This window comes from Marmota flaviventris, chromosome 15 (assembly GCF_047511675.1).
Source record: "Marmota flaviventris isolate mMarFla1 chromosome 15, mMarFla1.hap1, whole genome shotgun sequence".
NCBI classification, from domain to species: Eukaryota; Metazoa; Chordata; class Mammalia; order Rodentia; family Sciuridae; genus Marmota; species Marmota flaviventris.
Window position 1 is genome coordinate 39907018 of NC_092512.1, and position 144179 is coordinate 40051196.

General features: G+C 40.9%; 3 protein-coding genes and 1 long non-coding RNA gene across 9 annotated transcripts; 2 read left to right on the top strand and 2 right to left on the bottom strand.

The window, feature by feature from the left end:
- Positions 1 to 21934: 21934 nt before the first annotated feature.
- On the bottom strand, positions 21935 to 81541 carry Ptdss1 (phosphatidylserine synthase 1). 2 transcript variants are annotated; one of them, XM_071602226.1, is made up of 13 exons: positions 81237 to 81541; positions 69030 to 69121; positions 58795 to 58839; positions 55586 to 55710; positions 48625 to 48783; positions 45135 to 45286; positions 41995 to 42136; positions 39758 to 39870; positions 36846 to 36911; positions 32545 to 32644; positions 25685 to 25753; positions 24872 to 24932; positions 21935 to 23017 (listed from the first exon to the last, which is right to left on the bottom strand). In XM_071602226.1, exons 1-13 carry the CDS (start codon positions 81413 to 81415, stop codon positions 22908 to 22910), a joined length of 1413 nt encoding a protein of 470 aa, XP_071458327.1. In that variant the 5' UTR covers positions 81416 to 81541; the 3' UTR covers positions 21935 to 22907. The 2 variants fall into 2 exon arrangements, with proteins under 2 accessions (XP_071458327.1, XP_027804318.1); XM_027948517.2 differs by having other exon boundaries at positions 24863 to 24932.
- A 295-nt stretch (positions 81542 to 81836) lies between these two features.
- On the top strand, positions 81837 to 103242 carry Mterf3 (mitochondrial transcription termination factor 3). Of its 3 annotated transcripts, XM_027950561.3 has the most exons (8): positions 81837 to 82084; positions 84603 to 84951; positions 86401 to 86553; positions 91741 to 91930; positions 96481 to 96628; positions 97000 to 97071; positions 98712 to 98873; positions 102977 to 103242. In XM_027950561.3, the coding sequence occupies exons 2-8, from the start codon at positions 84618 to 84620 to the stop codon at positions 103169 to 103171; spliced, it is 1254 nt and encodes a 417-aa protein (XP_027806362.2). In that variant the 5' UTR covers positions 81837 to 82084; positions 84603 to 84617; the 3' UTR covers positions 103172 to 103242. The 3 variants fall into 3 exon arrangements, with proteins under 3 accessions (XP_027806362.2, XP_027806367.2, XP_071458328.1); XM_027950566.3 differs by lacking the exon at positions 98712 to 98873; XM_071602227.1 differs by lacking the exons at positions 98712 to 98873; positions 102977 to 103242 and adding an exon at positions 98439 to 98654.
- LOC139702085 (uncharacterized) lies at positions 83148 to 106548 on the bottom strand. 2 transcript variants are annotated; one of them, XR_011704678.1, is made up of 4 exons: positions 106446 to 106548; positions 105687 to 105810; positions 86017 to 86134; positions 83148 to 83269 (listed from the first exon to the last, which is right to left on the bottom strand). It is a non-coding gene; the product is annotated as an uncharacterized lncRNA (long non-coding RNA). The 2 variants fall into 2 exon arrangements; XR_011704679.1 differs by lacking the exon at positions 83148 to 83269 and adding an exon at positions 83635 to 83812.
- An 831-nt stretch (positions 106549 to 107379) lies between these two features.
- On the top strand, positions 107380 to 111870 carry Uqcrb (ubiquinol-cytochrome c reductase binding protein). Of its 2 annotated transcripts, none has more exons than XM_027953068.2 (4): positions 107380 to 107475; positions 109608 to 109679; positions 110802 to 110968; positions 111666 to 111870. In XM_027953068.2, the coding sequence occupies exons 1-4, from the start codon at positions 107457 to 107459 to the stop codon at positions 111741 to 111743; spliced, it is 336 nt and encodes a 111-aa protein (XP_027808869.1). In that variant the 5' UTR covers positions 107380 to 107456; the 3' UTR covers positions 111744 to 111870. The 2 variants fall into 2 exon arrangements, with proteins under 2 accessions (XP_027808869.1, XP_027808878.1); XM_027953077.2 differs by having other exon boundaries at positions 107385 to 107475; positions 109567 to 109679.
- The last annotated feature ends 32309 nt before the right edge of the window (positions 111871 to 144179 follow it).

Genomic DNA, 144179 nt, shown 5'->3' on the forward strand with positions numbered 1-144179 from the left:
GTAACTGAGGATTGAACCCAGGAGTGCTTTACCACTGAACTACAATCCCAGCCTTTTATTTTTTTATTTTGAGACAGTGTCTTCATAAATTGCTGAGGCTGAGCTCAAACTTGTGATCCTCCTGCCTCAGCCTCCCAAGTCACTGGGATCACAGGCGTAAGTCACTGTGTCCAGTTCCTCACCCCAATTTTAATTAATTCTAAGCCTAAAAACTTTTCCAGTGAAATGTCTCTTGATTGCTTCTATCCCCACTGACCCAAACCATCTGCCTTGGTTATGGCCCCCATCTTCTCTCCTTTGGACCAATGCCACAGCCCATACTGCAGGAGGCTCCTTGTAGGTCTCCCAATTCCAAGATCATCCCTCCATTTCTGCTTCAAGCCCACACCACACCTGCCTTTCTAAAGCACAGATTAGAGCCCTACAGAGACTCCCCATTGTCCCCAGTAAACTAAATTCCAGATCATGGTGTATTAGGAACTATTTTGATCATAAGTAACAGAACTAGAACCAGCTTGGGTAAAAGTGGAAAAATGGTTGGTTTGTGTGATTGAATTAGAAGAAATACAAGGGTTATACCTTAGGGACTTGAATTTGGGACTCAAATGCTGAGTTAGTGTTTGGATGCTATGAAAAAATCACCTGAAAAAACCAACTTACAGGATGAAAGACCTATTTTGGATCATAGTTTCAGAGGTGGCATGGCCCATTACTTTCTGCCTTTGGTGAGGCAGGACATCATGGCTGGAAGCACCAACCCACGATGGAACAGAGTTGTTCCAAGAGACTGAGGAAGGGGCTGTGGACAAGATGCACTCTTCCAGGGCATTCCCCCAGTGGCATACTTCCTCCAACTGGGCCCCGTGTCCTGTAGTTTCCACCACCTCCCAACAGTCCATTCAATTATGAACCTATCAATTGATTAACCCATTGATGAGATCACAACTTTCATCATCTACTCACTTCCCCAAAGCCCCACCTCTGAATAATTCTTGCATTGGAGACCAAGGCCTTGAGCACATGAGCTTAGAGGGACATTGCAGATCCAAATAATAACAAATGCCATTGGACTTTTTCTGTATGTTGTCAATATTATCTTCTCGATTAACCTGCATCATTCCCTGTTGCATTCCGGGGCTCACATCTATTCAACTGCACCCATTTTTTTTTAGGTCCAAGTTTAAAACTTCCTGTTGGTCCAACTAGGATAATGAGTCCATCCCTAGTCTACGGGACATGGCTTGGATGGTGTCACCTTGGTTGACAGTATGTGCTCCTGGACAACGGCCAGAGTATGATGCACCATCAATACTGATGACAATGGATGTCCTTATATAACGTACCAAAGTCTTGGCCATGGAAACATAGTCCAGTAATTTCCTCCCTGCCAGATGAGCCTTGGCCATATGGTACAGGAGTCAAGCCCTTAGGCTCTGAAGTTAAAGATAGATGGGGTCAAATGCCAGCTCTCCCAATCATCAATTGTGTGAGCCTCGGTTTCTTGATCTGTAGAATGGAAGGAAGGCATAGCAATCCCTACATGAAAACGGAAGGCGACAGCCACTGAGAGCACTTGGTACACAGCCTCGCTCGCTCACGGTGTGCACCCGCCAGCTCTTCCTGCTCTCAGCAGCCCTGGCAGGAGTGGACTGCCTTCGGTAGGTAGCCGGCTCCAGGGTGCTGCCTGCTGCCAACAGAATGAGATCAGAGTCAATCGGAGGAACAGACTGACCTGATTCCCAGCACCCCAGTGAAGTGACCCATCTGACACCTCAGAGGAGGCAGTGCCAGGAAGAGCAGCTCTTGGCACATGCTCTCCTCCATACGGCCGGGTGGAGGTCCCTTCAAAGCACCTTTGTCTCCCTGCCAGAGGAGGACAACATCTGGGAGGCAGCTCTTCAGCTCTGTGGTTGAAATGCCTCCAGCCTTGCGGGTCACAGCCTGGAATCATCTCTTTATTAAATAATAATTAAGAGGTCCCTGAAAAGGGAATCTGGGTATAATTATCTGACTCATTAAGCTGCCCAGTCGAAACTGGGAGGCTGTTGTATTCTCTATGGTTCCACTCTTAGGCAATTTTCATATTTCTAGAAGCAGCAAGTGGAGTCTCACTTTTTGTTGGGGGCTCAGACTCAAGGTCACCTGTTTAAGTTTACCCATCACTCAAGAAAGTCTCCCACCGAGCATTCAGCCAAAAGGGCGAGTCCTCCCCTTTCCTGTGCTGCTAGATCAAAATTGGTCTTGGAACAGAGAACACAAGGAAAGGCCGAGGGACCAGCCGGGCAAGGAATCAGCTCATTAGTAGTCTCTGTGGAGGTGTTGGAATTAAGCAAGTTAAAAGCATATTAGTTTAAATGAGACTTTTCATAAATGAGGGGAGGTGTTTAGGTAGGAAGCAAATGTAATCATTTTGTGATGGGGCATAATTTGATAATTAATGGGGAAGTTGTCAGTATAATCTTGAGGGAGCCCCAGGAAATGAAGAAATCTGTCTTTATTAAGGAAAACTCAGGAGAAAAAGCTATTGGAATGCAGGCAATTCAGCAGCAAGGTCCTGGTAGCAAGTCTTTATTAGATGTGTGTGTTGGGACACAGTCTTTCCACCACATCTGTGTTTTGTCCTGATTCTCCAGGCCCACTTCCTCCCCTAATGGAAATAGGGGGACAAAGAGTGTCACAGAGGATGTGAAGCAAACACAGGTTTCTTTCTGCTACTGAGAAGACGGGGCCAGCATCTCTACCTTGCTCCCCAAGAAAGCAGGGAAAGACTAAAGTTAACTGGGCTCCCGAGAGGATCAGCCGGATTCTCAATGCCCTAAAGCCTGCCCAGCTGGTGCCCTGCTATACCAGGGCCCTGGAAACAAGCTCCTAGTATCGCCAAGAAGGACTATGCAGACTCCCAGCTGGCCAGAAAAGGAGTCCTGGGGAAAATTCCTACCAAGGCACCCATCACACTGTGGCCAAGACACCCTGGAGCCAGAATGCCAGGGCTCGGCTCTCCATGTGGCCATGTAGGGTTGCTTGACCTCACGTGCTATCAAGGTCTGTGAGCTTCAGTTTCCTGGTGCCTCACAGGGCCCTTTGAGGATTAAAAGAGTCATCCTAGGTAAAGGACTCACAGCACTGCTGCATCTTAAAAGTCTGCTTCACAAGCGCCAGCTGTTACTAGAGCTTTGCTGTCCAGTACTGCAGTTACCAGCCACATGTGGCTACTGAACGCTAGAAATGTGGCCATTCCCGGTTGATATGTGCTATAAGTGTAAAATGCACATAGGCTTCAGATTTTGTACAAGAGAGAAAGGATCAACTGTCTCATTGATCATTTTGATATTGATTGAGTACACACTGAAATGATAGCATTTTGAATATATCGAGTTAAAGAAATATATTATCAAAATGAATTTCACATTGAAATGATAGCATTTTGAATATGTTGAGTTAAACAACTATACTCTCAAAATGAATGTCACCTGTTGCTTTTACTGTGGCAAAAAACACAAACATAAAATTTACCATCCTGTTTTTAAGTGTCCGGTTTAGTCTTGTTAAAAGTATATTCACATTGTTGTGAAAAAGATCTCCAGAACTCTTCATCTTGCACATCGGAAACTCTACCCCCATTAAACAATTCCCATCTGCCTCCACCCCAGTCCTAGCAACCACCATCCCACATTCTGTTTCTATGAATTTGACAACTTCAAATGCTTAATGTAAGTGGAATCCCAATTGTCCTTTTGCAACTGGCTTTTATTCAGCATGATGTCCTCAAGCATCAACTACGTTGTAACAAGTGACAGAACTTACGTCCATTTTAAGGTTCAATAATATTCCATTCTTTTTTTTAAGGTGGCTACTAGAAAACTCAAGGTTTTATTTGCATTTCATATTATATTCCTATTGGATGTCGATAGCCAAGAACCAAGGACTCTCAGTCCTGTCTGCCCAGACCTCACCTGTAGTAGTACCCCCACTCTCCTGAAATGAATTCCATAGATAGTAAAACTCATCTATACATATAACTTTAGAAAGAGTTTAATGACCTAACAGTAATATAAAGGATAAAGGAAAGAAATCAATAGAAGGAAAATACATATTTCAAGTCAGGGTTAAATGTGAGCACTTGAAGACAGTAACCAGTTGCTTAAATGTATATGTAAAAATCACCATTAATGGAATATCTACCAGTGCAGGAGAATAGCACAAATGGTATTCCCATCAGATATGTGACTTTCTAAAATGGAACAGCTCATTCGAGTTCCAACAAAACAAAGTGCAATTTTCTATTCATATGGTTACACTCCTGTGAAAAATGAGTATAGATTTAAATGGAGCAAAATATATAGGTACATACAGAAACTATAATTAGGTTCTAGGCTCTTACTTCCAAATAGTTTTTTTTTCTACCTAAATGAATGCCCAATCCTATATTTATAAATAAGAGGACCCCAGAGTAACTTTTCATTGTGCAGAACTTCCCAGTACACCACAGAGCATCCTGTATCCCTGGGTACCCTGAATACCTATTGAGGGCTGCAACATCCCCCATCCCTGGACAATCCAAAGTAGCCCTCTGTTTCCCAGCACTTCCCCTTGGAAGCAGCAGAGCCTTCCTGCGAAGCAGCGATGCTGTATTGTGAGAAACACCGCCTGGTGGTATCAAAAGTCCAGTGTTCAGTGGGCTGCTCTGCTTTCTTTCTGGTGGTCCCACTCATTCACAGCTCCCTGCTTGGCCTTCAGAAACTCTACATGAGGTTAGTCCTCTGCCCAGTGTGAATCCCACTCCTAGACTTGGAAGTTCCTCAGAACCTCAAACACCACAGACAGCATCTTTCCCTTCAAATCTCTACCCTTCTTTGAGTTCCAGATTTCAGTGTCACCCATGTTTCTTCAGGACCAGAAACTTCTTTCCCTCTCCCTCCACCCTCAGTCCTGATCCTGCTACATGGCAGTCACCAGAGCCAGTTCCTCTCTCATTCCAGGTTCATGCCTTGCCTTTCGATCCTCAGGCTTCTCCCTGGTTCCTCCTGGCTCTGCTGGCTGTCTTCCTCAGCACCTCCAGTCCATCCTGGTCATCACAGCCCTGACTCAGCACCCAGCTCACCACTGGAGGCCCAGGCTTCCTTTCCAGTCCTCCAGAAGTCCCCCCCCCCCAGACCCATGCTAGATTTCTATTTCTATTTGCCACTCCTTCTCTGCTGCCTTTGGAGCAAGGGAGACTTTGGAGCAAGGGAGACTTGCTTCTCTCCATCTCTTTCCTCATTTATAAAGTGGGCACCACAGCATCTGCTTTGTAGCACTGTTTTGGAGAATAAATAAAAATGTGTTTGGAAGGCCCAATGGCTAGCCTGACACATAGGAGAAATGAGGCAAATTCTGGTCTTGGGACCATATTTTCTCTCTTTAGGCTTGCTTCTTCTATGTACCAAACCAAATATGTGCATGTGTCTCACATCATCTCAGTCAGGCAGATGTCCCCAAACAGACCACAAAGGGAACTAAAACATCACTATAAATGCATTGAGATGCAGAAATGCATATGTCCTAGAGTACAAGGACAGTGCCTTCAGTGGGCTTCCAAGGAGCACGAGAAGCAGCAATGGATGGCCACTGCGCAGACCAGGTAACTGGATGTGCAGCTTTCTGGTTTTGCAGGGTGTGAAGATGTTTGGGCAGAGCACAAACAGGAAGGCCAGTAGGGACTGTGATCCCTGTCCCTTGGTCCTGCATGCCCTTCACACTCATCATGTCAGATCCCTAGCAGGTAAACATCAAGCAAAGATTTCTAGCACATCTATTTGAAGGAGTATCCAATTGATGTCAGTTGAAGGTGTGTCTTGTGTCTTCATTTGAATGTGGCCATATTCTCAGGCTATTATTCACATATCCCGTGGCCCACCTACTCTGGGGAGCTTTTATATCCACATGGGTCTTGACCATCTCTCCCCACCTGGAAGTCCTAAATACCTACCAAGGACACACCTGGTGAGCTTCTCTCTTGGGTTGCTTTTTCTCTCCATGAAAGTCTGAATCTCTCAGGAACAAGAACAGCATCTTCTACTTCTTCCTATTCTTTAGCCCCTGGACACAGCTCTGCTAGGAGACACCCAGTAAAATGGAACAAAAATGAAAGATAAAGGAAAAGGCAAATGAAGGTACGAAAGTTGCAAAGTGCGTGGGGGGTGGGGGGATGGGAGAGGCTATGAGCTTACTTTTTCAGATGGCGTGAGCAAGGTCCTGCTTGGAGGGACAGGTGTGGTGGCCCAACCTTATGGATCCATGGTGTTTCCGTCCTTGAGGAACTTTGTTCTTCCCAAAATACACAGGCTGAGACTCTTAAAAGGATTTATCTTCCTCTGGGCAGATTTTGCCACAAGTCATCAGATAGAGATCAAAATTAGGTGTGGTCTCTCCTAACTAAAAGTTGAAGACCACCTCAGATTGCCCTAAGGAGCTGGACTTGATCCACCTAATGGTGCCTACCATCAGCTGGAGAGGAAATTGTTTTGGCATGAAAATCTAAGCATCCATTAGGAGGCCCCGCCTTAAAAAAAGAAAAAAAAAACTTAAAAAAAAAAAGCTGTTCCCCAAATTGTTTCTACCGAATATAGAACCTACTTGAAACAAAGTTTAACCTTTCTGGGGTTCAAGTTCAGTTATTCTTTGCCTATACAACTTCAGCAGCTTCTTTATTTCTAAGAACAAAGGCTCATTAAAAGAAAAAAGTCTTTAAAGTCTCCTTGGACTTCAAATAGTTCTTTAGAGGAAACGCTTTGATGAGTTAAGTGTAATGAGTACGAAACATACGGATTAGATTTCTCATATTATACACATGGACTTGAGAATTGAGAGGGAAAATCTTTTTGGAAAATGTGGTTTGGATTTGGATTCTGCCTACTCGACAAACAGTGATTAAGTTAAAGAAAATGGATTTTCCTTGTGTCTCCTTCCCCACCTTCAACCTCAGGAACTAGCAATCATTCTCTCTAAAGAGTAATGTCAGACAATCAAAGACCACGAGGATTTTTAAATAGGAAACACACAGATTAGTGATGTTTATGAACCAAAAAGGTTTTTGTAACTGACTCTCTTCCCAGCAGAGTGGTTTTAAAGCATTGCTTACAAACACCTCTCTATTGGCTCATTGCGGCTCACTAAGCACGAGGAACCCTGAGCCCTGTGTGTTGGTGAGCTAAACTCTTCGCCTCTGGTAACCAAATTCTGTGGCTGGTAATCCCATTTCAGGAGGCCTCTTCCTACCTTCGGGTAGATGATTTTACCAGTTGTGGCCTTGATGTGACATTATGCATACACCACAAGTTGAACCCAATTGAGAGTGTTTTCTTTGAGTCAGCAGGAGCTTTCATACAGTGGAGATAAGAGATTAAATGAGATTAGGCTTGTGAAAGCAGTTGACACAGAACGTGGCACATGGAAAGTGCTCATTAAACGTCAGTTCTGTCTAAAAATCTGAAAACAGACTCTTGTTGCCTCTGAGGATCAGAAAAGCTCATCCTGCTCAGCCCTGCTAAGTGGAGGTCTGGCTGTAAAATCCGGGCAGCCCTGCTTCCTGGCACTGACTACGCTGGGCAAACATGTCTCTGTCCAGGGATTATGGAGATTCTTATTGTACAGGCACTGGAGCTGGACAGAATGCAGAGTAAGCCACAGGGCAGCCACGTTTCTCCTTGGGCACAGAGAAAGGCATAGGAAATCCCAACTCAGAAGGAGGGGGAGTAAGGCAGAAGCACAGAGAGGAGTGGATTCTGTCAATTCTGCCTCCCAAGTATGGATATTTTTCTTTTAAAACAGATTTGTTGAAATATAATGATTCATATACTATACCATTCACCCATTTAAAGTGCACAATAAGGAGGGAGGGAGGAAGGGACAGAAAATCATTAGATTGGACAAAGAGGAATGAAGGGAAGGGAGGGAGCACAGGAATAGGAAAGACGGTAGAACGAATCAGACATTGCTTTCCTATGTTCATATGTGCATACACCACCAGTGAAACTCCACATCATGTACAGCCGCAAGAATGGGAAGTTATAATCCGTGTATGTATAATATTTCAAAACACTCTATGTTAAATTATTAAATATTAAATATATATAATATTTCAAAACACTTGTATGACTAAAAAGAACAACTAAAAAATAAAGTGCACAATTGTATACCATACACAAAGGTCAACACAAAATGGATTAAAATCTTAAGTGTAAAACCTGAAATAATAAAAAAAAAAACTTAGAAGGCCAGGCACAGTGGCACATGCCTATGATTCCAACAGCTCAGAAGGCTGAGGCAGCAGGATCATGAGTTCAAAGCCAGCCTCAGCAAAAGTGAAGTGTTAAGTAACTGAATGAGACGCTGTCTCTAAATTAAAAAAAATACAAAATAGGACCGGCAATGTGGTTCAGGGGATGAGTATCCCTGAGTTCAATCCTCAGAATACTAAAAAAAAAAAAAAAAATCTTAGAAGAAAACAGGGGAAAAGTTTCTAACCATTGAAATTTGCAATGACTTCTTGGATATGACACCACAAACACAGGTAACCACAGCAAAACTGGACAAGAGGGATGCTATCAAACAAAAAGCTTCCACGCAGCAAGGAAAAAGCAGAGTGAAAAAGGCAACCTGAGGAATGAGAGATGACATTTTCAAAGCATATTTCCAATAGGGGGTTACCCTCCAAAATACATAAGGAAGATGACTCAACAGCAAAAAATCCAAATAACGTGATTTAAAAACTGTGTAAAAGCTCTGAATATACATTTCACCAAAGAAGACATACAAATGGCCAATAGGTATATGTTGATATGCTCAGAATCACTAATCATCAGGAAAGCAAAAGTCAAAACTACAATGAGGGGGCTATGTAGCTCAGCGGTGAAGCGCATGCGTCTCATGTGTGAGACACTGGTTCCATAAAGGAAGGAAGAAAGGCAGGAAGGCAGGAAGGCAGGAAGGAAGGAAGGAAGGAAGGAAGGAAAGAAAATGTGTCCATCTTCATTAAAAAATGCATTAAAAATTTAATATTTTTAATAAAAAATATTTAAAAATCTTCAAAATTAAAAAAAATGAGGTATTACCTCCACCTGTTAGAATTGTTGCTATTTAAAAAAAAAAAAAACAAAAGCAAAAGATAAGAAGTGTTGGAGAGGCTGTGGAGAAAGGGAACCCCTGTACACTCAATAGGAGTGCAAATTGGTATAGCCACTATGGCAAAGAGCATGGAGTTTCCTCCAAAGTATTAAAAATAGATTTACCCTATGATCCATCAACCTTGTTATGGTTTGGATCTGGAATGCCTACCGAAGTATCATGTGTTCAGAGGTGGAGTTCTTAGGAAGGAATTGGATCATGAGGTTTCTGACCTCATCAGTGGATTACTTCATTGACGGCTGAATGGACCACCGGGAAGGAGGACCTAGTTTGAGGAGGTAGGTCTCTGAGGACCGTGCTGGAAAGGTTTGTCTTCTCTCTTTCTCTCTTTTCTCTTTCTTCTTTCTCTTCTCTCTTTCTTTCTCTACCTCTCTCCCTGCTCTGTCCCTTTCCCAGCCACCATGAGCCTGTTAACTTTCCTCTACCATGCCCTTCTACCTAATGCATTATTCATAGCAGCCAAAAGGTGAAAAGCATCTCAGCTTCCCGCTCTTTTCCTTTCCGAGTCAAGTTTCTCTAAGGTCAGGCCAAGCCCATGCAAGGGTGGACACTAAACAAGCTGGACGGCTTGTCCACAGGCTCGCATAGGTACCCCCAGCGCATGCCCAGTGGACGCCTGTACTGCAGAGCATGGGAAGGGACGAGGGCGGGGCTAGCTTCTCAGTCCACAGGAAGGCTCACTTGTTGGCCAGCACCAGCAGATGCACCACGGGTGTTCCCCATATGAACGTTTCGCAGGAGCTCTGGCCTTGTCATCAATTTTCTGGCTAGGCTGAGTCACCCCCACTTCAGTCTCTCCATTTTAACTCATTGCCAGTTGGGTCCTCTTTGCCCCAATCACAAATGCTGCTAGAACTTGGGGAATAGATTTAAACTTTGAGGTATGATAACTAAGAACTCTGTTCAGGAGAAAATATTTTGAAATAAGGAAGTATGGGAAAAACCACTCAGTTCCTAAGCTTTGAGATATTTTTTTACAGACATTCCGCAGGGTGATCGTTAATCAATTCATTTGTACCCTTTAGGTACAGTTATCAACCCAGCTGTGATTCTAATGAACTATATTTACCTCTTGTGTTTCTCTATCTCCTTCACAGTCTATATGATAAAATATTTTGTAAAATTTTACCTTGCTGAAAATTATCCAAAACATCCTTTCTCTACGTGTGTTTTGTGAAACAGTTTTTTTAGTGTGATAAAGTTTCTTGGGTGCAGAGCCTTAATGTTCTCATGTGCCCTGTGACTCTCTGAGAGGAACTATAAAACTGGGCTTCTCAAACTTGAGCTATACTGGACTACTTGAACTATATATTTTACTTTCAATGTTATTTTTTTTTTTTTTAGTTTAAGTAGGATTTCTGCTCTGAGATTTACTTATTTGTTATATTCCCTTGAACTCCCAGTCTAATAACCCTGTGGAAAAAAATGATATAATTAGCCTTGTGTGGCATGTTCTAGTGACCTTCTGCTAATGCCCAGGGATCGATGGTTTTTTCTGTAAGGATGGCCCCAGAATACCCTTTAATAATCTGCTCTAGAATTTACTGCGGTTAAGACCAAGCTCATCGATCTGCACCTTTCAAAATCTACCCTTTCCTTCCTTTCCCCTGATGTGACCCTCTCTCATTTCTCAGGACTTGACCCACACCCACCTCTGAAGTTCAGCACCATGATAGTTATAGCACAAACAGCCCCAAAGACCTGGTGTTTTAAACACAGTTAAAATGCTGTCTTTGCCCTTAAGTTCTCTCCTAGCCATGTGTGCTCTGCCCTTTCCAGAGAACATACAAACTAAATCTGAGTAACTCAGGTTCATGGTCAAGGTGGATTCCTACTAATACTCCCTGAGACTTTCATGCTGCTCACAGGAGAAAGATGCTCCGGGGTGATAACAGGTCTAGGTATTGGTGAAGCCTTTCCTCCCAAAGTGCTGTTCACCTTGAGAATTAAAGGAAGAGGATGCACTTACCAGGGACATGTCTGGTGGGGGTGGGGTGGGGGGTGGGGATGCAGGATGGAGAAGACTTTGGTGAATATTCAAGGAATGAAAACATGGCTAGGGGATAGAGATAAGGAGGAAAAGTTCTTGGAGGGTACAGAGGCCACAGCTTGACTTATGAGACATGGTAAAGAGCACAGAGCCATTGTGGGAGGGTCTGAGCAGGAAAACATCATCACCTTGAACTCTTTCCCCAAACAGTGGACACCCATTCTTTTGTCTTCTCTTGTCCTGTATGTGGTTTTTGGAAGTTCTGCCCGCTTGTTTTTAAAAATTGGTCCTTAGGGGGCTGGGGTTGTGGCTCAGTGGTTGAGCGCTTGCCTTGCATGAGTGAGGCACTGAGTTTGATCCTCAGCACCACATAAAAAAATAAAATAAAGATATTGTGTTCATCTACAACTAAAAAAAATAAAAATAAAAAAAAAGGAAGAAAAAAAGCTGGTCCTTTGCATTTTCTCTAAACACCTCAGATGGCCCCATGTATGACTCCACTTTGAAGGGACTTCTGCCGCTCTTCAGTATCTTTAACTCTGTGAATTCATTTTTGTATATGCCCTTTAACATTCTCAGTTGTTAGTGTATGGTAAACGCTTCAGAGGGTGGATCTGGGTTCTGAAGGTGAGTAAGATGCAGGTGGAGGAAGAGAAAAATATTGGTAGAAAAGACAAATTCTCCAAACACCCAAAGCTTTGGAGGCTGTACAAGAGACACCAGGGTCCCCTTCTTCAGCAGCTTATGAGCAAACATGGTGAATGAGAGCAGGAATCTGCAGGTAGCCTGCGCCCTGGCTCTCATACAGCTGGCTGTGAGATCCTGGCCAAGTTAATGTACTACTTGTATCATGGCCTATGAAATGTAGAGGTTCAGCCACTGATCTCTACCCTGGAAACTACTCCATCGCCCCTCTTCTGCTCTATTGCTATTGCATGTAACAGCTTTGTCTCCTAGGGCTTTTTTCCATCCAAGCCACCACCTCCTGCCTTAAACCATTTGCAATTCAGAAGCTGGACGGCAGACACAGCATCTGGGAGCAACTTTCTTTGGGTGGGAAAGGGGGTGAAAATGTGCGATTCTGTTTCATTTCCTCAACCATCTTTTAATACAGCTCCGTCTTCTGGCATCCATCAGCAGAAGGAACTGGTAGGTGATTATAGGACTGTAATCTTGCAGAACCAAGGGTCGGCCTTTCCCTGCAGCCAAATGAGTGATTTGTATTTGGTTCAGTTAAACCCAGAGAGAAGTTAGATTAGCATAGACATTTGCTTGGAAAAGGAGGATATTGCACACGGGAGTGACTTTCTTGAGGAAATACATTTCCAGAAAGACACGTAAGTGCTTTTATTCATAGGCAAACGTTTTACTCAATGGTCCGTCATCGCCTATTTGGAAAGCTTGTGGTGAGCGATGCAAGAGGGAATAACATATGTGGATGAAAGCAAAAATAGTTCCCCAAACTAGTCACAGCAGGAGAGAGTTAGCAGGATGCAAGATAATTAGTTCAGTTTGGGGACAATCATCAATGGAAGTGCCTTTTCTTTGGGGGCTCTTTTCTTGTTAAAGAACAGGACTCGCAAGATACAGAACATCTTCCTTAGAAATAGAACAGATGCAAGCTCTGGCAGCCCAGACCCTGGAGTTAACCAAGATCCAGAAAACCCCCTCCTCCCCGACACTGTCCCCATCTGAAAACCAGAAGCACCAGGTCCCATCCATCAGGAAGGAAGAAGCATATATGGGAGTAGGCACTCCTCTGCTTACTGTCAGATCCCATGAAGCAGATCCTGCAGCCTCCTTAGGAGGAAAAAATCATGTAACTGGGGACCGAGCAGTCTTCAGTAGGACAGCACTTCAGTTCTGCTCCTGTGGCCCACTAAAGTACTTGCTTGCAATGCCCGGTATCTGCGAGGGAGTCCAGGGGAATCATGGTGAAGTCTGCAGAAAGGTCAAAGAGGAGGAAAGGGACTGAAGGCTTCACCTCTTTCCTTTTGAGGCAGCCCTTTATGGAAATCTCTTGGGTGGATTAGTTTGTCCAGCAGGGATGTGTATCAAGACCCCAAAGGACAGCTTTTTGTGGGAAAGAGGATGCCTGGCTGGTGAACTGGTCACCACAGAGGGAAAGGACTGGGTCTGGAGTAGAGTGTTTCAGGTTTGGACCTCCAATCTCCCTGGCATAGCCTTTGGGAACGACTTCTGGGCCACCTAGCTATCCAAGTCGGGATGCTACCATGGTAGGGAAAAGATTTGGAGTGTCATGGTAGAGGAGGTCATTGTTCACTGCCCTATGCCACACCAATGGAGAGGGACCCCAGGATCATAGTGCTCCCAGATTTGTGGAATTGCCTGGTTCATTGACCCCAGTAGACTAATTAATTAATTAATTATTTTTAAAAATTCCTGATGTTCTTCAGAGAATTGGGGTGGGTTGGAAGGCCCTGGGGGTGAGGGTAATGTTATATTTCCTGCTGATAATGGCATCTGGGGATTTGAGCAATGAACTGGAAAAATATAAAATGTGGCTCACTTGAACTCCATGCAGGTGAAGCAAATTATACTGGTCCTATTTGAGGGGGTTCCTGGGAGGTTAAGAAAGCTAATATTTTTCAGTCCCTTTCTTTTGCATGGGGCTCTCAGACTCCAGACATTGCCTAGCAATGGGGCCACATGGCATTTTCCATGTGAAATTTTGAGGGTAAGAGATTTTTATACTATCTTTCTTAGAAACAACCTCTAGGATTGTGAATCCCAAATAGAGGGCCCCACCAAACCTGAAGTTTGGTACTATTCCCATGAACTGGCAGACAAGGGAGAAAATCAGGACCATTTTGGGGATCTGGTAATATCACAACAGGGACTGGAGGAGGAAGGGCTGCCTTTGGCACCTGCCTCAGCCCAAGTGCTGAGGATCCAAAAGTCATCCTCAGTTAATGCATTTAAAGGATGGATGTTTTAGGAAATTTGTAAATATGCTATTTTCTGGTTAACACTCCAAAGGAAGGTCTATCAGTTTCCAAGGCTGGTGAGAGACTAAGACAAAAAAAGTGAGCAGAGTGGCCACTGGAAACACAGGATGGCCCCATGGACGTGGTTCCGTGAGCCCACTGAGGAAGCAGGGGCTGTGGGATTCAACTGCAGATGCATCCTTGGTGCCGCTGGCCAGAGGACCCCATGTAGGACTTCTGTAGAATCTGAGAGAGCCAGAACTACATGCTGGTTACAGGGAGCGTCATCTCCAGGCAGAATGAGTCCATGGCCTCTGTCCTACCACTTCACTCAAAGAGCATGTCCTGAACTGCTGATGTGGGTCAGGAGTTGGGCACAGGCCCCTTAAAGAGGCTGCAGTCTAGCTGAGAAGAGGGAGGCGAGCAACAGAACGTGGAAGGAGCAGGTCCCTGTGCCTCAGGGGTGAGGGGAGAATCACAGAGTGTGTCTGAGCTGACACTGGGTGAGTGGAGTGTGCCAGGCAGGATGGCAGGCGTGGCGAATGTGCTGAGAGCCTGAGGTGTGGTGTGCTAGGTGGGTCGTGGGGCAGGTCTTAGAGTACTAAGTGTAAGAGTAGTGAGGAGTACAGGGGTCAGAGGAGGCGATACTGGAACATGTCTGAGTCCCACCATGGTGATCCTGGATATGCCAGGGTGTGGGCTTTATCCTGGATTCCTCTCCCATTGAGTTATCAAATTTCCCTGATTTTCTGTAAAATCTTGTCTGTCCCCTGCTCTCCATCCTGAGGCTGCCCTCTTTAAGTCCTCACCAGCTCCCACCCAGCTTACCATGATCACCTCCACTGTGGTTCTCTGCTTCAAAAGAGGAGTTTCTGTGCCAGCCATGATAACTGTGCGTGTTTATTGAGCACTTACAACAGGCTGGACACGGTTCTGTATGTTCTTAAAAGAATGCATTCAGGGCTGGGGTTGTGGTACAGCACTTGCCTGGGCCCTGGGTTGGATCCTCAGCACCAACAAACAAAAACCAATGCATTTATTTTCTCTTTTTAACAACCCCATGGGGTAGGCGTTATTACTTCCATATTATGGAGGAGGAAACTGAAGCACAGAGATGAAATAACTTGCCCAAAGTCAAGTTATTGTTAGGGGTGGAGGCAGGATCTGAATCTGGAAGGTCTGGTGCTTGAGCCAGAATTCTTTCACTGTTGCCTCTCAGGTAGAGGGATCGAGACTTGCATTCTGGCATTAGAGTTCTCAAGTCTCTTTTTTTCTCCATCTGTAAATGGGGGCAACACTAGCAGCGCACAGTGGCACACCTCTGAAATCCTAATAACTCAGGAGGCTGAGGAAGGAGGATCACAAGTTTGAGGCCAGCTTCAGTAACTAAGTGAGGCCCTAAACAACTTAGAGAGATCCTAGGAGGTGGGCCACATCAATGAGGAGAAATAAATCAGATGATCCAGGGAATTGCCAGGCACTTGTCTAGCCCATAGTTCACCTAAGTGTTCACTTTTAATATTAAGTATTTTGCCAAAAAGGGCAAAAGCATCACTTGCCAGTCATACAAAAAAGGGCTGAGATGTGGGTCAGTGGTTGAGCCCCTGAGTTGAATCTCCAGTAGGCACCCCCCAAAAAAACATCAAGGGCTAGAATAGGACAAATGGGAAAAGCCACGGCAGTGATATAGCCATGATATGCATTCTTGTCCTTGGGCCAACTCTATGATACCCATTTGGGGTGAGATTTCATGAAGCTGGCCAGCTGTGAAGCAGAGTACGAGAAGTTGTGTTTGCATCACTGTCATAAACTTAAAAGGCAATTCTGCCATTCACAGCAATGTTGTCTGAAAAAAAGTGACGAGTTCATTTACACACTAACACATTTTGAAGCAGCCATTGCTCCAGAACTCTGACTCTTGCCATTTCTTTTTATTACTTTAACTTACAAACCAAATATGAGGCTGACCTATCCATTTTCTGTTGAACTTATCTCTTCTTTCTGCTGAAATTTGTCAGACTTAACAAAAACAGAAATTTCTGGCAGGGACACAGTACTGAGGAAGGGACCTGTGGCTGAGATGATCTGGGTGGTCAAAACATGCCCATCCATCCTGACACCTTTGAGAACCAGAGGGGTTGTTCCTCCCTTTCCTGCCCTGTGTGGGTCTGGCTGTCCCCACGCTCAAGCTGAGGCTGGCATTTTAGGAATCAAATATGATCCAAAGAAAATGACAGGAAGACACAAAGGGTGAGTGTGTGAGTGAATAGGTGTCTGTGAGATTATATATTGCTGTGGTGAATGTGTGTGTGATTTTAAGCATCGTGTTCCCATGCCCATTCTGCACCCTGCTCTACCATCAGCCTACCCCCTGACCACACCAAGGAAAACCCAAGCCTAGTGACTTGGATAGGGGCCCTGGTAGAGTCAGGCTGTTGTAACAACAGCTTGGGAACTCTGAGCCCTGCATGTTTTTTCAGCTTTCACCCATCATTTTGAGCAGGGACCCAGCAGGATTCAAGGGGGAAAGTGCTGAACACCAGCACAGAAAACCCAGGCATCGGCCCCTGTGGTCTGAGGATTCCGGCAGCAGGAATTCACGTGGCCACCAGTGGCTCCCCACCCCTCAGTGTGGCCAAGGGCTGCTGCCGCCACCTAAGCCAGAAGCTGACCCACGGCTGGAATGAAAACTTTAGAACAACTCTGTGGCTTCTCTTTACTGCTTGGGCAGCAGTAAAACTGTTTCCAGTCAGCAAGCAGAATCCTGCCTGATAAGGGAGACAGGAAGACAATTTCAAAAAAAGTTTTACAGAAAATTCTCCTCCTAGGAAGTTCAAATTGCAGGTAGGGGTAGCTAGCTACGCAAGAGCATTGGGGGTGGGTTGGGGGTGGTAAGACAGCAGATCACCAGGCTGATGAGTATGGGAACGTCACTGTCACCTACAGTCCCATCCCCCTTCGTAGAGTGGCATTTCAAAGTATTTGGCCAGTGAGTCATCAGAGAAATGCTATTTTTCATTTTAGAAAAACACTGTATCTCAGCAGGACATTTTGCTGTTATCTGTTCTCCCTAGAAATATGGTAGTTGGGGGGAAGGGCATTAGAAATTAAAGCCATATGCATCCCATATTAAAAAAAAAATAACCCACCCAGGCCATTACATTATTGCTGACCATAGGAATTCAGTATTTATAATTTACATTCTTTCCCATACTTGCTGTTTTTCAGAAGTGAAGAGCAGAGCTTTATGGCCTCTCCAGATTGTAAATCACATTCCTGAGGGCAGAGGGAGCTGCTACAGGGGAGAGGAATTACCTTCCGACAGTTTGCAGAACACATCAAAACCCTAGGAAAAGAACCCACACAGAGAGGGCAGGACCCCACTTCCAGGGCAGGCACCTTGGCTCATTTTAGGCCAAAGACACAAAGGGACGTCAAGGCCTGAGCTTATCCCCTCATGAAACTTGAGAGACACTGAAGGCTGACACGGGTCATTTCTTCCACTGAGTGTACAACCAGTCAATCACATCTGGAGCCAACATCTGAGAGTGGCTTGGCAGGGTGGCCACCTCTAATGAAGTGAGCCCCTGAGATCTGAGTCTCTTTGAAAGTAGGAGACAAAGGTATATGATGATGCCCACAAGGATCCAACTGTTCACCATCCATTTGCCAGCTGCTGAGGCTGGCCAGGAGCAGGTTGGTGGGGCTGTGTTCTGGTAATGGGGAATAGGACATGTGCCTGAGTGGAAGTCAAGAATCCTGGGAGAAAGAGTCTCAAGCCCTGGGTTGATCTGATGCCTCCCTCCTGGGTCAGTGCTCTGGAGGCAGGTACTCAACCTAAGCTTCAAGTCCCAAGGGTAAGAACACCATCAAATTCACAGGATTCAAAAAGAATATACACATCTAGGACAACCTTCCTGTGGAAGGAGATGGCACTTGAGCACCTGGCTTACTAGTGAAGCAAGCTTTGGGTTATGGTGGCTGATAGGAAGATTGGGGGCAAGAAGAGGGTTCTGAGAGCCCCCACCAGCAGGAGGGGGTTTGAGGACTCTAGTCCTCTGAATATCTTCAACTAGCAAATTCATCCCTCGCTCCTGGCCTGGGCGTCATCCCCTCGAAGGGAAGATGGGGGATCCAGAACATTGTGAGAGCTGGAGATCTTTCATAAGCCCTTCCCAGGTTGAACCCATGAAATACCTCATCAGCCCAGGAGTATGCACCTTGGTCAGAGGAGGAAGAGCCCAAACAGCCCTGGGTTAAGGCAGAGGGACTAGTTAGGTTTTTCATGCAGATTTCCCAGTATGGGGCATTCTGTAACCCTACCTGCAACTGGACCCTACAATTAAGGCTATTGTGTGGACATTCCAGACACAAAAATGCAGTGTTTTGATTCTTTGGTCTCAATTATTTTGATTCTTTTAAAGCTAGACAAACCTCATTTCCCGTGGTTTGTAAGGCCACAAGAGTCACCTTTACTCAGCATCCAGAAAGGGGAACACACCCTGCGCTGGAATACTGGTGTCTGACTGCTGGGAATGAAGGTCAGGCGGCTGAGTGGGCCTTCCTGCTATTGCAAGATACCACTGATGGACAGCATGCTAGCCCCTGCAGCTCGATGTCTTCAGAACCTTCCAGCACCAAAGAAACAACAGTAATTAACATCAGGGCACAAGAAGTACAAGCATGAGCTCAGAGCAATCAGAGGCTGGGTGGCTGGTTCACTCTGCTGTGAAAGCCAAGCTCCTGGGGAAATGCTATCTTCTGAATGATGTTATTGTCCTGAGCTTTGTGAGAGAGAAATGGATTCACCCACATCCTTTTCTTTACTCTAAGAGGACAAATAATACTGGGGGCTTAAGAGTTCCTTTCACCAGGACTGTGACAGAAGCTTGCCTGTCTTTGGCCAGCCAGGTGTGCTGAAAATAGAAACTGGTTTTTAGCCAGAGTACTAGAGTACCACAGCATCACCAGGTGAAGATCAAGTTTAGCCACGGGAGGCCTCAAAAGAGGGACCTCGACCTGTTGAAAACTTTCGAACAGTGTTAGATGATGGCAACAAATATCATCTCAGAGGATGGGGACAGCTTCAAAATTCCACCCAAGTTGCAAGAAAGGGTATATCAGGGTAAACAAAGTCATCAATGAAATTTCTGAAGTGGATTAAGGGTATTTTTAGTGAATATCAGAGACAGATTTTTATGATTCAGCATACCCATACCCAAAATAAATCAAATTCAACTACTTCTCCTCCTTTTGTAGGCAATATTCCTTTAAACTCAAAGAAGATAGCAAAATGCATCAAATTCCCATATTGCATACTTTGCCTGCGTTCATCCTATCATAGATTTAGAATAAAATATGGGGGTAAATGTTTCAAAGTCTAAGAATTATGCTTAGCAATAAGACTGTAGCCCACTGGTCTGAGCCCTTTCAATACTGACCCTTGCAGAGAACCAGATCTCAAATAAAGCCCTGCAAATGTGCATGACATACAGATAGAGGTGTTCCCTTAAGTAATGGAATGTGGATAAACAGGGTTCTGGCCCACCATCCATCTTGAGGCCCATCATACAAATGGGAAATATATTGAACACTGCAAGTCACCCTGGGAGATTGCTAGTTATCATAACAATAAAAATGATATAAACAACATCCACCTGGTAAATACCATGGTAGGTCCAGAATTTCCTAGCAGCCATTGAGCATGATCCAAAGAGCATGGAAGTTGTCCCCCCAACATATACACTCCATGTTTAAAGGGCTCACTTGTGTCTGGCTTCTAATGGTTACATTTTTGTCTTTTCCATCTTGTTAAGCCTTCCCTTTTGTGTCCAACATATCTCCTTTCTGGTGACTTTGTGAGGGCCAAAACACTCCAGGAGTCCAATTCTAAAAGGCGAGTCTTGACAAAAACAGTTATCACTCTAGGATGCTACAAAGAGAGTGGCTTCTGCAGGAAGATCAGTAGGGCTGAATCTGATGTATCTGGTCACAGGTTTTCTTTCCCCTGGGTGAGATTGGGCTCATGAGCTTACTCTAGAAGCAGTCCTGGGAAATCAGCCTGGCATTTACAGGAGGCCTCGTATCGTGAGTGCTTAATGGGGCAATGGAACATCCTAGTGTGGCCATGAGAGCAGTTCAGGCAAGTCTTCGACAAATGGTGCAGAGAGACAGAAGGAAAGCAGGGAGAGGCCCTGGAAAGACCAAGAATGACAAAGGGGGAATGCATCTAACACTCAATATAATGTGACTTACCAAGAAAAGTACATAAAACATTCTTCGTGCTTTCTGCCCTAAACAAAGGTGTCTTTAAAGACAGCAATTTGCACATAGGGAACATGAGGTAATTTACAATCAATCGTTTCTGGCAATGAAGTTAAGGCTTTGAGACATGGTACATGGTTCTCTTTCCATCAATGTGAGATCCATTTCCATAGAGCTGGGTGGAAAAGTAGGCCAAGCCCAGCAGTATGATTTGGAGGATGAATGGCAGCCACAGTAGCCACAGCAAGTACTGGATTTGCAACCACTATGGTCAAGAGCTTTTACTTAAAGGTAAAAAAGAAAGTTTGAACTGAGAGAGAGAGAGAGAGAGAGAGAGAGAGAGAGAAAACACACATGGAGAGTATCTGAGGCTTTCCCCTGCAGAAGATCCAGACTTCTCTCCTTGCAAATACCAAGTCACATTCACCTCATGCTCCACAGGTTCCTCCTCCATGCCAGCTCTGGAGAGGGACACATGCCTCTCAGTGGAACTGGACTATCCATCAGAGGAGTGCTACAGGCCAGGCCCAGATCTCCTGGAAAATTGAACCTAAAAATCCTTGGTGATGAGCCACAGGCACAAGGAAGGAGGGAGAAACACACTAGGTGCACAAGCCTTCTGGGCTCTGAAAAGCAAAATGTAGACAGTGAAATAAAACAAGCTCTCCTATTTGCAAAGCAATGTTTACAAAATTGTGCCTATGTTAAAAAAAAAAAAAAGACCTTTTGATGGGTTACAAGAGTGCAGGCAGGCTGCGGATGTGGCTCAGTGACAGAGCGCTTGCCTAGCATGTGCAAAGCCCTGGGTTCCATCTCTACAACTAAAAAAGAAAAATTCAGGCAGGTTATGTATCTCTTCCCCTCTCTTCATTGCTTCTATGGGCAGGCTGCGGATGCTGCTCAGACAGCATGGGAAAGCTCAGAGCTGTGGCCACTCCAGCAGGTTCCCTTACTCATCACGTGGGCCAGAGGCTGCTGATGTTCCTCTCCATGTCACATGTGGCTGTGGGAGCAAGTCTGTGGGTGGCTCTGAACCAAGTAGTCGCCCAGAGCATAGGATGTGACCCTGGCTTTGCATGATTCATTTAACCCCTTCACCTTGGAATTCTTTTGCAGACAAAGAAAAACACAACACTCTAGTGGTTGAAAGATTTCCTTAAAGGGAGAAAAGATATTGAAACCCTTGTGCTCTGTGAAATGAGGAAAAGATTGCTTTCAGCAAGTTTATATCTGTAAGCTAATCAACTGGGTACAGGCCACTTATTAGAGGGGAAAAAAAATCCAACTCAGTAACCATGACCATAGTGAAAAACAATGACTGTGCTGTTCATTCCCTAAGGATCACTTGGGAAGGGTAAGAAATAGGACACGTTTATCTATAAGCCCTTTAAAGTACACACTTTTTGTCCTTTCTTCTCACCATATAAAACACACACACACACACACACAACACACATACACACACACACACACACACGATCCTAAAGTCAGCTGAAAAATACAGAGATTGCTTACAAATGATGAAAATACTAATAAGATGCAAAGAAATGAGCATTCTGCAGAGACAGACCTTTGAGGGGCTTTTAATGTGAACTGTTTTATTTCAAACAGGGAACCATCAGAGGTGGTGAACTATGAGGAGAATGTTCTAGAGCATGGCACAGATGAAAGGTAATACTCACCAGCACCTCACTTGGGACTAAAAGACAATGTGGGCAACACACGGTGGAAGGAAACCAAGCACATGTAAAAGGCACCTGGGGGTTGGAGCCGCGGCGTTCACTGCCCCTCTAGCAGGGTCGCTGTTGTGTGCTGTGGATAAGTCTGGACAAAGGACATTTGGAATGGAACAAAAAAGGTTCTGATCTTTACCCAGGTTCCCACTCAGGCAGCTGACCCCTCCTTAGCCTGTAGCTCACCCACCATGTGGCTGATGGTCTTATAGAGGGGGCTGAGGTTGCTAAACAGGAACACAAAACCCTCCCCCAATTTCAATTTCAGCAGTGGATTCTGAAGGCTTTTAAGCATCCTAACTTGAAAACAACAACAACAAAATAAAAGATGGAGAAGTGACTGAACTTAAACAAATCAATCAAATGGAAAGGCAAATTCATGAAAATAAAAATTGGTGACCAGTCCATTAACAGTTCAGTTAAAACCATGTCTGAACGAAGATGTTCATGCTGCATCCATAAAACACACCAGCACAGAGCTGCTCTGGACTGTGGCAAATAGCTACTTTTTCCTTCCAACACACTGTACTGCTACTGGTGACCGCATGCCAAGTGATGAAGTTAGGAGAGACCCCAAGTTGGCAAAGGATCCAGGCAATGATCTGCCTGGTGTGGCAAGGTCTATGGGAAACAAGACTTACACTCTCAAATGATGACCCCCCACCCCAAGTTCCCTCTCCTCTTCCTGTTTGCTCTGTACATTTTGATCTCCTAACGGGGAGGTCCAAATGAGGGAGGTCCAAAGGAGTTCCGTTTCCCTCTCAGTTCTAGGCACTCTCTGAAGCATCTTTGATAAAACAGGGTCTTTCATTTCTTCCCAACTCCGTTGGTGACTTTTGACTTGGAATGCCGGTTCCTTCTCCTGGAAGAATGGCTTTCGCTGTTGCCTGAATGCTTGGGTGGGCTGTCTTCAGAACCTGGCCAAAGGAATCGGAATACACTGTCACCTTGGGCTGGGGAGCTGCCAGGGCTTTACTCCTGTGATTTATAGCTCCGCCTTTCAAGTCCGCCCTGGACCACCAGCTAAGAACAGGCTCTTTCCTGATACTCGCTCTCCCTCTAGTGGCCTCAATTTATAAACTAAAGCCAGGCACTGAGACTGAGCACTGAATGAGTTCAGCTGGTGCTTCAGGTATGTAAGGAAACAGCCCCACAAAATCAGGATGGTTCCTGAGGAATTTTACACCTGTAAGGTAGATTGTGTGATGGGGACCATAAGGGAGACTACAAATGAAATCAAAGCACAAATGAGGGACAATTAAAACTTAAACCACATGGGTATCTGTTAAAATGGCTAAAGGCTAAAGACTTGCAAAAGGACAGATTTACCTGAGTTTCTATATCCTGAGGGGCTACATTCCAAGGTCTCCAAATGCTAAATTGCAAGGATTTGTGATAATATAAAATGAAAGGTTTTTTTTTTTTTTTTTGACACAGGATCTTATTACATTGGCAACAAGCTGGCCTTGAACTTGTGATCCTCCTGCCTCAGCCTCCCCAGTAGCTGGGATTACAGGTGTGCACCATCACACCTGGCTAAATTAAAGCTGATATTGACACTGACACCTTTATGAGCCAGGTCCCTGCTGCCCATGATGTACAGCCCTGGAATCACAATCATATTGGCTGGTTCTGTCTTCTGATGGCATCTGCAGCAAACCCCTGACCTAGAAGTCAAGCCAAAGGGTTCTCTGTCCCTGGGTTCCTGGGTTTGGATCCAACCTTGTGGGAAATCTCTAAGATAGTCATTTAAAAAAGAAAAATGTTCTGAGTTCTGTCTTCAAAGTATTATTGGTCTTAGTCTAAATGATTATTTTACCATTCTGAAGACCTTGACTGTTTCATTTTTCACTATTCCATGTAATAAATATATTTATCACTGATCAGTTCTTCCAATGAAGACCAGAAGTTCCCAGGATTATCTGTAGGGGGATGGCTCTTGAGAAGGCAGGTCGGGGAACCCTCTGCCCGTTGATCAGCATTCCAAGGGGCTACTGAATGACTCCTTGATCTGGGAGAAATTGTCCTTACGAGGGTGGCCACCAACTCAGGATGCACACTAGTGTCTGCCCAGGGTGATCTCTAATGAGCATGATGGCCCTGGAAGGACTTGGGAGGGCAATTGCTCAGGAGAATTTCCTTATTCTCAGGCCCCAAATTCTTTGGGCAATTCTGGGAGCTGTTTCTAGCATTCATAACTCTCTCCCCTTAGCCCCCCCTCCCCATCAGCTCATAAGAATGGAACAATGGGGCCTCTTTAGGGTCACTATTCCATAAATCTAATTCTTTCACATATCAAGTGGCCCCATTCTTTCCAAAATGTGCTCTTGAAAGAGGCGAATGGAGATCCCTAACTACACTACTGAAATCCCTCTTGCTCTACTTGGCTCCTGGAAAAATGTGATTAAACTGATCCACCTCTTCCGAAAGTCCTTTCCTCCCAGCACACAATTCTTCCTAACTCCACTCTTGAGGAAAGCCAAAAGGGAGAACATTCCCATTGGGATGCTTGAGATGGTGTGGGCCTTGTTCCATCTCTTGCCTCAGGAAAGGCTGAGCCACACAAGCCTCTTAAAAGCAAGCATCTCCGCAGATTCTGTGAACGCTTAACAAGCGACAAATGGTACTCAATGAGCAGGTCTGAGAACCTTTGAGGCCTATGCCACCAACACTCAGGGGATGCCTATTGATCCCAAATCTACTGGGCCTTGCAGGGGCAGAGGACCCAGTAAAGTTTTAAACAATGAACGAAGCAACAATACCTTTTGTACCTTTCCTGTGATGCCAGGAGATGTCTGGACTGTAGGTGCCATCTTCACACTCTGAATAGGTCTAGAGAGAGACACAGCTTAGTGAGGGGGTTCAGCTATGTCTGGGAGGAGCTCAGGGATCCTAGGCTGAGATCACCAGGGAGTAACAAAAACCTCAGGACTGTTTCTGGGCTGGAATATCAAGGCTTTTCTGCTAGGTCATACAGAATCATCTTCTAGAATGTGCCTTTAGCTCCTGAGACTAAAGATATGAGTAAAGGGTGAAAGCATGATTTTTTACTTTACAAAAACATTATTAAACCCATTCATACCTGTTCCCTACTTTAACCTTCCTATCTACTAAGAGGAGGACAGGGCAGATGTTTTGCAGATGGGAAGCCTGGGCTGGGACACAGGAAGGTCTGCTCAAAGTAGAAGATTCAGGAATAAACCCAGCCTTCCCAGATTGGTCCAGGCCTCTCCCACTTTTTCCTTTTTTTTTAAACACATAGTTAAAGGTGGGGGGGATAGCTCAGTTGGTAGAGTGTTTGCCTCGCAGGCACAAGGCCCTGGGTTCAAGCCTCGGCACTACAAAAACAAAAAACAAAAAAGCATGTAGTTAAGATTTAAATTCTTTACAAAAGGAAGATTAAAAAAATATTGACCTACTAACGAGGCATATGAACTCTGACCTAGTCAGGTCCCTACAGGGGTGAGATGGGGAGAGCTCCCCGGGGGCCACCTAGCCACCTTCTTCCATCAATAGCTGGGAGGCAACCCTCCAAGAACAGGCAGCTATTTCAAACCAAGGTCATCTCTGCTCTCCTTCTGTACCTTTTCTCGGTGACCGTAGTGCTCCGCGTACCAAACCATGCCGTACAGGCAGAGGAATGTAGTGAAGGCCTGGAAGACAAAACAGCAGGCACGAAGCTGCTCATAAATAATGATGCACAGAAGTTCCCCATTTTCTAGAACTTCAGGGTTTCGGTGCAAATTCACAGACATTGGCTCAGTGCATTTCTGCCACCCGTCTACGGATGCTGCTTACAAAATTGCTGGATATGGCAGAGATGGGATCCCAGGGGATGAGCAGGGCTTGGGAGAGTGGTGAACACCCATAGCTTTTGATAGGAAAGATGATGATGAGGAGGCCGCAGTCACCCCATGTGAGGCTGCTCTCAGAACAAGAGGCCACTTCAGACGTGGAAGAGGGTAGGATGCGTTTCCTAGCAGCTTTGCAAGTTCCATAGAGAGGACATGTGGGCTCTGAGCTTCTGATTTTCATGGCCCATCCTCTTCACCCTTCCCTAGCACTGGGGAGAGTGAGAGGGGCTCAGCGTGGGGAAGAGGATTTCTGAATGAATCACAATGGTGCTTGAGGACATGGAGGACAAACACTCTTGTGTCCTGGCAGAGCTCAGCAGGACAAGGCTGCCCTGGCTTTTTATGGCTTTTCTGTGTCAGAGGCCTCACCTTGACCCTGGTTCTTTTGTTTTCTTTTTTTTAAGTAGATAAGAAACATAAAGAGGAAACAAATGCTCTGTAAGGCCCTGAGCGTAATGAAAAAGGCTGGTCAGTGGGCACTCAGAGGCAGGGCCAGCCTCCAGCCCTGTTTTGCATGGCCATCCAACTGGCACCACACCCAAGATGGCGTGGGCCTCGTTCCACCTCCTGCCTCAGGAAAGGCTGAGCCACATAAGCCTCTTAAAAGCAAGCATCTCCGCAGATTCTATGCAAAAGGACACTCCGAGTTAAGCAAAAAAAAAAAAAAGAGTACATACTCTTAGCCCTTCGCATCCATAGGTTCTGCATCTTGGATTCTACCAACCATGCATCAAAAATATTTTTTAAAAAAATTGTGTTTGTATTGAAAACATGCAGATTTATTTTTCTCATCATCATTCCCTAAATAACTATTTGCATAGCCTTTACGTTGTGTTAGGTATTGTATGTCATCTAGAGATGATTTAAAGAACACAGAAGGAGGAGCCATTAGTTAGGTGTGAATATTACTCCATTTTATATGAGGGACCCAAGCACCAGTAGATTTTGGTTTCTATGGGGTCTCCTGGAACCAATTTCCCATGGACACTGAGGGATGACTGTACAAGAATCCAAAATTTCAAAATATGTCAAGAAACTGAAAGGAAAGTCTCTGGCTCCCTAGAGCCAGAGGAGGGAAGAAGGGCAGAGAGAGGACCGGCCTTACCTTCCAGGCTGCAAGTGAGGCAACCAAAACAAAGTGACAGCCTGCCCTTCAGAACCCAAGCTTCGGGAGCCACTTACCATCCCATTAATCAGCCTCATCTCTCCTGCTGGGTTCCCTGCAGATGCCTGTATACCTGTCATTACTGTCAACTCACCCCAACTATGGGAACAACTGTGAAATCATGGTGGGACCCTCTCTTCTTAGGAGAATACTTTAAGTTATTTCCAAGAATCACAGGTTCAGATCTAGAAGGTCACCTCAGAGACCATTAGTTATTCCCCTACATTTTACAGAAGAGGAATTAAGCCTTCAAGAGGTGAACGGGCTCCTAAGAATGCACACGTAGTGCATGGGAAAACATGATCTCTTAACTCCTGGGTCCAAGTTTTAGAGATGGCTATTGATATAAACAAATATTGATTTTATGTCTACATATCTTTATATCTCTATCCATTCACCTAACTTATCCATTACCCAAGAAATAAAAGCATCATGAGAAAATTCAATGCCAACCATATCTGCTCTGCAATCTATGGTCTGGTGGGTGGAGCCAAGACAGGTAGGGGAGGCATGGGCTGTAATCTCTTGACCCTGCAGCTTGGAATCTGGTTCAGCCCAGTTCCTTTAAATGTCAGCAACAATTGCTGAGTGTTTGCTGAGTGCACAGTGTCCTCTTAAGTTCCAAAACAGAAAGGAGGCCCAGTGCTTCAGCTGGTGTGCCCCTCCACATCAATGAAGTGGGAATAGTGATGGTGGCAAGAGAACATAAAACACAAGGGACACTAATTCATTTTATATCAAACCCACTGAGTCTTAAGTTTTCAATTCTGTAAATATTTCAATGAAATTGATGAAGGTGCACTAAAGTGGGTTGGAAATCATAATAAAGAGCTTATATGTCCTTTTTATATATTTTAATGCTTTCTTATATATTCATATATACATATCTTATGTTTTCTTATATATACATATAAATACACACACACAAACACTAGTCATTTACCTACTGCTTTTCAAAAGAAGAGACCTCTACAAATGTAACAATTCTTTCAAAGTTACCACAAGTGGTATATTTGTTGCTCAACTTAAGTTTTTCTAGGTATTTCACATCTAGGACAAAATGGGTTAAATCCATATGCAAGCTGGCACACATCTATAGATTAAAATAAGATCATATTCTCCCGTCAGAGAGTTAGGCAGTGAGTAACTATATTAAAATTATAAAATGAAAATGACTTCTAACTTCTGGCACATTCTAATACTTGCCCAGATTTCTTACACATGCCAACTTTAAATGTACTGTTTTCATGGCATGGGATGAATGGCAAAGAATAGACTACGTGTGTGATGGGTCCTTTACAAAGAGCAAACAGGTCATCCTGGGCTTCATACAGGGGAGAGAGATTATGTTCCCCATCTAGGCCTAGCTGTGGGGTGGGGCTGGGAGTGGGGTGGCATTCACACCACTAGACTGTCACTGCAAGTTCTGACCACCAGAGGGCAGTAGCGCAGGGCTCATCCCTTCCTCGGTGCCAGACTTGGGAGGGCAGGTGGCAGCAGCAGGAGCTCCCTCCAGCAGCAAGCAGCAGACAGAGCTGGATTTACAGAGGAGCCAGGCAAACACCGGCAGGTGGCAGTGGCAGGTGCTTATCATCATGATGGCCACTCAAAGGGCAAGCCATGGCTGCCAGATCTACAACATCACCTGAGTACAAGAAGCCCATTTTATACTTATCACAGGAGACAAAAGCTTATAATTTATAGGTCTGCAGTCACCCCTCTGGAAATCTAGGCATGCACCCACTTAAAATGTCAAGTCCCAGGTTTAAAATAGCAACTGTACAGATTTTGTTTAAAGAGGGGTGAAAAGGGGAGGGAGAAAAGAAAACTTTGCAGGGTGAGAGCTGGGCGTTTGACCATGGGTGTTGGAGGCCATGACAAAACTCAGCTTGGCTTCCATGGTGTGGGAATGAGCATGACAATTTATGATGACTGATTGGACAACCGTATCAACCAGCATACGAGATCTTTGCTTCCTCGTTCATCTCAGGCTCTGTGTAGGTTCTTTTGCCAAGCAAGGGGAATGATTGGGGGCTTTTGTTTCTCTGAGTAGTGGGGGAGGGCAGGATGTAACTTAATGTTCTCTTGTTGAATTATGATCCCCTCACTCCTATGGTAGACATCAATCTTGCTCTTTAACAAAGGCTGTGGATATGAAAAAAAGCCAGGACCTTGTTTCCATGCTTCTTCAATCAGTAAATGTGCAAGGCAGTGGGGACCTGCTATAGTCTGGACCTTGAATCTCACCTAAAGGCTCATGTGTTAAAGGCTTGATCCCCAGCTTGGCTACTGGGAGCTGGTGGAAACCTTCAAGTGGTGGAACCTAGTGGGAAGTCTTATGTCACTGCAGGGCTGTCCTTGGGAGGGACCCTAGGCCCTCCCTCTTTCCTTTCTTTCATTTCTTGGCCATGAAGTTGCTCCACACGTGCTTCCACCGTGATGTGCTGCCTCTCCACAGGCCTCAAAGCAATGGAGCCAGATGATCATGGATCGAAACCTCCAAAACTGTGAGCCAAATAAACCTTTTCCTTCTTTAAGCTTATTATCTATTTGTTATAATAGTAGAAATAATAAAGGACCCCTGGTCATCTCATCTAGAAGCCTCTTTTTGAGCCACATCCTTCTCCATGTCTCTCATCAAAGATCATGCCAATCTGTTTGTCTTCAAAGGATTCTGCTTGTCTCCAAAGTCCTGCTGTCCTATGGTTACTCCTTATGTGCCTTCTCACTTCTTAAATGTGTCTGCTCCCTGGAATCTCGTGCTCAGTCAGTTTCTCCTTTTGAGATATGTCTTGTACTTCTTCACCTAATCCCACCCCACAGCCAGTGCCTAGATGGGGAACCTAATCTCTGTAACCCTACACATGGACATGGCTCCTGAGCCTTCCCAGTGTTACTGGACAGACAGAATTGCCAAAGAAACAATGCCTTTACCTGTAAATGTGAAAGGTCTCTCCAACCCCAACTCAAACCAAGTGTGCTCCCCCTTTCATGGCTTCTCCCACATCCCCCAGTCTGTTATTAGCACAAACTGGAAACCCTGGAGCTGCCCTCAAGTCCCTTCCCAGCTATCACAAGAAAAGCATCCTGTTGACCTTTGACCAACTCTTAAGCCAGACCTTTCTCTGCACTTCAACATCTCTGCCTCTCTACTTCCCCGTAACACTCTCTGACTGCACCCCCAGGCCCCACCCATCTTCCCTCTAGACCCCCAAACCTGAAAGGTGTTCCTCTGGGACACAAATCAGACCACACTGTTTTCTCAAAAATTTCTGGGGTTCCACCTATAGCCAGCAAAGCCCTTCCTTAGCAGGGGGTCCTCTCCATCTCCTCCTCCAACTCACCCCCTTCACTCTTGCTCCTCCACAGACCACCATCCTCCTAAGCCACTGGCTGCTCTCACTGCCTCCGTCTGAATTTTTCTCAGTCCACCTGTATGACTCTGTGTGTTTGTCTTTCCACTCATTCTTCCTTCTCCACCCATTTGCAAAGCGTTACCTACACATCAGCCCCTGTGCTCAAGACAGTGGGGGCACTGGGATTCAAGCGATCAAAACTTATTCTTTGTAATCAAGAAGTGCAAGGTTGAGGAGACAGGTATGAATAAAATAAACTCCATCACACTGGGTATTTAAGGGGTTAGGACTTAAGGGTTATGTATGACATGCACCTGGGAGGCCCAGGAGGCACTGTGGTGAGAATGACCCTCTACCACTTCCCAGGGACCCTGCAGGCATCACCCTTTCTGTGGATCTTGTGGCTCTCTGGTTCCAGGCAAGGGTAGCAGCCACCTCTGTCCAGGCAGCCAGACCACATTCCAATCCAAACCTGAGGAGCCTGTGCTGGAGAGAAATCTAAGAACAGCAGAAAATCTCCACGTACATCTGACACACACCCTGATTCCCTACTCTGGTCTCACTAGACAGAAAAATACTTTTGAGCATTAATTCTTTTAAGTAGAAAAGAGATATTGTTTTGTTCCCTGATATTGTTCAAGATGAAACAGGATGCAACAGGTTCAAGTTTCCCAGGCACTGTTAGGACTCATAACAAGTAACTCTAAAAATAGACTCCACAAAAAAAGGCCTGAATCATGATTAAGTCTCTAGATCCAACTGCTGAATAATAGAAAATACAGAGGACAAAAAATTATGTCAAATTACAGGACAAGATGAAATCAGTAAAATTCAGACTGTGGGAAAATCTAAAGGACAAAAGAGCTGGTTTCTTCAACAAGTATGCTGCGAGGAAGAGAGAGACCAAAGGGAAACTTCCTGAATGAGACTCGAGAGGCATGACAACTACTTGTGAAGGGTGGATAGTGGTTCACAGAAATTGTAAAAAACATGAAATTTAAGTCGAAATTAGTAACTTGAACATGGATCAGATATTTGATAATATTCAAGAAATACTGTTAGTTCTTTTTCAGATGTGACAATACAATGGTGGGTATAAAAAGTGAAAACAAAAAAGGCATTTTTCATTAGGATATATCCTTAAATGTTAAAGTTGGATCTGCTTCAAAAATACTTTGGGCTGGGGAGAGTGGAAAGGGCACAAACAGATAAAGACTGGCCGTGAGTTCGTTACTGCTGACACCCGAAGGGACATCTGATCTCTCTACTTTCAAGTATCTCTAAAATATTCTAAAAAAAAAAAACCAAAAAACATTTTTTTAAAGCTCAAATGAATTTTATAGACCAAGTAAAAACTCTTAAGCTCAAATGTAAAATGAGAACTCCTCTCTAAAATAATAACTTCAAGCAAACGAAGAAGTGCAGTGATAGAATGTGCAAGCTAGGAAGAACTTATTTCAAGTTTAGAGGAAAGCATGGGGACAATGGAGCTGGAGCCCTGGGCCAAGGTGACGGGCCCTCTGGCCAACTCCCTTTTGGGCAGAGGTTCCTCTCACACAGACTGGTGTCCTCAAGTTGGTCCACAGGGCAGAAATCCCATGATCTGATCACCTTCAAAAGCTCTTATACTGTCTACCAACCATGTCACTTTTATATCTGCACATGTATAAAGTGACATACAGTGACATGCATGTTAAAATGTATAAGCCATGATGATGAGATGAAGGAAGAGGCAGTCATTGTCCTTGTCCCTTCATGGCAGTACTTAAATGCTTAGCATGTGCGGGTAAAGTCCTGTCCATAAAATAAGTGCATGGGTGCTGCCCCAGCTGAGGGCACTTATCTGGAACCTGCCAAGGAAAGGTGTCCCAATTCAGATGCTGGGTGTTCATCTGTGTTTTATTCTTGAACTTCAGATTGATGGTCAATCTGGGGTTATTATAAGAATATCCTCCTCTGAATTTCTAAGGAAACCTGATGCACAAGAGAACTTTATTCCTCTTGCTAACTTCCAAGACACCAGGGAGCTCAGCTAATACACCACCTCAGGTAAAAACGCAGTGACTTACCACACAGAGAAGCCAAAGCACAACATAAAGTATCTGGGTCTTAGAGAAGAGATCTTGTCCAAATTTTATGCAAACAATAGCTTCCAGGAAACCAATGACCCTAATTAGATAGAAAACAAGAGGTTAAATATTAATTTAATTCAACTTTTCTTTCTTATTTACTTACTTTCGTGGTACTGGGAATTGAACCCAGGAGTGCTCTACCACTGAGCTACATCCCCAGCCCTTTATATTTTGGGATAGGGTGACACTAAGTTGCCTAGGTGGGCCTTGAACTTGTGATCCTCCTGCCTCAGCCTGAGTTGCTGGGATTATAGACGTGACTTAATCATCTTAACTAGCCACATACATTACCAGAAATGTGTACAATTGAATCAAAATGTTAAGTGTTCACAAGTTTTCTGCCCCAGATGAAGGTGGCAGGTACCCTACCAAATGACACTGTTTTAGCCCACTGTACTTTCTTTAGAATAATATTTTTCATCTTTTTCTTCCTCCTAAACCAAAATCTTGACCCACAGATTTGAACAGCTACAGGCACCCAGGATCATTTAATTCAGAGCCTCTCTTACCATCTAAGGTGGCCTCCTGTCTCGATGCCCCTGGGTGCCTTCTCAGGCACAGAGTATCTCGCACCTCTGTAAGGCAGCTCACTATGTAGGGTGAGAGTCTTCTAGCAGAGTCTCTCAGTAACTTGAAAGCATTCATCACCTTCACTCCCAGCCTTCTAAGGATTTCCAGATCAAAATCCTCTGTGTTTACTGGTGATACAAACCCTTTAGTCTCTCAATTTGGAAATGTTTCTAAATACAAAATTGGTAAAATACACCCCCACCCCCACCCCTCCGGCAACTAAACACTCACACCTCTCTTTATGTTTTCCCTTACTTAAAACACTGAACAACAACAGTAGACCTTTATAAAGACTCAAGAGGTAGAAGGCAGGAACAGAGAAGGTGAGGATATAGGAATGGCCAGAAGGACATGATTTTCAGAGGACTCCATTTTTTTTCTTTTCTTTTTTAAAAAAATTTTGTGTTCCTTGCTTAAGCCAGAATCTGGACATGCAGGAATTGACACACTCAAATGGGTATTCCCTAAAAAGGCAAGAGGGAACCAGATGGCCTTGGTCCCTGTCTACTGGCAGACACAAAGGTCACATGTGGCATGCTCTAAACAATGGAATGCCTGGAATCAGAACCACTTCGGTAAAGCACAGAGATTGACATTATCTTTAGAGAGCTGGGGACTGTCTTTTCCCCTAACCCCAAACAGACAAGGTTTAAGGAGAGCTGCTTTGGATCTATAAAGACCACTTGACCACTGCCCCCTCTCCCCAATAAAGCAGCCTATGTGTGAGAAAGCCTAATTTTGGTTGAGGAATACACACAGAAGGCTTTTTTGCTGTCATCCTGAAGTCTAGTCAGTGATCATTTTAATGCCAGATGGAAGTTAAGACTCCTGTTGCTTCAGCCTGCACAGTGGTAGGAAGTCCATCTTTGACTGAGACTTCCTGAAGGACTCCTACAATGGGGACTGGGTCTAGGATACGGTGTGACTGTCTACCCTTAAGACAGACAGAATGTTTATTATGTTTATTATGCAAGGTATCTGGATATTCAACCAGACTTTTCTAAAACATGGTGACAGATGACTAGAAAGGGCAGGAAACACATCTTCCACTGTGACCCCTCCGCTCTCGACCCAGGTCACACCACTAAAACATAAGTTTCTCAAAGTTTTTTGCTTCCTTTGTCAAACAGAAATTTTAGGAAGCCATTGTTTTCAACTAAGCTCCTGCTGAAGGTCCCAACAGGCCAGGCTAAAAATCAAAATGGAGTCACTCATGCTCAAGTCCCAGGAGAGAGAAAAACCAACCTTCCCAAACAGTCCAGTTTTAACTGGCATGATAATGAAGCTCCTTCTGCCTTAATCCTTACACACACAAAAAGAGGTAAATGCAAGTAATCTGATGTTAACTAATCAGTTCTTTTCCTATTGCTGTCTTCTTGTCCCCCATTATGAGGAGAGGAACTTTGAAATGACCAATCCACTTTTTCCTCTGTTTCTGCTTTCTTCAGCCCTTTTCTGTCTGTAAAATCAACCTCTGCTTTGCTCTTTGAAACACCTGCTCTATTTTATAGAACAAAGTATTACCTGACTCTAAAATAGAAAATAAAGTCAATTAAGAGCTTTAACTGAATTGTTGTTCTTTCCTTTGGCATCTTACTCTGGCATTTTTCTATTCCATTTCTTTTTCTTTCTTTCTTTTTTGGTACTGGGGATTGAACTCAGGGGCACTCCACCACTGAGCCACATCCCAGCTCTATTTTGTATTTTATTTAGAGACAAGGTCTCACTGAGCTATTTAGCGCCTCACTTTTGTTGAGGTTGGCTTTGAACTCGTGATCCTCCTGTCTCAGCCTTCCAAGCTGCTGGGATTCCAGGTGTGCACCACTGCACCAGGCTCTATTATTTCATTTTAAAATGCTGGTCAGGACCCACTCAACTGACTTCATAGCCAACTCAAGTGTTTTGAAAGCCCAGTGCTTCCAAGTCAGCCACTGCAGGTCTGATCTGCTCCTGGGTGTAGAGGAGTCTTAGCTAAACAGTTCTGTGCTTGTGGACACATCTCTGTGAGGAGGTGACAGCTGAGCCAAAACTAGAAGGAAATGAGAGGCCAGCTATGGGATTATCTATAGCTGAGGCCCGGGTTATAGGCATAGGCAGGGCTAAGAGGCAGGGGAAGGGGGTCAAAATAGGCTCAGGTAATGTGGGTTTTGAGGGCCACCCTCATGTTTGGCTTTTAGTCTGGGGGGCCCTAAAGGGTTTGGGGCACAGGGTGTAACCCAATAAGATTTACATTTGAATATGACCTTCTGGTGGCAGTTAGGAAAAGGCAAGAGCGGACAGGGAGGCTCTAGCACTAGCCCAAATGAGAGGCCAGGGCAGGATCTGCACAGTGGTAAGAAGTGATAGGAACAAAGATGCACTAAACCCAACAGCACAGGGACTCCCTTAACCACTAGCCACTGCCCCCCATCCACTAGGGGGAGTCCTGATCAACACAATCTTCTGGAAGGTTAACATTTGTTTCATACCAAGACTCAAATGGCAGTTAGTCAGGGCTGAGGCCAGAGGTCCAGGCACAGGGAGCCTGTGTTTAGCCTGCCAGCTGGGATACCACCTACCTCCACCTCCTCCTGCCCTAGGGTGGAGCCTCCCTCTGCACAGCTCTGCCACGTGCCCCTTTACTCAGTTGAAATGTAAATATCTGATTTTTCCTGGACTGAGCAAGGGGGCCAAGTTGTAGGTCCTTGGAATTCAGAGCCCTCCCCTCGTCTGGTGCCTGCTGCAATCCTTATCTTGGTTTTGCAAGGTTAAAAGGCAAATAAACATGTGGGCTTCCTGAGGAGCAGGCACTAGGGATCCCAACTCGGTACTGGTCTGCTGACCCTCAGCTCAGCCTGTCTTTGGTGCCAGCAACACTGAGTGGGGGCAGGGGAAAGTGGCTGTAACTGGCAAGCCAAGGGTCAGGAGATCCCCAGTGAACAGAGCATTCCTGGAAGCAGGGTTACCACCAACAATTGGGACACAAAAGCTTCAGGCATGTGAAGTCTGGATCTTGGGAACTCTGGTTGCTAAATGAGATGGTAAATGATTAATGTTTAAGTAGAGAATGACTTTCCCGAAACACTAAAAAGGGGCTCAGTTTAATGGGGGGGCTCAAAATAGATAAGCCACAGTCTCCTTCATACTAAATAATAGCAAATTAAGATAAAGCATTTGTGTATGCAATAAAACAATAAATTATAACCATGTGGCTGTGTGAATTCTTTGACTAATACAATTATAGTTTGGCATATAGCACACAGCTGTCTCCAGGGGTCCTCTGCTGTCAAGATAACATGAAGTGTAGGTAGGCCCACATGAGGATGAGACCCCAAACTCAAGAGGAAATTCTCCGAGGAAATTCTACTGGTCCATTCTTTTTGTAGTGTATTTCATAAGACAAGGTCTGAGTTCTATGTGGCAAATATTCTCTGACTTCCTAATATTTTTTTTTTCTAAAAGAGAGCAATTTCTACACCATCTTTTCGATAATTTGCCAAGTAAATCAGGGAAGGAATTGTCAAAAATGAAAGATACATAAGAAACAAAACAAAAAAGAAAATAGCAAACCTTGTTCACCTGGCTTCATAGAGAAATGCACTGAGAGGCACTGAACACAGGCCAAGAAATACCACCTGAAATTTAGGGGCTGACATGGTTTTGACAATTCCACAATGACAGATACTCACCCAAACACCCAGCACTGCGTTCCTACGCGCTTGCACTGTGTGTCGGTGAGGTAAGCATAGTACTGTCTGAAAGAACAAAGTTGGAATTCATTGAGAGCTTCTGGAAATTTCTAATTAAAATTATTTTGACAGTGAATGTAAAGAAGGTCCCACCTTGCCCCCTGTGCTCCACCTGCTTGGTCTAGTTCTATTTGCCTGGCTAGAAAGCCAGAGCCTACTCACACATTCCTACAGGAGACTGAGAATTCAGAGGAGGGGAGCAGAGTTTAAGAACCATCCTGCTGGCCAGGGTGGTCTTGACTCAGCAAGATTTCCTTGGCCCTGAGCCAGAGCAGCCCAGGCAGCCACTTCAGCCTCCCTCTGTGGAGGTGATTCCAGAGGGTCAGCTCCATGGTTCATCTGTCACCTCCTCTGGCACTCCTAGGACAAAGGTTGCTTTGATAACCTTTTGATATTTTGATGATAATCGAGCAAGAAACATTCACATTTTTGGCTCTCAGAAACTTATGGGACCCCAGCTGCATCTGTCACTGAATGCCAGTGACTTTGAATACTGCTGACGAGATCAGAAAAAGGAATTGAAATACTCAGAGCAGCATGGTAACACAACTAGAATATGAGCCACTGATGCCACTTTAAATTTGCCAGTTGCCATATTAAAAAGATTAAAGAGGACAGATAAAATTCATTTAAATTATGTCACTGAAACCAATATTTAAACTGATATTAAATATTATAATGAAGTGTTTTGTATTGCTTTTGTATTAACTCTGAAATCTGGTGTGTAATTTATGTACGTGGCACATTTCACTGGGGACTGGCCACATTTCTAGTGCTCAACAGGCACATGTGTTGAGTGGCTGTCAAATAGCACAGTGCGGCTTGGATTCTTCTAAGTATCCCCAAATCATCCACCCCTTCAGAGGTAGCATCTGAACCACGAGCTCATCATCTTTTTTTGGGTAACACGCTTTTGAAGATTTGATGAAAGCTTCATAATAAGTGCACATAAACATGCACATAACCTTCTGCATTACATTGTGGGCTAATACCTCTTTACCCCAAAGACCCAAGGGAAGGATCCTTGTCATGAAGAATGCAGATTATCTTCTTACTTGACACGTTTTCATTACCTAATTTCCATTTGGGGGTTCAGCTGATTGTACCCATCCCCTTATATTGCACTTTATGTTATCAAATAAAATAATGTTCTCTCAGTATCTTCTCAGAGCACATTTGTGTGACAGTTTAATCAAAAAGGAAGAAAATGGTGTATATGATTTATCCTGAATCTGTAAGCTCTCTTTCCTGTGAGGGTCTGGCATTTGCTAAATAGGATCTGGGTTAAAATTCATTAGACACTGTTCAAGGAACTCATCAAAGCATTTACTTCCATGAGAACTACCTTAAGCAGTATAAAAGCACAGAAAGTGGCTCATTTTTAGGCAAAAAAAGAACTATATAGAAATTCATAGGATTTGGCAAAAAATTAGAGGGAACTCTTAACAAGTTCAAAGCATTGAAATTTTAGATTCTAGGTTTTCTTATAGAATATTTAACAATACTAAGATTTCACAATAACACAGTTGCAACTTGCTATTTTGTTTTGTAAAGAGATTTCCGTCCCCTCTTATTGATTTTGCTGATTGTTCCAAATTTTATATAATAATTGCTCTAAATATTTCCTGAAAAGAATTGAGAAGCCTCAAATTAAATTACATTTAAAAGAGGAAGGAAGACTCCAAACTATCCAGGGAAAACAGCATCTATGAGATAAGGGCTTCAATAGCCACTGGCCTATAAGGTTTCCAAGGGCTGCTGGCTTACCAACTGTCACTTTGCTATCTGTTTCATTAACAAAAGAGAGAGATGGAATTTTTGGTTTTAATTATACAAGACTCAGAAGTGTCTTATTTGGTTTGTTCGGTCCAGGATTTTTTTTTTTTTTTTTAAGATAATGAAGAGGTACTGGCTGGGGGTCTCTTTGACCAAAGTGAAAATCTATTCTTCTTGGCAAGTAAACCCCTCTACTTATGTGGTTTACCCACACACAAAAACGATAAACTAAGCAATTCTACACTTTCTGCTATGCTGGTTTTTTTTTTTTTTTTTTTTTTTTTTTTGGTGCTGGGGATTGAATCCAGGGCCTTCTGCATGCTAGGCAAGCACTCTACCAACTGAGCTATATCTTAGCCCTCTGAACTCTTTTAACTGCTTAATTTACAGCTGTATCTCTGGAAGATCTTTGATGCTGCTACTGATCAAGGCCTATACTCCATATTGGTTATAAAACCCAAATGCCATTTCTATGTAGGAAAAATAAAACAAAAATGAAAATGTTTTGCTTTGAGCTTTGCTGAGTCAGCATCAGGAAAGAACAGTCTCTGAATAATACCTCTCTTTCCAGGCCCTACATGAAGGCAGGAGAATAACAGCATCCCCACAGCTGTCCTGGATGACGATAAGAAGCCATTTTCCAAAAGGAATTTAGTTTAACAGAGTCTAAAAAAGCTAATAAAGTCTCATTATAAAAATAATGTCATTTCTGACTTCTATCATAAAAACTTTTATACTTTCCATTAATTTCATTTTAAGAAACCTGTCACTACTAACAATTTTTTAAAAATAGGTCATGAAAGGATAAAAGAAGACTATCAGTGAAAGATGGTAAAGGGATTTGAAAATAATGAATAGAACTACTAGTGTGGCATGGATTATTCACTATTTTTTTTAAATCCCCAATAACATGCTGAGATTTGAGAACAAACATTTTCTTCATATTCTGGATGTGTAAGTCATCAGAATAGTATTTTCATGGGAAATCTGCTAGTTGGTGTGACTTCCCTGATGCCAGACAGGAGAACTTAAAGCGGTTAATGTCCTCAAATGACAGTCGGGCTAAACACAATTACCTCACTGTGGGAGCCGTGATGCAGCCGATGAAGAGAATTCTACACCAACTTAATGGATGGCTGGCTTGGAACACAAAGATGTGCTTCAAGAAAAAGGTATTCAACTCAGTCAGCTGAAAAAAAGGAGGCGAGATTTGTCACCCTGGTATGTCATGCTAAATTATAAGCATATATTCCTTAAACAGACATTCTACAGATAAAAATAAGTGATATGTTCAAAGCATTTTCAGAAAATGTGTGGGGTCTTCCTGGGGTTGCTGTTCAAACCAGAAACCACCAGGACAACATGACCACTGACCAACTGGGGGCCTGAGGGTGGGGGTGGGGCACACAAGGGCTCAAGGCAATAGCTCTTTGCATGGTTGTCACTTGGTTCATGTGTGTGATCTATTGGAACAGTAGGAGAAAAATGCTTTAAACACAGCAGAAAACATGATACAGGTGTGTGGAATACTTGCATGGCCTTACAGAAACCAGGCCAAGTCTAAAGGAAGTCCAGCTATAGATAAGAAAACTTGTACAGAGAGATGACTGTGTGCTCAGGGAGCACATGCCTGGGATGGGGTAAATCCTTGACCACAGGATGTGGCAGGTCGTCCAAGTTTCACCCAGGGCAGGGGTACTTTTCCTGGGGTCAGCATCTTAGTGCAGTGCACCATGATGAGCCCTTGGCAGCAGCTCAGAAGATTGTGGCTGAAATGTGGTTATTCTCCTTCCAGAGCTGGGTTCCAGATCTCAAACAAAGGGCAGAGACCACAGAAAGGTCACTGTGCTTTGCGGTCACATCATATGGACTGGCAATTACATAAAACACATGCTGTTTTCCCATAGCACTGACTTTGAGGATATAAACTAAAAATAGCATAATAATTCACATCATATATGGGGAACTGATGGTAACACAGGGCTCACAGCCCTGGGGAAGGTGTGCCCCATGGAATGCTGCCAGGGTACTCCATTCTAGAACTACACTCTCTCTCCCTCACAAATCCAACCGCCCTTCCTTAAATTCAACCTTCTGTTACATTTTCCCTGATAAAGCAAAGCTTAATCCCTATGCATCTTACAGTCACATTTTTTATAGAGGTATCCCTCCGTATCCATGGGCGATTGGTTCTGGACACCCATGAATATGGAAACCTGCTATTTAACATATAAGGTATGCTCATCCTCCCATATACCTTAAATCATCTCTAGGTTACTTAAAATAACTCATACAGTGTAAATGCAATATAAATCATTATTGTTTAGGGAACAGTGACAAAAAAAACTTCTGTACATGTTCAGTATAAACATGATTTTTTTTTTTCCAAATATTTTCCCTCTGCAGTTGGTTGGATCTACAGATGCGGAACCTACGAATATGGAAGGCTCTTTATATTGACTTCTCCAAACCATGGTGGTTATTAAACTATTCATTATACTTCTGTGCACATAAACTCCATTTATTGAGATGGGCACTGCTATTTCCTAGGTATGAAGAAGGAAGATTGCCTTAAAAGTGATTCTACTAATAGTTTCTTTTCACTGGGAGTATGTTGTGCTTATATGTTCAAAATATAATTTCTGCTGATGCTGAAAGGTCTTTCAGGCAAAAGCTGGTTTCCCTTGATGAGTCTCCAAAAGTTGAGAAACCACCTAGGGACAGGAGGCTCAATAAAGAGGCTATCCCTAGAAATCAGAGATGTCTGAGAATCCTTTGTCAAGATCTCTGGCTGTCTGGATTACTTCCATTATATTAATAACAATGCACTGGGAACAATAGTTTCTCACCACTGGGGACATTACTCTGAAGACTTACCATTAAAAGAGCCCTCACAGGCAGCAGAAAGCAAATTCAGCTCCCTACACATTGTCTAAAGTGGGAACAACCAAGGAACAATTCTGAATATCACTCATAAATTAGGGATGTGAGAAGAGCCTTCTCATTTATTCCTTTGATATTGAAAATTATCATACTCTAAAAATCTGATACCTAATTCATTGGGTGATGGATGCCAAATGTGACCTTTTTCAGGGAATTAATCTGTTTCAAAGACTCATATTTTAAAACGTCTTCAGAACCAAGCAAGACTTTAGAAATGACGACATCATGCTGGTTAATTATTCTACATGCTAGCTGCGAACATCATCTCTTTTAAATTTTCTAGCTCATATGCAATGTAAATTAACATCACTTCTAAATTCCTAGAAGGTTAATCTTTGTTCCCTAGTTATGGGCATCTAAAAAAAAATACCTGCCAAATGATCATGAAAAGGTATATTCCAGCCACTCTCTGAAAAGAAGATTTGGGATCAAACCATCTGACATAGGTCCAGCTAGCAGGGGTGAACTGCAGCACAGCTCGTTTGATCTTCCCGGTGGTGGTATGGATGTCCCTGTAAAAAGAGAAAAGCTCAAGTGAAAATTCAAAGAGGAAAGAAAGGGGGAGGGGCAGGGAGAGGACACACACCAAGAGAAAAACTGCATTGATGATTTTATAGCAAATGCCAGAATTGAAAGATTCCTTTCTACTTGAATAGCCTCAGACAAAGGTCTGTCTGTTCACAGGTGGGGCAGGTGACCAAAGCACACTGGATGGGGAATTTCAGCAATGACAGGAAGGGCATTGCACGGCAACTGTGGCTGTGGTCAGGGTACTGTGGAGTTAGGAGAGGTCTTAATTTATAAAGTGTGACAAAAGAAGCAAAGAGTTGTTAAAGACGATAATCTGGAACCAGCCCAGGAAGAACTGGGATGCTGGCAAGGACACCATTCCTGCCACCGTTTTGTCTCCCTGGGGTATGTTTTGATACAATGACATACTCTCATAGTCTTGAGACCGCCCACGTCATTTCTTTACCCTATTTCTTCTCAAGAGATGTGAACTGTTTGGGTTGTTGAACAGGGTACTTAACATTTCTTAGTTTTAACTCTAGAAGTCATTCAATTAAAAGTTGCACACACCCACGATAAAAATAGTCCCACATTTTACAAATAAGAACATTTAGGCTGCCAGAGAGAGATAGAGAAGCTGGCTGATGTAAGTTGACCTTATAAACATCAGAATAATGTAGATTCCAGACTAGTACAGGAGAGCCAAAATCCAAGGCAAATATCATCTAATGCCTGGAAGAGAACCTTTAGTTCAACAAATATTGACATCAAGGACCTTTCTGACTCAGACACTGTGCTAAGTGCAAAAGGCACAAGTATCAACAACTCAGGTCTTTTTTCCAGGGGGGAAGGGGACAGGGGAAAGTGGAGGACACCAAGTCTGTCCCTTTACCCATCCACTTATCATCAAGGTCATACTGGGAAAATGTCACAGCAATAAGGTTCGCAGCACAAAAGCAACAAAAACAGAGACTGCCCCCAAACTAACAAGAACTGTGGAGGATGCATATTTTAAAAAGGGTGAGAGTGCATGGAAAAACCTAAAAGAAAGGACAGAGATACTGCAGAATCCAGAAGCAGAATATTTAATGTAGTGAAGAGGTTCATTCAAGTTAAATTAACCTACATTCATTTATACATCAAATGTTTTATAAGAAAACTCTTAATTTTCTTTTTTTTTAATAGTTGGATTTATATTTTGGCATCTTGGCAAAATGATTCTAGAGTTGAATTTGAAGCATAAATGTATAAAAACAGGAAAGCCAGGTGGCTGTGTTTAAAGAATCTGTCTGATACAAATCCAGACTCCACTGTTTCTAGCTGTGTGTCCTTAACCAAATCACTAAATACCAGCCATAGTATCTTCACCCCTAGAATGAAGAGAATAACAGTGACTACCCTGATGGAAGGCTCAGCAGAGACGCTACTTATACAATTTGCCTGCAGCAACATCTAGCCCAGTGACTATGTTGTCACATTATTTACTGCCTTCCAACCTTAAAATGTCCGGTCAAAATCAGTGGCCAAAGAGAGAACGATTACTAAAAGAGACAGGAAAACTGGTTAGTCCAAGGCTAAAACATGAAATAAATATGAAATGAGATTTTGTAAATTCCTTATAATAATAAAAAGACAACCATTAAGAAACTAGAAGAAAATATGGGTTAATATTACGTGAACAAAAAGATGAAAAAAATTTTGACATTAAATAAAAAATCCATGATACACTAGATCATAAAGGGGATAACAAAATGGAAAATAAAGTCACAGTTACAACAAAGTATTAATATCCTTCAACCATAAGAAGCACCAATAAAAGAGAAAACAAAAAAACCTGGAAATCCATTATCCCACAATTTTATGGGAGGTAAAATTGGCATAGGTTTAAAATAAATTTGAAGAAAACAGTGAATATATGTGTGTGTGTTTGTGTGTATATAATACACACATACACAATAGGTGACAGCATGAATTGATTCATATAAGAAAATCAGAGATACACACAAAAATATGTCTAAGAATGTTCACTCTTGCCTTTATGAAAGCAAAAACCTTGAAACAACTAAGGGACTAGAAAGGGAACTGGTTAATACTTTATGATTATTCTGTCTGACAGGATATGAAGAATCCCTTTAAAATCATGTTTTGAAGAATACCGAATGATATGAAAAATGCTCCTATTTTGTTATATGAAATAAACAAAATTCTAAATACAATGAAAACAACTACTTTCCTTATCACCATCACAGTTCTTTCTTCCTCATCAATGGCATGGTGCCTGCCATAAACTGAGAAGCCAGTTGCACTAAGCAGAATAAAGCAAGGGTGGTGGCATGTACTGCCCTCCCGGGAAGCACAGAAGAGGGGCATACAGCTTAACACTAGAGTCAGGGACAGCTTCCGGAAGGGGTAGCAAGTGAGCTGAGTCAGCAAAGAAAATGACACAAGCAACCTGGTTCTAGGGAATATGGGTCAAAGGTACAGAGGAAGGAGTGTGTTTTGGCCACAGAGTATCAGGTGCTGGAAAAGGCATGGAGAAGGGTCCTCCCATCCCAGCCCATGAGGCACAATTTGTCCTTAAAGACCATGAGAAGCCACCACAGGGTCCTGACCCAATAAACCTGACATTCTGAAGTAGTTCACTCAAGCAATGGTGTGAGCAGGGTTTTCTTCAGGGACAGGGGACCAACTAAGGTAGGGATGGGAGTCAGACTACAGGCTGAGGCAGTAGGGATCTGCAGGAAGAGATGGATTTAAGAAGCACTTTGAATCTAGAGGCTGTTAGGACCCTCTAAACACAGAAAGTGAAAAAGAGAAAATTGTAAATGATACCATTTTCTGGACAGATGCTTGAAATCAGGTTTATAATCATTTTGAGTTTTAATTGCTGTTATGAAATTTTATTCCTTGGCATTAAGGATGACACTAAACATGACTCCTTGTAAAGCAATTAAACATAGATTACAACACTGTGACTAACGTCCAAAAAGAAGGACTCACTTGAAGCTTGCCCAGTGGTAAGTCCTCATCTCTAAAAACCGGCAAACCACCATGCCCAGCCAGATGCCGCCTCCATTGCACAACAGGATGTCCAGAATGACTTGGTCCCACCAGCACTCAGCAAAATTGGGCAGAAGATGCATGAAGAAAAGCTGAGGAACACAAGAGATGAAGGTTGGGAAAAAAGCCAAAACTGGGGTACCATGCAGAATGATACATTTCCTCTTAACAATGATTTGTTTCAGAAAATGTTATTGTATTTTTTCTTAACAATAAGAAAACCACCATACCAGGTCTGTAATCTGGTTCTTGCTTTTTATATTGCACATGGTTTACAAACAACATTTATCAAATAGCTCTCTTTTTTAAAACATTGGGCTTTTAAAGACACAATGGCACCTCTTTAAAAACAGATTACCAATGAATTACCTTGGCTGATGACAACACAACGAGGATCTGAGAGGGGAAGAAGACAGTTTTCATATCTGACAACAAAGTGCTGGTACAGTTCTCAAAAATTATCAGCTTTAGAATTCAAGCTGTGTATTTCAGAAATATTCCATAGGTGTATAGATAAATCAGAGGGAAAAATTACAAATGCTAAAAGATGAGATCTCGACGACATAATGCAGGGAACTGACAGCTCGCCAGGACATCCCACACTGACCAACTCCCAATGATGACAGTCCTTTTTAGGCACCCATCATGTGCACAGTGGTGAGACAAAGTAAGCCACAGCAGCTGATCTCAGGGGAGGGGTGAGATGTGCATCCAGATATCCAGACCACAAAGGCAGGTAGACTGAGGTAAGTGTTATAAAGCTGATGTGAATGGAACGCAGTGGGAACACGGCAGATCCACTCTGACTGAGGGCAACTGGGGAAGCCTTCTGGAAGGGAGTCATATTGGAGTCACAACATCAGTTCATGAATGACTGATTTCAAGAGGTGCAGATGGAGATGGAGATGGTCCAGATGGGGTGAGTAGTAAAGGGTGTTCAAAAGGTGAACAAAAGTCTCTTTAGAAACCGTTTCATTTAAAATAAAGGGTGGATTAGCTGTGCCCAGAGCAGCATGCCCTGCTGTGTGAAGGCCCAACCTAAGAAGGAAGGTGAAATCACAAAGCCCAGGCCAGAGAGTCTCTGGAAAGACACTCCATGCCATCGCAAACCTCTGAAGTAATAGAATAAATAGTGCAAAGTTAAAAGTTTCCACAGAGCATTTTGTAAGCGACAGACAACATACAGACATGAGAAATTTTTCTTTTTGATGCATCTGTCACTGAGAAGCTTCAGGACAGCCATTACATGTGATGGCTTATCACTGCATTCTTACCCTGGTGGGCTTCACACTACCCCTGAAGTGTATTCCCAGGTTTCAAATGCAAGGTGGAACTTGAACACTGGCCTTTGGACAAGGAAGAGAGAAACTGCAGAAGCCGGCAGCATGTTTGCTGGAATAAAACTATGCATAGAAGTAATGGTGGAGAACACCTTTAGCATAGGGGCTTTCTGGAAGGTACCAGATTCTGGGGCAAGATGGGCCCCAAGGGACTGAGTCTGAGGAGCTGGCTGTCACCTTCATTCATTCACTATGGAAATTGCACCAGCCATGTGTATGGCAGAGTACCTGGGCCTGGAAACACAGAGACATGAGCCTTGCCCCCTGGAGGCTAAAGACACACCTACCATGTGTCTAAATGGAGCACAGATAGTGGAGGAGCAGGGAAATTTTCCTTCAGTAGCTGAGCCCTGGCAACAGGAGACTAGGAGGTGAGGGGAGCGAGAAGCAGTGAGGATAAGTGAAGGGCTCTGGTGGGAAAAAGCAAACGACTTTTGAAATGGAGGAGCACAGAGGTTGAGGGAGAGAGAGGCTCACTGGGACTGGGCTGGGAGGCAGTGGTTAGGTCCCCTCTGGGCCTCTCTGCCTGGCTCAGAAGTCTGGATTCTATTTTAAGAGCAAGGGACAAACAATAAAGAGGTCTTAGGAGGACAGGTCTTGATCTGGTGGAGGGCTGAAAAGGACTTATTTGGCAATAAGTAGTGCGAAGACAAGCACTTCAGACAAGAGACATGGTCGATCAGACAGGAGCGGGAGCAGAGGGATGAGAAGACTCCTTTGGACTGTAGAAATGTTTAACAAAGAGTCACAGGACCTGAGGACCATAGGACACTGGGGAGCAGGAAAGAAAGGATAGAAGTCTAGAGAGCTAGTGAGAGGGAAAAAGGGAGCTGGTAAGCCCTGGTGCCTTACCCAAAGCCGGGCAGTTGGGTTAGGAAGATGACTGCATTCTGAGGCAGGATGCGGTGCAAAGACAGGAACTTGGTTATGGAATGTATCCTGGCTCAACCAAGGAAGTGAGGCTCAGAACTCCGGATCCTTCTCCATACAATGGGAGTGGATAGATACCCACTGCCTTTCCCTGTCCATCCTGATGATTCACGGTGACATATAAGGTGTTGGGCACAGTCATGATGATCTGAATTATGTTCCCTGAAAATATCTACACTGAAGCCCTAAATGCCAACTCTTCAGAAGGTGAATTTATTTGGAAAAGAAGCTGTTGCTCATGTAGTTAAGATGAGGTTGAACTGGACTGGAGTGAGCCCCCCAATCCATTATAACTGGTGTCCTTATAAAAAGAATAAGAAGGAAGGCTCGGAGACACAGGGGAAATGCCACCTGATTAGGAAGGCAGGGTGCATCTACAAGTCAAGGAATGTTGAAGATGGAGAGCAAACTGCGAGAGGGTGGGATAGGCCTCAGAAGATTCTCCACAACAGTCCTCAGAAGAAACCAACGCTGCCCACACCTTGACCTCAGACTTCCAAGTCTCCAAAGATGTGAGAGTTACAGTAATAGAAGCCATATTTAACTGGCACACTTCTCTAGGTTGGGATTGGGTCAGCGACAGGCATTGAGGAATACACTGTGCACGTGGTCAAATTTTGTTCTCTGGGAATGATGAATAATGTAAAATTGAGCAATAATGAATTAGTTCCCCCAATTTCACTAATAGTTTTTAAAGAATATATCTCTTTCATTAATTAAATGAGACAAATAACTCTATTGGAAATTCATTTTTCAGCTATAAAACCCCTTTGGATGCCCTTGACATTTCTGAACACCTTTTTGTCTCAGACTGGAAAACAGCTGAGTGGGTTAACCAACCTGTTTACTTCTAAGCAGATTTCCCTCATTACCATTTATGTGTCTCACTTGGGAATTTCACTTTATTCTTTCACTTGATTTCATTTGTTTCTCTTTAAGACTGGTGGGATAGAAATACATTTCATTAAGTGAACAAGGTGGCTTTTGTTTAGTTTTTGTTTTTTTAAACAAAGATCTAAAAGAGTCTCATGGGATGGTGTAAATACATTTCCACCATGGGGGCTGGAGAATGGATTGACTGCTACCTGACAACCTTTTTCTTCCTACACATAAAGTGTACACAATGTTTCGTCCTGGGAACCCCCACCCCCACTTCTTACCTCAGTAAGCTCCCAGGTAATACTGATTGTCCAGCAGAGACCATAACTTCGGATCAACAAGGCCTTCATGGCCCAACCCCAGAAATGCCCAAATGCAAATATATCAAAATGGCTAACGATCCTCTCCCAGGTGATCACGTGGCAGTTCACAGCATACTCCTGTTGAACATGAAGGGAAACGATCAATGGAACTCCAGAACCTATGGGCTTTCTGGGTTCAGACAGTGAGTAAGAACTGCCCCTGACAAGTAATGTAGGTGCTGATCCATTAATAGAAAAGTTTTAATAACAAGATTCTTGGGTAAATCAACAAGTCCTAGAGCTTAAATAAGACCTGCTTTACTCTGAATTGCAAATGCTGGGTTAAAATGGGAAGCAAAATAATTTTACAAAGGCTTAACACATCTTTAAAAAGTAGCATTGCATAGATCACATCATCTGAGGTCAGAGCAACTAAGTTAAAGCCAGTAATGAAAATGGTAATTAAAGAATTCCAATAGATTTAGAAATTTAAAACACATTTCTTAAAAATCACAGATTGAAGAAATCATAATAGAATTTCTTTAAAAAATTGAATACCAATGATAATAAAAAAAAATACTGCATATCAAAACTGAAAGGATATAGTTAGGTAGGATTTTGAGGAAAATGTAAAGCCTTAAATGTTTATGTTGGAAGAGCTTAATCACTAAACTTCAGAAATGGGAAGAGGACAGAATAAGCCCCAGATCAAAACTATCAGATACTACATAATCTAAATATTAAAAAATTCTTATGCTTTTAAGAATTGTGGTTCCATCTTAGCATCTTTTTGTTTTGAAGATATTATATATTTACGACAACTACAGGACAATATAACATTTCTTGGGAACTTATTTCATACCCTTTCTTTCCATATTAATCCGATAGAAAGTAGTGAAAGCTATTGCCTGTGACTTATTATCAGTCAACTGGAAAAATTCCTATTAACTATTAATAGGGTTTCAATATTAGATATCTCCTGAAGCTCATGTGCGAGACAATGCAAGAAAGTTTAGAGACAAAATGATTGGATTATGACAGCCTTGACCTAATATATCCCAGGGATATAAAAATTCAAGGATGCTCAAGTTCCTCATGTAAAATGGTTCAGTATTTGCATGTAATCTACACAGATCTTCTCATATTCTTTAAATCATCTGTAAATTACTACAAGTACCTAAAATGATGTAATGCCATGAAAATAGTTGTTACAATGTGCTGCTTAGGTAATAATGCCAAGAAAAGAGCAATAATTTTCTCTGAATACTTCTGATCTGCAGTTGGTTGAATCCATGGATGTTGACCCACAGACACAGAAGGCTGGCTGTAGTGCTGCAGGAGCCCTAAGCAGGTATAAGCATAACAATCAGGATGAACAGGCTCTAACTGAGGACAGCCCAGAGCCAGGGCCTGGAAAGAGGCCAAGTGTCTAGGTGTATGTGTGACTAAAGATAAATTGAGCTTACCTTGCAAACTGTCTCAGGCTGATCTTGGTGACCCCACCCCTCCTCCCTTGATTGCCCAACATGTAACCAAATACCAAGTCCCATTCATTTTACCTTTTCAACTTTCTTTCCTCGACCTATCTCATTGTTACTAATATTTCTAGCTCAGACTTCTTCAGTAGTTTTCTAAGTTTGTGAAATATTTCAAGTATATAAAACGTATATATGATAGTATAATAAGTACCTGGGTCCCCACCTCCACACACTTTCACCCACCTCCAACTCAAGATTAGAAAGATATTTAACTGGTCACCCTGTCTCCACCTGTGCTTCCTATAGCCAGTTCTTTATAAATAAAATGATATTGAATATCATAAATCATATCAATTGCATAACTATGTATACTATGTGCATGTAGTAAAGTGCACGTGTGTACACGTGAGCACACCTACATGTGTGTGTCAGGGAAGTCGGGTGTTGGATAAGGCATCCTTTTGAGTCTAGATGGATCTCACTAATGCACACTGCAGCCTTCCAGTCCTGTTCTCCCTTTGGAGGAAATGGTTTCTTTAAAAGAAGAAAAGATTCCAAGTCCTCTTTGGAAATTATTTGCCTTCTGACAGCACAGGATCTTGTCTGCTCCCTCAACCATGCAGAAATCTTGTGGGTCAGGTCCTGCCTTGTGGAAGAAGCTTACAGTTGTCCAAAGGGCCAGGGGAGGATAGGCCTGCTTAATCTGTGGGTGGGAGTATTAGCAAGCCCACGTGGTCCAGGTCTACAGCCATCTGCTCCACTTAGCATTTACAGGAAGAAATCAGCTGATATTCTGAACTCTTTCTTCTGTCTCCAAACTCAACTACAGGTCAGGGTATTGACTGAACCTCCAAAATATCAGCACAGATCACGTAACTGCTCTGAATAGCATTTAGAATGACATCCAAATTCTCAATTGCAGCCAGTCTGGCCCTGGCAGCCTCCGAGCCTGAGGCACGGCTCTCTACTTCTGGATTCCAACACTCCTCAGCCCCTGACTGACCCAGCTGCCCAGTCAGGGCCTCCACAGGGGCTGTCTTGCTGAGTAATGCCCGTCCTTGTGTCTGGCTACTCCCACTTACCCTTTGGTGGCCAGCTTGAACATTAGTGCTTGGCATGGTCTCCCTGACATCCCTGGCATGACAGGGTCACTGCTCTAAGTGTTAATAGCTTCCACTCCTTTTCCTTTACAGTGCTGCAACCTCATGGGAGCATTGTGCTTCCTGGATCCCATGGTGTGCCCTTTTCACACTGTATTATTTTGAGAATCAGGATGCATATTTCAATGTATTAAAATGTATGGTTCTTTAGATATAAGGCTTCTTTATTCCCCTTCCAAAAGCCATACCTATAATTTATGGCTCATCTTAAAATAGATGCTGACCTCCTGAACCCATGATTGATCTTAACCTTATCAGGACAGAACAGCAGACATCCTGTGCCCTCTGACACCTATGAGGTGGTCCACCATAAGAACTGGACTGGAGTCTGGAACCCCCCCAGGCCTCTACACTCAATTTTCGGTGTGTAGGGAAATGCAGAGATCAGGGAGACACACTCAGGATATTTTGGAAATGTAAGTTGCAAAATCCAGATGTGAGAAACTCTGTGAGGTAAACAATTTGGTTTATTCAACAAAATATACCTTAAGGAAAAAGAAAATATGTCGAAGAACCTACTGATCAAAAAGGATTTAAGAGACATATCAAATTCACTGTGTGGACCTTGTCAAGGTCCTACTCTGAACAAATCAGTTGTAAAAGACATTTATATCTGGCAACTGGAAAAATGTGAACCCTGAATACATATATTGACTATGAAGTGCTTATGTTTAAAAAAAAAGAGTCCATATATTTTCAACTTAATATCTGAGAACTGTTTCAAAATAATCCAGAATGGGGGACTGAAACAAGATTGGGCAATGTTCAAGCTGGATGATGGGTACATGGGGATTTCTACTCTTCCATATGTTTAAAGCCTTCTATGATAAAATTTTAAAAGTCATTGATAGTGTCTTAAGGTTTAACAGACAACAAGTTATTCCTTTAAATGTGCCTACTTGTAGACTCTGAGTTCCAAGGGACAAGGAATTTGCCCACCTGTCCCCGCCCCTCCCACTCCCCCACTCTCACCAGCAGTATGCCACCAAGAAGGAAAGGCTCAGACAATAGTAACTAAACAAAAGACTGCTGCTGCAGACAGAGTGATTTATAAACAAGTTCTGCTCTCAAAAAGCTTGTCTCAAGTTTTGAACACATATTTAATAAAAATTAGTATTTTATTTTGGTGCTGGGAATTGAAGTCAGAGCCCTGTGCATGTTAAGCATATGTTCTACCACTGAGCTACACCTCCAGACCAGAATCAATATTTTAAAAAGCAGCAAACTGTCCAGGCAAACTGTCCAGAAGAGAAACCGCCTACAATACAATTTCAATGATCCCTCAGCCCCAATTTATAAAAGAAATTCTAAGGGAAAAATGGGAGTCAGGGTTTTAATGAGCCAGAGTCAGCCAAGATCAGGACTGGGGTACAGGGTAAAAGAATGGAAGAAACGGGGGCCAGTGAATCAAAGACATTTGATTTCACATAAAGGAATTTCTTTCCACAAATCCAATGAGGTCAGAAGTGTTTGTCTCCTGCCACTAATGAATGGGTCTTTATAATTGTGAACAATTACTTTAAGAAGGAAGAAAGTAATGACTGATAAAGAAGATGAGGCATTGCATCATCAGCCAGAACCACAAGCCACTTTAACTTTGCTGGGCTTGGCAGGGGAGAATTAGCCAATATGGGACAACTAGGTTTTAAAAGCCACTTGCAGCTATTTTGAAACTGTAGTTGTGACATTCAGATGTCCCTCTGAAGTCAAATTCCTAAGGAAGCTAGATATCAAGAGCATTATTCAATTGAAATTCCTTCTACCAGCTCTGAGAGCTGGGTCAGCAGAACGAGGACCACTGCCTGCCTGTCGATTTGCTTTGTAATGGGACCACTTTTACTCAAAAGCCTAGAAAAGTTGTTTAGGAAAGTACTGTATTGGATAAGTCATTCTCCCAATCTCTACGTCCTAATGTTTCTGTGAACAAAAAAGGACTTATTCAAACAAACACTCCCTACTCAGTAACTGTTATTATCCTCACTATTACCATCCGTAACCATCATTTTCATTACTGTTATAGTTTGGATCTGGAACATCCCCCAAAGTCCTTGTGTTAAAGGCTTGGTCCCCAGCTTGGTGCTATGAAGGTGGTTGGAGCTTTATGAGGTGGGGCCTTGTGGGATATTGGAGGGCACTGGAGGCATGCCTAAAAGGGGAATGTGGGATGCTAGTCTCTTCTTCTGTTTCCCACCTGCAAAGTGGTGAGCACCTTCCTCTGCCACACATGCTCCTGCCAGGATGTGCTGCCTCACCACAGGCCCAAGCAATAAGGCCAAATGACCACAAACTGAAGCCTCCAAAATCAGGAGGCAAAATAAGCCTTTCTTCCTTTTTAATTGATTATCTCAGGTAATTTGCTACAGTAATGGATGACTGACTACCACAATCATCATCATTACAAGCTCCTGAGTTTTGCCATTCTTTTTTAGGGTGAGAAAACCCCAAACAGACTTCTCTTATAATTTCTACATTCTTATTTTTGCTTGTCTCTTAAGAAAGTTAAAAATAAAAATTTAGAAATGCCCTTTCAAGATGGGTCTGACCACTGTCAACCATGGTGAAACAATTATTGCTTAGACCTTATTATTAGGTCCCTTATATTACTTCCTGTTTCTCAAAGTCACTATGTCCATGTTCCATGTGCCTATTCTCATTGTCCTAAGCACCACCAGGTTTTACGCAATGGAAAGAAAAAAAAATAGAGAAAAAAAGCACTAAATATTAGGCATTGGAAAGAGAGAGAGAGAAAAAAACACAAAACAAAAAAACCCCACCTTTTTTGAAATGAAATGAACCATATAGTATAAAATAACGGGATATTGATTTTGGTCTTGGTCTTGGTCCCTTTTGAAAGAGCTCAGAGCTCTTTCAAAAAAACCCTTACAATTTTCTGAGGAATAGGGCTGGGAGGTACATCTTTTACTTGGTCTTTGACCCTAGTTTCTGACACAAAGCTCCTAATCCCTTGGAATTTCCTGAGTAACAGGAACATTTTTGTTCTAATTAGGCAACTCCTAGTGGGCTCCAGAAGAGGGACTGGGCACCAGAAAGACCAAGCCACAACCAGAGGCTTAAAGTTTGTAGCCCCATCCATCATCTTCTGGGAGAGAAGAGCTGGAGATGTTAATAATCAATCAATAATCAATCGTGTCTATGTGACAAAGCTTAAGTCCCTGAACTGTGCGGTCTGGAGAGCTTCTAGGTGGTGAATAGGTCCATGTGTTGGGAGTGGCGCACCCCAACCCAGAGGGACAGAAGCTCCTGCATGAAGACCCTTCCAGGTCTCGTCCTGTGTACCTCTTCATGTGGCTGTTCATCTACATTCTCTCACATCCTTCACAGTAAACTATAGAAATGTATTTCCCTTAGTTCTGTGATCTGTCATAATAAATTAGTATTGGGGCAACCTCCTACTTGAGGCTGCTGGTCAGAAGCACAGGTGACCATGGAGGCTTTCATTTGCATATGAAATATAGATAAGTACTGTGGGACTGAGCCCTTAACTTGAGGGAGCTGACTAACTCCAGGCTGTGTCAGAACAGAACGGAACTGTAAGTCCCCTGGCTCATGACAGGAGAACTAACTGAAGTGGGGGAAACCCACCCATCTGGTTAGAGAAGTGTTCACTGAGAGTGTAGAGGAAAAAACAGTTGATTTTCCCCATACACATAGTCTCTTCAGTAAAAGCCAAAATACAGTATAGTCTTAACCAAAAATAAAAGGTATTCGTGTGGGGTTTAATAAAAATAACAAACAAAATGGCCTAGATCATTACAATGGCCCCTTCATGGCCAGCCGGTGGAAGGATCTTTGCATTGGATGCGGAGGGGCTGAGAGCAGAGAGCTGAGGATGACACTGGTGGGAAGAGCAGCCACCCGAGGGCCTGTGCACCTGAGGTCCCATGCAGGCCTAAGGTGGGCTCATGAGTAAAGTACCTTGGTTTAGTTCATACCAACTCCCCAAAAGAACTATTACTATTTTCACCTTATAAAAGGGGGAACAAGCTGGCAAGCACTTTGCCCAAAGTCCAATGGTGGACAAGTGATAGACAGAATTCAGGCCCAAGGCTCTCTGATGACAATCTTTATACTCTTTAGCATACACTTTTGTTCATGGGAAGATTTCATTAGCCTGAACTGTGTCACTTCAGTAAAACCATGCAATTCAAGCCTGCCCAGAGACCTGGATTTTATCTGTCTACTCAGGAAATAAGGAAAAGGAACAATTAAAATGTGAAATCTACTATCCCCTATCCCAAAGACTCTACTAACTTCTCTACTGGGTTACTGAAGAATACATACCATGATATCTGCTTCCCTGGTGGCGTACCGAAGATTTGGATCTAGCCAATACATCAGAGATTTAACCTGCTCGAAATTCAGGAACAGGAGGAATACCAGGAACAGGAAGTAGAGCACACTGAGTCCTGACAGAAACAAAAACAGGTCCAAGTTTAAGAGAGATGCACAATACACATTAGACTGAATGGCTATTTGTCAAAACCTGCACTAACATTGTAACACAGACTGTCAAGACGCCTATCACAGTCCGGTATGCTCTTTGGCAAGGAAGTCTGATAGACAGTCCTAAATCATATTAAGAGAGGTCAATAAAACTGTCTCTGAGAAAATGATGCTTTAGCTGAGCCTTGAAGGACTGGCTACCAAAGGGTGTGTGGGGAGAGCATGGGGGAGTGTGTGGGATGTTCAGATAGAGCCAAAAACAGGTCCCTGGAGGGAGATGTCGAGGACCCACATGTGGCTGGGTGCTGGCAGGGAAGGAACAGAGCAAGCAGCAATGAAGTGAAGGCAGGGCTCTGAGGCTATGGCAAGGATTCCTGATTTTTCTTTTAAGGAAAATGGGAAGAAATGAAATGACTTTGGTAATATTTTCCGAAGCAACTGAGTGGACAGGAAGTGGGTCCGGCTTAAGTGGAATCCCAGGCTGGGGACCACTTTTGTATTCCAGGTTTGAGGTATGAAGGAGCCCAGGGACACTTCTCTGAGACTTTAGTCCTTGTGGGCATTATCTTACCGTCACATCACAGTCTAACTGCCATTCCAATAACCACAATATGTCATTTAAAAAAGAAAAGCCAGTAAAACATTTTAAGAAGGCAAAAGCCTATGTATTATATTACATTTTAGAAAGAACTAAAAACCAACCACTGGGACACTGTCTTTTATTTCTGTTGAAACCATTAAAATTAAAACGTTGAAGTAGGGCATCTGAACACTGTGATACAAATGACCTTGGGTCACAATGTCCACCTAAACGGAGCTCAGAAATAATCTCCAATGAACCATTTCAAAGAACAGGTCTGAGGCTTATTGAAGAGGCATGGAATCTACTTAAGCACAGCAGCACCAGGCCACCCATCAGACCTTCTCCAGCCCTCGGGGAGCTCACAGAGGCCTGAGGAGCAGGGTGACCCACACGCATACATCCAAGACCCAGGAAACATACATTTTTTTAGGCATGTTGTTTTTAGAGCTGTCGTAGGTGTGCACTTACATACCAGACACTTTTACAAATTTTCGCCTTAAATGACCCCCCACTACACCCTTTAAAATAATAATCCCTTCGAAATAATTATTTTAAGACAGGGAGAAATGATCTGTGGCACAGGCACTCTTTAAATGAACTTCTTGGTTGGACTTTTGAGTTCTGTGAATCCCCCAACACTGATAAGCAAAATTGTGTATATTAGAATTTGTAATGGGGAAGGGTCAATGATCTCGACAGATTTTCAAGGGCCCCATGTTCCAGAAAAGCTCTTGGGTAAGAAATAAAACTGCTCATTACCTACAATGATTCATTGAAATAGAGAAAACAAAACTCTCAGATGTGCCCAACAATGTGTAAATAACTTAGAATTTAAAGCAGTAATATTAAGTCCAGGGAATGTAAGGAAGATTCAGCCAGGAGTGGCTTTTTATTTATTTATTGAACCCAGGGGCACTTAACCACCAAGCCACATCCCCAGCTCTTTTTATTTTTTATTTTGAGTTGGCTAAGTTGCTTAGGACCTTGCTAAGTTACTGAGGCCGAGCTTTGAACTTGCAATCCTCCTGCCTCAACCTCCTGTGTTGCTGGGATTACAGTCTTGTACCACTGTACCTGGCTCAGGACTGGCTTTTTAAAAATGTAAATATAGCCATGTTGCTCCTCTGGGAAAAGCCTCCTTAGATTTCCCAGTGCCCTTTGCCCCCATCCCCTGTACGCTGGCCCATGAGCCCTGAATGCATCTATCAGTATCCTACCTTGTGATTTCTCTTACTCTTCTCCCTGGGCCCACTGCACTGGGGCACAGTGGCCTGGAATTATCACCTTTCTAGCTGGTGGGGGGGTGGGTGGCGGAGGGGGGCACTTTGGCAGCCTTTCTCTTTGCCTGGAATGTCCCCCAACCTCAGATGTCTGCAGAGTTAGATCCCTCTTTATATTCCAGAGTCTCAGATTAAGTATCACTCCCTCAGGCCTCCCCTCAGTGCTCAAACTGAGGAGCCCACCCAGTCACGGTCACCTCACCTGAGATTAACTAACTTCCAGACACTGAGTGACCGCTGATGGTGATTACAGATTTAATAGTTCATTCACTACAGCTGTTTTCCTCCCTGAACTAGAGGGTGGCTCCCCAGGGCAGGCTCCTGACTGACTGATTCTCCTCAGTGGCCTCAGGGCCAGAACAGTGCCTGTCACAAAGCCACACTCCATGAATAGTTGCTGAGTGAAAAGTTCACCATTAAATTCAGAGGATAAAGAATTACCTATGATCTCTGAAGGGTGAAAGAAAAAAATAAAAAAAAAAAAAAAAAAAAAAACAACCTTTAGCAAAATTATCAATTTTCAGAGTGCTTTTACATTTTTACACAAATTACATTTTCTAAACCTAAAAAAAAAAAAAAAAGAAAAAGTTATTTGATGAAGTCAAACGCCCTGAGTTTTGAAGCTTTATTAAATTTGCTCAGGTGATTTGACTTTTTGAACCACAAAATCAAGTAGATTAAGATACCCAATATTTAAATGCTAACCAATAAGCTTTAGTTCATATCAAGGCTCTCAGTCAGAATACTCCTCCCTTTTTCATTTTCTTTCTCACTAATAACATCAAAGACATTGAATTGCCAGGCATCCATTCCCTCCTGGATGCAGACAAGACAAATGTGCCAACAGGATGCACTTCAGCCGGCCCTTCAGGAGGATGCTCATGCAAAACAAGTGGTGTTTGCTTCAGCCAAATCCCAGGCACACCAAGAGACAGCAACACTAGGAGGGGGCATGTGGAGGGGAATGCACTCACCTGTTCAAGAATCTAAGCCACTGTCAGTACTTTATATTATGTCAAAGATGTTTAAGAAAAAATTTGTACCAGGAACACCAAAAGAGTAAAAATTTTTATAAAGTCTTAACTGTAGAATGGTTAGAAAGTAGAATGTAGAAAGTCAAGTTGCTATAATGATACATGAAAAAAAGATTAGAATATATTTTGACATCTACTAATAGAACTCACCAAAAACCATTCGCCATAATGCTGGATGAGGTCGGGTAAATGGACCTGCAGAGAGAAGATATGAAGTTAGGGTGAAAAGTGGTTTGAAACAGCAGAAAGCTAAAGAAAGAGTTGCTTTCTACATGTAGGTAATAAAAAGCTCTCTACTGTTTTATTTTTTTCTTTCCTCCACCTACATAAACACTTTAAGGTCAAAGTTTAGGTTGAAATGTTTTTACTCACATTTCATCTATTACCATGGTTGTCCCAGGCACCATTCATAACAAAGACTTTTTTTAAGCTTTGTCCTTTAGAAGTGAGAACATAATTTCCTGGGAAATGATGTTGTCACAGTGAAGAGGTCACCAGGCTGACATTTGAGTGTGTGTAATACATATTGTACCATCACAAGAGAGATCTTCCAACTGCCCCCAAGTCAGGGAAAAAGGTTTTTAGGACAAATAGAGCTCTGTGTGTGTGTACACACACACACACATGTGCACACTCACACATGTGACTGTATAAGAGAGAGAGTGGGTAAGTGAGAGAGAATGAAAATGAGAGAAGAAACACTGTGCTTTGAAAACAAACTCTTTGAGCACTATTAGTACAGGGACTTTTGACAATGACCTGTGGCACCAACACACCTCTAGCATGGCAACCCAATTCAGTTAGATTGCACACTACTGAAACAAATTTCACAAAAGGACAAAACAGCCTTACTCAAATGATACACCAATACTTTCTCTTCTATTGAAGATGAAGTGGTGGGGTGGGGTAGGGAAAGCTGGATAGCTATTTGGCTTGGCCCTGATCTACTAAATCGATTCACCACTGCTCTGGTAGGCACCGATCCTGTTTAGAGCCCTCATACCTTTTGAACAGTCTTCCTATTCTTGGAGAACTGCCAATGTTATGATTCCCACATGCCCAGAGAGACACCAAAGCTTGTTTCCCAGACTTCTATAGCTAGGGCTCAACTTCAGGTGCACCTGGACTGGACTTGGCCTCAGGTGGTCATATGGGGGGGGGGGGCAGTGTGCAGAGCTCTCCTGTCTCTGACCCTATAAGCAAGGGCAGTAGCAAGGCAGTGCAAGCCCCATGGGGGATACCCTGGGGGCCCTGGCAGTAAATTTCATTAGCGTCCACTGCAGAAATGATAGTGTGGCAGAGTACAGCTAAAGCTGGCTGAGCACTTGTCCTTGGAACAGTTCTGGGTGCAATGCCTATTCCTAGAAGTTTGGCCTGGGGCCTGGTTTCTAAGCACGCCTCACTTTGCGAACCAGCTCATATTTTTTAACTGGTTCTTTAATGAGCAGAGTCAGTACTTTTGCTTGCAACCATGAATCTTGTTTAAGGCAAACACTGCATTGTTATTTTTATTCTGGAATTTCTTCTAAAATCACCTATGAAGATGGAAGGGAAGGAGGCAGAAGTAGTTCAATTATGTTTCGATGCAATTCAATGAAATCGTAAAAAGATTACATTGAAACATAATTGAACTTCTTTCCTTTGAGGAATTCAAGTTCATATTATGAAAATCAGTTACAAGTATACCCCACCATCCTTCCCAAGTTGAGACAGGCACAACTCAGAGGGTGAGTGGGTTCATGACAGACCCTACTTGATCCAGAGGTACTTGGTTCTTGGGTTTTGGATTGCAGTAGTGAACACTTGGATGGTTAGGGATTTATTGAAAAAGTGTCCTCAAATCATTTCTTCTAAGTTCTTGGGGTGAGGGCTCAAATAAGAAGGAATTCCTTTTTAATCAGCTGCTTCTTTTTCAGAAAATCACAGGAAAGCATATAAGTCAGAAATCCCTTCCAGCTTTTCATCAGAAGTCATTAGGAAAATGGTGGCTAAAACTGCCTTCATTTAAGCAATTTTCTCGTCCAAATGCTGTTCCTCAATTATGTTGGCTGATGGCTCTTGACTGGTCACCATAAATGGCTTTTATATTATGGTGGCTGCCTGGCTTGCAAATATTACTTCCTCAATACCATTAAAGTGACCTTCTGGATGTAACATGGGGACCATAGCTTTTTCCATGATTTCCTCTTGTAAGATACAACTCAAAATTTTATGACCTGTTATTTGGCTTGCACAGAATTCGATGACCAATCAACATTTAAAATAAAAAAATGGTGTCAAGTCAGCAGTGCTTTTGTGAGCATGCTCCAAGCACCAGGCTGTGGGATGAAACATTCCCCTCAAGTGATCTCCAAGTTGTCCTGATGAATGGGTGATGAGGGTGCCACCATCACTCCCACTGTGCAGATAAGGACACTGGCATGGGAAACTTGCCCAGGGTCATGCACCTCTCAGCTTTCCACCTGAGCTGCCAGGTTCTACCCTGTTAGCAGGCTGAGTGGTAGGAAGTACCTGTTTGCCCCTAGAAACTCCACAGAACAGATCAGCACAGGAAAAGAGAAAGCAGAAGCCAAGGGTTTGGACCAGAAAAGTTTCAGAGCCAGGAGTGCAAGGGAGAGAAAGGAGAGAAGAGAGCTTTGAACTGAAGCCCTTGGAGGGAAGGGGGCAGTGGAGGGCTTCACGTGTCTTTGCTTTAACAATACGAAATCCATAAGTGATATCGGAGAATAGGTAGAACCAGTGAAAGGGCAGGGATGCCTCTAGAAATGTAATCCAGGGACTGCCCTGACAAGGTAGGTGGGAATTACTAGGGATTTTGCTTATAAAGAATAAGCAAAGGCCTTTGGATATAACAAAAACCCAGTCCAGGCTTTATTTCAGTCATCGAATCTGCCTTCCCTGAAGATGTGAGGCATGTCATAACTGCCCACTGCCTTTAAAAGCACTGAAGTTTTTAAAGTGGTAAAATTTTTTATTGCTACTAAATACCACTAATACTAAATAGCAATAATAGTATCATCTTTACCACCAAGGCCTTAATAGCACTTAAAAAATGAAGTCCAGGATGAGGCTGGTTGGTCTTCTATAGTGTGAACATTGATACCTAGGCTCAGTATGTCACCCACATTGGATACTTTTATCTAGTCACGTCTGAAGATCCTATGAGTGCAGGGTAAAGGCACAGGAGGAGCCATGCACTCTGCAGCATTTGCCTGCCCAGGTAGACCAGTACTCCTAGGGCATCTTGTGAACACTGACTTTATCTCAGAGCCTCTGCCACAAACCTGACTTCCCTACAGTCTTTCCTCAGTGATCTACTGAAGTTTTCTCTTCCTCCCTTTGACTGCTGTTATGGTTTTGAGATTATTAGGAGGTCTCCGCCTCATGATGGGCTTTCAAAGGAGAGTTTGTGCTTTCTTTCTGACTTCATCAAAGCTTTGTGCAAAAGTGAGGACCTTTGGTTAGATTGCTCATTTTTTCAATTGTGCAGGAGAAATGGGAAAGGCTTTTTTTTTTTTTTTTAATTTTTTATTGTTGGTTGTTCAAAACATTACATAGTTCTTGATATATCATATTTCACACTTTGATTCAAGTGGGTTATGAACTCCCATTTTTACCCCGTATACAGATTGCAGAATCATATCAGTTACACATCCATTGATTTACATGTTGCCATACTAGTGTCTGTTGGGAAAGGCTTTTTAGGGCAGTGATGCAGAAACAAATTCTGTTTTGTTTTGTTTTTTTTCTGGATTGTGTTTTGTTTTCATTATCAACCTCTCCATCTAGAATATGTAATTTTCAATCAGATAATAAAGGCAAGCTTCATTTCAAAAGAAACCAAAGTCAAATGGCCTTTGTCATAAGAATAACTAGCATTTAAAAATCCAGCCCACAAACTATACAATAGGATTATTGCTTGACTTACCAGAAACATTTACAGCTATGAATAATTAAATTCAAGGGACTGCACCTCAGGGAAGTTTTAATTCTTTTAATGAAAATCAGAAGTTGCCTGTCTAACAGTGACACATTTGTATCCTCAGGCCAGAGGCCCCCTGGCAAGCCCTCTTAGTCTGCTTCTTCTCTAGATGATTATTAAAGTTTAAATTCTTTTAGAAAAACCTAGCATAGAATGATTTTTAAGCAAGTTTCAAACCTAAGAATTAATAAAAAATGAAAAGGTATTGAAGCAGGAGACAGAATGGTGGAAAGAGGAACTTCTTTTTATTTTTAAATTAGAAGACAGCAAATCTTCTGGATCACTTTGAAACTGTCAAGATGAGAGTAGCATGAGCTCAGCTTAAAGAAGTCAAATGAGGCAGAGAACACCTGGAATGACAAACTCAGGACAATCAGGAAATACTTGTATTTTATGCTCCTCCAGATACCATTCAGAAGCATTGAATGGTGTTTCTCCTGTAGATGAGAAGAGGCTACTTCTGCGACCTTCTTCCCAAGAGAATTCATTTCCTAATTCAACATATATTTCCTGAGAGAAGCCTGTGGGCCAGGCACTGGGGGTACAGACAAGGTTGGCTGGTTTGGGTCGGCAGGGATGACTGGCCCCAGAGAGCTCTTGGAAGCTAGAAAAGCACACCAGAAGGTCACCAACTGAAAGAAATCTCAGGGCTGACCATGGACTTAAATGGGCTTCTAAGTGTCACTCCAGTGACATGGGGGTAGAGTTAAAATTACACTTGCACTTGAGGGTCATTTCCTATAATGGGATGGAGATAGCATTTGATTTTTAAAGAGCCAAAGGAAGATAAAGGAGAATGGAAGGGGAAAAAAAAGATGGCAGGAGAGAGAAGCCTGAAGTAGGCATTTCTCCTCCCCTCAGGGCATTTCCTGCCAGTCTTCTTTCAGCAATAGGAAGGAACCCTGAAGCCTAATCCTACCATATATTCTGCTGATTGCCTAATGAAATTTTAAGTACCCACTTCTCTTCCACTTAACTCAGGGGTGAATTTTAAGCCAATGGAGGCAATACTGGTCCTTTGCTATTTTTCACTCAATAAATATCTATTGAACATGCACTTCTCTGGGCTCTATAAATTCCTCTCCTCAGAACTGTCTGGAGAAGAGGCATGTGGCCCAATCCTAGTCCAAGAGATGTATGAACAAGTGTGCTAGTGGACTTCTGGAAAGGTGTCTTCTCTACTAAATAAAAGACACCCAAGAAGAATTGATATCTTCTTTTGCTGGACACTGCCCACTGCTCTATGTCCAGCATAAGAACAAGAGAGCAAAGAGGCCCAGGCTAGGACCACCATGTTGCAGATGGCAGAAAAGAAAGAGATGAAGATCCTGGGTCTTCACATGCCACTAAGCTGCTCAATTAGCCAGGCTCAGAGTCTTCCTATCTGAAACTTCTTGTTATATAAGAAAGCGAACATTTTCCTAATTGTTTAAAGAATTGTGAATAGTCTATTACCCAAAGCCAAAAAATATCCTGACTTCTATAAAACCCTACGGAGAAAGTCAAAGGCCTTTTTTTGTTATTTAGACTCTACAAAGAGAATCACAGGGTTCCCGTCCACGTTGACCAGTTCTACATAGATAGCACACATGAACTCACACGGGTGACCTGAGACTCGTGGTCATAATCAAATTTAGGCCTAGACATAAACATGCAGGGCAGCCTTTACTAGGTCAAGGATAAATGCCTTAGAAGTTGCCAAAACAGACTCATACTGGGCATGCCGTCCACTGCAGACACTTCCCCAGAGCAGCCTTTGAAAGAGAAGGCAAATTTTGGGCTCCATTTCTCTCACTAGTTTTCATCACTTAATTTGAAAACATGTGCTAAGAGTGGGGAGAACAGAAAATAAGGTAACATGCCTGAAGCTAGAAGAGGAAAGTATATTCCAAGCAGAGCAATGGTCATTCAGCATGATGGCTCCTGGAAAGGCCACAAGGGTGAAAGCTGGCACTCAGGGGACAGTGGAACAGCTCAGGAGCAACTCTTCCCTGTGGTCCTGCCAGCTCCACTCCACCTCCACTGGCACCTCCCAAAGCTATGTCTGATTTTAAAATAATCAATAACATTCTTTTATGTAGAAAATGTCTATTCCTACTAATCGTATGTAAGTGTGAATAAATGGATCTTTAGGAAACAAACTAAACACACAATGTGTGCCTTGATGTCTTCCTTTCCCTGATGCTGTGGTTTGAATGCCATTTGTCCCCTCAAGACTCATGTTGAAATTCCATTGCCACTGTGGCAGTGTTGGGAGGAGGGGCCCTCAAGAGCAGGTGGGATCATTCATGCCACTTGAGGACTGAGAATGGGTGAGTTTTTTGCTCTCACTGGTCTGGATTAGTTACCATGACACAAGAGCTGGTTGTTAGAAAGCCAGGCTGCCCCTCCTATTGTCTCTTCCACTTGTCCCTTCAGGCCCTTTCAACTTCCACCAAGTTATGAAGAAGCATGAGGCCCTCACCAGATGAGGCCACCCAATCTTGAACTTCCAGCCTCCAGAACTGAGAGCCAAAATGAATTTCTTTTTGTTATAAATTACTCAGTCTCAGGTATTCCAACATAGCAACATTTAAGGACTAAGACACCTAACTAATGTCCCAATTTCTACCACATGGAATAATGAGCTCCATTGTCTTTTTCTCAACGTATCTGAAAGCTTAGTTAGGCTACAGAGTAGTGGTGGAGGGAAAAGGATAGAAAGATAGGAACAGAGTAGAAAAATGAGGAAGTGGGAAGACCTGGATCAATATGCTAGCTTTTGCTAGTCATGGACCCCACTCCACCCCTTCGGCAGGATCCAAAACACACTGAGTACAGAACCCAATCTAGGGTAAAGGAAAAGCCAGAGACTAACAGAAGGAGACAGAAACACATTACATAGGAAGACAGAGGTAATATACCTCACAATGGATCTAATATGAGCTAAGACTAGAGAAACCCTGAAGAAGAAAAACGCTGGGCTAGGCACCAGGCTGACATTGAGTGGCCAGGTTGCTTCCATGGATGAATAACCTGGGTTTCAACTTTCTCATCTGTTATCTGAGCAGGTTGAACCACAAGAGCTCCGTGGGTCCTCCTTCCTTTGTATGTATGACAAAGTCACACAGCTGGGTTAATAAGCACAGGACAAATAGCATAAGGCAAGCTGATAGTTTGGTCTTTCCACAATCAACACTAAAGCATACCCCACAATGAGAGACTAAACAGGCTCAGGAAACTTTGAAGATGAGAAGGCTTCATCAGGAAATGGAAGACTAAACAGCAAAAATCACATGAAACATTACTTCAAATATAGATTTAAGGCCCTGAACTTCAGTGGCATTGGTGCCATGAAAAAAACATTCTGTGAATGAAACCCCGGGACTCAGCTCCTGCTACAGCTTCATCAAAGGGATGGCTATAAAATTGGGGCTATTGAGATACTATCTTTTATAGTCCTCAAACTTCTAAAATGGCTCTGAATTTAGAAACAGAAAAAAAAAAAAAAAAAAAAGGAACCCTCAAGTCACACAGAAATAACCATTGAGAACTAAGCAACAGATAAACTGGATGAGGAAAGCAAAGACTGGAAAACAGAACTGATACCACTGGACTCATGAGTTTCCTGAGGATATATGTATGAATGTGCTCTGCTGGGCCCACATGGAAAAGAGAGACAAGACAGGGACACAGAAATAAGAAAAATATAGGAAAAAGGGCACAGACCAATAACAAAGTGCCACAGACCAACAACAGAGAATAAGCAGCAGGCCTTCATGGGACAGAGGGTGGAAAGGCTGAGGGGTCATCGCTACCTGAAGTCAACTGTTCTTGCTTCTGAGGCTCCAAAACTTCCTTGGAGGCTCTGGTGCTTAGCCTTATGTCAACATCTGACCTGAGAGGAGGTCACTATCACCCTGTCTTGAGTTGTATTCTTATGCCACCCTTTGTAGGAAAAGGCTGATTCCAGATCTCAGGGAAACCACTTGCAGCTGGCCACATCTGCCACTCTACAACATGGCCTCCTTAAGGGAGAGGATGGGCTGTGTAACGTCCAAGTTCTCCTTCTAAACCTAAAAGTCTAAGATCTTGTATGTTGGAGACTGGATGGAAAAGAAAGTTGGTAAATCACCAAAACGCTGTTTGACAGTAGAGAATTTTCTTAGCAAATTCTACAGGAAGGTCGACAAGGTTCACCTTGTCTTCATGTCCCAATAATTGTGCTTTTTCAGAAACATCAATCATCATGGAAAAGTCAAACTATATTTGTCATATTTGAATAAGATGTAGGTTTCTATGTGGTGAAAGGTTTTCATCCAAAGGAAATTTAATTTAAAAGCTTGAGTGGTTGGAAAGTTAAATTCAGCTCCTAAATACCTTGGCCATCTAGAACAAATCATTCTTTAAGAAATTCAGAGTCATGGTTTTACTGGCTCAACTGCTGTTACCAGCAAAAATTCAATACGTTCTTATAAATACAGTGCTTCATAAGAGAAGCAAAACAATTAAACAAAATTCCACAGCCACCATCTTGGGAGGCCTGAGGCCTCACCATGAAACATTTCAGGATAGCATTTAGTAACATTCACGATGAGCTTCGCATATTACACATCAATCTACTGAACAGCATAGAAGGCTAGAGACAAAATGCATCCGGAAGCATGACATTTAAAACCCAAACTGGCCCCTGGAACAAAATCCATAAGAAAGACTGAAGTACTTTTAAAATATCAGATACAGGAGTGAGCATTTATAGATGGTTACAAGGAACATGGACAAAATATTCTAGGAAGGTCTTTCAGGAATAAGAAAAATTTAAAGCAACGATAAGGGACAATTTAGAAGAAAGGTGTGAATCAATTGGAAACATGGCTAAAGAACAAACTTTTTGTTTTTTGGGTTTTTTTGGGTATTTGGGATTGAACCCTGGGTGCTCTACCACTGAGACACATCACCAGCCTTATTTTTCCACTTTTTATTTTGAGACAGGGTCTCATTAAGTTGCTCAGGCCTTGTTAGTTGCTGAGGCTGGACTTGAATTTGTGATCCTTCTCCCTCAGCCTCCTAAGTTGCTGAGATTACAGGGATGTGCCACTGCACCCGGCAACAAATATTTTTTAAACAAAGTCTTTCCCTCATTCTCTCTATACTCATGATGAGCAGGAAATAAAATTCACCATTAATAATTATCTTTTTTTCTGGGGCTGAAGTCGTGGTTCAATGGTAGAGCGATTGCCTCACACATGTGAAGCACTGGGTTCGACCCTTAGCACCACATAAAAATAAATAAATAAATAAATAAAGGTATCATGTCCTCCTACAACTAAAAAAATTTTTTTAAAAATTATCGTTTTTTCTATGATAAAAATCACACTTCAAATGCATAATCAGCAGAGTTGTGCTTAAGTAATACTCATTATAGCATTGACCCTGTCCTTAGCAAAAAAAGAGTAACTCAATAGGAACTCAGTATTGTATGACTCAGCTGATAATAATAAAAATAATAACAAAAACAATAGCTGACATCTATCAAGGGCTTATAATCTGTCAGTCACTGTTCAGTGTGCTATAGTTTAATGTGGTTTATCTCTCAAGGGTTCATGTGCTGGAAGCCTGGTCCCAGTGTGGCAATGTTAAGAGGTGGTGGAACCTTTAAAAGGTGGGGCACAGTGGGAGGTCACTAGGGCACTGCCCTGAGAAAGAATTAATGTAGTTCTCTGGGGTCCTGGTTAGTTCTCTTCAAAGGGTTATTATAAAAGACAAATCGGGCCCCTCCCCAGTCTCTCAAGCTACCTGTCTTACCATATGATCTCTCCCTCCAACAAGTAATCCCACCAGGATGCCATCTGCCATAATGTGAAGTCAAGGGGACCCTGATCAGAGAAAGCACCATGCTGTCTGGACCTTTGACTTCCAAAACCGTGCTATGTCAAGTCTATAGCCTCAGATATTTTGTGGTAGCAATGGAGAACAAACTAATACATAGTGTTTAACATGTACTCATTTAGGCTGGGACTGTGTGTGGCTCAGCGGTAGCGCACTTGCCTGGCATGTGTGAGGCACTGGGTTTGATTCTCAGCACCTCATATAAATAAAGATCTATCAACAACTAAGGAAAAAATTTAAAAATATACATATACTCATTTAGCACACCCTCACAACAGTCTCTCCCTAGTATCCCCTTTATATAGAAGAGAAAATGAAATACCCTTAGAGATGAGGGGGTTTCTTTAGGGCCACAGAGCTAGGCAGTAGCAAAATGGGCAGTCTGCCTGTGCTCCTAACTACTACACAAAAACCAGATTACTTTTTACTCCGGCGTCTAGTTTCATCTTTTAGATGATCCACATCTCAAATGAACAAAAAAAGCCAGAAGGACCCAATGCACAGGTGAAACATGATAACATATGACATCACTTACCATTGGGGAAAGCTAATACGCTGATGATAAGAAAGAAGAAAACGACAGAGAGAATGCCTCTCCAGATGTTGTCCTCTGGAACAGAGTCATCCCTGAAAATAGAAAAACAACATTTTCAGATGTAAATAGTAAACCTAAAGGAGTATGACCTCCACATGGTGAACACAAGACAGGGACACAGAAATAAGAAAAATATAGGAAAAAGGGCACAGACCAATAACAAAGTGCCACAGACCAAAACTACTTTGTTTTGCTCAGCAAAGTCATTGCACACACAAATGACTATTCACTAGTATTCCCTAAAATCACAAATCTCATAATAAAGTCCAGTTCTTACAAGAGGAACAGTTGGGATCTGGGGTGTAGCTCAGAGGTAGAGTGCATGCATGCACAAAGCTCTGGGGGTTCAATCCCCAGCTCAAAAAAAAACAAAAAAAAACCCCACCAACCCAAAAGACAACTGGCAACCTTACAAAGCAACACAATTCTACTCAGACAAGCATTTAAACATATCACTGTTATTAAAAATAATAATAATAAAATTCCAAAACCTAAAGTTTATTTTGGTTTTTGGCTTTAAGAGTAGCTAAAGATGATCCTCATGATATAGAATGTGGCAAAGACATTTTTCAGGAATCAGAAAGGAGGCAAAAGATCATAAGAAAGCAATGCAATAAAATGATATATCTATTCTTAAAAATAGATACCTAAGAGATGCATGAAGAAGGGGAGAAATGCTGGATAATAAGAAAAATTTAAAAAAAATAACTAAAGGAAAATCAAGAGAAAACAAAACACAAGATTTAAAATCAGATCAGAAGCAGAATTATAAAGAAAGGAGATGACCATCCCTACTCCCATGCCCAGTCATCTCTAACATGTTCCTGTATTCATTGCTCCCATAAGCCCACCGACTGGAACAATCCCATTTGAGTTTTTGTGTGACCTTTCTTCCCTTTGGAAGCAAACTTCTGAGGCGCAGGAAATTGTTCACTTGTATTCTAAGAGCCTGGCATATAGTAAGATATATGGGGACTGATTATTGATTAGAGAGAATATTTATTGTGTAAAATTTCCCAGAGTTTCCTTAATATTGACAATGGAGAATAATTAAGTTTTGACAGTTTACATTAAAAAGAAAAAAAAAAGAAGAGGAAGAGACCAGTAACATGTTTGGGGCTTAAGAAAAGCCAATGGAACGAGGAAAAACAGATCTAAGAGAAGATTTTCTGAATTATTGATAATTACTGAGAAGCTTGAGAGAAGGCGTTTCAGCATTTCAGTTTTTTAAAATGCAGGATGAATAGGCAGAAAATATGATATGGAAGAGAAGGAGACATTTTAGAGACAAGAGACTAGTAGCAATAAATTAAAAATATCATTTAATATCATGAAACATGGAGCTTATCAAGGGAAGGACTGCAGTGAAAGTGTTTTCAAAAGACAAATATTAAGATTAAGCATTACTGAAGGAAAAGTAGAGATCAAAAACTTAGGAAAAAAATAATTTTGCATACAAAAACAAATCTAGATCAAAATATATGAAGAGGTGAAGAATGAAACCCTAACAAATTATCTCACAAAAGACTAAGTCCTAGAGTATTAGTTTAAAACAGAAAAACAGAAGTGAATTTAGATATGACCTTCTGTCTTGCCAAGCTAAGTTTCTGCACCCAATTAATTAACTTTAGAGTTATGACAGGATTGGACATAGATTCTGAAATAAGAGATCATACAAAAAAAAAAAAAGAAAGAGAGAAAGAAAGAAAGAGAGGGAGAGAGAGAGAGAGAGAGAGAGAGAGAGAGAGAGAGAGAGAGAGAGATATCACATAATGTTTCTTAGATCATCAATATGCCCCTATGCCCCAATGGCACTAACAAATTAACGTTGACTCTTAACCTCATATATCAGATTACAAAACCTAACTACAGAATCAGACTTCATCTTATATAAAAGTGCAGTTTTACTTTATTGGACACCATAACAATTGACCATCTGCCCAGAGTTTCTGATCATGGCACTAAAAATGCCAGCCTAATCATTCACAGGGTACCTGGGATACTCCTTTGGCTCGAGCAGGGAAGCTCTATATTCAACAGCAGAAACACTAGCTTTGACTAAAGAATGGCTGCACAGGGAAGGACCACAGTGTCCTCATCTAAACCAACATCACATTACTGATATCAATAGTGCTGGTGACAATAATAACAGCTAGTGTTTATCAAGTATCTGCTGTGTGCCAGGCATTTTACAGGCAGTTAATCAACATCATCTCTGTCACAACCAATTGCAAGATGAAGTATTATCAAAATGAAACAACAAGAGCCCAGAAAGGTTAAGTTACTTGCCCAAGACTACACAGGTTAAGAAGCTGCAGAGTCAGAATTCAAACCAGGTCTGCTAGTCCCAGAAAATGATGATGCTTCCCCTTGGCCAAGCGACCTTGTGAAAAGACACCGGAAATGAGTCTACATCATATCAGAGGCAAAGGGTTGGTAGGAAAGACTTTGATAAGATATACAATATATCTTATTGTAAGTTACAAATGAAAGGAAGGCTAAAATTAACTGCTGTGTGGGAAAAGAAAGGAGAGTCCATAATTTACACTTCACAACAAAATATATTCTGGATGATTAGAATTAAAGATTAAAAAAAAAAAAGAAAACCAGAAGGACTTATGAAAATCTTAAATAAGCAAACAAACAAATAAAAGGCAACAATCTCACAGTGGGGAAAACTTTCTGAAGTATGGCATGAAACCCAGAAAGAACCACACAACAAAACAATCATTAACAAATACAAGGAAAGTGATGAATGTGGAAAAAATATGTGCAACTCATAAAGACAAAGGGCTAATTCTTACAAAAAGCAATCCATAGAAAGAATAATGGACATATAAAAACAAACTGAAAAATAAGCAAAGCCCATGAAGTGGTTGTTTACAAGGTGGGAAATACAATGGCTCTCAGACAAGAGAAAAGATGCTCAACCTCACTCATGGGAAGAGATGGACAAAATAATACCCAGAGACCGTTTCTTATCTACCTCATTGACAAAGGGAAACATTTAATGACTGAGATGGTGAGGATATGAAGAAATGGGTAAATATGCACCCTTATAGGTTGCTGGCAGTAGTATAAATTTAAACCTCTTTTATGGAGGGCAATTAGGCAATATATTACATTTATAAACTCATATACCCTATGACTAAGCAATTTCACTTCTGGGAATTTATCCTTCAGATATATGTACAAATTACATATGTATCAGCTTGTTCACTATGAAACCATATATATTCACAAAAGACAGAAAATAAGCTGAATGCTCGCCAAAAGAACATTGATTAAATTAAGGCTTAGTCTCATGGTGGAAAACTGGGCAGACAGAAATTAAGAGTGAAGACCATATTTTGCGAATTAACCATTTCAGAATAATTTCAAAGATATCATGAAATTTAAAAAAATACTGCAGAACAGTGGGTATAACAAGCAACTATTTGTGCATATGAGGGGACACGTATAGGGAATATAAATTATGACCTGTGCTTACAGCTGCATAGACTATCTCTGGAAATCCACCCAAGAAATGGTGACATGATTTTTCTACAGAGAGGAAAAATAAGAAGAAATAAGGATATAAAACTAATAAAATTGCTATTTTGTAAATCTTGAGCAATTTTAGAAAGAATCAGGTGGGGTCTAGTTTCAGGTAGAAAAAAGGGTGATGAATCAACTAGCAAGTCTGGAAAGTTGACAGTTTCATATTTATCTAATCAGAAAAAAAAAGCATCAAAGATGGACAATGAGGCTTTTAGATAAACTGAAAACACACAGTACAGGAAAATCAAACTTCTGCAAAGATTAAGTGGTGAGTTTCCGGAAGAAACTTAAGTCCTATCTGATTAGAGGACCCGCCTTCACACCCTTGTGAGTTTCCTGAGTCCAGAGAGGGTGCATCTGTGGCAGTTAACACAGCCCTTATAAGTGGTGGTGGCGGCGGGGGGCACAAAATGAAGCCAAATGCATGATGAGGCTGCCCAACACCCCTGCTGGCCTCATGGCAATCTGAGACTTCATGGCCCTTCTGTAAGGCCTGGTTTGAGACCATCTTCTCTAAACTCCAAATAACCCTGAGATGTAACTGTACACCAAAGTATACAGAAATTTTCCATGGTTAATCATAAAAAGGATCTTGGCCATAAAGGCCATAGAGTGACCCTAGAAACCCCACACTTGGGGACAAGAACCAGTATTTATGGATAGCCACCATATTCTGTGCCCCACTGAGCATGCTAACTGCTTTGCGTGTGAGTTCACTCAATCTTCATAGCACCCTAAGGGGAGAAATGATCAGACTCTGCATTTTCTGATGAGGTCTGGCTTCAAAGTACAAGTAGGAAGTTTTGGTATGGTGACAAGGAATATATGCAAGGGCAAGAATGCCACCTGTGTGACCTTGGGCAGATTACTTAATCTCTCTGTGCCTGTTTCTTCCACAGTTAATAGAGGGCTGGTAATAGTCCTACCTCACAGGGTCATTGTGAGGATTATCACTTAACACAGGTACTTAGAACAGTGCCTCAAACAGAAGAAGTGTCCATTAGTACTAGTTCACAATATCTGAATGTTCTTTGTTTATGTCCACTCCTTCCTTCATCTAGTTAATGTCTATTAGTGGGTAGGGACTACATTGGGGGCTGGAATGATCAAACATGACCTTACTCTTAAGAGGATCACAATTTTAAAAAAAGACATTATATTAGGATGGTCTTTCTATAAAGGAAATGTTTTTGTTTTATAAGAACTGAAAACCTAACAGAAACAAACTAAAGCCCTGCCTGGCCCTTCTCACATAGGCTTTGTGAGGGGGCAATGTAGTTTCCACTTCCCAGGGGAAATGATAAATTGTGGCCCCCATCTTGACTGTTCCTGGCCTCAGGATTCCCCCTCCCTCACACGCTTTGCTTTATAGCAACAAGAAGAAGACTTTCAGTCCCCAATTGGGGTACTGTGCCCACTCCCTAATTTCTATTCTGAGTCTGCTGCAGCTACTAATAAGACAGCTATGTCTGTAGCCTCTGAGCTTCCCAGAGAATTTCCCTTTGAGCTGGGATTTTCTTTACCTGCCCCACAGTTCCAAAGAGAAATTTAGGGCCAGGAATACCTTTGAAGGATGGGGAAAATGAAGCTTCTGGCTTCACAGCCAATACAGAGGTCAATGCAATTTGGTGCCAGGGGCTGGGGAATGCTAGTTCTAGGTCAAGATTGCTACATTCAACAATAATGATCCAAATTTACGGGCTTCAGGAGACAAAGTCCTCTTCCCTCTCTGCTAAACTTTGAGGGTGCCCTTGACATGTACCGAGACAGCACTGACCACAGATGGTGAAAACATCTGAGATACAGCTTAAAATAAGCCTAAAATTGAAGCTCTGCAGGGCACAGGTCCTCCCTGTTCCAAGGAGATACCTCCCATGCCCAGCACAATGCCTGGCACCCTCAACACAGTGGGTGGCAAGAATGTGCCAGATGATTTGGCAGAATGGGCCAAACAACTCAGAGAATGTGAGAGAGAATCACAGCCAGAGTCCACTGACAGTGATTCCCCTGTTCCCTTGCAGAGAGTTAGCCACAGGGGCCAATAGAGACCACCAGCAAATAGCTACAAGCCCAATCAAATTTTCAAACACCTTGATCCCTGTCAGATACTGCTTCAACTAGTACAGGAAACTACCCAAAGACAGAATGTCCTAAAAGCAGAGGAAATCTCAGGAAAGCCATGAGTTAAAAAAAGAAAGAAAGAAAAGATGAAATTTTACACTCAGATCCTGTGTGAGTTCAGACTCCATGTCAGTATGATGTCTGATGTGTGACTACAGGCAGCAGATATGGAGACTTCAAGAAACCAAGGCTAAATCATTCACTTCACATAATCTTGGGACAATCCCCTCCCTGGCCAGGTAGCTGAAAATGTCTAGCTTTCATGACTCCCAAAGCTTCTAGGCTAACTGTCCCTCCCTGTTCCCATCATCTCCTTCATTACCTTAAAAAAAAAAAAAAAAAAAAAAAAATATATATATATATATATATATATATATATATATATATATATATATATATGTTGTAGTTGGGCACAATATTTTTTTTATTTTTTATTTATTTTCACGTGGTGCAGAGGATGAACCCAGGCCCTCACATGTGCTAGGCAAGCACTCTACCGATGAGCCACAATCCCAGCCCTCCTTCATTATCTTTAATGAGAGTCCTTGAAAATATTTAAAAGGGTCAAGTCTAGCAGCCCAGTCACTGTTAAGGACCTCTCTCCCTGTAGAAAATGTAATCCTGGGCAACACAGCAGAACCCATGTCAACCAACTCTGTCAACCATCTTCAATCAATTTTAAAGGAGGTTATGATGTTTGTCAAGAATTACTGCTGAGATATCAGCTAAAGAAGAATGGGGCTTTTCCCCCCAAGTTCTTATTGGATAAATGACTTCTTGTGTTCCATTCACTTAGCATTTATTGGGCACCTATCACAGGATGATTAAGATATTGGGCTTCAAGAAATTATCATAGAAACAAATTAACATAGAAACATATATTACATTAGGAGAGATACAATAATAAAAGGCATTTAGATGTATAATAACATTCTTCTGTGCTTCTTGGAATATCAAGAAAGATATCCGGGAGGGGAACCATCCAAATGGGTTGTAAAGGGTGCCAAGGGCTTGTGGGTGGGTAGGAAGCACCAGGGGGTGCTTTCCAGGGAGAGAGACAGCAGCTCTGGGTGCAGGCCAGGGAACTGCCTGGGCCTGCTGGGTGTGCTGTGTGTGTGTGGCTAATAGAAGAGGGAGCTGCAGAAGTAGACCTACCTTGTAAGGAAAGAGCTCAGAATCAGATTGCATTTCCTATAATGTAGTGGGTTCCAGTGAATGATTATAAGCAGGGACAGATAGAATCCCAAGTTTGATTTAACAGATCATGAGGGCAGATGTGGAGGATGGGCTGCAGAGACATGGAGCAAAGCCTGGGAGCATGCTATTCCAAACTGCTGGGAGTTTGCAGAGCTAAGGCTTGGGAATGGACAGAGGAGAGCGGCTCCACAAGCTGTGAAGGGCCAAGTAGTCCTTGATGAAGTAAGCCAGATGGTGAACCCCAGGATGGCAGAGACCTGTGCCACATGTAATGGGGACTACAGAATTGAATTAACTGGAATCCCAGTGTTGAGGAAGCAGATCAGACGGACCGGACTAATCCTGGTTTCTGGATTAGTTGAGATTGAAATACTGTAACTTCCCTATAGAAATCTGGAGCAACAGGGATATCATAAGATAAATTGTGTTATATTTGGTAACAGGATTATAGCTGAAGTGCTAAACACAATTTACTCAAAACAGACCAATTTGAATTAAGGCTGTTTACTAAAGAGGGGTCTAAGAGGCAGCAGCTCCTAGAAATATAATCTCTCTGGGATAAGGCACCATCTAACCCAAATAAATACTGGAGTCACCCAGGTGCCATTCACTACAGATGGCCCCAAAGAAATATATAATATGGTCCCCTTTAATAAACTTATAATCTTTATGTGGACAAAAAAAATCAGAAATAAGTTTATGGAAAAATATTAAAAGATCCTTATTTAAATCCAATTTTTAAAATGTGATTCAAATAGTAACTAGGGAATAAAAATGGTACAGATCAATGTTAACTGGACCTCAAGTGCCACCTACACAGCACTGTATGTTCACCTCCAGTTTAATCCCAATACACAGTCACTATAGATGATCAATTAATACTGCTGGTGTCAGGGAACAAGGACATCCAGGACTTCTGTTCTTGAGAGAGAAAGAACATGATGTATATAAGGAAACAGGACCAAGACAACTGAATCAGCATTATCAGGAGACATTTTCTAATAGGTTATTTATATGGTCAAAAGGGAAAGAACAGGGAAGGCTGGCAAGGACCCACGAGAGGATCACACAGAAGGTCAAAACTGGCCCAATGATAAAATGGCCAACTGGAGTTCCAAAGCCAACGAAGGAAATGAAGTAAAAACCATTATTAACAAATAACTAAAAACAAAAAAATCAAACATCTGTCCATTTCCCTGTCCTTGTCTGTCTCCTTAGTTCCATATCCAGGAGAAAACTAGCATAAACAAATTGCTCATCATTCAGGTACAGTCATCTGCAGAAAGGCCATCTCCTCCAGGCATGGAATGATTTTTGTTGTGCAAGTGCTAAGAGAAACTGATTCACTCTTCAATGGCAGGTACCCCTTAGAGGTGGGATTCTACTAATATAATTTAGTAGATTTTTATGTTTTCAAATCTAAACATTGGGTTTTAACAACTAAGTCCATCTGGTATTTCCAAGTTTCCCCACCTTCAAAAGTGAATATGAGGGTACTCAATAATTATTACGCTCTGAGCTGATGACAAAGGTTTTCCTTGTCTCACTTTGGCTGAACAAACCTATAAACATATACCTAACCATCTACTTTTCAGAAAGACTAATTCTAAAAAGATGGCAAATGGACTCTTAAGGAAAGGATGAGGGGACATCTGACACTTTTAAATGATGGTGATAGGAACAGGAGATTTAGACACCATGGTGTGAGTTGGTTTAGTTTCTATCTGTATCAATCAGCTTTGCATCACTAAAATATAATACCTGACATTTATGAAGAGGAGGTTTTTTTAGTTAGTTTGGGGCATTCAAAGTCTAAACTGAATAGCACAGGTTCAATGGTGAGGGCTACTCCTTCACTGCATCCCTTCATGTCACGGTCAGCCATGGTATGTGTGGTCAGCGGGTATGTGTGGTTAAACCTCAAACCAAAGGCAGAAAGACCATGAAGGGACAAGTGTGCTCCATTTAAAACTCTGTGATGAGATTTCAGGGGGATGCATAAGAGCAGCTCCCAATGACCTAAGAACTTCACACTGGGCCTCATCTCCTAAAGGTTCCCAATAGCACCACCCTGGGACCAAGCTTCCAGTCACAATGGATCCTTGGGTGACAGTCAAATCACACCCAGAACATAGCACTATCTAACAAAAGAACTACTGACAAATCCAAACTTGTCTCAGACATCTGTGCAGGGCATCTAATCCTTCACAATCTAAATTCACGCGGGGTCTCTGCAGCATTTGACATTACCCAGGTACTGCTTCTCACATATTAGTAATGACCACCCCCCAAATAGTCTGTAGTTTTAGAAATTAGTCTTTGCCAAACAAACTTTAAGGTATATTTTAAAATTTTTACTGAAAGAATTGCACTGAACAGTTATCTAACTAAAAATCCTTATAAAATAAGGATAAGGTACTATGATCATTACAAATGATCACGTAATGCATAATTTTCCTTTGTCATTACTTTCAATCTTTCTGAAGATAAACCTATCATTATACTGTCCCACTTAAAAAGTGACACAAATTATAAAAAGATACAATGGGTATTAACTCTATTAATGGCGCTTATGATTTTATAAGGTGAAACTTCATATTAATTATTCTTCATTATGTGATTTGTTTCTTTATGAAATTAAAATAAGAAATTAAATTGTTATCACTTTTAGAAAAGGCCACAATCTGAAGTTCAGACTATGGGTTTTTAAAAATTATTTCTGACAAATGGTTAAAATCCATATTAATTTTTCATACTTTCACTGCTACAATTTGTCAACTGCCTTGGCAGACTAGGCCATAAAAGAGAATTTCCAGAGAAATGTGACTTTCAGTATTAAAGATTTATTTTGAAGGGGTCTACAAAAATATTAAAGATAAAAAGTTGAAACAAACGGTTCATTATTGCTTCTCATCATTTAAAATAGTATAATTACTTCTCTATTTTCCAAATATACTCCCTCAAAATTCCATCATTAAAAACCCACATATAAAATGAAGTTAAATTGAAGGTAATGTGAAACAAGCATGTATATTATCTAATGTCCATTTTTCTAATCCTTTTTCTCAATTACAGAGCATTCGATATCGATATCCTCATTCAGTAACAAATATAATTTAGAAAACACTGGCATTCAATGAAATCATGTAATAATAATAATAATGTCTCTTAAGTACTTAACATTTGCTACCCACTGAGCTAAACACAGATTACCTAAAAAGGAGAATTTAGTTCTCATGACAACAATCCTGTAAGGTATCAGTACTAGGATCTTCATTTTACACACAGATAAGGAAACTGAGGCTTAACAAAATTCAGTGGTTACATAGCTATTAAATGGTAAAATCAGGTGAAATGATGAAGTATTTGAGGATAACCATAATTAGAGTTAAGAATAATTTCTCTCTAAAGCTAGAAATACAACTGATTAGATACTGTAGAAAAGTCTGGTCCACATAGCATCAGTCTTTACAGTAACAGTAGCAGTACCCTCAGTTATTAAAGAATAAGTGTTACTTATGCTTTGTACCTTTAGATGATTCATGAAAATAAACACATAGGGAATGAGAGTCAAATGGACTATGGAGGTAAAAAATAAGTGTGATGTAGAAGGATATTAGATATTTTATGAAAATCTGAAAAGTTGCAGTTATTCCCAAGAGAGGCACCCCTGACAATTGGGGGGGGGGGGGGGCGGGGGATGACAATTTAGTCGGTGGTACAAATTTGTCTCATATGTCACAAGACTTCTAGTAGCCTTTACTCTCCCATTCACTAAATACTGGAAGTTTCCTTAGTACATGTGATCAGCTGATATACCCCTAAACATTTTCCCCCAACCCTGATTAAGAAGCATTGATTGTTGGGGAAAAAAAAAATCAGGAAAGAACTGATATTAATTGGGCATGGTGAATCAGGTTTCTCTACTCAATGTATTCACACATATTTATTTTTAGTCTTCTTAACCCTATATGAAGGTAAATACATATTTTATTATTTATGAGGTAAATACATATTTTATCCCTATTTTATATATGTAGACCCTGGCACTCAGAACAAAATTTAAAAAAAAGAAAAAGATTAAAAAAAAAACAAAAAAACAGTCAGTTTTGAAACTAGCAGTCTGGTTCCAAAACACTACTCTGGGTTGAACCTCAGATCTTTAACGGTGTTGCAAGCATGACTTTTCTTTCTTTAAAGAGCTTCACTCAGAAAACAGAAATTGTTTTAAATAGGAACCAGGGTGTGTGTGCCATTAGGAACCAGGCACCAATTAGCTCCCTGGTTGGAGCTCAGGGGCCACAGGTGCAGTCTAGAATCACATGGTATGGGTGTTCAAGAGTTGGGGTGGGCAGCTCCTGTGAACAGATATTAGAAGGGCTTTTGAGCATGTGAGTGTGTATGTTTCCAGGGGAAGTTGTGTTATGTTGTGTAAGGCTTATGTGATTTGTTTAACACGTACAGCATTTACATTAAGGCACCAGACATTATTATAACTGCATGACAACATGTCATTTAGGCATGTATGTCAGGTGAGGAATGGGCAGGGTGTGCACTGCATGGTGGGGCTGGTGTGTGTGCAGCAATGTGCATAAAAGATGATAGCTGTGCTGTCTAGAGCAGCAATTTGTGTTGTGATATGGATGGTGCTGGGAGGGGGCGGGGAGGGGGGACAGAACACTAGAGGATGTGTGTGCAGTGCATATGTAAGGTGCTGCACCCAAAAGACCATGTGGTGCATTTTTTGGGTATGTGTGCTGGATAGTGCTGAATACTGGAGGAATTACACGGGAAGGGATCTAGGTTGTGTCCCGGGCCTGTGTATAGTGCGTGCAGGAGGTGGCAGTTGGATGTTTTATGTGTATAGTGGTGTGTGCTGAAAGTGGTGCATTCGAGATGATTCATGCGGTGTGCTGAAAACGGACGGGGGCTGGAGGGGCTGCAGAGGAGGACGCCAGTGTCGTGACGTGTGCGGAGTGATGCTGAATGTGTGTGTGTGGCGGGGTGAACGATCGTGCTAGGTGACCGGCGTGTGTTCTTGGTGTGGCCGGAGGCCACAGGAGAGGTGGTATTTAGAGGTGGGGTGTGGGGAGTAGGCTGGACGTACAGTGGAGACACCGGGCGGGTGGAGAAGCTGTGTAGGCGGTGGGTCTGCGAGTATATGTGCTTGAAGCAGCCAGCCCGCTTCCTCACCCCGAGCCACACGGGGCCACCCTCCCGGCGACCGCCTCCCTCTCGCCTCTACCCTTCGCCCTCCGGCGCGCCCCGCCGAGGCCGAGCCCGTCCCACCTGGTGAAGGCGAAGTACATGAGGCTGACGATAGTGAAGCTAAGCAGAGTGATGGTGTGCGGCCGATAGAAGAAGTCGATGGTGATGTCCTCCACTTGCTGCTCGTTGATCATCCGGAAATGCATTTTATAGTTCACATCATCCTTGCTCAGGGTCCGGCTCCCCACGCAGGACGCCATGGCCCGTCTCCCCGTCCTGCCGCTGTCCCGGCGGCCCCGGCCCGCGAAGGCTGGGACCCCGGCAGTGTTGACCAGCCGCAGCGGACAAGCAGCCGGATGGCGGGGCCGGGTCTGGCGCCCAGCAAAGGCTGGGAGCAGAGGGAAGGACGGGCGCGGGAGGGCGGGGTCGCGGCGCCGCCGATTCGACCTGGGAAGGGGGGTGCCGCCGGCCGGCCGCCAGCTGGCCTTCGGGCCGTAGCATCTCTAGGCACTCTCTGAGCCTTCAGATTGCCACTGCGCGAGGCTCAGGGAAAGTAGGGAGCGAGAGAAGCGCAGCTGTGGTCCCCAGCAGGCTCTTTCCCAGGCTCTCAGCGCTCTCTCCCCCCGCGCAGCCTCCAGATGGTCTCGCCCACTCCGACCGCAGCACACGTGGGTCGGGGAGCTCGGCGGCTGGGCCCTGCGGGCCGGCAGGCGGGCTTGCGGGGCTGCGGCACGGGGCGGGCGGCCCGGCGAGCCCGACAGCCACCGCGGGTCAGAAAACGCTCAGGCCTCGCCACAGGTGAAGCAGGAACCCCCGTGGGCGTGTCCCCGGCGGGGCTCGGGTCCCGGCCTCCCGCGTCCAGGCGGCGCTCCCCAGCCTCAGGGCCTTTAAGTCTCCGTGGCTCCGTGGAGGGAGATTGGTTCGGTTTGGTACGTATCCCCTGGCCCAAGAGTTGGAAACGCAAAATACGTTTTTTTAAATAGTGGCCCTGGAAGGACAGAGGAGGCCCAGCGTGTGAAGTGGTTTCCTGCGGAAGTTCGGTTTGAGGAACTGAAATCTGGTTTAAAAAGGCCTAGAGAGGGCGACACCATTATTTGAGAGGCCCTTTATTACGAAGCCACCCCTTAGTCCCCATTTCATCTCCTGAAGTCATTTATTAATTACAGAGTTAGAAATCTGGAACTCTGAAAAAAAAAATTTTCAGTTCTTATTCCTAAACCTAACGAAGTAGACATCGAGTTGAGAACTAGTGTACGATGTATTAGTGGAGTTAATTTTAACTAAGTTAATTAGTGGAGTTTTTTAGGGTGTTTTCTTCCATCTTCGTGATCAAGGGCCGTGTTAGAAAACTTAATTGTGAAACCTCACAGAGCTTATGTACACATTTGCAAATGCCATACCCGCTTTTGAATACTGTGTAGGCCCTGGAGTTGACAATGCTTGTGGTTGATTCATTTCTGTTCTACAAACAGTGGAGCACTGCAAGACTCTGGTGGGGATAGTTACTGGGACGGTGGATCCAGAGATAAGACCCAACCCTTCTATCCTAAAGGAATTGTTAGGATGTATACATAGCAGAGAAGTGGTAATGTAAAGATAATGCTTTTGCAAGTAAAAATGGAAGGTTAAAAACTAGTTATATTCACAAAGGTCTTTTGATGGATGTGGATGGAGTTTAAAAGTGAACTTGCCAGATGTGGAAGGGATATTAATTTAATTTGATTATAGAGAGACAAGAGTGAATTTGGGATGGGAATGGGTTTGCTTTGAAGCAGGACAACGAGGTTGGACAAACTTTTACATCTAAAATGTCAAACCTGATAGGGACCATAAGATCATTTTATTGTACCCTTAACCTTTACAAATAAATAAATAAATACTATTTTGGCCCTGGGGGTGTAGCTCAGTTGTAAAGTTCTATCTCTACCACCCATAAAAATTATTATTTGAGTAATTATTTGAGTAATGATAATTGTATACCATCATGGGCTAAACATTTTTTACACCCCTTTAAGAAACTTAATTTTGTCAAGGTGGCATAACTACCTTGGTCTTCTGACTCCCAATTTGGTGCCTTTATGATTGCTGCAGAGACAGATTTGGAGGCTTGTTTCCTGCCAAAATTTAACAAAAATTATTGGGAATACTTACTTCCTAAGATCACTTCAGAATGAAACTGAGACTTTCACTTTTATAAATCTCTTCCAACAAACTCCCCCAGACTACAGATCTCCAAGAAATTAGATCTTCAAGTGTTTAGTCGAATGCAGAGCATAAAACAAGCTGAATTCCACAACATAAATGAACAAAGCACAAAGTTGTATGCCGTAATTAGTTCACAGAATTAATTATTTTTGATTGACTAGTCAATAATAATAATGGTTAACATTTATAAATCATTTCTCATATGCAGCACTCCATGCTGTGTGTTATATGGATTATCTTATTTAACATAAAATGTCTTTCTAATTAGCTGCTAAATGTAAAATTATTTCATATTCCTGGAGTTTAAAGTAGCAACAATCTTTCCTGTTAAAAACTACTTTTTCAGTCAAAATATACATTTATGCCTGTCTGCTTGCTTATTTGTTTCTGTTACTTTGTTTTGCTTGCTATTTTGACCTTTTCCTTTTGAAGGCTGTTCTTTTTCTTGTTTCCTACAAAAAAACAGAATTTGACAAAACTAGTTTTGTTCAATTTCCCTTTTAAGAACAGCTTCATCTTTGAAATAATCAACAGAGTTCAGCTCTAAGAACGAAGCAAGAAAGCCTTCACTGTTCAATATAGCAATGATAATGTTGTGATGATTCGTTCAGGACAAGAGTGGTTTCTTTCTGTTTATTTTGTGACTATGTACATAAAATGCATTTGAATAACTCAATGTTATTTTTTAAATTTTTTTTAGTTTTTGATGGACCTTAATTTATTATTATGTGGTGCTGAGAATCAAACCCAGTGTCTCACACATGCTAGGCAAGCGCTCTATCACTGACCTATGACCCTAGCCCTCAATATTATTTTGATCAGCAATGTTCTTCTTAAATATCCTTCAAACCATATTCCAAGAGCACTTAACTACCTCACTGTCTTCTTAAAAAATGATTAACAGATGATTTGGTTATGTGTAATTTGAACATTTACAGATTTTTGTTTTAATGATTTTCTTACACCACTGATTTTGCTTTTTACTGTTAAATTGTAAATCTTATCTTTATTATTCCACTTCAGAAAATCCTATTTTTCAGCTTATAACTAAGACTGCCTTGTTTGTGGCTTTCCCTATATATAAGAAACATTTCACTACTTTAGTCTAACCAAATTTAATTAAACACCTTTAATTTAAGAAAAAAAATAATAATTTCCAGTTTGTTTTTGTTGTTTGAATACAATTTAAAATATTTAAATAAACTGAATTTCTCTTTTGATAGTTCTCTTTTTCCTTTGTAGATTACTTTAGGAAAAATGGCCTTGTCAGCCCAACAGATACTCAGATGGTTCAACTCAATTAAGTCGAGCCGCTTCATTAATGCCACACAACTCACAAAACGTTTTCCAAGACCAGGGAAAACATGGTTACAAAGCTCTTCTGCTTGGCCTCAGATGTCCTCTGACAATTGTTTTCTCCAGTGGGGATTTAAGACTTACAAAACTTCCTCCTTATGGAGTAATTCCCAGTCTACCAACTCAAGTAGGCAAGAGAATAATTCTGCCCAAAGCACTCTGCTTCCTTATGTGAATGAGCAGTCAGAGAAGACACAGAAGATGCCCTGCTTTGACTCCGACCTGACTCTAGAAGGTAATTCTCAACTTTTAGAAAAGTCCCACTTTCCCTGCTTTTGGTAGTTTAAACGAGCTGCTTATTTACATTTTGCTAGGCCATTTCTATTCATACTTTGTACCAGGCAGGAAAAGGAATAATGCCAGCTCTATTTATTTACTGCTCTTTTACTTTGATTTTACTAGTGTGCATAAGATTATCTTATATAAATAAAATAGATTATATATAATTATATAAATATATGTATTTTTAATATTACATTTGCTTTCTAAATGCTTCTTACTTAGAGTATTTAAAATTTTTTTCTTTTGGACCAGGTATGATGACACATGCCTGTAATCACACCTTTTCAGGAGGCTAAGTCAAGAGGATCACAAGTTTGAGGCCAGCTGGGCAATTCTGAGAGATCCTCTCTCAAAATTTAAAATAAGAGCTAGAGAATATAATTCAGTGGAGATCACTTGCCCAGCATGCATCAAGCACTGGGTTCAATCCCAGTACTAAAAAAACAAAACAAAACAAGATTAGATTTATTAGGGTATAATTGGTATCAAATAAAATCCATCTTTTGGGGTATATGATTCTTTGAATTTTGATGTATACATGTAGTTGTATAACAACTACCAGTCATCAAATAGAACAGTTATATCACTGCTAAAGTTCCCTTGTATTGTTTTTAGTCAGTCTTTCCTTTCTAGTGCCTCCTGTTCTAGGAATTCAGATTTTACCATATATGGAATTATATTCAATTATGTACAAAATGATAAGAGAGCTGGACACAGGGAGGAGAGAGGGTGGCTAAAAAAGTGAGAAACAGAACAAGAGATCACAGTCTGGATTCCTTAGCTTAAGGTAAATTACAGTCCCAAGTGTCTAACATATTGTTTTATTAAAAATATATATATTTAGATAGATAGATAGATAGATAGATACACACACACACACAAAACCACACACCGTAGAATCAATGCTAGACCAGAAAGACTGCAGGTGGTAGAGACAGACATCAACTTAGGCACTGGAGAATAACTGGGAGAAGAGGGCACTGCATCAAAGCAGAATTTTCAGAATGTCATGACTAACCTGTGAGATTCAGGCTGTTGAATATGTTGTACTTTTGGCCAAGTTAACAAGCTATGGTAGACTGATTCTCTTCTTCAAAATGTACTTGAAGGGCAGTTGATCCTCTTAACACTTTTACCTGTCATTGAAAAGTGGAAGAGAAAAGTTTTGTGCCTTGAAACTTACTAACAAATTTCTTATCTTAGAGAAAAACAGTAGTTGATCTTTCTAAATAGTCATAACCTTACCTCTTGGTACTTAGAATTTTTTGATTTCTTGAACAATTAATTCTGAAATGATCTCAAGATTTAACTAGCAACAGACACAAACCAAGGAAGAAGTAGGCTTTGGAGAAATAGTCTGAAGCACTAACTTGCTTCTCTTTCTACGTGCCTGGCTTCAAAGAACTGGACGATTTGCCTCCCTTGTCTCCATTGCATCCACTTTCCGAAGAAGAGGCTGTTCAGATTGTTGCACACCCTCCACTGCCTCCAGATTCATTCACACTTCGAGACTATGTAGATCATTCTGAGACTCTGCAGAAGTTAGTGCTTTTAGGTAAGTTTGAGTACCCTACAAATACTTTAGTATACTTTTGGGGTTTTGTTGTTGTTGTTGTTTTATTTTTGTTTTTTTTTACCTTACTCAACATTTAAATCTTTATCAAAGTAGTATAAACATATGAGCAAAAGTCAAATAGTGTGAAAGGCTCTGTTTCTCTTTACTGACCTTGCATCCCATTTACTGAAGGTATCTACTTTTATCACTGTACTTAACTTCCACATTTTAAAAGCAGTTGCTTATAATACTATCTCTTTTTTCATCAATTTTAGACAACAGTCAATCTTTTATATATACACAGGTATTTTTTCCATATTCTCTAAAATTACCTTGGTGTGTTACATTATAATTTTTAAATATGTCATTAGTCTTGGTGTGTTACATTACAATTTTTAGATCTATCATTAGTCATTGTAATCAAATGTATATTTGTTGTTTCCTTCCTGTATAACTTCTTTTTCCTGGAGTTAATAATTGCCTTGTTTTTTATTTGATTAATTTTCTTTGTTTCTTAGGGTTAAATTTTCCCACACCTTCCAATAACCTTTCGGGACAGTTTTTCCAGTGAGTAACTATCAGATCCATGGCACACCACTGCCTGTTTTCCCTGTTACTCCCTGACCTTTCTCCTGGAGCTCATGTCCTAATTTGGATAATTTCTCTTTTGGCTTATTCTCTAACTACCTTAGCTTGTTGACTAGTTGGATCTAGATAGTGAAATGGCCAGGGCACCTCACTGAAAACTTCAATTTAGTTATTTTTAATCTAGCTTCTTATTGTAACATTCTGATTTTCCCATTACCTTTTCCTGGTTGTCTCCTGCTTGCTTTTTCAGCTTTATCCCTTGATACTTCCCTCTTTTGGTTGGCCAGCTCTGACAACTGAAGAACTTAGCTTAAATTCCAATAACTTGAAAATGTTTTCTTTGACCCTGAAGAGGGGTCCTCCTTTAAGCTCCCACTTCCTTCCCTGCTTATTTTTGAGCCTAGCATTAATGGTAATGTGTGATGATTGTTGACACATCTGTCCCTGTGCTCAATTAGCTGAATGTGACCCAAATATATAAGGAATGGCCTTTGTTCATAAGAAACTTCAAGTGTTCAGAAACATCTAAAGACATATACTTTAGAGTAGCTGGAATATAAGGATGAAAGGTAATGTGTTAAGACCCATATCAGAGATCAGAGATACAAATAAAGTTTTTCATGAATCAACATAAGTGTCCATCAGTAAATGAAGAGATAAAGAAAACATGCTATACACAATGGAATACTATCTTTTTTTTTTTTTAAGTTGTAGATGGACAGCATGTCTTTATTTTATTTATTTTTATGTGGTGCTAAGGATCAAACTTAGTGCCTCATATGTACAAGGCAAGCACTCTGCCACTGAGCTCCAGCTCCAGCCCATATTATCCATTCTTAAGAAGGAAATCCATTGGCAACAATGTGGATGAAAAGCATTATTCTAAGTTAAATAAGATAGGCACAGAAAGACAAATACCACATGATCTCACTTACATGTGAGAACTAAAAGAAAAAGCCAAACACATAGTAGCAGAATAGAATGATGGTAGAAGGAGGCAATAGAGGAAGGTATAAGGAGATATCTGTCAAAACTTACAAAGTTTCAGTGAAATGGAGGAATAAGTTTTACAGATCCAAAGTGCAACATGACTATAGTTAATGTTCTGTGTACTTGAAAATTGCTGAAAGAGTGGGTTTTAAATGTTTTTGTGTCACATAAAAAATTGGTGAATATTTGTAATAGTGAATATGTTAATAGCTTTAGGTAATTATTCAGTAGCATGTGTATATCTATATGTGTGTGTGTGTATGTATGTATGTGTATATATATGTATATGTATATATATATATACACACACACACACATATATATATACATATATAAGACATATGTTTTACACCCAAAATATACATAATAAAAGTGTCCAGAGAGTTCAGAAGTGAGAGATGACATCTACTATGAGCAAGAAAGCCAGTTACCTTTCTTTTCAAAATAGCTCTCTTTGCCTATGGCAGCTCTATGGTGATGCAAGACAATCCTGAGATGCAGTCCCTACCTTTACACAATTTACAGTACATCACAGCCTTGGAATATATTTCAACCATTCCTTCTTCTGTATGCTAATACCCAATACTAACTTAGAAAAGCCATGATTGCTTTGCCAAACCATGGTTTTGAATACTAAGTCCTTCTCTTTGCTTTGCAGAGCTGTTTCTGCCTTTTTCTACTTGTTCTTTATGCCAGGTGGCCAGCCACTGTGTGCTGGAGCTCTAGAGCAGGGGGCCAGCTGGGTTCTGGGCAGCTTCACCTGGCAGGAGGCACCTACAGTGTGGAGACTAGAAGGGCCTACTGGGAGTGTTTTCCTCCCTTCTTTGGGTCCAGTTGCTTTCTCCATGACAACAGCTCCTTCTGAGCAGTCCTTCCTTAATAGCTTCTATCTCCCTCTGATCTCTGGTGCTGGAAGTGCCCTCCAGTGTTCCCTTCTCCCTGCATCTTTGTCACCCTATTTAGTCCTCCTTAAAGTTCTTTTCTTTTGAACTTTATAGGGCACTATCTGTTGCCTGTCAGACCCTGATAACTAAATATGTGTTACTGTACCTAAATGCAATGGTATATTTGTAGTTACTGAACTGATGAGAATAAAGCCCAACTAGACTGACCATCTACAGGTTAGATCATAATACTACCCTTTTTTTTTTTTTTTTTTTTTTTAATCCCCAGTGCTTAGCAGAAGTCCTGGCATTCAGTGACTGTTTTTTCAAGTTAATGAAATTTGAGTAAAACCAAGTGATCTGGCTGAGTAGGGTACTATCCTGATGAGATTCTTTTCTCCATTGGTATTAAAAAGTAGCTTTTCAGGGGCTGGGGCTTAGAGTACCTACCTTGCACATGTGAGGCACTGAGTTTGATCCTCAGCACCACATAAAAATAAATAAACAAAATACAGATATTAAAAAAATAGCTTTTCAGGATTTCTGCTTTAACACAGTCATGGTGTGACAGCTCATGCTGAGCAAGGCACTTCAACACATGAAAGCTCTAATATTTACTTAAATTTGAAGTCTAAGCCCTTTGTGCTATTTTTAAAGTCATCCTCCCACAGATATTTGGAACCAGTTTCCATCTTGTTTCTTTATCCATCCAGTAGTTGGATTTATTGTCTATTAAAATTATTTTTAAATTATAGAAGAATTACATCTAGTTGTTAAAAATGCATATATTACAAGAAATAGATCTGTCCTCTTTACATCTTCATTTCACTTCCCAAAGGTGATCATTCTTACTGAGATGTTTAAGTTTTCCAGACCTTTTTCCAAACAAACAAATATGTATCACACAGAAAGCCATTCATATATCTTCCATATGTATGTATATATATGATATATTTTTTTTTTCTTAATACCAGGGATTGAACCTAGGAGCACTTTACCACTGAGCCACATCCCCAGCCCCACCCTACCTTTTTTTATATATTTTATTTTTTAGAGACAGGGTCTTGCTGAGTTGCTAAGGGCCTCACTAAGTTGCTGAGGCTGGCTTTGAACTCGTGATCCTCTTACCTCAGCCTCCCAAGCCACTGCATCTTATATTTTTTTGAAATTAAACAATACTGTATTTTGAGTTCTGTGTTTTCTTTCAGTAGTTAATATACTTTTAGATTCTTAACTACATGGAATTAATTTTGCATAAGATACAGAAGAATTTTTAATTTTTTTACAAGATAGTTAGTGGTCCATATTATATATTTTTTAAAAAAATATTTTTTTTAGTTGTCAATGGACCTTTTTTTTTTTACTCATTTATATGTGGTGCTGAGGATCTAACCCGGTCCCTCACAGGTGTGAGGCAAGTGCTCTGCCTCTGAGCTATATAGCTCCAGCCCTGGTCCCATTATAGTTTAATGAATGTTTTTCTTATTGATATAAAATGCCATTATTAGCCTACAGTAAATTACTTTAGTTCATCCCAATCTGTTTTCTAGTCTTCATTTTGTGTGTGTGTGTGTTTGTGTGTGTGTATTCTGTTTAGCTGTTTTGCTAATTGTGGTTATTATGTGTTTAATATTAAGAAATTTGGATTTAGAATTATAATTAGGTCTGCTTTTCTGATCACATTTACCATTAAAGAAAGAATGTTTTTATTTCATTGTTTTTATATGTAATACTGTAAAGTTGCCTCTAGAAATCAGTTCTGGGGTTATTTTTAATCTGAAGAAATATGTTCAATATTATGAAATTTGAGTCTAAACTTAAGGTTTTATGTTATCTAAATGTTTATTTTAAAGATGTGGGAGAGGCTTTCCTTTTCATCTCTTAAAATCAGATAAAAGGAAAAAGAATGAAATCCTCAGTTTTAATGAGAATTTTGAATTACACGTTCTTTGATTCTCTGCCTAAGTAATGCTGAAATCAAACAGTATGAGAAAGTGAAAAATGCTTTAAAATATCACCTTGGTTTCTCCCTTTTTTACTTCTTCTCATGTTTCTTGTCTTGTTTACTTAGATTATATAAGATTAGAAGGGTACGTAAAGGTTAAAGGTTGTGTACTTGCTGCTTTCTGTAGTGCTTGAGGGTTGTATGTGTGCACACATTCTCACTCAGACATTTGTAAGCCCCTTTAAGGTCCTTGTCTCTGCAATAAAGACCTGGAGATGCCAGTGATGAGTAAGAAATAGGGTAATTTTTATTCCCCCTGTGAAGGGGATCATGAGCATATTTTTTAAATAGTAATTTTACTTAAGGAAATGACTTAAAAATTTCAAAGTAACAATTTGTTCATAGAGTTTATACCCTGCAAATTTACCAGTTGAGCAGTTACCAAGGAGATCATTAAGGGATCCCAACTATCTTTCAAACCATATCCAGAAGCCATAGAAATGATGATGATCCAGTGATTAGTGAATTTGTCTTGGGAGACATTTAGCCACAAATGCTCATTTCCCTCTACACATGTCTTTGAAATAAATACTATAATTCATTTTAATTTGTTTTATTTCTGTAACCAGTTTAGCTGTAGATATTTAGAAGTTTCTATTTTGTTTATTTCAGTTCTCCTTTGAATAGGTTATTCCTCAGTAATTTCTAATGCTTATATGTATGAACTTTGATGGCTAAACTAAGAAGTGGTCTTCAAACAGTATTTATAATTTATTGTAGGAGTGGATTTGTCCAAGATAGAAAAACATCCAGATGCAGCCAACCTTCTTCTAAGACTGGATTTTGAAAAAGACATTAAGCAAATACTCCTGTTTCTCAAGGATTTGGGTTTAGAGGATAACCAGTTGGGAACATTCCTGACTAAAAACTATGCTGTTTTCTCTGAAGACCTTGAAAATCTTAGGATCAGGTAGGGCTTTTAGAATGATTTTTCACATAACCTAAGAAGTGGCTATAGAGGAAATATATGTGTAAGAAATTTTTTAAGTCTCTGTTGTACGGGATCTACTGAGATAATGAGCATGAATGTTATTTTTTTTGTTATGGATTTTCTTTGATTTAAATTATTTATTCAACTGCTTATTATTATTTCATTGTTTCATCTATTGCTAAGTCAGTACTTAACTATTTCTCTTCAGAAACTGGTATAAGTTGTTTTTTAATGACTATTAACAAATAGCTGTATTTTCTGAGAGTACCCTTAGTTCTGAAAACATGATCTTGTGTGTTTTTTCTATATCCAATTTTTAATAGTAGACATTTGACATTCTCTTGGCAAATTATTGTCTAATTTTGTTAATCATGTTATAAGTTAACTATTTTGGTTATTCCTTTCTTCTTCTTTAAATATCACTTTATTTTATTTTTTTTTAATTGTTGATAGACTTTTATTTTATTTATTTATATGCGGTGCTGAGAATTGAACCCAGTGCCTCACACATGCCAGGCAAGTACACTATGGCTGAGCCTCAGTCCCAGCTCCTAAATAGCATTTTAATAAACAACTTTGTACTTCATTCAACATTCAAAGAATTGTGGACTGAGAGAATCTTTAGTGAGACAGTGTTGATCTGTGAGTGAAGGTCCTGCTAGGCATTAAGAACCACAAAGAATAAGACAAGTCCCTGTCCTGAAGTTAACAGTTTGAATTCCCCCCAACTTTTATCTAAATCATTCCATGTTCCAGGATTCAATAAATGGGGGGCACTATTTACCTTGTTGCTGAGGTCAGAAATGCTGGTATTAACTTTGACTTCTCTTCTTTTGTCATCCACACCTAACAAATTACCAAGGCCTATCGGTTCTACTTTATTTTCTCTCAAATTAGTGTGTTTCTCTTAATCTCCACTTGAAATACTTTGCCTCAGTTCCTAATTATTTCATACCAATAATTTCATGCTCCAGTAGTCTCCTAGTTAGCCTGCATCTAATCTTGACCCCCCCCCCCATACTATTTTCCACACTGGAAAATAGCCTCCCTGCATTTCAGAAAGTTTGCTGTTTCTTATACCTTCTCGAACCTTTTCTCTGAATTAGGAAAAACAAACAAAAGAAAACTGTAATCCTTGCACAAAACAACTTGAGCCCTTATATAGTCAAGGCCTGGACACCAGACATAAAACTTGTCCTCTGTCCCATCATGTGGCTTACAGTCTAGTGTGATACAGATAGGCTGTCACAATAAAGAGGCAGAAAGTGATTCCAGGAAACTCTCACATCCAGTGCTGCTCCCCCTGGTTGCCAGAACACTGATTGCCTCCCCATTAGACAACAAGCTTGCCTTGTTGCTCAAAAGTTACTCCAAAGTTGTTTATTAAAGTGCTATTTAGGAGCTGGGACTGAGGCTCAGCCATAGTGTACTTGCCTGGCATGTGTGAGGCACTGGGTTCAATTCTCACAATGGGGATCCTTTCAGAGACTATACCATGATTTTTACTGTCATTATTATACATGGTAGGCACAGAGAGGTTCAGTAATTTGCCCAAGATTAAAAGTTAATTTTAAGTGACAGAATTGGGATTCAAACCCACTTAGTACAACTCCAGAGGGTTGGCTATTGCGTCATAATGTTTCCCTATGTTTAATTTTGTGAAGGAAATTTAAACTTTAAAGGAACTTAAGTTACCCATTTAAGATCACACATTCTCATAAGACCTAAGAAATCTTCTCTAATATAGATAGTTTGATCAGTGATTCCTAAACCTGGCTGACTATCAGATTGAACTGTTTAACATTTCTTAATTACTTAGAATTTTTTAATAGGTAATATATCCTCATATACTCAAAAGGACATATGATGAAAAATAAACTTCTTGACAGCAGTTTTAATAATATTTTAGTCAGACACAACATGGCTGCCTGTCCCCCTTCCCCAAGAAAGTTATCCTATTTCCCCTCCTTCTTCTCCATGGCCTTCCAAGACTCAACTAATTTTAATAGATATTGCATTTATCTGAGTTGTTTTCCAGTTTATACTTCCCCCAGTAGTATACAGAAGTGCAATTTCTCTATTATCTTCATTAATAGCTACTACCACCCAGGTTTGTGTCCACCTTCTAGGAATATTCTGTCCTATATAAGAGTAAACACACACACACACACATAACTGGTAGCAATTATACATACTATTTTAACCCCACTTTTCTTAACTATATCTTGGAAATGTTTCTTTCTTACGCACTTTCTATTCTTTAATCCAGAATAATCCATACTACAGATCTATTTAGTACCCTACTTATAAACCTCCAGGGTCTTTGCGGTCTTTCCTGTCACAGTGCTTTAGCAATTCCTATACACCTCATTTCACTAATATTACCTGTAAGATACATTTCTAAAAGTAGAATTGTGAGGTCAAAGGATATATTCATTTGTAATTTTAATAGATATTGCATTTATTTGAATTGTTTTCCAGTATATATTCCCCCAGTACAGAAGTCCAATTTCTCTGTTATCCTCACTAATAATAGTGTTATCAACTTTATGATTCCATTTTACAAGTAAAAATAATACCTCTTTGTTAATTTTGGAAACTCGTATTTTAAACAACAAATGTTGGAATACTTTTCATGTTACAGATTACTTTGTATGTGTTGAATTCCTATTTAAATTTCCTTTTCTGTAAATTATTTATGTCTTTTGCCATTTTTTTCTTTTTTCTTTTTGGTGCCAGTGATTGAACCCAGAAGTGCTGTACCACTGATCTACATCCCAGTCCTTTTTATTTTTTCGAAACAGGGTCTTGCTAAGTTGCCTAGGCAGGCCACCAATTTATAATCCTACCTCAGCCTCCCAAGTCACTGTGATTCCAGGTGTGTGCCGCCACACTTGGCAACATTATTTAATTGGGCTTTTTTTCTTTCTTGTAAACATTCTTTTATATGTTAGAAACATTGGTTCTTTCTCTAAGGCATTTTGCAAATATTTTTCCCAGTCATTTTTTTGACTTTGTTTTATAGTATTTCTTCATATAATTAAATTTATCAATTGTTTCCTTTCATGCCTCAAAGGAGCTACTTTGAAGGAGTAATATTCAGCTGACTAAAGTAATTAAGTTTAGTGCAGAACCACCATAAGCTTTAGATGTAGGCATGTTACATTCTAATTTGAATTATTAGCATTGATTATTTGATGATCCAAGACAAATTATTTAGCTTCTTTGAATCTATATTTCTTCAAATGTAATGTGGATAATTTATCTGGCTCATAGAATTTTTTATTTTTCTGATAAGAAGTAAACAAAATAACATCTTGATATATTTAGGCATATAATAAAACTACCCTTTACTATATTTTTAGATTTTGAAAAGTCAGTTAAACTTTTTATATTATACTACCATATTTGGGTTCCCAGAAACTTGGGAACATTTCTGAGATGTTAACAAAATACATATTAAAAGACTGTAGTGGGCTGGGGCTGTAACTTAGTAGCAGAGCAGTTGCCTAGCATGAGTGAGGCACTGGGTTCAATCCTCAGCACCACATAAAAATAATCAAATAAAATAAAGGCATTCTGTCCATCTACCACTACAAAAAAAAATTTAAAAAAAAAATTCAATTACCAAAAAAAAGACTATAGTAAAATTATTTATGAAAATGTATGTTAAATATGCTAACATTAAAAAAAATCTTTTTTCAGTTACAGCCTTTCTTCAAGGGTCCTCTGAATAGACAGTTCGAGATCTCTTATATTCTTCGTTGGTGTTTTTCTGTTCTTAGTGGGGGGTCGGGGGGGCCTAAACAGAAGCTATTTCATTTTTTTCTTACCATGAAATAAATCAAATTAAATGAAAAAGGAATCTACCTATTAGTGGATTTCAGAATTATTTTCTGCCCAACGCACTGGTGCACACCTGTAATCCCAGTGACACCGGAGGCTGAGACAGGAGAATTTCGAGTTCAAAGCCAGCCTCAAAAAGCAAGGTGCTAAGCAACTCAGCAAGACCCTGTATCTAAATAAAATATAAAAAATAGGGCTGGGAATTTTAATAGATATTGCATTAAAATGTCTATTAAAATTGAGTAGATTTTAAAACTCAGTGGTTGAGTACCCTCAGTTCAATCCCTGGTAGCCCTCCTCAAAATAAATAAATAAATAAATAAAAATTTTAAAGGATCTGGAGATGTAGTTTAGTGGTAAAGTGCCCCTGCATTCAGTCCCCAGTATGAAAAAAAAATTAAAAGAAAATAAAATTTCCATATTCCTTCAGCCACACAGGATTATTTTCTATTTTCAATCTAAAAGAAAATCATTCTAGAGCCTATGGACAACTGTTCAGTTTTATCCATGTTCACATCATTATTACAGAATTTTTTTATTTTATTGTATTTTTCTATTATGGAATGTTTTCTATTTTATTTTGTTTTACTATGTTTTATTTATCCTTTATTTTTTCAAGTTCTTTATAATTGTGAAGCTAGTAAATGTTTACCATATACATGTATTTTTGTGTACTTTTCTAGGGTGGCTTATCTACAATCAAAAAATTTTAGTAAGACAGATATTGCACAGATGGTCAGAAATGCCCCATTTCTGCTGAATTTTTCAGTGGAAAGACTGGATAACAGATTGGGATTTTTTCAAAAAGAACTTGAACTTAGTGTGAAGAAGGTAAAGAATGAAGAGACTTTGTACATTTTCTTCTTAGGACATTTAGTAACTGTTAAACCTCATGTTTCTAATAAATGCTGGCTCATCTGAATTCTAAAAAGTCTTGGTATTTTTTTAAGAAAATGAATTACCCTGCTAGTTTAAACATAAAGCTTCATCATTTTATAGTATTCCATCAACTTGGAATTTTTAAGGCTTGTTTTCAATATTTGTTTTTTCCTCAAACAGTATTATATTTTTCTGAGGTGCCTATCATTTCTCCAGCTGGCTCATCTTTTAAATTTTAGCTTATTCCCTCTAATGCCTTAGTTTTCCAAACTAGTTAAATGTGCATATATAGTAATAATAGATTGTTTTGTCTCTAATTATAGACTAGAGATTTAGTTGTTCGTCTTCCAAGGCTACTAACTGGAAGTCTGGAACCTGTGAAAGAAAATATGAAGGTAGGACAGTGTAAAGCTTTTGAGAAATCATTTTCTTTCTTTACGTGTTTAAGCCCTTCAAAGGGAATACATTTTGCTATTGTCATCTTAAAGAAAATTGGATTTTGAAAGAATTTATTTATAAAAAGACAGAAAATATATAAAATATAATATAAAAATATCTAGCAAGAAATTTGTGTCATTTAATGATATTTTCATATATTGATCAGATGTTACATGTGTAAATCATCTTGTAGACACTGGTACCTATTGGTAGTATCTGGAAACTGCTTCTGTTGCCTGACATGAGAGGCTATGTCTCTATTTCCTAATCTGTGTTATCAATCTATGAAAATGCTTTGTTTGCCCATTGTGACTCTTTCTATGTCTTAGGGCATTTAGGAGGCTGCATCTAAAAGACTCTTATGAACAGAGCAGTGGGCAGCACATTGCTATCCTTGACACCTGTGCCAATTGCCAGCTCTAGTTCTATCACAGAATATATCAGATATTCTTTACTGTCTTTCCTCCAAAAGAAAAGTATGAAGCCAACGGCAAACAAAGAGTTAATACACACGGCTGTAGAAGTGTCTGAAATTATATAAGGCCTATTCTCTGAGGTACTGAAGTGTTTCATTCTTGGATAAAGAAAATGTAGTATGTACACACAATGGAGTGTTACTGAGTCATAAAGAAGAATGAGTTTATGACATTTGCCAGTAAATGGGTAGATCTGGAGACCATCATACTAAGTGAAATAAGCAAGTCTCCAAAAGTCAAAGGTTGAATGTTTTCTCTGACTTGTGGGAGCTAATCCACAACAAGAGGTAGGGGGATGGCAGGGGAAGAATAGAAGTTCAGTCGATTAAACAATGGGGAATGTTGAAAAGCGAGGGAGGATAGGAAAAGGAAAGACAATGGAAAGAATCTGACATAATTTTCCTGTGTACGTATATGAAAACATCATAGTGAATCCCACCATCATGTACATACACAAGAATGGTCCTAACTAGAATAAGATATATTCCATGCTTATATAATTATATCAGATGGATTCTACTGTCATGTGTAACTAAAAAGAACCAATAAACAAAAATAAATAAGTGTTTTGTTCTCAGTGCTAGGGAGGTAGTCTGTGCTTGTGGAGCTTAGAATCTGGTAGGGGGATAAAGTAAGGAATATTAAGAGTGATGGCTTGGTGGGGGAGCATTGGACACTGTGAAAGTACATGGAGAACCTACCCCTGCATGAGTGTTTAGTTTTGTTTTCTGTTTGGAATTTGGACATGTAGGTTTTTTAATAACATGTATATGATTGTGCTTTGGGAATGAAAGCTCAAAAGCACTTTGGAATCTTAATGCTGGTCTATTTGTACCTGGCCCATGCAGCTAGCCTGTCCAGGCCTCCCTTGTGCACTGTTATCCCATCTCATAATTATGCTGCTGCTTCTTGATGATCACCCATCATTTTCAGGAGGTGGGTTTGAAATTCTGGTTACCCCAGAAGTAGTAAGCACTAATCCCTTGAGGGCATTGACATCTGTCCCCAGATTTTAAAATGTCATTATTTAAAATTTTGAGATAATAATCAATGTGTCCTTTAGTGTAGTACCAAAATAATTATTTCTATTTACAACTTATAACAAATTAATTTTCCTATAGGTTTATCGTCTTGAACTTGGTTTTAAACATAATGAAATTCAGCATATGATCACCAAAATCCCAAAGATGCTAACTGCAAATAAAAGGAAACTTACGGAGACTTTTGATTATGTTCACAATGTGATGAGCATTCCCCACCACATCATTGTCAAGTTCCCACAGGTAATGCATGCAGCTCATGGCTCACTCTGAGAGCTGCCCTTGCATTGCATTCAGGGCTACTACCATCCAGGTGCATGGTGGCATGCAGCTGTGGGAAGTTCACAGCTGCAGGGCAGAGGTCTGCATCTCCTAAAGAGAATTAGTGATTTGTCTGTGTCTCTTGGGTTGCCACCTACTCCTCATTCCTGTTGGAATCAGGGAGAAGAATGTGTTTTTCTCCATTTAAATTCCCTTAAAGATCCTTTCAGTGCTACATGAACTTTTCATTCACAGTCTAAATCTATGAATTAACAAGTGATAGCATAGTGCTCTCCTACCAAAGCATAAAATAGTTCTAGTTTGTCATTATGCCAAAGCCACAGTTACATTTTCTGAACTAATCAGACTTGCTTCTTTTTTAACTCTGGAGTGGCATAGACTTGTCTGATTCACACATGGCTGACTCCGCAAATCTAGAACTACACTTGGCACTTAGTAGGCATGCAATAAATATTTGTTGAACAAAAAGTATTAAAAGCTACAGTTGTTGTAATTTGGCTGATGGAGCAATTATAATGTTAAGTAATTTTCAACTGAAAAGCAGTCACAATTTGTTTCCCCTATGTAAGTGGATAATTCAGTGACAATAGATCATGATAAGAGAATCTAACTTTTGTCCCCTCTAAACCCTAGTGGTTTAGTCATTTACTTAGTATATAATGAGCATCCACTATGTGGGCACTAAGGATATAAAAATAGATTTGGCTTGCATTCTTGTGGAACTTATAATGCAGTGTGGTAGACAGGGTTCTAAGAATATGATTGTTTTACATAATGTTAGGTTCTCAAGCAGAGGACTGGTAGACCAGTTATTCATTGTAGAAGTAGAAGAATCCTAGTAAGAGCTATTGGGTGCTTACTGTGCCAGCTCCATCTCTACTGCTTTCCTTGTACCAACTCAGTATAATAATTATAACAACCACCATATGAGTGCTATTTTCATCCCTATTTTACAAATGAAGAAAGTAAGCATAAAGGGATTAAGGAACCTGCCCAAGGTTACCAAGTAGGGGCAGGATTAGAACTATGTCAGTGGAGTTTAAATCACACACTCTACCAGGTATGCCACCACTCTAGAAGTGATGTTCCTCAGTCAAATAATGAGTGGCACTTAACAGAGGGAGAGAAACCTTCCAAGTGGAGGAAACTATAAACTGACAGGTACATCACAATCATTTGTTCAAAGCCCAGTCATGTAACTGTTGCTTCCAAATTGGGATTCTCAGGTTCCTGAGGTCTGGGCGTATTGCTGAAAAGTCAAAAAGTTATTAATGGGGAAGTATATTAACTGAGAGGCTATGAGGGACCTGGTAAAACTGTTAAGATTTTGGCAAATGTTTTAAAATTTAGTGGTATGAAACTAATTTCATACAATAATGGTTGTGGTTGGCATATATACCTTATGATTAATTAAAATGGAGAAAGGATTATAACTTCATAACTGGTTAATTAAGTCATCTTAAAGAAGAGGTCACAGAAGGTAAAGGATAACAAAAGCAGCTTCAGAGTCATGAACATTAAATCACTAAGGAAGAAGGAAGGAGGTTATATATTCAGGATCCCCTTAAACCTGCCTATCCCTTCCCAACAGGGTTTCAGTAATTCTCGGGCTAGAGGACCTTTTTTTTTTTAAAATCCCTAAGACTAATACATCATTAACAAGATGAAATTGGTTGGCATATATACCATGAAATTTTTGTGACAATGGCGAAGTAGTCCTTGGTGGTCAACAACCCTCCATCCTCAAATTTAGTGATAAAGAAACCTTGAGTTATTGGAAAAGTAAACAATAGCTGATCATGAGCTATATAAATAGTTCAGACTATTATTGATTCAGAATCATTTGTGGTGTTGTCTCTTGTATGATAATTTTTTAAGTCAAGAGTTACTGCCAAGGAGCCATACTTGGGAAAAACTAAAACTAAAGTATCTCACATCTTCATTAGCAAAATAATGTAGTAATAGGAAATTAAGTTACCAAAAATGAGGGCAGAACAGGATGTCATTTGTTTTTGCATAGACAGAAAAAAGGACATGTATTGTTCCAAAGGCATACCAGCCCCATGCTGAGTTAGCACCCTGTACTATTTTTGGTCACTGTTCTCAAAGCAAGGTTTCAACAGTTTTGCACAGTGTCCTATCCAAGTCAACTATTATTATTTTGTTTCCAGTTGAACATTGGGAAAGAAGCCTAGAGGTTATGTGCCATGCCGAGTATTCTCACTGTGTCTGGTACAAGCAAGAGGAGAGCTCCAGAACTCACACTGATAGGTCATCTGGGCCTTTCCAGAAGTCTCTCAAATGTCTTGACCTGTATGGCTCTTGCACAGGTGTGGCCAGAACTCCCATTTCACCTTCCTCTCTTGCAGTGGTCTGTAGGGACCTGGCCTGCTTCTTATTGCTTTTTAAAGTTGGTTCCACACTCCCTACTCATTGGGAGTTTTAACCTGAGGTAGGGAGACATACTTTCCCTAGTTGATCAGATCAGATGAATTTCATTTTGATTGCAGGAATTTAAAAAATAGGGAAGCTTTGCAGATTAGGAGATCTTACTTTTTTTTTTTTCTAACATAACTCTTGATCACTTATTGGAATTATCTTGAAGCCTTATTAAAACATTTCTAAGCCCTGCTCTCAAGGTTTCTGATGAGGTAGTTTCGGGAATATGTAGTTTTGGGATGAGGCCTGAGGGTTTGCTCTTCTAATAGATTGTCTCTGGAGTAGTCTATGTTCTTTGCCCACTGTGTAGCCCTTAATTTATTATTCTGCTTATTAGCTTTGAGTCCTGTTTTAATTATAATTTCTTCTTTTAAAAATATTTTTTTAGTTATACATGGATACAATATCTTTATTTTGCATATTTATTTTTTTATGTGGTGCTGAGGATCGAACCCAGTGCCTCACATGTGCGAGACAAGTGCTCTGCCACTGAGCCACAACCCCAGCCTCTAATTATAATTCCTTATCTAATGATTTTATTGGGGTGCTTGGGATCAAACCCAAGCCTCTCATATGCTAAACATGTACTCTGAGCTATACCCCTAGTCTATTTAGTCATAATTTCTTAGCAGAAACTACAGAATTTAAGTCTTGTTGCATTAGTCATATTTACTGAATATGTGGTCAGTATATTTGTTAACCTATTAAAATATCTGGCCAAGTAAACTTGAAATTTCAACTTTTATTGTATAATGTTTTTTGTTTTTTTTTTCTAAACACTGTTCATCTTTTTATTGAATATTCTGGTAAATATTTCACATTAATACAGGCTACATTTAGTAGAGCCATTATATGACAAGAAATTTACTCAACTTTTTCCTTTCCAGTATGTAAACAATTATACATGTATTTACCACCCTAAAAGATTGAAACATGTAATCATCTAATTCTCTTCTGCATACAAGTAGCATTCGGTATGTTTAGCCAAAAGCACTAAGTTCATCTGATCTTAAGTTGAAAATGGCTAAACTAACCAGAGAACATAATCAGGTGGATAGGAAATCAATTTGTTCTTATACAATGGGAAATCAAATTTCCATTGCTAAAGCCTCAGAGAAAATTTCTTAGTTAGGCACATTTAAAAAAGAAAAAAAAAAAAAAAGTTCCCCAGGGTTCTTCCAAGGTCATAGATTTCTCAAACAAGGCTAAAGAGTAAAGACCTTCTAACTTAGTTGACATATTTGAGATGCATGTTTCCAATATGAGGTGCCCACGTGCCAGGCCAAATCTGTTGGGCATCAGTGCATTCAGTTGAATTTTGGATAACTTTTATCATAGGGTTCCAAGCAGGATCTGGGTTGTGAAGCCCATTAAACAATGGACCTCCAGGAACATCAGCAAGCTGAGGATGAGAGGGTATTAATGGTGCCTCCATACATGGAAATTGGTAGACCTTTAGAAAAATCCACAAAACCGCTTGCCATAGGCTGGTGAAAAATGTTAGAGGGGGCTACCATTCCAGAATCATCTCTCTCCATTGGTTGGTGCTGGGAGAATGTGCTTGGGTCTGATAATTGTTGATGCATTGGATGTATAATGTTTTTAAAACATTTTTCTTTTTCCAGGTATTTAACACAAGGTTGTTTAAAATCAAAGAAAGACACCTATTTCTTACCTATTTGGGAAGAGCACAGTATGATCCAGCAAAACCTAATTACATCTCTTTGGACAAATTAGTATCTATTCCTGATGAAATATTTTGTAAAGAGATTGCCAAAGCCTCTCTACAGGACTTTGAAAAATTCTTAAAAACTCTTTAGTTTTTGATCAATATTAACATGTAATGTTGTAAAATGAACATATGTATGAGTAAAATATATTTTAAAATAAATGCCTCAGGTCTCAATTTATATTAGAAACAATTTTTTTGATATTATATATTTGGACATATACACTCTGGTAGAACTTTCTTATAAGTTCCTATTGACTTAATTCTTATTTTGCTCAACCATGTCCTCAACTAAAATTAACAAGCTTAGAGAAAAGAAGTGAAGTAAGAGTACTATATGCTGGTACTTTGCCATTCTGATGAAGATGGCAACGGTGGAAAGTTTTCCTGCTCTAACATTCACAAATCTTTTCAAGTGGTTTTTTCATTTCTTTAGGTGGCTTTATTTCCTTTGAAATGTTATGAGTTTCTAGAGCATAATACACCACCCATCTAATAAGTACTACTCAATGCTCCAAACATATTCTACTTTGGATTATCTACAATGTTGTCTTGCTGAGCACAGATATTCAAAACTGCCTGCAATTGGCTACTAAAATTCAGCAAAGGGAAAGGGACAGGGAGGAAAGTTTGAAGAGGAGGAAAGGCAATAAGACAGTAACAGCCATAATAAACCGACTTACTACCAGCAAGCAGATTTATAACATGAATACCCTCACCACATATATTATCCTGGGCAAGTGATTTTATCACTGAGTCTTTGCTTCTATATTTGTAAAATAAGGCACCATGACTATCTGCCTTAGGATCACCACATTGGGTAGACTTTAATATTGATGTACTCAGTGAACCATACTTGTTATTTTCACTCTTGAGAAATTCCTTCTCTTAACAGCCAATGAGATTTGGCCCATGGGGCATATGGGACATTATCAAGTAGATTCTTCTTTTTTTTTTTTTTAACCTTTTATTTATTTATTTTTATGTGGTGCTGAGGATCAAACCCTGGGCCTCACATGTGCTAGGCAAGCACTCTACCGCTGAGCCACAACCCCAGGTCTCAACTAGATTCTTGATAAACATTTGGATATTGGGGTATGCTTGGAACCCTGTGCTATTATTTAAAAAGGTCTAGTCATTCTACTGGAGAAGCGAGTTGGAAAGAAAAAAGAGATACCTGGCCAAACCCGTTGGTCCACACATGCCAACCAAATGCCAGATGTGTGAGGCAGCTATCTCTGAGTAGAACTATGTAGCTGGATTCAAAATTGGAAGAAATTGATTTAAAGTCACCAACTTTGGGGGTTATGTGCACAAGCATTTTGTAGTGTGCCTGATGTCTTGAAAGAAACTTGAGAAACCTAATTTGTAATTGTTCAGAATCAGGTATAGTGTCCTTCCTGTAAAGATATTTTGTTCATTCACTCAACAAACATTTGAGGTCCTAAAACACAGTGGCAAAGATGACACAGATGTGTGCTTTCAGAGCATTCTCCAACAGATGAAGTCAATAAACAGGAAACAATGAAGAACGTACTGCTGGGAAACAACATGGAACTATCTTGCCTGGTCTTCCTGCACCACAGAACTTCATTTTGCCGTTTTAAACAATATCAGATTAGGTTAGCTATGCTACAGTAACAAATGCTCCTAAAATCCCGAGTGATTTAAAAATCATACACATTTCTTCTCATACACACTCTTGGGACCACAAGGGCTGTGTTCCATGTTATTTTGGTTATACAGGTCAATGTATCGTGAATGTCTTCTGGCTGTACATGATGTAGAGTCACACCAGTCATGTAATCATATATGTACATAGAGTGATTTTATGTGCAGTTCATTCTACAATGCTTCATACCCCTCCCTTCCCTTCACTCCCCTCTGCCTAATGCAAAGTACCTCCAGTTTTCCCTAGCCCTCTCCCCTTATTGTGAAGTAGCACCCACATATCAGAAAACATTTGGTCTTTGGTTTTGGAGGACTGGCATGATATTCTCCAGGTTCATCCATTTACTGGCAAATGCCATAATTTTATTCTTCTTTAAGGCTGAGTAATATTCCACATTGCTTTATCCATTCATCTGTTGAAGGGCATCTGTTGGTTCCATAGTTTGGCTACTTTGAATTGAGCTACTATAAACATTGATGTGGTCACATCACTATAATTTGCTGATTTTAAGTCCTTTGGACATAAACAGGAGTGGGATAGCTGGGTCAAATGGTGTTTCCATTCCAAGTTTTCTAAGGAATCTCCATACTGCTTTTCATAATGGTTGCACCAATGTGTAGTCCCACCAGCAGTTGTATGAATGTACATTTTCCCCTACGTCCTTGCCAACATTTGTTGTTGCTTTTATTCTTGATAACTGACATTCTGACAGCTGTGGAATGAAATCTTAGTTTTGACTTACATTCCTCGAATTGCTAGTGATGTTGGACATTTTTTCATATATTTGTTGATCAATTGTTTATCTTCTGTGAAGTGTCTGTTCAGTTCCTTAGCCCAATGCCTAACTTTTAAAAAGACAAAGAAGTGTAATCCCTACCCTATATGAATAGGGAAGAAACCTAAAATAATTTTTGAATCAGCAATAACAACCTACCTGGAAACATACAGGCTCAAGGCTTAATTCCTAGAGGAGCTGAATTGTGCAATCCTGGGTATCTGATCCCTTGACATAGGTCTTCCTTCTCTGGCCATTTGCACCCTGTAACCAGCTGCTGCAACTTAAAGGATACAGAAGAGTTTATGGAATACCTTTTCCTTCAGTCATGCTAATGCTACCAATTGTTTTTTGTCCCTAGATTTTTATGCCTTTGTAAAACAATGTGCCAATGTACAAATGCACTGCATTTCTTCATATCTTTCAAACTTGAACCTTGCTCATGTAGACTAGAAGCAGTCATTCTTAAGTTTTTAGTCCTGCATACAGAACCAAGTCATAACAAGAAATTGTGGTAGCAGAGACAGAAGGAAAAAAAAGGCAATATAACTTTAGAATTGGTTTGTGACTAAGATCATTAAATAACACTTCAGTTTAAAACTGAAAGGGAAAAAAAAGTAAGATATTATCTGGTAATGGTGGAAGCACACCAGTAACTACCAGTCATGCTAATGCTACCAATTGTTTTCTGTTCTAGATTTTTATGCCTCAGACTTTACATGTTGAGGCTAAGAACTTGAAAATGGACAAAACTATGTATTTACTCCTCTTTATTTTAAAATTATATGCAAATCCTACTATCTCTCTTAGATTTAATATTTTTAAAACTTGTTTTTGAGAAGCTGGGGATTGAACCCAGGGGCCCTGTGCCACTTAGCTACATTTCAAGCCCTTTTTTATTTTGAGACAGGGTCTTACCAAGTTTTCCAAGCTGGCCTTAAACTTTCAATCCTCCTCCCTTGGCCTCCAAAGTCGCTGGGATTACAGGTGACCACCACCAGACCTGGTAATAGTTTAACTTTTTTGACCCAACCTGTCATTAAAAATGGTTTGATGTAGAAACTGAAGACCAGAAAGGTTTATTTCCTTACTTGATTAGAGTAGTGTATCTCTTATGGCTCTAGAATTAAAGGGGTTTGGATTTGTATCTGGATTCTCAGATTTTATCTCCATTCTTCCTAACAGTGTCAAAGAGGACAAGCTATTCAATCTTTCTGAATCTCACCTTCCTCTCTTTAAAGAAGATAATCACTTACTTCCATCATAGATTGAGAATTAAATGAGGATTCAATCCTCCGTTTCGAAGGTTTCTCATTTGTGGATTCAGTCTACCACGGATCAAAAATATATGAAAAACACTGCATCTGTATTGAATATATAGACTTTTTTCTTGTCATTCCCTAAATAACGCAGTACCACAACTATTTACATAGCATTTACATTGTGCTGAGTATTAAAAATAATCAAGAGATGATATAAAGAACACAAAAGATGCGTGTAGGTTATAAGCAAATACTACACCGCTTTTTATAAAAAAAAAAAAAAAAACTTAAAACATCCAGGGAGAGCCTCTGGGCTAATGGATCCAATCCCCCAGCCCATGCCGAGGGGCTGTACACCTGAAAGACATCACCCAAGTTCTTATAGCTCGTAAGCAGCAGGACCTGCACTAAATCCGGGGTCTCCTAACTCCTTGCCTAGTGTTCTTCTCATCATGTCCCAAGTCTCGGAACAGCACGCAAAACGCCGAGCTTCTACCATTGATATCACCGGCTTAATGGGGCACAGCAGGTGCCAATGATGTCCATCAGAACTGCGCCTGCGCGGACTTCCTCCCTCGACTGCGGAACGGAACAAAGCGCCTGCGCACTGCGCCCGGCGTGTCCTCTAGGACGTACCCAGAAGGCAGCGCTTTGCTCCCGGGTCAAAATGGCGTCAAGGCCTGCTGGTAAGTGACTGAGGTCGTTTCTGGTGGGTACCGCGGTGTTCAGCATTATTTTAGCAGCGACTTGTTCTTTTTCTGATCTCTCAAAATGGCCAGGTTTACGACGTAAAGGAAAGTGGCGGCTCCAGTCCAGCGAAAGGGACGCGCTTCCCTTTTCCAGGTCCTGCTTGCTTGAGGGTTGGGACAGGACCTGCTGCTTTGAAGGTGCAGCGGCGGCTCTTAAAGCCCTGAGCGGCAGCTGCCGCTGCTCGGCATCCTTCCCCTCAGCCCTTGAAAAGTTTAAGGACTCGAGGAGATAATTAGTGGGTGTCAGGGAAAGTGAACCGAGTGCTTAATAAGCCAAGCCCCGTCAATTGCATAGTCTCGATCAGTCCTACTATTGCTATTTGTTTCACGTCGGTAGAAGACAGCAGTTATTGCAAGAAATGATATTGGAGCCCTTCCTTATTCCGCCCCTGGCGCTTCTCCCTGGCAATTAGAGGTAGCTGAGCGAGGTTTACAGTTTGACCTTGGTTTATCTGGAAAGTGAGTTTGATCTGTAGGTTTGGAGAAATCTGTATTTATTGTAGACATTGGAGCAAACACATTTATTATAGAATATAATGCAGAAATTTTCGGAATATTTAAAGCAACCTCAGATAATGTTTTTTTTTTTTTTTTCTTTTTTTTTTTTCCTAATCTCTGCCCTCTGGCGGTATAAATTGGAAGTTTTTAAAATATTGGTCCTTGTCTTCATGTTTCCAGCAATTGTGAAACCATTAATGAAAGAGATTTCCAGATAAATCTGTTAACCTAATTGTCATTAAGCTTTTAGGGAATGGAGAAGACATATAAGAATTTATTATTTTGGCTTGGGATGTGGCTCAAGCGGTAGCGCGCTCGCCTGGCATGCGTGCGGCCCGGGTTCGATCCCCAGCACCCCATTCAAACAAAGATGTTGTGTCCGCCCAAAACTAAAAAATAAATATTAAAAAAAAATTCCCTCTCTGTCTCCCTCTCTCTCTCTCTCTCAAAAAAAAAAAAAAAAGAAACCAATTTATTATTTAATTGATATGACATATTTAAGGAATCTTACTAAAATTCAGGGCATTCTGCTTCTGTGCTGTGTTTCGGAACCACATGTACCTATTAGTAGCTAACTCTGACTCTGAGTAAAATCACTTCTGTAGGCCTGCTTCTTTTTATTTTTTCATAGCTCTTAATTACCAAGGAGATTTGTTAAAGCCATGTTATCCATAACATAATAAGGATTCAGGGCCTGGTAGCGTTATAATGAAAGGAGAATTTGCCCTTCTTCCTTGGTAAGGCCTAACCCTAGAAGAAATTTTAAAAGAAAGTTTAAACTTGTTCTAACTTCCTGTCTGTACCATATCTCTCTGATAAATATCAGGCACAGTCGTGTCCTTAGCCCCTACTGGAATACCTCAATGAGGCTTAGCGTTGTTCTCCAAAGAATTTTAACATTACCTATTTCTCCTTATCCATGGTCAAATATTCATTCTCTTTAAGGAAAGTTAACTGCTTGAAAGGAGGAAATGGGTTTATTTTTCTAATCCATATTAATGTCTAAATTACTAACGGTATAAAAATTATTTCAGAAGGACATATATTTTAAAAGACGATAGCCAAGTCAAATAATGGTAATGTCGACTAAAAATTTTAGCAGATGGGAATCTTTACACCTGAAATATCACCCTTCTTTTCATACCACTTCTTTTGAAAATAAAATTTTATAGTTATTCATGTAAAGTATTTCTGTAACTAGAAAATGACAGAAATCCTCCAATACCTTTCCTGTATCCGCCCCTTCAATTCTAGTGGTAGGTGGACATAAGGGCACTGCATGTTGGACTTAGACTGGAGTGACAATAATGTACCTATGGATCATTTGTACACTTTTGTTTGAGTTTACCTGTTTCTCCCATGACTTGCTACAAAATTTTTTTACCTGAAGTCACTTCTTATTCATAGATAAAATAAGCAATTCTTATCTAAAATGTATAGAATGTAAACTTTTGAAAGGAAATTTCTTCTTATATTTGTAAGAAAATAACTGTAGGAGTACCAATTGCTTATCTATCACTGTATTCATAGAGTGTAAGTGAATTGGAGCAACTAACTGTGATAATTACCAGTTGCAGCATCAGGCCGGTGGCTGGAAGGTATTCGAAAATGGTATTATAATGCTGCAGGATTCAATAAACTAGGTGAGTATTTGTGCTTTCTTCTGTTTTCTTTTTTCCTTTTTCTGAGAGTAGTGCTTTTGTATGATTTACTATGGTTCCAAAAATACTTTGTTTCTGTGTACATCAAAAAATTTTAAAATTAGACTACACTTTATTGGTTTTTGTTCTTTTTGAGAGAAGAGGGATGAAATGTTTGAGGTGGAAACAGTTTATGGTTGCAGAATGTTTTCCTTATATTTTCCCTCTCCCAATTCTACTTAAATCTAAGTCATGTGAACATTGAATAAAAAGATTTTTTTTCCCAAAAATTTAGATTGAATCATATTTTACAATGTGACATGACATTTTTTTGAACTTTATAATGTGCTGTGAACTTCATCTTTTGCTATTAAAGCTTAGTGGAAAGCATTATTAAATGTTACTGAGTCTTTAGTTCACTGACATTTTATGATTCTTTAACATCTTTTTAAAAAAGATATTTTTAAATTGTAGATGGACACAGTACCTTTATTTATTTATCTTTATGTGGTGCTGAGGATCGAACCCAGTTCCTCACACATGCTAGGTGAGCGCTCTACCACTGAGCCACAATCCCAGCCCAAGATTCTTTAACATCTTGATCTCAGATTTGAAGTATAAGAAAGTAGAGATGTTGGGCTGGGGATGTGGCTCAAGCAGTAGTGCGCTCGCCTGGCATGCGTGCGGCCCGGGTTTGCTCCTCAGCACCACGTACAAAAACAAAGATGTTGTGTCCGCCGAGAACTAAAAAATAAATATTAAAATTCTCTCTCTCTGTCTCTCTCTCTCTCTTTAAAAAAAAAAAAAAAAGAAAAAAAGTAGAGATGTGGCTTATGGATATGTGTTCAAGGAAAAGCTAAACACATGAAGTATTTTTGGAACTGGATTAGATGAAATATTGCAATTTGTAATGTTTTTTGTAAGAAGCCCATATATTGCTTCAAGAAATAACTCATTATATGGTTGAGATGCTTTAGGTTTCAAAACATCATACCTAGTGATTTAAACTCTTGATATTTCACCTGTCTTAAGATATAAGTCATACAGATATTGTACACCCCCAAAAAAGAAAAATCCTTACTTTTTGAAATGCATTTTCAATCTCTCTTTTATTCTCTACCATAGGGTTAATGCGAGATGATACGATATATGAGGATGAAGATGTAAAAGAAGCCATAAGAAGGCTTCCTGAGAACCTTTATAATGACAGGATGTTTCGCATTAAGAGAGCACTGGACCTGACCATGAGGCAACAGATCTTGCCTAAAGAGCAGTGGACAAAATATGAGGAGGTAGAACAGCTATTATGTGTCTGACAATGTTGACCTTTAAGGGTAGAATATTAGAAACAAAAGAAGGACATTCATTTTTGTAGTACTGTAGAATTCTCAAAGTTGTATCAAAGAAATATCGTTTCAATAGCCTGGGTAGGTTAGTAGGGAAAGCGTTGGCTCCACATTAGAGAAAAGTACATTGAGACTAGAAGTGAAGGGACTTCCAGAATCACTAAATAGGTCTTAATATAGACAGTCAGGATAGAATCCAAGTCTTTTGCTTCCCAGGCCATTGTTCTGCCTCTATAGTTGGCTTCCTGCTCAGATGAAAACATTTTGGTGTTCATATAAAGCCCGCAGAATGGTCCTCTAATGCCCAGGAATGACTTCTGTAAAGCATACTCTCACCCTTTGATCTGCACTAAAACCAGACAAAAGCCTATAGACACTGATTTCTTTTTCTTTCCTGATGGACCCCTCTCTCATAATCTATCAAAGCAATTTATTGCATTGGGGTTTTGCATTTTCAAAAGTAGATAGTTTTTAGTCTGGTTGAGAATAAATTTTCTTAATATAATGATATATATTTTTTGGAAATAAAAGGTAGTTAATTTTAATGTTTAAGACCTATTTGTTTTTTAAGACCTATTGAATATTTGGGATATGTCAGTATGTGATGGTAGAATATAATATTTTTCTTTTGCTCATTCTTTAGGATAAATTCTATCTTGAACCATATCTCAAAGAGGTTATTCGGGAAAGAAAAGAAAGAGAAGAATGGGAAAAGAAGTGATCGTGTAGTTGAAATCTGTGGAAACAGTTGTCCTCATATTTATGAAGTCGGTTAAATCTGAAACATACAATTTAAAAATTATTTCATCTGCATATATGTTACTTTAAATAAATGTCTATCATAATAATTATTGGAGTTTTTGACTTCTAATCTTAGCCTGATAAGTACTGAATTCACTTATCTGACACAATTCTTTCCAGACTTTTAAGATATCTTAAGTCAGTGTTCAACTGCTTCTGGGAGATTAGAGAGGCCACTTGAATCTTTCCCTCATTGTTTGGATAACCTCTTAGTTTTCTGAAGGATATAACATTCTACCAAGCAGAATCACCTTGTTTAAATGGCCTTTGTCAACTTGAAAGATACTTGAGAGCTGCATCAAGACCTAACTTGGCAGATATGGAATGGGGCAAGAAGCAAGAATACTCAAGCAGAATGGCTTTCAGCTTCAGAAGAGCCTGAAAGAAGGGAGACAGAAACAGCTCTTCAATCACTGCTTTCCAAGTAGACTTATTTTTCATCCTTCTATTAGAAATAGATTATGTGTACACCTTAATATGAGTATATCTAAGTTACATGTGCTAATAATGTAGGTTAGAAAAGTAGATACTAAAAAATATACAAATGCAAAGAAATTATATTTACGATTGATGTAAAGCATATTGTAAGTTTTGGGCACTAGTCCATTAAAAGTTTTAAAATTATAGGCTGATTTTAAAAATATACATTAGAATCATTCATTGTCCTCATTTCCACCCCTAAATTCTGAAGTGCTTTCTTCAGAGGTGAGAGCATGGAAACCATAGTGAGCTAGGAAGGAATGGTAGGAACTGTGATGTATAGTGTTCCACATCCACTGCTGTGTGAGGGGAGGTATCTGATTGGAATCTTACCATGAAGGACAAGACAATAGAATGAGGAAAAAATTTTGTGTTATGTTTAAAATTCATAAAATGTGCTGTTATAGTTGGTATTTTTTTTTTTTTTTTTTTTTTACAAAAGGAGGTATGTTTGAAAGACATGTTTTACCTTTGCAACATGATCATAAAGAGCATCTTAAAAAGTTGTGCTAAAATATTAGAAAGCCTTTTTAAATTCTGTAAGGGGGCTGGGGATGTAGCTCTGTACTAGAGTATTTGCCTGGCATGAGTGAGGCCTTTGGTTTGATGCCCAGCACTGGAAAATATATTTTTTTCCTTAGGAGCTTCTCAGATATTCAGACTGTATTTTGAATACATTACCTGAAAATTGTTCTTGTTGATTCTCTTTATTCTGATTTATATTCTCATTTGATAATGATTTTGCTCACCATAAAATCTATTCTTTTAAATCATTGATTTTTAAGTGCTGCTAATATTTAAAGCAAGACTAGGGGAAACACTGGAAGAGAATCAAACAGCTGACCAAGGTTAAGGTCTACTATGAAGAGGGGCTTCTTGTCTATCCATCTGCTCAAAATATGACAGAACAGTAGAGCAGCCTCTGACTTTCTAACAAGAGTTCCTCCTAAAGCCAAATTGTGCCTATTCTACATTGCTTGATTACTATTTTTTTTTTTTTTTTTTTTTGAGGCACTCAACCACTGAGCCTCATCCCCAGTCCTTTTTACTTTTTATTTTGGAGATAGGGTCTCACCAAATTGCTTAGGGCCTTACTAAATTGCTTAGGGCCTTGCTAAATTGCTGAGGCTGGTTTTGAACTGGTGATCCTCCTTGCCTCAGCCTCCTAAGCTGCTGGGGATTACCTTTGTCTACATGACAAACAACTCAGGAGGCTTAGGCAGGAGGATTGCAAGTTTGAGACAGCCTCAGCAATTTATCAAGGCCCTATGCAACTTAACAAGACTCTGTCTCAAAACTTAAAAATTTTTAATAAGGGAGTGGGGATGTGGCCCAGTGATTAAACAGTCCTGGGTTCAATTTCTATTTGTCCCCAGGCACCCCCATAAAGGCTTTGTGTTATCAAAACTGTCCTGTTTGAAAAATCATTGTAGGAGTGTCTGAAACTGGCCTGTTATCCTGAAGACAGAATAAGAGCTTATTGTGGATCAGACCACTCATCTTCAATTCAATGCATTCACTTAATGTATAACTTTAGGGATGTGATTTAATCTTTATGCTTGTTTCCTCAACTCTAAAATGGGGTTAATGATACAACCTATTTTATAGGGCTTTTGTGAAAATTTATTCACTTCATTTTATGTCAAGCACTTAGAACAGTTTGGCACACTGTAGTTGCTTTGTAAAGGGTTCATTTCTTTTTTTTAATATTTTTTTAGTTATAGTTAGGCACAATATCTTTATTTTGTTTATTTTTATGTGGTGCTGAGGATCGAACCCAGCTCCAGTGCTAGGCGAGCACTCTACTGCTGAGCCACAACCCCAGCCCAGGTTCATTTCTTTATATGAAGAGAGGGGAGAATAAAATATTTGAGAAAACAGACTATCATCAAGTCTAATAGTTGACCAGTAGTGAAGGTCCGGGTGCTCTCTTCCATCTTCTATGAGACACTCTCACTTTTCATCCATCTAACCCCCTTGGATGTCTGACCTCCTTGAATGAAGTATCTGTTAACTGAGATGAGAAGAGGAGGCATTGGATCTGTATGACAGCTTCATTTAGATGAAGCCTGGCCAAGACTTTATTGTCTCCCTGTTTTGCCTTTTAGATTTACAGTATTTTCAGACTTCTTCTAGTGACATTTCAACCTTCATGTTGCCAAGGTGTGGAAAGCAGAGTAAAGCCTGTTGGGGCCTCAGACACCCCCAGTGCTGACCTTGGTCCTAATTCCATGATGCCTGGAAATATTTGATAACATGCCTGAACCAGGTTTTCATGACCTAAATATTTTATGTGATTATGTGTGGTACAAAAATGTTAACTAAAAAACCTTCATTAGCAGCATCTGTCCTTATTTTTAAATTCTAGAATCTTAATAAAATGCAAAGTGTAGATTATGGTAACAATTTCTTGTAGCTGTTTAAGGGATCACTTTTATTTTTGAATTTTATTTTTAATTTTTTTGGTATCGCAAGATTGAACCCATGGACATTTAACCACTGAGCAACATTCCCTGCCCTTTTAATATTTTATTTATAGACAAGGTCTCACTAAATTACTTAGGGCCTTGCCAAGTTGCTAAAGCTGGTTTCTCCCAATCCTCCTGCCTCAGCCTACAGAGCAGCCACTGGGGTTACAGGCATGTGCTACCACACCCAGTGCCTACAGGCTCCCTTTTAAACTTTGCATTACTTCTGGGTTTCTAAAAGATCCAAAAAATGAAATAAAAGCCCGGGCAAAGCCCACAACTCCTATAACAATAATAATTCTTCCAAATTCAAATTAGGATAGTGTTTTTAAATGTATAGACATCCTCTGTGCAGCTTTGGAATAATTAACTGAAGTACTTGAAATTTTATTAAAAAGTTAGGTGAATGTAAAAAATGTCATAATCAAATCCTTGACAGCCTGGTGGATGAAAAGCAGATGGGTTTACCTGTATGGACAGCATGTTTTAGGAACTACAACATCAGAAAGGAATACAGTTACTAGGTGAACAAGGTGAATGAAACCTTGGAATTGGAAAGTCCCATTATCAGAACAATGACTGAAATTCTGCCACTAGGTGGCGGTGTACTACAACTTTACAACTTACACATTATAGAAGATTTATCCATTTTGTATCCCACCAACTCCCTCCCCTTCATTTTTCATGATGACAACACCTTAGAGGTTTATGGCCACCAGGAGAATTTACTACTAAGCTATATACTGATGTAATGAAATCTAATATATGCTGTGCAATGAATTATGAGATGTTATTTAGTTTCAGGATTTTACTACTTAAATCAGTTATGACCATATTTTCTTTTATATGATTGCTCACTCTTTAAAAATACCATATGATCGTATAAGGAACACCTAATAAAGTCTGTATATGTTAAAATATAATTTTTTTTTAATTATTTGCTGTAATTCGTTTAAATTCTGGTTATATGGGTGTTCATATTAAAAGCTATAACTTGTTAGACTCTAAGGTCTCAGATTGGATGGTGGCTCTAAGTTATATTTTCCTAAGAAATTTTACTGTGTGTACTAGCAATTGAACAGGAAGAAGAACTGAATCATTATGAAATAATTAATTTTTAGCCTAAATGTCTGAAAGCCTGTTGATATTCAAGTGGTTTAGGACAAACTATTTAAGTAGTCATTCTTAATACTGACTAAACCTCCTACAGTACATAGAATATATTATTTGTTTTACTTTGTATTTTAATACATTTGCCTATTTTTGCATAAATGCCATAAATGTGATTTAAAAATAAATCCCTGTGTAATTTCTGGTAACTATTCAATTGAATCATTGTTCTTTTAGTATTATAACTATTTTAAAGAGAGTTTTATACATATCTATGAAAACTAAATTTACAAGCCAAACCCAAAATGATAATTACTTGTTTTAGAAGAGTCAGCTTACACTTTCTTTCTTATGTATGCATTTAAATTGTGGTTTCCCACTAAACTGGAAACTCAGATCTGAGGCCAGCAATTTGACAAGGTCATTAGCCTTTATAGATGGGATTCTTTAGCTATGAAATGGGGAGTTTGACTGCAAAGTCTTTAAGACTCATTTCAGCACCAAACCATTCTGGGATTTAATTCTGTACTTCATCATTAGGATTAACTAAGATTGATTAAGTATCAGCTTTGTACCAGGCACTTGTTCCTACATTGTTCCTTTTCATCTTCCCCTGCAACCTTCTGGCATAATTGTTGTTAAACAGTTAAACATATTGTGAGGAAGAAGAACTTGTCCTTTAAAAGTTCATTTCTCTCCATTTCAGTATATAATTTTATGGGGTTTTGGGGAAGGGGATATATGTTTTTATGTTCCAGGCTAGTCAGAAGCTAGGTATAAAACAGGGCTTCTCAAACTCAGCATTATTGACATTTTGGGCTGGATAACTCTGTCATGGAGAACTGTCCCATACACTGTAGAATATTTAGCAACATCTTTGGCTTCTACACACCAGATAATGGTACCACGTCCTCCCTTCTCCTAGTTGTAAAAACAAAAATGTTTCTGAATATTGCCAAATGTCCCCTGGGGGAACAGAATTGCCCTCAATTGAAAACTACCAGTGTAGGGAATACAAATAAACAAAGATGGTGGAGACAGATATGTAATTAAATACACAATTTATATATAATGAATATTTACTGGGTGCTCTGGAAACATGGAAAATGGAAACTAATTCAACAGAGAGAGATCAGGGAAGACCCTCTCACAACTGATTCCAGAAGAGTAAGCAGTTATCCAACAAGGTGGCAAAGGACTTTCCTAGAAGAGAAAGATGAACGAAAATGCTTTGAGGCACATTAAGTATAAGTTTTGCATTGATGGAGTGACAAATGTCTGCTGAAGAGATGTGGGAGATGAAAGGTAAATGCTACATTGAGCTGCTTAGACTTCGCTCTTTGAGCAGCAAAGTGAATAGATTTAAGGAAGTGAAGATGTTGGGTCTCAGGAGATGAAAGAAATTTTCTCAATGCTTAACTGTCAATTTCCCTTTTTTTAAGTTTATAATAATTTAGGGTCCTCAAAGCAATTCATGAGGGTGGTGTTGATTGCATCTCTGTCTAAATTGAGTGTTCTCATTAGAAATCTTTGTGAATTTGGCAGAGAAAATTTCTTGTTCATAGTTGCATTTCTTGGATCGAGCAAACATTTTTTTGGTATCCTATTATCAAATTAATTTTCCTCTTTCATCAATCTTGTTCATGCCCTTTGCCTATATGTCTACTTTTATTTTCACAAGTTTTTCCTTATTTGTTTGGTTTTCCTCTTAGCCCCACATTTCCCTCAAATTTGGGTCAGTTCTTATCTATTTGTGTGAAGCCTTTATATATTTAGACAGTACTCCTTTCATTGAAATTTGCTGAAATGATAATATTTTGTTATTTGAACTTTGATTATTTTTTGATGTCTTTTCAACTTTGTTCATGGTGGTTTTTATCAAATGAAAGTTTCCCATTTTTATGTGGTACAAACTATCAATCTTCTCCTCTGTGGTTTTTCCTTAAAGGTCTTGCTTTGAGGAGGCCTTCCTTTACTCTGGGGTTATATAAATATCCAGTGAGATTTTCATTCATTCCTTTTAGATATAAGAAGTAAAGCCATAAATCTTAATTCTCTGTGGAATTTAAGAATATGGTGTGCATAGAATATATTTTCTCAATAGATAACAGGAGGTCCGAGGCTAGATGATCAATTAGTCATTCAGGAAAATGGGGTTTACAAAGGGAGGTATGAAAGGGATCTATTAAGGGGTATTAATAATATTAATATTATTATATATAATTAATATATATTAATTAAGGGGGCTGCAGGCTGGTAATCAGCACCTTCTGTGAGTTTGTCATCTTGTAAGATTTTTTTACTGTACTGGATATTTCAGACCCACCCTGCCCTTCCCCATCCTGCTCCACATCCCAGGAGGCTGCCCCATATGGACTATGTCAATAGACACCCTTTCCCTCTGGCTTTGGCTTGAACTTGGCCATCAGTAGAGTCACCTGCAGGAAAGGGCAGATGAGAGAGGCTGGGGTATTTCTTCACCAGCCTACTCCCTGCTTGGCCATGAACTGGCACTGGTCACACTCCTCTGCAGAAAGTGACAGCTCCTGTCAGACAGTTCTTGGGATCCTACAGTTTGCTTCCTCTTATGCTCCACCCTCCCTTTGCTATTCCTAGCAAAGTTGGCTCTTCTTGACCTTGCTTGTCCTTTGCTAGTAGTCCCTTGATGTTCCTTAGTTGCCTGACTGGGTGTGCTGTCTTTTCCTGCCAAGAACCTGGCTCCTGCAGTTAGACCTGTGTCTCCCTAAGAGTAGTTGCTTTGTCCCATGGATGCACCAAATTCTGCCACTTGGAACAGGTGTGGGATCTGTCCCTGGGAAAACTTCTACACTTGTTTCTCTAAGCTTGGCTCACTTGGGCCCCAGAGTCAGTCTCCAGGAGACCACACAAGTTCCTACTAGAAGGAGTGGACTTCCAAAACCTGTTTCCTACCACCCCCACCTCTGCCTCTGCCCATGACAGATCTGCTTCCAATCAGAGACTTACTTTCCTACATAATTTAATGCAGGTAAATGGCAGTGCTAAAAAGATGCCATATGATAGAAAACAGAAGTTTCTCCCATCCTGACATTTCACTGTGCTCTCTTTCAAAACTGGTTCCTCCTGTTTAACTCCCTCATCCCCGAACACACTGACAAATTCTGCCTCTAACCTTTGTTCGTCCTGTTTCTGATCCCCTGAGACACTGCTGAATGGGTGACACTCATAACCCTCACCATTCTCTCAGCTTTACTTTAAGGAAAACACTTAAGTTCTACCTGCTCAGAGAAGCTCTCTCTGATCCACAAATACCTGATATTTCTATTTTCTTTGACTTTCTGAAGTATGTATTACTTCAAACAATCATGTTACTCAATAATAATGAATCCTGTTTACCTACTTGTTATGATTTGATTCTGGAATGTCCTCCAAAGGTTCACGTGTTGAGAACTTTGTCCCCAATACAACAATGTTCAGAGGTGGGCTTTGGGGAAGTAATTGGATCATGAAGGCCTTGACCTCACCAGTAGATTGATAATTGGATGACATTAATGGGAGGTGGTGGAACCTGTAAGTGGTAAGGCCTAGTCAAGGAAGTAGGTCACTTAGAGCAGGCCCTGGAAGACTTTTTCTTGTCCCCATCCCCTCCTTGCCTCTGCTTTCTGGTAGTGATGAGCTGAGAAGCTCTGTTCCACTGTGGCTTCTTCCCTATCACCCTCTGCCTCACTACAGGACCACAGCCATGGAGCCAGCTGAACTTGGACTGAAACCTCTGAAACTGTGAGCCAAAATAAGTCTTTCCTCTTTTAAGTTGTTTTCCTCAGGTATTGTTGCAGCAATGGAAAGCTAACATATTAGGGTTCAGTATGTACCATTCATGGTCTCATGTGTTCCTTCTTTAGATGAGTACCAATATCTTCTTTTTATGGAGGCTCAGAGATGTGAAGTAACTGGTATAAGATCACAGTTAGTAAGTGAGCAAAGCCAATTCTGAATTGTCTGCCTTGCTATTGCTATGCTGTCCTCTATTTAAGATGTACAACATGATGTTTTGATATACATATAATCTTGAAATTGTACTACAGTTAAGGAAAGTAAAATATCCATCACTACACATAGTTAATTTTTGTACATGTAGTAAGAGCACCTAAAATCCCTCTTAGCAAATCTTCAGTTTACATGCAGTGTTATTAACCATAGTCCTAATGCTATACATCAGATCTCTAGACTGATGCATCCTACATAACTGCAAGTTTATACCCTTTGACATACTTCTCCTGATTTCCTTCCCTCCACACCTCTGGTAATACCTTTCAACTCTTCATTCCTTTGTATTTTTAATTTTTTTTACATTCCTCATATAAGTGAGATTATGCAGTATTTTTATTTCTGTATCATCTGGTTTATTTCACTCAGCATAATTTTCTCCAGGTTCATTCTTATTGTTGCAAATGACAGTTATCTTGTTCTACTTAAAGACTGAATAATATTTTGTTGTATTTCTCCATTCACCTGTCACCAGACACTTTAGTTGTTTCTATAACTAGGCTATGTGAATGAAGCTACAATGAGCATGGAGGTGTAGATATCTTCATGAGGTAATGATTTCCATTTCCTTTGGGTGTATACCTGGCAACAGAACTGCTAGGTCATATGGTAGTTCTACTTTTAATTTATTGAGGACCCTCCATAGCATTTTCCATAATGGCTGCACCACTAACAGTGTACAGGGTTCCTTTTCCTCTGCACTTTCACCAACATTTGTTATCTCTTATCTTTTTCATGATAGCCATTCTCACATATATGAGATGCTATCTCATTGTAGTTTTGAGTTGCACTTTCTTGATAATTAGGAATGTTGAACACCTTTTCATACACTGTTGGCCACTTGTATGTCTTCTTTGGCAAGATGTCCATTCAGGTTCTTTTCTTGTTTTTTAATTGTTATTTTTTTAGGGTTTTTTTTTAATGCTATCTTTTCAATATGTGCTATTCACACTTATCGTTACATTTACAAATTCAGTTTCAGTTTGTACTCTTCTTTTGCATATACTTTACCTAAACTCTGTCCATTAAATGAAATGTTGAGTTTTAAAAATAGTGTGAATAGTGTATGTTCTCAGAGGAGATGACATTTGAACTATGCCTTGAATGTTGGAGAGAAGCCACCATTGGAAACCACCCTGGTTTTCAAGCAGGTCTGCACAGAGAATCACCTGGGGAGTTTAAAATAAATGAGCAACCAAACCCAAAATAATCCTATGCCTGAATCCACTCTGCGATTCTGAATTAATTGGTTCGAGATGCAGCCCAGGATGAAGATGGCTTTAATGTGTAATTAAAACTAAGAAACATCCATCTAGGGGAAAACACTCCCAGCTGAGAGAACAGTGAGTGCAAAGGACCTGTGATAGGAATGCCTTCATGGCTAAGGAAAAGCTTATGGAGAAGGTCGCTGTGCTGAATCCAAATGGTGGAGGGCAAGTACAGACCTTGGGGTCAGAAAGGTAGGTACAATCACTCCATAGAGGACATTTTATTTCAGATGAAGGAGTTTGAATTTTACTCACATGCAACTGGAAGTCTGGAGGGTTTTGAACAGTGAAATATGATTATAAAGCAAGTAGCATTTATAAAACTACCTCATTCTTTTTAAGGAATGTATACCCCTTTGGATTATGGATGTACCATAATTTATTCAACCACTTGCCTGTTGATTGACATTTGGCTTGCTTCCAACCCAAAGCTATTACAAATAGAGCTGCAGTGAATATCCGTGTGCACTTGTGCTTTTGAATTTTTGTAGGATAGAATCCAAAGGCTTTAAAAATTTAGATAGGAAACATGGTTAGTGGAAAGGAGAGAAAATCATTTTAAGATTCCCTGTCATTGCAAAGGAGAGAGATCTCTTAAGCTCAAGTATCTTGAATGCACGTTTCACATCAGCCTGGGTCAAGCCAGGTTTAGCAGACCATCAAGATTTTGTAACCAGCCACTGGAGTGTCCTACAATAACACCAAAGTGTGAGAAAGATGGCCACACCCACAGTTACTGAAATGAACATTTCATTTCCCTTTAGGTTTTTAAACTGATCACATTTTACTCTGCTTTCAGTTCTATCCAAGTTTAGCTAACATATTGTATGTTTAGTCAGCTGTTTAAAATCCTATCATAAATCAGAAGAGAATTTTCCTTTTAGAGAAATGTACTTTTAAAAAAATAATTTCCATTGTTTAAAGAAAAGGAGGCTAATATGAATGCTTCTGTATCTAGTCAAAGATTTTTTCCCTTAAGTCATTTCTATTTTTTTGCACATTGGCATATAAATAAGCTTTGATTTGTTCATGAAATTAATATGTATTCATACATGGAACTGAGTGCTGGGATCCCAAGATGAATCACATTCAGTGCTTGTCCTTACTGAATTGTCAGTGCTGGAGAAGAGATAGGCCAATAAGCAGAGAATTACCTCTCAGGGTGAGAGGGCTTCTTGGGAAGCAAGGGAGCCCATAGGATGGCCACCTAACCCACACTTGGCTGGTGATTAGAGGTGGGTAACGTCAGGTGCATACTAAACAACTGGCATTGACCTTTTCTCTTCATTTCTTTGTAACTAAGATAGTTGTAACTCTTCAGTTCTCCTTCTCACCATTTTTTACTTCTGAACAGCACACATCATGCTGGAAAGCCCTATTTTCTCAAACTGTATCTTGGAAATCTCTTTTAATTATGTAATTCTTATATTAATATAATCCTTAATACAATTCTTACATTTTGTAATTCTTATCATCTATAAAATCATTTTAATTGAACTTGATGACAGACCATTCCTAAATAAATTTGCCAGCATTATAAGCCATTGCTGCTTTCTCAAATTTTAAATTATGTTAAATACCTGCCTATCAAAAAGTGGCTTTTGTTTATCCTTCTTGGAAGTTCTGGGAGCAGGTTGTTATCAGTAGAAAGAATACATTTTAAATTGCTCTACAGAGCAAGGGTCAATCTCAATGCCTGTAATTAGAAAATCGCAAGTTTCAGTTACTTAAAACTTAATGATCAAAACTTGGTATAAACCTAGGCAGAGGTTTATAGAGTGTTTATAGACCAGAGACCCTGGACTTACTAGAAGATAAAGCAGGTCCAACTCTCCATCATGTTAATTTAGGTACTGAGTTACTTAATGAGACTCCAGAAGCTCAAGAAGCAAAATCAAGAATCAATAATTGGGGCAAAAATAAATAAATAAAAGACGAATTCAAACTGAAAAGCTTCTTCGCAGCAAAGGAAACAATCAAGAACATGAAGATAGAGCCTACAGAATGGGAGAAAATCTTTGCCACCTGCACTTTAGATAAAGCATTAATTTCCAGGATATATAAAGAACTCAAAAAACTTAACACCCCCCCCCCAAAAAAAAAAAACAAAAACAAATAACCCAGTCAATAAATAGACAAAGGAACTGAACAGGCACTTTATAGAAGAAATACAATTGATCAAAAAATATATGAAAAAAATGTTCAACATCACTAACAATTTGAGAAATACAAATCAAGACTACTCTAATATCTCATCTCACACCAGTCAGAATGGCAGTTACCAAGAATACAAGAATACAAACAACAATAAGTGTTGGCAAGGATGTGGAGGGAAAGACACACTCATACATTATTTGTGGGACTGCGAATTGGTGCAACCATTATGGTAAGCAGTATGGAAATTCCTTAGAAAACTTGGAATGGAACCACCATTTGATCCAGCTATCCCACTCCTTGGTCTGTACCCAAAGGACTTAAAATCAGCCCAGCAACATAATGTGTATAGCAGCTTAACTCACAATAGCTAACCTATGGGACCAACCTAGATGCCCTTCAACAGATGAATGAATAAAGACTATGTGGCACATATAAACAATGGAATATTACTCAGCCATAGAGAAGAATAAAATTATGGCATTTGCCAATAAAAGGGTGGAACTGGAGACTACCATGCTAAGTGAAAGAAGCCAATTCCAAAAAATCAAATGCTGAATGTTCTCTCTGATAGGTGGATACAAACACACAATAAGGTTGGGGAGGGAAGAATAGAATTTCACTGGATTAAACAAAGGGGAATGAAGGGAAAGGAGGAGGGATAGGAATATGAAAGACAGTAGAGTGAATCGGACATAATTTTCCTATGTTCATATTTGTATATATGACCATGTAACTCCACATCTCGTACAATCACGAGAATGGGAAGTTATACTCCATGTATGTATAATATGTCACAATACACTTTACTGTCATGTATATCTAAAAAGAACAAAATAAATTCTTTTTTAAAAACTTGGTATGAAAGCAACACATCAGATGTCTTTTATAAGCTGGAGCACTTCCTACTGCCAATTGAGAAGATGAGGAATATGGGGAACCACTTGCTGGAGCTTGCTTCTGGGGTTAGATGGCAGCTGATGTCTTTCCCCTACTCAAATATTTGCAGCACCAGGTAATAACAAGTGGCTGGACCAAAAGAAGGAGCAGTCGTTTTCCCCCAAATTTCTTTTTTTCTAATGCATATTGAAATTTTAATACATGATTTTATTAACCCTCTTGACTCCTGAGCCCTAAATACAATGCTGAGCTGTCTGACCCATGTTTAATCTTTTAACTATTGAAACTGTTATCTGAAGATCAGGAAAAGAGTAAGAAAACAGAATTGCCAGTGAACAACTGTTTCAAATTATGACTTGGTTGATTTAAAAAGCAAAATATCAACATTAGACCTTAACACTTCAACTTGGAACTTGGTCTTGGGACTTGATGGAATTTATAACTTCAGTTCCACAGCTCAATTATTCTAAGAGAAAAAGGTCAATGGACTTTGGTTCAGAGACATAAGACAGGGGTTTGAAAGTTGAAGGATTGGTGGAAATAGTTATTTAAATATAAAGAGTTTCTTTCACTTGACAAACTGTATATTTCTTAAAGTTTAGGCATTGTGCCTCAGTTAAAAATAGAAATATAATATTTCTAGATTCCTCTTGAGTAATTTAGAAAATCTCTGAATTAGTCTCAACCTAGGATTATCTGTACTATGGGACCATTTATTTGCAGTACTCTGGTGTAACTCAAGACCTCGCAAATGCTAAGCAAGTACTCTACCACTGAGCTATATCTCCAGCCTTTTTAAAATTTTGAGACAGTTCTCACTAAGTTGCTTAGAACTTCTCTAGTTATCCAGGCTGGCCTCAAACTTTCAAGGCTTTAGCCTCCTGAGTTGCTGAGATTACTGGGTGCCCCACCAAGCCTGGATCACTCTGGAACCTTTGCTTTGATAGTAATCACAATCTGTGGTCATCTCAACAGAAGTTGCTTAGTCTAATCAGAATCTAAAGACACTGTGAAGTATGGACATGTTGGACTTTTCAGGAAGAAGACCCAGACAGATTTTGGCTATATAAAGGAGTGGGGAAGTCTGGACCTCACAATTCTAGCAGAGTGCTGCTACCCTTCAGGCAAGGACATGGGAGAGATGGTCATGAACAAAATAACCCATCCATCCTAGTGACACAGTGACATTAGATTAGCCATTTGGGAACAAGTTGGGGGTATTAATTAAACTTTCTGTTTGCCTGAAGGTTGGAGGTGCTTAGTGGTGAGAGGGAGCACTCTCTGGACTTGGTGCAGGCCTGGACAGTCTCTCTATCTCTGCCTCTCCCTTCCTCTTCTTCTCACTTGGCACATATTTTTTAATAGTGCTGGCAAAACCTTATAAAATGGCATCTGCTTTAGACTGAATGTTTATTTACCCCTCAGATTCATATGATAAAACCCTAATGTCCAATGTCAAGGTGTTTGGAGATGGGACCTTGGGGAGGTAATTAGGTCCTGGGACCTCATGATAAGATCAGCATTTATGAGAAGAGACACAAAAGACTTGCTTCCTCTCCCTACTCTCTGCCATGTGAAGGAAGTGAAGATAGCTGACTATAAACCAGAAAGAAGGTCCTCACCAAACCCTAGATCTGCTGGCACCTTGATCTTGGACTTAAGCTCCTCCAGAATAGTGAGAAATACCTATTTTCTGTTTAAGCCTCCCCATAGCATCTATGGTGTTCTGTTAATAGTCAGAACAGACGAATCCAGTACTTGATAGAACTTTTGGCTTTGCTGGATCATCAAACTCTTTATTTTAGTCCATAAACTGAATTCAAGCTGCATGTCTTTGGTGGGCCCCTGGATGGACGCACATACTTGACCCAGTATTGGTGTCTCTACCCCACTTGCCCTAAGCATCTGGGCCTCTCTCCCTTCTCTCTCATCAGAATAGGCATTCCTCAAGGACAGTGCCATGTTATGGCCCCTCTTGGGCCTCTCTGATGGGTTGGGTGGTTGGCATGCTGGAACATGGAGACCTGTATTCCTGGAAGGACCTGGTCCAAGGAACTAATGAGGCAATGATGTCCTCTCCTTGTGTGTGCTCTTCCAGGCAGCTTTTACCTGCTGCCCTTCAACCATGAGAACAGGTGTTGTGGTGGGGGAGGGTGGTGATAAGTGTTGACCAGGCTCGTTCGCCATTCACATATGTTTACTTAGGAAAGGCTGGATCTCTAGGAGGGTGGTTGGGGGACTTTGAAGTCAGATCACCTGGGTTCAAATCCCAGCTCTGCTCTTTATCAGCTATGTGACTTTAGGCCAATTACTTAGTCTCTCTGTGCCTCTGTCTCCTCATCTCTAAAAGCTAGAATGATAAGAAGATTACTCATTTTCTAAGATGTAGTTGAGCAGGTCACCACCCAGAGCAGAGCCTGGCACTTAGTAAGCACTTCATAACTACTTCCTTTATGATTTCACAGACGGTGACACAGAACTAAAACCTTGATCTTCCAATTTGCAGCACTAAAATAGATCCCCTTGAGATTTTATTCCTTTTTTTTTTTTCTGCATAAAGGGAGCAAGGAAAGAAGGATGGAAGGAAACGGTCTTGTTTTGCCCACTGGGAGACAGGCAGCTACAAGGAAGCATGACCTAGAGGGTAACACTGAGCATGTGGACCTGGGTCCCAGGAAGTCCACTTCTGCCCCCTGGGAGAGACAGCAAGGCCCCAGCTCCCTCCCACTTCCCCTAATGTCCCACCCTTCCAGGAGCATGACTGCCCATGAGTAGCTGATGGTCAGAGATGGGAGAGGGGCTAGTGTCCATTTTGTCGCTTGTTAACAGTACTAAGCACAGAGTGCCCTTCTAACCTAACATACCACCTGCCTTCTCCTCCCCCACCTGACCACTGACACCCACGGGTCAACAAAGCTTTGCTTGTGTGTTGGATTTTTTAAGGGGGGAAAAGTCCTAGATTTGTGCACTGGTAAAGAAAAAATTATCTGGCCCATATCTTTGCCTCCTGTTGTCAACAGCGGATCAGTGGCTTCCCAAGTTTCCCGACCACAGAAAGCTGAGCTTCCCAGCTGTAGCTTTCTGGGTAAGGTGAGACTGACCTCAGAGTTTGTATTTATCATTGGATTTTGCCAAACAAACCAGCTTAATGAAAAACATGGAATCGAGACGTCTTCACGGGGCCAAAACCTGAACAGAAACTTGGCATTCGGTCTCCATTTGTTTCTGAAATACCTCTCTTGTCCTCTCCCTGTCTTGTCCCTTGAGTGTTTAAACATTTGAATAAAGATTTCATTCAAAGGGAACCGATTGGCTCTCCCACAAGTGGGGTGGGAGATGCGTCACTGAGCGTCAGCAGCACGCTGAAGGCAAGAAGGTGGTATTGCTGGCACGGATTAGGTCAGGAGATCAGCTTTCTCTTTTGGCTGGAAGGGTTTTGTTATTAGAGTTTGTTTAACACTGGAACCCTGAGAGTCCCTTTCTGAATAGCACCATCAGCATCTTCGCTTTAAGCAGCAAAGACGGTTCTTTCCCCGCCTCAGATCTGGCCTTAAAAAACCAGACCATGTCCCTTGGCTTCTTTGGTCTTCCACACAATGGAGTTTTCAGACTTTCTGAACACTTGGAAATTTTATCCCTCAATGTGAAAACTCCGATTAAGAGACAGGTTTTAAAGATATAAGACAAATGTTGAAAAAGCACCAAATACAATTTTATCAGCAACCATCTGCATGAAAGGGGAATTTCAAATTATCGATTAGACATTAGGTTTGGTGAGGATGGAGTTTTAAGGGGTGTGACAAAACTCTATTCAAGCCAACAAAACTTTGGTGCAATTATATTGTTATGCTCTTGTTTAGCATATAGTACCAGGTCAAGGGCAGAAAGGTAAAAATGAATCAGGGATGATGAAGAGAGGAAACTGGTATGACTTTGAAGATGCAAATTTTAATAGGTGGCAGGATGGTGATATCTTTAATTTAAAAAGAAGGGATAGGTATGGGGATTTAAAAAAAAAAAGATAGCTTTGTGTTGGATGTGTTGAGTTTATGTCACCTAATCACAGAATCCATGAAGAGCCCAAGACTTCTCATGTTCATATCTAGAACACTTACTACCCAAAAATGTCTGATAAGCATAGGGACTAAGGGGTTTATGGTGGCACATAGAAATGTCCACCACACAGTGGGAACGTGAATCTGTGCTCCAGAGGTTGGCATCATTTGTTTGGGCAAATCCACAGAGAAATGATCACTGAAGGCCTGGTGGCAGATACTTTAGGGAGTGAGTGTTGAGGGAGAAGTGAAGGGTCCTGTACCCAGATATGGGGGATTGCTTATGTTTCATTCGTGTCAGTTCCCTGGGGACCACCCCCCATCTCCCAGATTGTGGGAGCCCCTATGGCTTGTCACAAATGCCAGATTTTGAGTATAAATCTCAGGATTAGAAGTAAATGAGAAGTGAATGATCTTTCTATAAAATATCTCCATCAGGAGGCATGTTACAATGGAAAGAGCAAGTCTCAGAGGAATTATGCCACATGTATTTACTAGCAGGTCCAAGAAGAGACACTTGTCCAATCTTTTCTTGTAAGTTTGTTTGTAATGTTTTCTTGAGACTGGTGTGACAATGTTCTGGAAGTCAGTTCAGCTTCTCTCCCAGGTTAATAGGAATTCTCCTTGAAGTCGGGCAGAGGAACAAATGGAGCCCTGGGCCTCAGGGGCCATGTGGTCTTGAATCACTCACAAATCTTTTGCATTCTTGTAAGTGTGTAGTCCATAGTATTGCCAGTTGATTTCATCATCTTGGTGTTTGTGGTCCATGTGCTCAGAGTAAATTAGGGACACATAGGGAGGTAAGTATCATGAGTGCTTTGATGTCTCTTTTTTGGGGTGAGGGGGGTACCAGGTATTAAACTCATGGGCACATGACCACTGAGTCACATCCCCAGCCCTATTTTGAATTTTATTTAGAGACAGGGTCTCACTGAGTTGCTTAGCACCTCGCTTTTGCTGAGGCTGGCTTTGAATTCGCTATCCTCCTGCCTTAGCTTCCTGAGCTGCTGGGATTACAGGCATGCGCCACCACACCTGGCAGGTGCTTTGAAATCTCTTAAGATCAGAAGGGCCTAACTGCAAGGCCCTTTCTACTTTGTCTTTTTTTTTTTTTTAGCAGAGAAGATTGAAGTTGTAAAGACCCTGTGGCAGAATGAGCTTGGTCTGTATGAGATGTGGAGAGGAAGGAACAGGGTAAAAGAAGCAGGATATGAAGTCAGAGAGGTGATGGAGATAGGTCACATAGGGCCCTATAGGGGTTGAATAGTAGTTGAATATGTCTATGTCCTAATTCCTGGACTCTGTGAATATGCTCTTACATGATGAAAATACTGTTAAGTATCTTGAGAAAAGGAGCTTGTCCTGGATTATCTAGGTGGATCCTAAATGCTGTCACATGTGTCCTTAAAGACAGACACATGAGGATAAGGTGATGTGAAGATGGAGCAGAGAGTGTGGCCACAAGCCAAGGAGTGCCAGCAGGCACCAGAAGCTGGAGAAGGCCAGGAATGTGCTTGTCCTTGGAGCTTCCAGAGAGTTCATGGCCCTGCAGACACCTTGACTCCAGACTTCCCACCTCCAGAGCTGTGAGGGAATAAGTTTCTGCTTCTTTAAGCCACTGAGGTTGTGGTACTTGGTTAAGGAAGCCATAGAAATGCAGTACAGGAGGTTGCATTATGGAGTTGACTTATCTTCTGAGAGAATGGGGAAACCACTGGGGTTTGGGGCAGTGGAACAACATGATCTTACTTCCATTTTTAAAAAAGGGTCACTTTTAGAACTGTGCTTGGGTGGGCAACACAAGGGGCAGATCTAGTGGACCAGTTAGGAGATAGTTTCAAGGGTTCAAGTGAGTGATGAAGGGATGCCAACCAGGAAGTCGGCAGCTGAAGGTGGTGACAAGGGGCAGATTCTGGGTATATTTTGAGACTAAAGCCAACATAGGTCTGATGTGTGGAGTGAGAGAAGGGAGGCTCAAGAATGGCACAAAGAGCTGGGTGCAGTGGCGCGTACCTGTAATCCCAGCGACTTGGGAGGCTGAGGCAGGAGGATTGAGAGTTCAAAGCCAACCTCAGCAACTTATCGAGGACCTAAACAACTCAGTGTGACCCTGTCTCTAATAAAATATGAAAAAAAAAGGCTGGGGCTGAGGATCAGTGGTTAAGTACCCCTGAGTTCAATCCCTGGTACCAAAAAAAAAAAAAAAGAATGAGACCAAGATTTTTGTCCTGAGCCAAGACAAGAGTAGAGTGAATTGCCATTGCTGAGATGGGGCAGATGAAGGTAAATCTGGTGTAGGTGGGCAGTTGGGTAGAGCCAGTTACATGCTTAGTGTGGGACATGTTACATCTAAGATGCCTGCTAGATATACAAATGGAGATGCTGAGTAGTAGCTGATAACGTGTGTCCAGAGTCCATGTGAGAGACTCAACCCAGAAATGTAATCCAGGAGCCAGTGGCACATAGGTTGTATTTAAAGCTGAGATCTGTCAGCTCTGAAACAAGTGGAGGCAAGTTTTTGTTTTATATTTTGTTTTAATGGACAAGACCACCCCACAGCAGAACTGACATGAACTCAACAGTCTAGATTATTGAGTCAAAGGAACACAGACATCTGCCTCTAGATGTCCACACTCACCATGCTTGCCTCGTGAGGTGTCCTTAATTGACTTTGAGCACATGGACCACAACCACCAAGATGATGACGTCAACTGGCAATGGTACTGACTACAGACTTACAAGAGTGCAAAAGACTTGAGAATCAGTAACTTTGTACAATCAGTCCAAACTCCTCCTCTTGCAAAATACTGCCGTCTCCAAACAGACCTCCACAAGCACAGTTTGAACAGGAACTCTGTCTGATGCTGAGTTCTTTCTTACACCCAAAACAGTACTCATCCAAGAAAGGGAAGTCTTCCATTGAGACCTGGGCAACAGAGTCTATTTCCAATTCCTTAGTTTTTTAAAAAAGACAAATTTATAAATGGTTCAGGTTAAGTTGAAAGAGTTGCAAGAGCAAGCCAATTTTTCTGAGAAAGATTTGGCCATTTGGAAAGCAATAACAATGCCTTTAGCTTCACAGTCACTGTGATTTGTATACCTTTTGTATTCACAATTGGTTTCGATGATGCTCATCTTTATTATCATAATCACTTCCCTTTCTTGAGAGGGAACCTAAAAATACTGACCAAGAGGCAAAATAAATTAAAAAATCAAAAGAAAGTAAAACAGCTTATTTAGAAAAATATTCCTACATTTTCTACTTTGATTCACTTCATTAATTATATAACTTTGTATGAATCTAATATTCATTTGTTTAAATGAGTCTGCAATCTCTAGAGGGGCAACAAGGTTTTTAAAATCAGCTTTTTTATCACTGATAATAAAAGACCTGACAAGAACAATCTAGATAAGGAAATGTTTATTTTGGCTCATGGTTCAGCCCATGGTTGGCTGACTCCATAGCTCTGGACCTAAGGTGAGGCAGAACATCACGGCAGAAGGGCATTGCAGGGGAAAGTAGCTCAGAACAAGCCAACCAGGGAGAAGAGAAAGCTCTTCTCACCAGGGACAACATATAAACCCAAAGGCACATTCCCAGTGCTCTATGTCCTCCAGCCACACTGCACCTGCCTACAGTTACTGTCCAGTTAATCTATTTCAGTGGATTAATCCACTTATTAGTTTATACCTCTCATAATCGAATCTTTTCACCTCTGAAAATTCTTGCACTGTCTCACACACGAGCTTTAAGGAGGACACCTCATAGCATTCAGCCCCTGCCCTCCCAAAGCTCATACCCATCTCACAATGCAAAATACACTTATTCCATTTTCAAGAGTCCCTGTTGTTTTAACAGTTTCAGCATTGCCCAAAAGTCCAAGTCCAAAATCTTCATTTCCAATTAGGAAAACTCTTAGCTATGAAAGTGAAGTTCAAAAGGAAGCTACATATATTCAATATATATGGCTCAGAATAAATATATCCATTTAAGAATAAATTGGGGCATAGAAAGAAGGGATGGGACCAAAGCAAGACCCAAATCCATGTAGACAAACAACTCCTGTAGCTCCTCATTGGCCATTTGAAGCACATGGTATTGTGAAGATCTCTCCAAAGGGCTTATGTAGCACCATTCACATTTGCTTGCTGGTTGCAACCCTCATGGCCTCTCTCTTGGCTTGCCTCTGCTCAATTCCTCCAGCTTTCTGCAGCAGATGTCAGACATTACTGGCAACTCTTAATCTTGGGGGTCTCCAGTACAGCTTTGTCTTCCTTCTCACATCTTCATGGATTACCCTCTCAGAGGCAGCCTTCAGGGATTCCAACACTACTACACTTTGCCTAACCTTCCAGGTCTACCTTTGAAATCTTGGTGAAACCTACCATGACCAGCATCCTGCAGTTCTAAAGAACCAGCACCACATGGTTGCTGCCAAGGTCTGCCATCATTTCCATCATTAGCCAAGCCTCCTGGCATCATGGCTACAGTAGCCTCTGAATGCCTGGACAACTGAGTACAGTGAAACAACTTCCTGGGCCCTCTCGTTCAAGCAGAGTGCCCCCATGATCTCTTCTCAAAGGAGCTTTCACTTTTCCATCCTTGAGTCTGTGTGAGAGTGATTTTACCAATTCCTGGGATATCCTCAAGCTGTCTTTCCTATTGTCTATTGTACAAAGTAGTTAGCATATCTTTAATAACTATAATGTCTTTAATAACTACCACTTCCTTAGCCCCAGTTTTACTTGCACTTTTCTGGCTAACTACAAGTTTTTCAAATCTTTTCTTTGCTTTCAGCTCCAAGTAAACTTGGCTAAAAGCTGCCAGCAATATCTATCCATGCCACTGCCTGAATACCCTGCTGCCTTGACATTTTCTCATCCAGATTAATTAGCACACCACCTTTAAATCCAATCTCACAAAGCATCTCAGGACATAGGCAAAATGTGGACAACAAATGTGGATAACATGAATGGTCTATAGTCCAATTTCCAATAGAGTCCTCATCCTCTGGAATCTCATGAGCCCAGTCTTTACTGTTCGCAGTCTTATAAACATACTGATCTTTGGTGGTACATAATAGGTGTTGATGTCAGAACTGGGTTCATATTTCAAGTCTTCCCTTCACCCACCATGGGACCTTAGGCAAATGGCATTGACTTCCTTGAGAAGAAATCCAAAGGAAGTGAGGGAGTGAGCTGTATGGCTATGGGGGTAGAGAGCTCTCAGAGAATATGAAGATCTGAGGTCAGAGTATACATACATAAATGATAAAGAAATGAACAGGAATCCAGTGTGACTAAAGCAAAAAAGACAAGAGGGGCAGTATAGAAGGCTGGGGAGATGACCAGGGGTCAGATGGTGAGTGACAAATTGTCATGTGAGCCTATATAACACAGAAATTTTGCTGGTGATACAAATGTAGTTCTTAGGGGTGGCAGGGGAGGCCTTTGTTAATTCTACTTGGAGGTGAGACATAGCAAGTATGTTGGAGCTGGGTAAGGCTTTTCAGACAGGTAGAAATGGATCTTAGCCATTCTAGCTCAGGAACTGCTAAATACTGAGGACAAAGACAATGAGTTTCCAATCTAGTGATCAGTAAACAAAATGTTTTACCTGATTAAAATTTGTAAAGAGTGCAATCCAGTCCCACTGAGGACAAGACCAATGGTTTGTGCAGCTCATTGGGTCACCTGTCCAGTATTTGGTATTGGTAGAAATTAATTTCAACTTATGCTTCCTTTAACTTTTCCTAGGAGGTCTTCTTTGCTGACATGCCACAAACACAGACCATACCTCCCTCCTATCACAGGTGTGGATGAGCAGAGGTGTTGGTCTTTCACAATAGGGGCCCAAGTCTTCTGCACTGCATTTATGTTCCCTTTTGACTTTGGCCTTCAATTTGTATGGAGTTTCCTGTGCACACCAAGAACTAGCAGAAATTATAGACAAACACTTTCTTTTCTGTTGTAGGGGATGATGTTTCTGTACATCCTCTTGCACCAGGCCATCCTGTTAAGATGAGAAGTGAGAGAGGGCAACTGTCAGGTGGATCTATCCAGAAGCTGAGAGATAGCAGGTATGTAAAGCTGTTTGTGAATCATTCAGGTCCAGGCTTAAATTCCAGTTCCACTGTGAGATATCTCACTTTGGGTCAATGACTGATCTTCTTTGGGCTTTATATTACTCATATGTAAACTGGGCTAATAATCATATCAGTCTCATAGTGTTGTTATAAGGACAAAACAGTTAATGCTCAGAAAACAGTAGCACAATGCCTGGTACAAATTAAGTTTAACTGTTTCTCTCGTTAGAATACATCTCATCAAAGGGGTAGAAGTGACAAGTTTGAACTGTTTGAACTTGACCTGGCTTACCAAATGTAGCCAGAAAAGCACTTTGAGCAGTAAGCTGCTGTGAACAGATCCCACAGTGGGTGGTGTAGAAGATGAACTGAAAAAGGGAGAAAGTGTGGTAAACAGGTAGACAGCAAACCCAGGTTTCCATTTCATGAAGTTTGTGGCAAAGGGAAGGAAAGACCAGAGTATTACTCAAAGGGAAGTTTTAAGATAAGCTCTCAGAAATGTTGTGAATCTTGGCTGACATAGCTGATGTGAGGTGTCTACCATGGATCCCATTAGTTCCCAGGGAGGTAAGTTTGGTTCTTTGCTCTGGTCCAAGGGGTTGGTAGAGACAAAGGATAAAACCTTTCTGAGCTGGTACTAGACAGAGGAACAAGGACAGAGTTCTTGCTCAGATACCACGTATTGGTCCCTTTGTCATCATCCATGCCATGGAAACCACTTTAGCCATCGTCCTGAAATTCATTCCTTGGGTTAGCTCATGTTCCTCACTGAGGAAAAAACAAACACCTCACCATGCTTCACCATGCCTGGTACATAGTGCATACCCAATAATTATTTCTTGGTTGATAAATCAATCTATTTTTCTCCCAATCAAATATTAAATTGTAATCCATTACTGGGTAAAATGAAAACTCATCTTGTTGGCTGGGTCTGATGATAAGATTATTTGGCCAATGCATATTCAATTCAAGTTCTCAGGCCTGAACTAGAAATAATTTTGAAAAAGAAACTATTAAAGATTTTTCACTTCACGTCATTTTTATTGGTCCCTATTGCCAGAGGAGTGACACAGGTGGGACAATAATTGAAGTGAGCCTCAGTAACTTGAAAGTCATTACTTGCTCTGGGCAAAGAAATGGTAGGAAAGTGGTAAGCAGAACCCTTTGCAGTTAAAAACTTGAGGCATTGAAGACTCATCTGCTGAATTGTACAGCTAGAAAAAAATGATGGTATAGGAAGGTTAAATGGTTTAGTCAATGAGCCAAGTTTAGGGACATGTGTCAGCTAGTATAATTATTATTATTATATTATTATTATTAGTGACAACTTTCCAGTGGAATTCATTGTCTGCCATTAAGCAAGAGTTATTCCATTGTTCCAGCACAGAACTCACCAGAAGAAGGAGGTGGCAAGAAGAAGATGATTAAGCAGTAAAACTCTTTTAGAGGGAGGTGAAAATGTGTCCAAAGTATATAGACAAGGAGAATATTAGAGTGAGCCAGAAGAGACCCAAGGAGCTACAACTGTTTAAATAAAATTGCCATTTTATATTCACAATGGGCCAGATTTTATCCCTGTACAGCTCTGCAGGAATTCTTTGGAAAGGTTCCTAACTCTAGAATTACTTGGTGGGAGTGGACTGGGGCCCTATGAAAATGATCCTTGGTGATTTTATGCAACTGCTTTTTAACCACCCATTAGACGTAGAATTACTTTTCTTCAGGTCCCATGTTGGCACGGCTCTGGGCCAGGTAGAGATGAGCCTTCAATGAATCCCATATACATGAACTCGTCTTTCCTTTCAGTTCAGCAGCTTTTGTAGAAAAAAATCTCCACTGACTTGTGTATTTGTTCAACTACCCAAGCATACATATTCATTTCTCAGAACATGTGTACTATGCGCAGTTGGCCCAGCCATAGAAGCTTATAAAAATCCAGCATATGCGGTAAGAATCACTTAAGTAAGGAGGGAAAAAAACCTAGCAGTGTCTACATACCTAGAGAATCAGATTGCTTCATTATTACCTGTTCCCTTGTGATGGGCAGCCATTACCAAGGAAAATCCTTCTGTTTCCTCCTGCTTCATCTGTCTATTTTATCTATTGCAATTATGTCCTTTCTTGTGATATTTTAACATTTTATTGACAACTTGGTTTTTCCTTAAGTTGTTCCCTCAATTCTGGGAGTTGCTACCCTCTTCTTTAGGTCTCAGTGTCCCAAACTCACTATCTACAGCACACTTCTCTTTCCTCCCCTCCCTTTCTTTTCTAAGCTGCTACTGATATGGTGACACAAAGATGAATACATCACAATTTGTGTCCTCAAGAAACTCACAGCCTCGTGGAAGGTGGAAGTGTGGTGATCAGGAGATGTGCAGAAACACTTGATAGAGGTGTATCTACTAGTGTGGGGGAAATTCTGGAAGGCTCTGAAAAAGACATGGCATCTAAATGAAGTCTTAAGTTACACAAGCAGCTAGAGGTGGATGGGCAGAAGAGAAAGTAGAGAAGAAACCCAGGGCAAAGGGGATAACATAAGCAAAGATAAAGAGGTGGGATATAGGCAAGTGGGTGCTGCAGGGTCAGAGGTGGAGCACTGCTCCTTTGGTACAGAGGAATCACAAAGGAGGAGGTGGGAGTTGGAAGGTGGGCTGACATCATCAGACCTGGTCATGCTTAGAGATTCTCCTAGAGCCCCTCTGTACTAAAACTTTGGAGAATTCTGTTCCTCAAAGAGAGCCTGCTTTCTTGAAGACGTGGGTGCTAGCAATACTTAAGCAGGAATGGAAGAATGGATCACTGAGAAGTAGTTTTCATGGTGAGGCTACTAGAGTCCTTAAATAATATACACAAAGTTCCTGAAAACACAGTTCAAAGCAAGGGCTTGGTTTCCATGTAGATGAATTTAGACTCAATCAAGTTGCTCATTGATTTATTCAGGTTTTGTTACTGCTGTGGCTTGGATGTTAGATGTCCCCCTAAAAGTTAGTGTGCTGGAAGTTGGGTCCTCAGGGCAGCAGGGTTGAGGTGGTATGGATGTATGGACCTTTGGCAGGCAGGGCCTACTGGGAGGTCCTCAATGAAAGGGATTAAAGTGGTTCTCATGGGACTTGGTAGTTCTCCCTAAAGGATATAGCAAGTCCAGCTGCTCCTTTCCTGCCTCTGCTTCCTAGGTGGAGATAGAATGCTTCCCATATGTGCTCTGTCATTTGCTGGGCGGGGGAGCCTTCATTCAAAGCACTGCCATTTGTGTTTTAGCCTCCAACATTATGAACTAAATAAAACCCTTTGCTTTATAAAAGCAAAGAGGCATCTCAGGCATTTTGTTTTGGGGATGAAATGCTGACTAATACAATTCCTCACATTATTACGTACAATGTGCCAAGCCTTGCCAGACACTTGGGACACTAAGATAAATAAGGACCCACACAATCTGGTCCAGGGCATCATTTTCTCCTTTAAAGGTAAGTCCTAAGAGAAGTCCGCTTCCTCATGGGATTCATGTCTGGGTGTAGATAGTCAAGCAAGAACTAATTAAGTGCCCTAATTGAAGTTTGCATCAAGCAGGGTAGAGGTGAGGCCTCTCATGTACCATGCCTACATTCTAGAAAGACCTTGGGCTGGGAAGTCCAGACTCACTTTTATGGACTGTTCTCCCTTGATCACCATCTGTGTGGGATGTTACCCCTTCTGAATTTGTTTTCCTGCCTAAGACATGGAGTCATGACATCGACCTCACAGAGCTGTCCCAGGATCACAGGAGTCATAGATGTGCCTGATGTACATTTCATTTCAACAATCATTCTTCCAGCACGTTTGTGTTCAAGTCATATGCTATTTCTTAATTATTTATAGAAGAAGAAGACAGTTTGAACCTTTAAGGAACTCACCACCAATTGTTATCTTTTCCAATAATGACAGATGCAAATTTTTATTTTCATAAATCAGTAACTTCTCATCTGTGAAATGAGATTAGCTTGCCTGCCTTTCTCTCCTCTTCCATGGAGCCTCTCAGCACATAATAGTTTCAATAATGGCCAAGTACTGAAAGAAAGAATAGCTCAAAATATAAAACTTAAGATATATTCTTATGTAGGTTGGCACAAGGCACATATTCTGGGGGGAAAAATGTCACCAAACAATCAAAATATCTTCATGATGGTCTCCACATTCCCGGGGCTTGAGCTGGGGCTGCTTTGGCTCGAGGAGCTACAGGTTCCTGCACAGTTACTCCTAGGACATACAAGAGCCCTGGGAAAGTTTGATGGCTCATGCCCGGAATCCGTCTATGTCTCCCTAGTTCAGAGAGGCTGACAAGGTCACAGGAAGTCCAGGTTCTGCTTCTCCCAAACGCTGGTTCTACCCAGGCAGGCAAGCAGGAATTCCACATGCCTCGTACCCTCCATTGATCATGATGGCGGTGGGCAGGTGGGGTGAGGAGATGCCTCCTTCCTTTAGGGTTTGGTTTCTTTCTTGTGGTGGGTTTGTCACTTGTTCATCTGTTCCATGGGTCCCAACTGTTAGCCAGCAGCTGTGGGAAAGCCATTTGGGTCAATCCACAGGAATACTTAAGCATCTAGAGAACAATAATGATAATACCCCAGATAAATGCCTTTCTGTTACACAGAGGAACAGCAAAACCAGAGAAACAGGAAACCTAGCATTCTGATGACACTCTGACCCCTGGGGCACGGCTACACCCACTGAATGACCATTTCAGGGACTATGTCTTGAAATGATTTCTCTTTGGAGGGACAGCTGTGCCTCCCTGCAGGTTATGGCCTATGGAAGGCAACCCAAACTTAGAAGTTGTTGAACATCTTACATTGTTCTCAGTGATGTCCCGATGCCTTCGAATGAAGCAGAATCTATCAAATGATGGTTTTTTAAAAAATATTTTTCTCCCTCCTTCTTTCCCTCCCTCTTTCCTTCCTCCCTCCCTCCCTTCCTTCCTTTCTCTTATTTCCTCTTGTTGGTGGTGGTGTTCTTCTCCTTCTTCCTCCTCCTCCCTTTCTCCACCCCCCTTCTCCTCCTCTTCTTCCTTCCTCTTCTTCAAATAAATCTTTCTAGGTGATTTATTTATTTATTTATTTTGGTACTGGGAATTGAACTCAGGGGCACTTGACCACTGAGCAACATCCCCAGCCCTATTTTGTATTTTATTTAGAGACAGGGTCTCACTGAGTTGCTTAACACCTCGCCATTGCTGAGGCTGGCTTTGAACCCATGATTCTCCTGCCTCAGCCTCCTGAGCCGCTGGGATTACAGGTATGTGCCATCAGTCCTGGTGATTTAATTGAGCTTTAACTCATCATAAATCTTGTCCTCCAATCAAGAGAATTCTGTTAAATGTATGATCTGACTGGAACCTTCTGTCATTCCTCTCCAAAAAAATGCTGCTTAGGAATCTAGGACATGCCAAATTTGCAAACTATGATGTGGCCAACCTTCATGTGTAGACCATGGACTGTACCCCCCGGGGCTACAGTGTGTATTAAGAGAGTTCATGAGTTTTGTAATGACAAGTTCTGGGTCATTCTAGATCCACTTGGCCAGTCTATTGCCAAATGTAAACCAAGGAAAGTAGATGCCGTCTCCCCTTCTCTTCTTGTCTATCTCTATGACACACCTAATTTAGTCTTTCATGCTTGCTCCCGGGTTCTGTCGGCATAATTCAGTGGAATATTCAGGCAAATAGAATAGAAAATGGAACTCCTGCTGAACTCAGAAATGGGGATTCCTATGATGGAGAAGACTGAATAAACTGGAATTCCAACACACCGGGGGCAGGAGCAGGCCTCAGGCAGCCAAGCACAGCTCACTGTGGACGGGGGTTTCTGAGTTTTCACTCCTCTCATCAAGTTTGGGGGCTTCAGCCCAACACAGATAATCTACCCAGCTCCCTGGCCTGGTCTTTCGATCCATCACTTCCCATAACCTTGTCCTGCAGCTCCTGTGAGCCACCTGCCACCACAGTCTGACCCTACGTCTTGCCATCAGCAATGGCTATACCACTTCCTTCCTCTGGATTCCTAGCATCTCGAATCCCTTTGCTCAGTGCTCCCACTCAAAAAATTCCTTATTATCAGCTCCTTGGAGCCATTGGCCTGAGCCAGGTGCGCAGTGGCGTGCCTGGAGTCCTAGCTTCTCTGGAGGCTGGGGCAGGAAGATTACTTGAGCCCAGGCCAGCCTGCACAACCTATCAGGACCCTGAGTCAAAATAAGACCCAAAGTGATCTTGCCGCCTTTTCCCTGTTGCTCACCACTGCTTCTTCTGCTCCAACCTCTTCATCCCTGTTTTACCCAGCATGGATCCTACAGTCCATCGCAGTATCCCCGTTTCTTACATAACCCTCAACTCCCTGGCCCCTCGTTTCCTCTATTATCGTCACCTAGCAACCTCCAATTCTGAAAAAGCCCAACGCTCTGACCACTCTGCCTACGCTCCAGCAGCTGCCTCAGCCAGGGAAACCCACAGCTGTGCTGATTTTTCTTCTTGGAATTTATGACTGTCGGGTGGGCATGGTGGTACATACTTTTAATCCCAATGATTTGGGAGGCTGAGGCAGGAGGATCTCAAGTTGAGGGCCAGTCTCAGCAACTCAGCTGGTGACATTGTTCAGTGGTAATGGGCTCCTGGGTTCAAACCCTAGTACCCTCCCCTTTCAAAACAAGACAAAACAAAAACAATCACAAGGAAAACCTTTTGACTGTCAATCACAAGTGGGCTCTCTGAGCACCATTCACTCCTCCTTTCCCCAGGACAACTAACACACACTTTCTCCTCTCTCCTTAAACAACACCCTTTCCCTCGTCCCCCTCGCTGAGGAACCTCTTTTCTCACTGAGAAAAGGGAAGCACCAGAAGCTACCTTGTTGTTCTGCTACTGGGACACTCCTGTGACTGTAGGGACCCCTCTGCCCACCTGTTCTGAACCGCTGTTTCCTTCTTGGTGTCTGATCTGTAGTGAGCTCCTTCCTCCACTTGAACACTCACCCTGCACTGCTTCCCTCCCCAAGACCTCTGCTGCCATCCTGTCCATCCTCCCCTTCTGCAGGCCTACATTCTCTAGAATCTTCCAGCTCTTAAGAAACTCTCCCTCGACCCACTACCCCCTCTAATGCAGCCTCGCATCTCTCTTTCCTCCGTGGCCAAACATGGAATTTTATACTCACCGCATCTCCTTGTTCATCTCCCCCACTTTTCTCACTCCTTGGATGCTGAGATCTGTCACCACTGCTCCCCTGAAATCCTGCTCGTGACATTGCAGTCATCCTGCAGCCACAGATTCTGTCTGACCCTCCACAAGACAGCAGCAGCATCTCTGCTGGCCGTCCCTCCCTGTTCCCACGCTGCCAGGACACCGCGACCTTTCTTCCTCTGGCTGCTATTCTCCCCTCGCCAGGCCTTGTCCCTCTTCTCCTCTAGCTGTAACTCCCTAGGTGGCCTCCATAATGTGGTTTAGCAACAACAGCATTTCTGTACTGATGGGTCCCCAAGCCTCTCTTCTGAGTTCCATAGTAAATATGCCAATGTCCTGCCAACTGAATGTCTCCAGGTCATCTCTACGTAATATGTCCACCCCAAAGATTTTACCTCTGCCACCTCCCCTCCTGCCACATGTTTCTGATTCTAGTGAGTGGCACCATCATTCCCCAGGTAGGCTAGCCAGGCAAGAGGAATTGTTCTGAATTCCTTCCCTTCCCTGGTACCCTTCATCCAATCCGTCAGCCAGTCCTATCAGTTCTACTCTTCCTGGGTCTCAGCATCCTCATCTGTAAAAGGAGAACACTTGTCCATCTTCCTTATCTGAGAGGCTTGGGGCCAGCATATTTTGGGTTTTGAAATATCAGCATATAAACAGACATCTTGGGGATGGGCCCATTTCAACATGAAATTCTCCTGTGTTTCTTAGAACCTGAAGGTCATTGTGCAGTATTTTTAGTGGGCCTGCATTTGGTCTGAGACCTGTCATGTGAGGTCAGGTGCAGAATTTTCTGCCTGTGGCATTGTGTCTATGCCCTAGAAGTTCCTGATTCTAGAGCATTTTGGATTATTAGATGACTGATGTTCAACCTGCATTAGGATTTACTTTAAAGTTTGGCTGTGAGGTTGATTTAAATGAGGTAGAGGTGAGAGGTGTCTGCTGAGAACATAGAAGCCAAGCAATAAAGGTTAGTCTCTTGGCCTTTTCTGGCAATGGCAGACCTCCTGCTGCCTGCTCCATCAGAGCCACACCACCAAGTGGCCCTGGAGGCTGGGCACAGTCCCTCCCACCTTCTCTTTCCATTCTCAAGGCCCAATAATTATATCACTCAGTGACTTAACAATTTATACAGCTTGTTGACATATTTACTCCTAATAATATCCATACCAGATTGGTGTTATTATTCCTATTTTACACATTAAAAAAGGGAGAAGCTATGTGACTTGCCTAAAATCATAAACTATTTAGTGGTAGAACTGAAAATGAGACAGAGCATCTAGTGTGAGCTGTTTCCTCCTGTGCCACGCTGCCTGTCCAACACGGAACTCGACTGTCTTGGGGCCAGGATTCTCCTCTTGATCCTGCTCGAGTCCCTCCTTCCTCTGCTTCTTCAGCCAGTGTACAGATGGCCTTAACCTAAGAAGGGCCTTAGCCTAAGTAACTCCATTTTAAAATAAAACTGCAGTCCCCTCCAGGCAAACCTATGGAGCCTTCCAATATTGTTATCAGGCAGAGCCTGATAAAATAAGTCACTTTCAACAACCTTGATAAAACTCAGAGTGAAGTCATTGTCATTTGCCTTTGCCCTGATAAAGTCAGAGGTGAGAGATCAGGGTGGAAACCACCAGACCAGTGTCCTGACCCCAGAATGAAAGATGTCACTGAGAATCCCCATAACGGGCTGATAGGGATTGAAAGGGAGAGTAGAAGCCACAAAAGTTAGCATAAATGGTGGAGCAAATGAACAGACATTCAGCCAGCCAACACTGATGCCCACATGCCAGAGCCTGATGAGGACCTGGACTGACATCCCAACTCTTCTCATCATTGCCTGATGCTCTGCATCATCCTCACTGCTCTCAAACTCTACAGCCACATCTTGATCCTGGTAAGAACAGCGGCTTCTCTTTATGCCACATCTGGCCATCAGCTCCACCACAGGAGAAGTTTCCATTGGTTCCTGACCTGATCGCTGTGGTCTGAGCCTAAGACTTGAGACTTCAGATCTGGCACTTGAGCTTACCATGCAGAGGGAATGTCTGCAATGAGTCTGTCATGATTGAGTGTGTTTGCAGTGCTTAGAATTATTTGCTTTGAATTGATTATGTCTTAATGTAGTGCCCAGCATTAAGGATTGTCATTTTCTTGATTAAGAACCTGTAGAGTGGAATTGTGATTTGAGTGATCTGAGTGAATAAAGCATTGAAAAAGGCAGAATCACGTGGATGTTCTTTATTTCTCCCCCTCGACTGCACAAGTCGCAACTTGGCCCATTGTCACAGCCAGGACGTTTCCTGAATAACTCTTCCTCTGAGTCCTCCAGTGTATAATGGGCTCTCAACTAATGTTTATTATGTTGTTAATTTGCTCACTCATTACCTCCATCTCTCATTCTTTTATTCTTCAGACATTTACAGAGTGCCAACTGTATGTAGTTCATGGAATACAAAGATGAAAAGATCTAGATCTTAGGATGGAGAATCTCACAGGTTAGGATGTGACTCCTAGTAGGGCAATATACCCCTATCATGGGGCAAAAATTTGTTCTTGGGATGTCAAAAATATTAGTAAAATGTTTTGTGGCTTTCCAAAGCCCAAAATC

What these genes read in the sequence shown, in the direction of transcription:
- Ptdss1 (XM_027948517.2), bottom strand. Translation starts at nt 81,415, where the DNA reads ATGGCGTCCTGCGTGGGGAGCCGGACCCTGAGCAAGGATGATGTGAAC. An exon ending in ATTATGGCGAATGGTTTTTG is followed by an intron (nt 55,711 to 58,794) that starts GTGAGTTCTATT and finishes TGTTTCTGTCAG; the next exon opens with GACTCAGTGTGCTCTACTTC. An exon ending in TGCTTTGGCTTCTCTGTGTG is followed by an intron (nt 25,754 to 32,544) that starts GTAAGTCACTGC and finishes TTTGTCTTCCAG; the next exon opens with GCCTTCACTACATTCCTCTG.
- Mterf3 (XM_027950561.3), top strand. Translation starts at nt 84,618, where the DNA reads ATGGCCTTGTCAGCCCAACAGATACTCAGATGGTTCAACTCAATTAAG. An exon ending in TTGAACTTAGTGTGAAGAAG is followed by an intron (nt 96,629 to 96,999) that starts GTAAAGAATGAA and finishes CTCTAATTATAG; the next exon opens with ACTAGAGATTTAGTTGTTCG. An exon ending in TCATTGTCAAGTTCCCACAG is followed by an intron (nt 98,874 to 102,976) that starts GTAATGCATGCA and finishes TTCTTTTTCCAG; the next exon opens with GTATTTAACACAAGGTTGTT.
- Uqcrb (XM_027953068.2), top strand. An exon ending in TGCAGGATTCAATAAACTAG is followed by an intron (nt 109,680 to 110,801) that starts GTGAGTATTTGT and finishes TCTCTACCATAG; the next exon opens with GGTTAATGCGAGATGATACG. An exon ending in AGTGGACAAAATATGAGGAG is followed by an intron (nt 110,969 to 111,665) that starts GTAGAACAGCTA and finishes CTCATTCTTTAG; the next exon opens with GATAAATTCTATCTTGAACC.